A 138696-nucleotide genomic window follows, 5' to 3' on the forward strand; every position below is an offset into this window, starting at 1 on the left:
GGGCTTGATGAAATGATACCAGTTTCCCAATGTCTGGTTTAAAGTCACTTAACATGAGTCTTAAATCACCACGTTTAGTAATCTGGAGTCGATTTCTTTGCTTGGAGAGAAGTAGGCAGACCACACTAAAACTATATTCCATCGAATATGTTGGAAATGCAACCAGGAGCTTCTGAACCACGCTCCATAGTGCAGGATAGCAATTCACCGTTAAAAGGACTCTTCTTAAACGGTATTAATACATGTGTGGATTCTTCCCCTATATGGCTTGGGACCAAGCTACCTTCTCCCATAAAAATGTCCCTGGGTTTTAAGACCTCTGGAGAGGTGCTTCTCGGAAAAGACCACCTCGAGCGCCCCCCCTATGCAATCCCACCGCCCCCAAGGGTGCAGTACCGCCCACTTTGGGAACCACTGGTCTAATGGCAAGAGTAAGAAAATGTATTTTCTTCTAATTAAAACCAGATTCAGTAAGCAGGTGGGTGGGTGGGTGGGAGTCCGTAATTTCTCTAATATGTACATAGAAAACTGCTTTATACCAAGCCACGCAGTGGGTCCACCTAGCTCTATTTTGTCTACACTGGCAGGGCTGGTGCCAGGCTTTTTTGCGCCCTAGGCAAGGTGAACTACTTTCACCCCCCACCCCCCAGCATGCCCCCCCACCCCAGGTAGGCGGAGACAGGTGTTACCTTTGGGCTGGGCAGGACGCTGCGGTGGAGCAGGCGGGCGGGCAGCTCCATGTTCTGACGTCTGGCGTGCCCGGAAGTCAGAATGTGCAGCCGTCCACACACACCCAAGCATCCCGGCTTGGTTTTGGCTAGGCGGGCCCAGCTGAAGCCAAGCTGGGACGCTGGGGGAGGGGTGGTCAGACGGCTCCATGTTCCGACATCTGGAGCGCGCTGGAAGTCAGAATGTGGAGCCGTCCGACCGCCACCACCACCACCCCAGTGTCCCGGCTTGGTTTTGGCTGGGCGGGCGCCCAGCTGAAGCCAAGCCAGGGACGCTGGGGTGGGGGGTGGAAGGGTGGCTTTGGAACGGCACCCCCAGAAGCTGCCCTCGCTCGGAGTGAGAGGGCGACTTCCGGGTGCAGCATTCGGCACCCCTCTTAGCTTGGCGCGCTAGGCAGCTGCCTGACTGGCCTCTATGGCAGCGCCAGCCATGTACACTGGCAGGGCCTTTCCCGGGTTCCATGCATGACTACCTTTGCTGTTCTATCTGGAGATGCTTGTAGTAGTAATAATTTTAATTGTTTAGCTGTCAGCCATAACAAAAGTAAGGAACGTGCAGAGTTGAGCTACAAATTTAGCTCTCCGTTTCCTAGCCAGCATTGCTAATAAGGAAACATGCACGGTAGCGTAAGTTTCCTTATCAAACCACAGAAAAAGTGCAAATTCACCAGGTGCAACAAAAATTCTTCCTGAGCCTAAATTCAAAGAATATTTTTTCATGCAGATCCTTATAAAGAGGACATTGGGGAACATAATGGATGATATCGTCAGTAACAGTTTTACAAAACACACAAGAAGAACATGCCAATGGTCATTTCGTATGATGGCCTTCTAAGATAGCGCGGGGTATAACACTACATCTTAATTCTGCAAAAGCCTTCCTATGTGAAGTTACAGTAAAAAGACCCAAATAAATAACTGCCTTTCTAACGATCTGAATATTGGGGCAGTGGACATCACCCAGATGGACGACTAGAAATCCTTAAAGCCTATTAAAATGTGGGGTGCTTGTCCTGTTCCTTGTTTTTTAAAAATGTTATTTTATTTTTTCACTTTTACTGACTCGTGAATAACACGATACATTAACAACATCACATATAATAAACATCAACGATGCACCTGCACAATTCAAACAGATTTTCCCTCTCTGCTTTCATTTAAATGTAAAACCACCAACTGGGCAATGTTCTAGCCCTGCTGAAGGGTGACTGGAGTGTTGAGTTAAAGCAGGGTTATGTAAGTAAATGAAATGCTGATGATGCAGAGCCTGTGAATGAATCAGAGATGGGAAGAATTGTTATTACTGGGAGGTGGGTTTTTTTTAAAGCCTTGATTAAGATACTTTGATGTAGAACCCTTAGCCATTCCAAAGTACAGCCGACAGGATCATCTTTGGCAGGTCTTCCCCAACTTAGTGCCTTCCAGATGTGTTGGATACATGTTAGCTGGGGATGATGGGAGCTGTTGTCCAAACACCTCTGGAAAGCACCATGTTGGGGAAGGCTGGTCCTAGGAGAGGTGAGATCCCAGGCAAAAGAGCTATGCATATCTATAGAGGTCCTTAGAAGCACAACATTATTTACAGCAGTGGTGGGCAACTTCTGGCCATCCAGATGTTTTGGCCTAGAACTTCCAGCATCCCTCACCATTAGCACGGATGGGAGTTGTAGACCAAAACCCACAAGTTACCTACCCCTGATTTGTAGTTTAAGGGACTGCATCTAAATATTTAGATGGTTATTTCAAATTTGGTATGTAAACTTCAGTCTTCCTTCTTGCTATATCTTCTGATCACGCAGGTCACCTCTGCCCATTCTCTTTCTTCTAGTTTTCTTGTTCATGGTCACCATGCATCCACACTCACACAATGCGTCGCACATCATTCTGTACCCAAAATATTCTATTAAGCCTTTGTACAACAGTTGCTGGGGAACATGGGTGGGAGAGTGCTATTTCACTCACATCCAACTGGTGGGTTTCTCACAGGCAGCTGGTTGGGTCCTGTTGGAACAGAAGGCTGGACTAGATGGACCTTGTTCTGATCCAGCAGGGCTCTTCTGATGTTCTTAAGCCTTTGCCCAAGAGGGCCTCTCTCTGACCACAAGAAGGGCCTTATTAAAAATATATATATGCAACGAGACAAAAATGTGCTGCAACACCCCACCCTGCAAATATGTCCCCTGATGTTTTCCATTAGTTTGTGATGATCTGGGGTAGGTTGCAATTCAACTGAAGAATGTATTTTATTTGAGATTATTGAGATGAGAAGGCTTTGCCTCCTGTGACATTTAAATAAATCCTTGTAATTATTTCCATATTTGCATATATAGGTATATATTAGCACGTTGAGCTTTTATATGGATTTGCGTCCTAATGGTCCTGGCCCCCAAATCCTTTAATGGCCTAGCATGCCCCCTGCCTCACCTCTTCTGCCCATATCCCAAACGCCCTAGAAACAGAAGAGGACTGTTTTCTCTGTGTGTTTGTGGGTGGTGGTTGCTTTTGCTTATTGGTGGGGTGGTTCCCCCCCCCCCCGTGTGTCTGGGGGAACTTGAGGGAATCTTGTGAGTATTCGGTTGGGAGGGTTTCCCTGCTTGTGGAGGGTGGGTGGGGTTTTCCCCCCCCGTCATTAATCCATCCTTTGTTGTTTTTTGAAAGCTTTATCATTTTGTAAAGGACACGTAAATCCCTTAATTTTCTCTCTCTCTATGCAAAGCACCAGCAAAAAGCATTGGCATTCTGGCATGGATAGAATTCTAGATAAGGGAGGAGCTGGGTGTGGAACAGAAGAATGAGGAATGACGAGGAGTTTCGGGCGGGGAGGAAGCAAGCGAGAGCAGTTCAGTCTGAGAAGTGGTTCTTTGTTAGCTACTCTTTCCTCACACTTCTGGGTATTGGCAAGAGGCTTGGGCAGGGCACAGAAACAAACCACGAATACACCAGGATTCCTGGTTCAGACATAACAACAAACCACAGTTAAAGCAAATCAGCAGCCTGCAGGATCAATAAACAGCCACTCGTTGTCTCACACACAGTGCCACTATGCACCACTCGTGTGCCTCCCAATCCAGCTGGCTCCATCTGTCTGGCTGTCAGCTGGCCTTTCTGTGTCCATGTACGAGCTCCTGTCTCCCCGGCGCACTGCCCACAAGGTGTTTCCACCTTCAGGAGTCATGTGGCACTTACACAAATTTGGGCAAAGTATCGCAAAAGGTCTCGGAACTGCCGGGATCTCTCGCAATACTTTGCCTGATGCACAGGCGCCACGTGGCACCTGAAGGTGCAAGCGCATTGGGGAAGCAGTTGCGCATACATGTGCAAAGGAGACTATCCCAGCTGGTGGGCAGGCTCCAGGGCTAGTGGGCGGGGCTTGTCATGTTGTCAGAACCTGGGTGGCAGGGCTTGCTGGAGGGGGAAGCAGCCTTCCAAAAATCTATGGGGTTATTAGGGTTAGTAGGGTTATTAGGTTATGGAAATCATGCGTGACGTGCACCAGCATTGTAATAAACCACTGTGACTTACTTTGATCATGCACGCCAGGTCACTCTCTGTCTCTGTCTCTGAAGAATTCACCTTTCCTGGCATTTACCTCCGCTCCTGGGAAATGGGATTCAACTCCCATTAAAGATTCATCAAGCTGTCTGTTGAATTTTTCATTCTGTGAGCGGTTTCCCTACTCATGCAAAAGGAATCGCCTTTTGTCAGTGGGAGTAAAGTTTCTCCTATTAACAAAACCAAGGCACACTTGGCCACTTACGATCGTCATTGGTCCTTCATGCACCAACATGAGGACACAAGACGAGGCGATATGTTATCTCACAAAGTCCAGGAATTGCAAAACAAAACTGGATCTTATTTTCTCTGTCTATGTAGCTAACCTTTGAATAAGTGCATTACTAATGACTACTTCCAGACCAATACTAATAATAGTATTTTACATAGCATGTTTTACAAGTCATCCAATGTATATTAGATCAGTAATCCTAAGAATAATTTTATTACTGGAGCTGGTGGGGTTGGGTGTGTGTCAGGTGGAGCCTTTATGTGGCCCAGGACTGAGATATAGCACTTGGTCCAGGACCTTCATTTATTTATTTATGTATTTATTTATTACATTTCTATACCGCCCAATAGCCGGAGCTCTCTGGGTGGTTCACAAAAATTAAAAACATTCAAAGTATAAAACAGTATAAAACATTATTATTATTATTATTATTATTATTATTATTATTATTATTGTATCCTGCCCTTATTTGTATCCCTCAAGGCGGCCTTACAAAGTTTAAAGTATACATGGGGGGGGGGGGGGAACAAAACCATAAACATTTAAAATATACAACAAAAGTATAAGACATTAACATAGATGGAGGGGCAGACTATTCTCCAAAGGCCTGCTGGAACAAAAAAGTTTTAGCCTGCTTCCGAAAGCCCATCAAGGAGGGAGCCGGCCTAGCTTCCCCGGGAAGAGAGTTCTAGAGCACTGGAGCAGCCACCGAGAAGGCCCTCTCCCATGTTCCCACCAAGCGTGCCTGTGAAGAAGGTGGGACTGAAAGAAGGGCTTCTCCAGAAGATCTCAAAGCACGGGCAGGCTCATAAGGGAGAATACGTTCTTTCAAATAACCTGGACCCGAACCATATAGGGCTTTATAGGTCATAACCAGCACTTTGAATTGTGCCCGGAAACAGACTGGAAGCCAGTGGAGCTGTTTTAACATACAATATAAAAGCTCAACCAGATAAAAACAGCAGCAATGCAAAATTACAAATTTAAAACACCAAGTTAAAATGAATTTATAGACTGTTAAAATGCTGGGAGAATAAAAAGGTCTTCACCTGGCGTCTAAAAGCATATAATGTAGGTGCCAAGCGAACCTCCTTAGGGAGCTCATTCCACAGCCGGGGTGCCACAGCAGAGAAGGCCCTCCTCCTAGTAGCCACCTGCCTCACTTCCTTTGCCCCAATTCCTCAAGGAGATTTGTGCGTGGCATCATTTTCCTTGCACAGATCCACTTGCTAGATTGGGAGATGCACATGTAGGTGTGATGAAGATGTTCAACCTCACAAGACGGTGCAGAAATAAAAAATGAACCACGTTGTCAGGAAAAGATATGGAGGAGGGAAGCAGTGGTGTCAGCAGTAGGTGTTTGAGGGCCTTGTCAGAGTTGATTGTCTTCCCCTTTCGCAATCACCAACACAGAGCCTGAAAGCTTCAAGCTATTACAATGCAGCTTCAAGGAAGCTCTCAGGGTGCCCCAGGCTCTGAATGACTAATCGAAGATCTCTATTAGGGAAGACGATCTGTAGAGTAGTGAAGTTGCCATCCTTTTGCCTTTGGACACCTGCCTCCCGATGACGCCCCTCCATTAGGCAGGCTCCCTTCTATGCTGGCTAATGGAAATGAGGTGTGGGGAAGAGGGGAGGCATGTAGATCTGCTTTAAAAAGTATCTTTTGGAGCGTCATCAGACAAGCGTTTTATCGCACGCTCGTTACTGGCCACTCACGGATTTTCGCAGCTCCTTTTCATGATGCTGTCTGCCTCCCATGTGCCTCCCAATCCTTCTGCTCGTTTTCCGTCACAAAAAAAAAAAAGACCCTAAAAATCCGATTCTTTTGGCTGTGATGAAACTTGCCGCCATTTCCTGCTGTTTGCAGGAGAAGCAGCGCGATTGAAAATGCACACCAAATGGGCCACGTGGTCCTTGCTGCTTCCTCTTTGTTCCTGCTGTGGGACAGAAGCAGAAGGCAAAGCGACGGTAGGGAAACGCGATTCCCCCGTCTGATGACGCTCTTTATCATAGAGAATCTGATCAAGATTGGAGTGGGAATGGGGAGGTCAGTTGGAGGAAGGTGGCCAATGACAGCCCATCAAAGTACTGTTTGGGCACCATTGGAGAGGCTGTCACTGGCACAGGGCACTTGCAAATAGCCATCGCAGTCTGACTCAGGAAGAACACCACGGGCTCTCTTTACCCGCGAAGGGTTGGCATGTCCGGGACATGACAACCCATCATGGGTAGAACAACCCCTAGACCAGCCCGTGGGTTATCAGGATGTGTTTCCAAAAAGCCACCTGGGTACAGACAACACGCTAACTCACCATGGGTTGTTTCAGATAACAACCCATCGTGGCTTGGTGCATCATGAGAACCCAGTCATTGAGTAAGTAGGTGGTAGCATCTGCTCCTCCTCCTTCTTACTGCCACCACCACCACTGTCTGAGCCAACGCATGCCATTGTTGTTGCTGACAATGGAATCAGGGCCAGGGGTTTCATGGCTGTGAGATCTGCACTTCCAAGCTCACTGCTTTTAAGCCAGGGGTGTTGAACATCAGGTTAAAGCCAGCCCACTGTGGTCCCCCAAATGGCCATGCTCCCTTCTCCCCACCTGCTTTTCCCCACCCATGGATCACACAGTGCTTTCCTGACTTCTATGTAGTTCTTTTCCCATTATAAAAAGCTGAAATCCTTCTTCTAAGGTTCACAATTTTTGTGAACCGCCCAGAGAGCTTCGGCTATTGGGCGGTATAAAAATGTAATAAATAAATAAATAAAATAATAAATAAATAAATTCTAAGTCTTAAGCCAGATCTACACCAAGCAGAATATTGCACTATGAAAGCAGTACATAAGAGGCAGGAGCCACACTACTGCTTTAGAGTGGTATTGAAGTGCACTGACAACTGTTGGGACCCATTGACACAGACCATAGACCGCTTTCATAGTGCTATATCCTGCTTAGTGTAGATCTGGCCTTAGTGATGCTGAGAGCTTTAAGCTAAAATATCCTGGTATTTTTGGTCCCACCCTTTCGCCTTTGGCTCCACCCACGACTAGAATGTGGCCTCCAAGAGCTTCTCCAAACCTGAGTTTGGGCCCTCAGGCTAAAAGAGGTCCAACATCCCTGCGTTAAGCACTACATGGCTGAAAGGAACACTGGTGTCTGAAAGCGGGGATGGCGGGTGCTAGACTTTGGTTTCTGTTTTATAGCACACCAAATGAAACAAATAAATAAAAATGGACCAGCTCTTGTTTCGGTGAAGCTGTGTGTGAGATGAGCTCTCCCTCAGTGCTTCCAAGTTGTCAGGAGAAGCCATGAATAATTGAGTTAGCCAGAGGGCAGAAGTAACCCTAGGCATGGAGTTTGGTGGCGGGCTGGACGGACGGGTCCATTTCAGTCCAACAGCCCTCATTCTGATTTTTGAGCTATGGCTTGATACTCGGGGTAATGGTTACTTGCAGAGCTGGCCCAAAACAAGTGCTCCCCCCACCCCGCAATAAATGCGGCAAATGCCCCTTCCCCCACCTGCCCTGCAACAACTCAAGGTGCAGAGTACCTGAGGCTGGTCAAATTATTTTAGCCCCCGAAGGGAGAAAAAAAATCTTACAGAGTGCCTCTCCCTGGCATTTCAAAAAAATAAATAAAAATACAACAACAATACATTAAAATAATGGTTTGCTGTCATTTCATGGCACCCAAACAGTTGCCTGAGGCAGATGCCTCACTGTGCCTAAGGATAGGACCGGCCCAGGTTACTTGTGTAGGTGTGGAATGGAGATGAGAGAGTAATCTGAGCAGGCAGAGGAGAGAGAGAGAGAGAGAGAGAGAGAGAGAGAGAGAGAGAGAGAGAGTGCAATAGGTCTAGAAAGGAGGTTGGAGACAGTTGTGGTGGAGGAGAAAGCAGGCACCTGCCAAGGCCCCCAGCAGGGCCCACTAACAAGAGCCTGCTGGGCTTGCTGGGCAGGAGATGCCACTGCTGACTTGCTCCCTGGCTTTCTGCCTTTCAGGCAAGCAAGTGGTAGCAAGTGTTGAGAAAGAGGAGGAGGAGCAGTAATGGCTGGTGACAGTGGCAGAAAGGAATATAATAATAATAATAATAATTTGTATCCTGCCTTTTGCCCACTGCTGGGCCTCAAGACGGCCTAAAAATTGAAAAATTTGGAGCGGAGTTACACCTATACCAGGCCCGCCGCATGAACCCCTCTCAGGCCAAGCACCACCACTTGAAAAACTGAGGGAGGTTTAAATAAAACCTTTCCCTTATCTATGAGGGAAACAGGTTAAATATAGGATCTGTTTTTAAATGTACTGTGGGTGTATTCTGGTGTGGGTGTTTGATAACTGTGAGGCAGGTAAATAATGCCAAGCTGACACGTGGTATTTAGTAGCTAACAAAATAATAATAAGCTTATTGTCATGTTAAAAGCTTTAAATGAAAATATAATGCTTCCAATCCTGCCTAATCCAAACTCCCCCCACACCAATCACCTCTCTCTCTCTCTCTCCACACACAATTCCAATCTCCACTCCCCACAAACAACTATTCCCAACAACTAGGGTGACCATATGGAAAGGAGGACAGGGCTCCTGTATCTTTAACAGTTGTATTGAAAAGGGAATTTCAGCAGGTGCCATTTGTATATATGGAGAACCTGGTGAAATTTCCTCTTCATCACAACATTTATTTATTTATTTATTTATTTATTACATTTTTATTCTGCCCAATAGCCGAAGCTCTCTGGGCGTTTCACAAAAATTAAAACCATAATAAAACAACCAACAGTTTAAAAACACAAATACAAAAACAGTATAAAAAGCACAACCAGGATAAAACCATGCAGCAAAAATTGATATAAGATTAAAATACAGAGTTAGAACAGTGAAATTTAAATTTCAGTAAAAATTAAGTGTTAAAATACTGAGAGAATAAAAAGGTCTTCAGTTGGCGACGAAAGGAGTACAGTGTAGGGCCAGGCGGACCTCTCTGGGGAGCTCATTCCACAGTCTGGATGCCACAGCGGAGAAAGCCCTCCTCCTAGTAGTTAAAGCTGCAGGTGCCCTGCCCTCTTTTAAATCTGGTCACTCTAGTATAGCTCTTGTGCTTTAACTGTTGTGATGAAGAGGGAATTTCACCAGGTTCTCCATATATACAAATGACATCTGCTGAAATCCCCTTTTCTATGCAACTGTTAAAGATACAGGAGCCCTGTCCTCCTTTCCATATGGTCACCCTACCAACAACTCCCTGCTCCTGCCCTCACTCACTGTTTATATACTCCTTCCCCCACCCTACCTATTACATCACAAACCACACCCACTCAGTTCTAACATTCCATACTCACCAGACATACGAAGTCTGAGTACAAGATACTCAATTGTGGGGTAACGCCACAATAAACTCACTGGGCGCCCCCCCCCCCGATGGAGGGTGTCTTTCCAAGGGCCCACAAAAGCCTGGACTGAGTGCACACTGTGTAGCACATAGTAGAGAGGGCGGGGGTGGAAACGAACAGAGAATGGGTTAAAACAGAAACATGGTGTGAAAAATGGTAAAATAACAACAACAAAGCTTCGCTGCATTTCATGGAGTGCCCTCTGAGGAGAAATATGTAAAAGCATATTTCTCCTCAGCAGGAGTCGCGTGTCCCTGGTTGTTGTCCCGGCCCATGACATCACTTCAAAATGCCACGGTGAAGACAGCCATCTCTGTTTTTGGTTGCTTTTTAATTTTTTTTGAATTCTGCTATTGTGAGCTCACTCGCGGCGGCCTGGCAGCGAACACAGCAGCTGGAAATGTCAACTTGCTTACTGTCAAGAGAGACAAGAATTCCAAGCGCTGCGGACAATGCCCTGTTGGCAGATGGGGACAGGAAGACTAGATAGGAAAGGGAGAAAGAAAGCAAGGGGGGGGGGAGAGCATTTGCAAAGAATTATCTTATGCCAGCATGTCCCCCCACCTCTCCCTCTGTTAGGCCACTCTCGCCAAGCCTAAATTTAATTTGGGTTGGAGCATTTAGGGAGAGCAAGGAAAATCCACTGCCCTCTAGTGATTTGGACTCCATGAGGAATGCCAGTATTTCTGGTCAAGTCACTGGAAAGCATCCAAGTCAAATCAAAAGAAGAGAGAAATGGGTCCTCAGGACGCAAAAGGATTTATATGTATGAAGCCCAAAGCCCAAAATCTGTTTGCATCCTGAGGACCCGTTTCTCAAGTCACAGGACACCTACAATTTCCAGTGGGTTGGCTGTGTTGCCCTGCTGTAGCAAAAGCTGCAAAGAGCATTGTCAAAAACAAGAACAAAGTCTTGTGGCCATTTAAAGACTAACAAATGTAGCTGTTTATTTATTGTAGCATAAGTGTTCGTGGCGTCGAGTCCACGTCATCAGATGCAATTCCAAGGGCTGAATTCGATTTTGGAGAAAATCCCACGGGCCGCGTTCCCATGGCGGGCAGAACTGAACGCAATGGTTTATCCTACGCTGTCATGCCAACTTTGGAAAATTCTTGATGCATCTAATGAAGCGGACTTTGGTCCAGGAACACTCATGCTGTAATAGATGTATTAGGCTTTGAGGCAGAGGTGGGGAACCTCCGGCCCGGGGCCCAAATCCAACCCTCAGGGATTCCTCAGATGTCCACACACCACTTCCCCCTGCTCCCCTCTCCAGCAACTAGTGATAGTTTGTGGTTTCCTGGCTCTTGTGCCGTCTTTCTACCCCATTCTAAAAGCTTAAAATGTAGTGGAAGCTGTTGGCTCCGATGTCAGTGGGGCGGCAAATCCACTCCAGGTCCCAGTCAGAAGCTCCTTTAGTGTTCTATTGGTTCTGTCTGAAACCTGGAGCAGATCCACCGCCTGCCAGGCATTGGGGCTTCCAACCTTCCCTATTAAAATGCCTCCCCTAAGCCTTAGTTAATGGCAGTAAGAGTATTAAGCCACAATAGCTTGGGTATGTTTTTGTATTTTGGGCTCCGCCTCTTTGTCTTTGACCCTGCCCACCACTGGAATGCGGCTCCCAGAGTTTCTGCCAAGTTCAGTCAGGCCCTTGGGGTTCTGCACCCCTACTTTTAAGATGCCGTGAGCCTATTTATTGTTTTTGATTCTATTCACTTCCTGTTCTTACTGGAGCTGTATCATTGGACTGATTAACCCTTCAGATTAACCGATTTAAAATATTCATTGAGTAAAAATGTATTTTAAAGGGCGATCCTGCTTCATCGATCAGCTGGTGGCCCTCATTTGGTTCCATTTTTCATTCGTTCCCAAAATGCATGCAGAACAACCTTCCCCAGTCTCGTGCCCTCCAGATGCCTTGGACCTCAACTTCCATCATCCCCAGCTTGGCCAATAGTCAACAATGCTAGGAGTTATCTAAAACATCTGGCGGGCACCAAGTTGGGGGAGGCTGCCTGAAAGAAAAGAGGCTTTAAAACAAGGATCACTCCCAGGCAAGAATTTGACACACTTTAATGTTGGGTATCCAGTTTTACCACAGCACTAGGACAACAACAGCCAAAGCGGTTTGGGCGGGGGTGGGGGTGGAAACACTCTGAAAACATTGGGGTCTGTCTTCAGCCAAAAGACCCACGGGGCAGGCAAGCTAGTCATTTGCTTAACCTCTTTTTGCTGTCTCTGCAGCTGAGGAACCAGCTTTTAGAATAGGGGCAAGAAATCTAGATGGGGAAGCTGCCAGAGAAGATAGATGGACTCCATGGCATTGTTTGAGTTGGAAACGGTCTCTGTAGGCCTGATTAGGATGAAGCTGGAGAACGGGAACTGGGAACGACCCCATCCCCCGCGCTTGAGATGCACAAAATACAGCCCTATCCCTAGGGCGATGTGCACTGATGCTCCTGCCTGGGCCTGCATCCTTTTCAACTAGGGGTCTTTTGCATTTAAAGACAACACCTGTCAATTCAGGTCTGAAAGAGAGACAGCGAATGGTGATGCCCGTAGAGCTGTATTTATATACAGGCGTGCGGTTGGCCTGGCTGCTCGAAGGAAATGCAAATCCTGGGCTCAAAATACGCGGTGTCTGTGCAAATGCACTTGGAACAGGCAGTTCAGGGTCCCAGAAAAACAGTTCACGGCCGTCTCAAACCATTCTGCTGTCCTGCATGGAAAAATCATTTCCCCCCTCCTGCAAAACATCTGCTCTACCACCAAGCTGCAGTCCTTCCTGGCACGAGTGCGCATGAAAAGGCATTGCTGGAGTCTTCTCAAAAGGAGCAGGGGCACCATGACCGAACAGGGGCAAGTCCCAGCAAACAAGGACGGCCCCTGCTAAACACAGACAGCTGCGTCCTTGCAGAGTGGCACTTGCAACAGACTGGGGCACAGCGAGATGTTTACTCAGATGGGACAAGCCCAGTATGAATCAGCCTTTCTGCCTGCTCCAGTTTCAGTCCAAAGATTTCCCTAACAAATTATTCCAGGACGATGCCACTGAGTCCGCTACTGTAGGAGGCAGCCCGCGTCAGGCCCTACATGGGCCTGGATCTCCTGCTGGGCCGTGATGCCAGGGGCCTGGCCCTAAACGCGAGAGCCTGGCGACAACGCTCTCTTTGTGCCTTTCTCTCCATGATGCTCGGGCACAATAGCTTTGCTGAGCGTAGAAACCCATGTTTCAGTCTCCCCAGCTCCCCATGGGAAGCAACCACCGTATCAACGCCTCTAGAGCAGCCTTACTGAACCTGGTGCTCTCAAGACATGTTGGACTAAAGGTGTGAGTGTTTGGGCTTTGAATAAAAGCCATTGCGGTCTTCAAACTAGCTCTGCTCTTGTGTCCATGCACTTGGGAGGGTTCCCTCCTGCAGGCTTCACGGTGTTTTCGTACCTTCCCAACTCGTTTGCTTGGTTTAAGGCTTGCGGTGGAAATGGGGGTGGGGGTGGGGAATGGGAGGGGAACTGTTTCCCCTCCCCAATTTCCCCAAAATCCCTGAAATCCCCCTAGAAAAAAAGATTTAAAAAATATTCTGTCCCCATCCCCATTCTTCTGTTTTCCCTGCCAGGCTTTCACATTTCTATGTCGGACTACATCTTCCATTACCCCAGCTAACATGGGCATGTTGGCTGGGGATAATGGGAGTTGTAATCAGCACATCTGGAAGGCACCAGTTTGGGGAAGATTCCTCTAGGGAAAGCTGAGTGGGTTCAAGAGGAACAGCAAGGATGGTTCAAGGGCTCTTCAGCAACCATTTAAACCTGTTTAGTTCTTGGCACTCTCTGTTCTTGGAGTGCAGGAGCTTTGAAATGTTATTATGGTTTGCCTTATGATTGGTGCCAGATCCGAGATTTCCAAAACGGTGTGATGCCTGTTTTGAGAACTTTCCCCCCAGAGATATCAACACGAGGCTTTTATTGCATGCTTGTGATTGGCCACTCACAGATGTTTCCAGGTCTTTTACATGACTTCGTCAAGCTCCAGAGGGGCTCCCACACCTTTTGAGCTTTATTCCACGTTTAAAAAGATTGAAGATAAAGCAATCAGAAAGGTTAATGCGAGATATCGGTAGTGCGAAATGACGGTGTTGCGCTATAATTCAGCCGCTTGAGGACACTGTGTAATGAAACAGATAGAACATTGCCGAGAAATAAGTTTTTAATTTAAATCAAATCATGCGTTCGCTGTGAAAAGAAGCCTATTGTAATCCTGTGAAGGAACCAGAAACAGAAAGCTCTGGTAAGGATGCAGGATTTCTGCCTCGTAGGATGAACCTCTTCGTCAACCCTGCTCCTGGGCCTGTTTAAAGGTAGCTTGATCAGCCAGCATGATGTGCTAGCCATGCTCTGTGCCATGTAAAGCTTTTCTTTCCTTTTTTTGCAATTAGAAGTAGAGGAGCAGGGTGCATTCTCCTATCCATCACTTGGCAATCCTTTTCTGAAGTGAGAGACCACCACAACATTCTTTGAGTATCAGATGAGTATTCCTCCTTTCATCTCCACTGTCCTAGGACAGCAGCATCACTTTGGGGAAATTTAAATTGGTATGGATACAATGGGCCGTGTTGAGAAGACACCTTAAACCATAGCTTTAACCACAGTGAATAAGGCTTCCCCCCGCCTTTATTCACCGTTGTTAAAGCCATGGTTTAAGGTGTCTTCTCAACACAGCCCAGATTTCTGGCTTAACCACTGTGGTTTAAAGCCATAGTTTAAGGTGTCTTCTGAACAGGACCAATATTATGCATTAGACAGAGAAAAGTCCTTCAACTCCCAGCATGGTTTGCTAGGAAATGCTGGGAGTTGTAGGACTTTTTTTCTGTCTGAACATGCATAGGATTATGCCCTAAAGGCATGGGGCAGGCAGCCCTGATGCAAATAATTACACACAGCTGCTTTCAAGCAAAGAAAAAGACCTTGGGAGATCATGGATTCATGTCTAGTTTGGCCTTGAGATGCCTAATTCGTTTCTCATTGCATCCAACTATTCTGGTGTTTGGACAAACATCTGCTGCTGAATGTTGTCCTGTTTCAAAGGGGCAGAACCTCAGTGTCGCTTTTTTTTTGAACATGGCTTTTTCCTAGCACATAGGGTAGGCCTGTATACAATGGAATGTTTAAGCAATGTTTATAGAGATAGATAGTTTTAGGGTGACCATATGAAAAGGAGGACAAGGCTCCTGTATCTTCAACAGTTGTATTGAAAAGGAAATTTCAGCAGGTGTCATTTGTATATATGGGGAACCTGGTGAAATTTCCTCTTCATCACAACAGTTAAAGCTGCACGTGCCCTGCCCTCTTTTAAATATGGTCACTCTAGTATAGCTCTCGATCATCCCAGAGTGCAGGACACGGAATAACGGGCTCAAGTTACAGGAAGCCAGATTCCGGCTGGACATCAGGAAGAACTTCCTGACTGTTAGAGCAGTATGGCAATGGAATCAGTTACCTAGGGAGGTTGTGGGCTCTCCCACACTAGAGGCCTTCAAGAGGCAGCTGGACAACCATCTGTCAGGTATGCTTTAGGGTGGCTTCCTGCATTGAGCAGGGGTTTGGACTCGATGGCCTTATAGGCCCCTTCCAACTCTACTATTCTATGATTCTATGACACCTGCTGAAATTCCCTTTTCTATGCAACTGTTAAAGATACAGGAGCCCTGTCCTCCTTTTCATATGGTCACCCTAGATAGTTTCAAGTGTCCCATGCCCTAGCGTAAATATAAGAACAGCCTTGCTGGATCAGACCAAGGGTCCATCTAGCCCAGCGTTCTGTTCACACAGTGGCCAACCCACAACAGGACATGAGTGCAGCAGCACTTTCCCACCCATGTTCCCCAGCAACTGATGTCCATAGGCATACTGACTCTGATATCAGAGCTAGCCCTTAGCCATCAGGACTGGTAGCCATTGATAGCCTTCTCCTCCAGGAATTTGTGCAATCCCCTTTGAAAGCCATCCAAACTGGTGGCCAACACTGAAACGTGTTGCCTCATTTTCTTTTATTTTTGTTTTTTCTTATCTTTGAGGAAGGGCTGTAGTTCAGAGTCAGAGCACTCCGTCTTCTTTAAAAATAAAAAAATGGCCGGTGCAACGCCTCTCTTCCTGAGGTCGTCGTGCCTCACGTGTAAACGGAGGAGGGATCTCATGTTAATCACAACGCGAAATCTTCCTTCCTCCATCGCGGAACAAAAGCTCGGTCTAGCTAAGGCCTCAGTGCCCTGTAGGCAGTACTGGGCTAGGTGGAACCCATTTTTCAGAGCAGTCTGTATAAATCAGCAGCTTCCTAGGTTCATAAATTAACTAGCAGGACATTTTATAGGCAAGGGCTGTAGCCCAGTGGTAGGACCCCTGCTTTGCACATAGAAGGTCCCAGGTTTGATTCCCGCATCTCCAGGTAGGGCTGAAAAAATATTACTTTGAAACTCTGGAGCGTTGCTGCCAATCACTGACTTGGATGGAGCCATGGTCTGAGTCAGCACGACATGACAACCCACCATGGTTGGGGATTGCCATCTCATGCAGCGAGCGGGAAACAGCCCTCACATAACTCATGGTCTGGTTTAGACGCTGCAGCTCATCTGAAACTGCTCAGCGCAAGGCAGCTCCCTATGTGAAAAAGCACTTAATTTCACTCTGTCCTCTTTGTAATATGCAAATAATGTGTTTTCCGGTTAGAGCAGCTGCCAGGTTACTGAGCCATTAATAGCAGCCTCATGCAATTAAGGGTGCAATCCTATGCATGTTTAGGCAGAAAAAAAAAGTCCTGCATGGCTGGCTGCTGGGGAATGCTGGGAGTTGTAGGATTTTCTCTCTGTGTGTCTGAACATGCATAAATCCTAAGGCTGCAGCTCTATGATCCCTGGGAGGGTTTTCCAGGAGCCATAGAGCATAGCGAATCCCTTCTCTGCCTTTAGAGAGGGAGGTTGGTTGGCCCACAAACATTTCCCCTTAGTAGTGGCAAAATTGGAATAGGGTGGCAGGGAAAGAAGACCAGTGGGGCCCAATAGGTGTGAAACAAAACACAAAGAGGAGAGGACATCAAGGGACAGCAGCCACAACAACCACAACTAAAGGGTATGATGCCCCCCCCCCCAACCCCAGATGCACCCTTTTTTGCCTGTCGGGTTTGGATTTGCCAATTCCTCCCCAACACCATGGGATTGCTCAGCCCAGTAAGGAGGCGAAGTTTTTTCTCAGCACGTTATCTCCATGCCAGGAAAAGCATCGCCCGTTACGTTCCTGCATGCCAAGTTGCAATGCAATGGAAAAGCACAAGAGCCGGGCAGGTGGAAAACAAGAAAGACAAAAGATAGTTCCCTTAATTCTTGCCCAATAAAGTTGCCATGACCCTGTTCAGACGACACGCTAAGCCATGGCGGTTGAGCATTTTGAGCTAAACATTGGGCCTGTTCAGACGACACGGTAAGCCATGGTTAGGCTGCTAACCCTTTTGCAGGAAACGGTTGGAGTAAGCGTGTTTAAACCATGGTTATGTGGCCACCATGGTTAGGAATGGTTCACACAATGTGCTAAGTCATGGCTGACACGACAATGCTAAGCCATTCACAGCAAAGTGTTGGCCTTGTTCCGTGCAGCGCAGGCCGACAACTGGAGACTGAATTTCTGTTGCTAGCTTGGTTCCTGCGGAACACCTGGCCCACAGGAACCAAGATGGCACTCTGCTTTGGGCTCACCTCGCACCCGACTGCTCTCTCTCGATTCCACCCTTTCTCCCTTTTACGAAGGAGGTTATTGTCTTTTAAAATCTCCCTCCCTGCCACCCGTAGCCTTAAGAGCAAAAGAGGTGGTGGAGGGTGCATCTACCGGATCGGAAGAAAAGGTCAGTCCAATGACAGATCAAAGCGCTCGACGGCCGTCATTTGAAGCAGCAAGGCCTTGTGCGGCTGGCCAGAAAGAATCTGGCTGGTAGCCACTCTGTATGCCCGCGCCATACCGAACTCTGTTATCAGAAGAGGGGAGGGGAAAACAATTCAACGGTGGTGAGCGATTGTGGACTTGCAGTCGCCGGGGGTCAAGTCTGCTGATAAGAGGCCTTTTTAAAAAGCCACAAGATATAACAAGCTTGTTCAGAACACGCTGACAGAGCGAGTATTTGCATGTTTGTTCAGAAAGAAGTCCCGTCCCGATGTGTTCAGTGAGGTTGCTTCCAGCGGAGGCCTTTGTTGTATACTTGCCCTGCCCCATTCATTTTATAGGGCTTGGAGGTGGGGGGTTTCCAGAGGAAGATGCCCCCACTCATAACCATCCCATGTGTTCTCACTGCTTCTTCTTTCCTCTTTTCACAGAGGGGATTTCCAGATAGAGGGTTCTTAGCACTACTAAACAGAAGGTATTGCACAGCCATCCCATCTTCCCGGCAGTTTTTTAAAAGATGTTTCCAGCAGAAGTTTTCTTTATTATGCCAGCACCCTGCCTCATTCACAGAATTTTACAAGGGGATCCAGGCATAGGGTGACCCTATGGAAAGGAGGACAGGGCTCCTGTGTCTTTAACACTTGTACAGAAAAGGGAATTTCAGCAGGTGTCATTTGTATGCCCGCAGCACCTGGGGAAATCCCCTCTTCATCACAATGGTTAAAGTTGCAGGAGCCCTGCCCTCTTTTCTATCTGGTCAAGTGGGCAAGGCTCCTGCAGCTTTAACCATTGTGATGAAGAGGGGATTTCCCTAGGTGCTGCATGTATAAAAATGGCACCTGCTGAAATTGTTAAAGTTACAGGAGCCCTGTCCTCCTTTTTATATGATCATCCTAGATCCAGGCGACATCTTCCATCTCCCGGGTTTTCCTACCACCTCTTCCTTCTTTTTTCTTACTACAGAAAATCTGTTAAGGGGCTTTCACCTTGTTATTTATTTTACTACATTTATATCCTGCCTTTCTGCCAAGGAACTCAGAGGGGCATACATGGTTCTTTCCCCCTGCCTCTAAGTTTACCCTCACAACAACCCTGTGAGGTAGGATAGGCTGAGTGAAACAGTGGCTGGGTTTACACGTTAATGCTAACCCACTGTGGGTCGCGTTCAGGAGCAACCCACATGGGGTTACCACATTGTGTGGGGAGTGTTTTCCCTGCCCATGATCAGTAAAGTACTTACACTCCTTGCCCACCCTCTGTGGAGGTACAGGCCCCGGGATGGCTCTGGCTTGCTGTGGGTGTTGACTTACCCCAGCCTTCCTCAACCTATTGCTTTCCAGATGATGGAGTACAAGTCCCATCCCCCCTGGACGGCACCAGCTTGGGAGTGACTGTTATTGCCCTGCATTCGGCACATCTCACATAGAATTGCATGCTAAAAGCAGTGGGTGACTTGTTATTGGCTCCAATGTGAATTAGTTTAGAATGCATAGAGAGGGATGGGCAATTCATGGTCCTCCAGGATGTTTTGGGTTACAGCTCCCATCATCCCTCATCATTGGCTCTAGTGCTGATGGGAGTTGTAGCCCAAAACACCAGGAGGGCCATAAGTTGTCTACTTTTGGTGTTCAGAAAGTTTTGGCAAATTCACAGGTATAGCAGCAGCTGCTGCTCTGTGCCATTTTTGCAACCTCAAAACCCTGCAGAGTGGTAGGAGGATGTTTGGTTTCCTGCTCCATCTTTGCCAAGCACAGCCCCATGAGGTGGCTGGTCCCAGACATTAGGTCATTGGGCATGGCACCAGCATGCTCACTCTGGCGGCCGGTGCTTGTCCCTCCCCTATGCAGGAAAATAGAAAGCTTCTTCTACAAAGCAAAAAAGAAAGAAAACAAAATCTCCAATCCCAAATTAGCACAGGGTGTGGTTTGAACATGGCACATGGGAATAACAGGAGATGCTATGACAGCCTTCCTCAACTTGGGGCCTTCCAGATGTGATGTACTACAACTCCCATCATCCCGTGCTGTCTGGGAATGATGGGAGTTGCAGTCCAACATGCTGCAGAAGGCGCTGCTGAATAGCACAGTGAACCAGTTTTCTTCAGGATATAAGCACAGGCAGGCTACTTAGTTAGTTTGCCAATCCAGATATACTCTTATCTACAGGTTTTTATTATGTTTTTATTATTTGTGTACACTGCTTTGACATCTGTAGATATAAGCACTTTAAAAATATAGCAAAATAAATATGGTGATTTGGTGTTTTTTTCTTTTTATTTGTATTCAGGTTTGTATTTATATTTAACACACCTTGTAGGACTGAAAGATAGGGGTATAAACAAAAACACGAATAAATCAAACTCGAGGTGGACTAGTAACTTGTGGAGTAGCAGCGCCCACGGTATCTGGAGCCCCCAGACCAGCCGCGCGCCTGCGCGCGCACGCCAAGCCCCACCCCCTGGGGTAAAGGGGCGTGGAACTCTTCCACTGCGATCCCTCCCCCTCCTTTCCTTTACGCCCCGCCCCATTCCCCCCGTCCCGGCAGCGCCCCCGCGCTTATAAGCAGCCAGGCGTCGCTTCCCTCCTGGTTGGCATCTCGTCGGCCACGCCCCCTTCACATCGTTGGTCCTCTATCCAAACCTTGATCTTGGACGCTGTTCCCTCCGTTTAGGCGGTTGGTTCCGCGAGCCCCGCCCCTTTCTCGGCGCAGTCCCCGCCCCTTGGTATAAATAGCCGGCGTCTTGGCGGCCGCCCTCTCAGTCGCGGTGCCGCCTCGTTCGGCGGAGCTGAGAGGAGCCGGTGGAATAAGAGCCCTGAACTCGCGGGGTGCGCGCTCACTCGCTCTCGGGCGCGCGCACACGGCTGCGAGGGAGGGAAAGAGCGAGCGAGCGAGCGCGAGAGGGGCGTCGTCGGAGTCTCCACACGGAGCGGCTGGCCGCGGGCGAACGGAGAGCAGGCAGAGGATGGCGCTCTCGTTGCCGGTCAACGGGGTGAAGGAGGGCGACAAGGAGCCGCTCATCGAGCTCTTCGTCAAGGTAAAAGCGGCTCCTCAGAGCGGGGGGTGGGTGCGTGCGTGCGTGCGTGGGAAAGCCGGCTGGGGTAGACTCCCTCCCTCCCTCCCAGGACCCACTCAGTATAGGATGCTGCTCTTCCCTTTCTGCCCCTCCTCAATGAGGGAATCGACTTGACTCGTCCTCCTCCTCTCCAGTATCCCGCTAGGGAGCCCCGTCGCCCGCCGTATTTCTCAGGCAGGGGCCGCCTGAAGTTCCCTCCTTCTCCCAACGTTCCTTACCCGCTCCTCATTGAGGGAATCAACTTGGTTAGTTTCTCTCGAATCCACCAGAGCAGCCCCATATGTTCAAGCGAACATATCGTTTGCCCCCTCCCTTCATCTCTTCCCCCCTCCCTTTATTCCCCCCTCCCATCCAACATACAGCAAATAGAGACAGGTTTGGGGCGGGCTGCTGGACCCTGCCCCTCCCAACTTCGAAAACATGGAGTTGGGGGAGGGGGGGCAATGATAAGAACACAAGAAGAGCCCTGCTGGATCAGACCAAGGATCCATCTAGTCCAGAACTCTGCTCACACGGTGGCCAAACAGCTGTGGTCCAGGGACCCACAAGTAGGACACGGTGCAACAGCACCCTCCCACCCATGTTCCCCAGCAACTGGTGTATACAGGCTTACTGTCTCTGATACTGGAGGTAGCCTGGTCCTGTGTATGTGTTATTGGAAAAAGAAGTCCCACTGCATGTGCCAGGGGTTTCATATAACACAGGTGAGTTGTGGGCGTAAGAAACAAAACGTGTGTGTGGTTTCTCCTTACTCCACCCATCCACACAGTCACCAGCTCTCCAAAAGGCACAGCTCCTTGGCTTTTATGTATGGTTTAAATTTATGGATTGTACCTTCATCCCAAAAAAGATTTCCTTGTGAATATTGTATTGTATTATTGTATTGTATTGAATATCTGACAAAAAGTCAGATATTCAATACAATAAAATGTAAGCATCAACCTGGTGAAGCAGAGAGGTATAAAAACTATTTCAAGTACTCAAAATTTACAAGTCCCTGGGCAAATAAAAAGGGACTTCTTGTTGGTTTTATATGCCTCATTGGTACCTTATTGTGGAAATGAGGACTTAAAAACTTAAAAATGAGGACTGCAGGCTGCCAGTCTTAACATTCCTTCTTAGACACAAAAGCACACAACCTGTGAAATCTGGGTGTCCTTTCATGAGTTGAGAGAGTCCTTCCTCAGCATGGTAACTTTCGATCCTGGTGCGCAATCTCCTCTCTTGCACTCTAATCCAAGTAACCCCCCCCCCCCCCGGTTGCTTATATTCAGTATATTTCCTCTTTGCTTGTCTGGCTCTAGGCATCATCCCCATCATGTGTGATGCCTTCCAGCTGGGAGACCCCAGTGTCCTGTTAACCTTCGAATAAAGAACTCTTCTCCCTGGTGGCCCTAGTTTCACTTCTACACTTCATGTGCCAACCTATAATTCATCTCTTAACTAATTCGGAAACTACGTCTAGTCCCTGAAACCTTATGGCCCCATCCCACCAGTCAGTCCACTCCAGAAGATACTAGACTGTACTAGACAGTCTAGATACTAGAAGTACTAGACTGGTGCATTTCCTCCCCTTTTCATAAATCTTGGTTCCACCCAGTAGCTCTTCTGTTGGGACTTTGACCTTGGGTAGGATTGGGTGAATGTTAGGAGGCTCTTAACTATTGTCTTAGGATGTCAGTCAAATGCTGCTACTGTCCTTTATGTGCAGTTTTAGCCTTTTTTATGACTACTTTATGCTGGTAAGTACTACTTTATTGCTCGGGGTAATTCTTGTGGGAAAAGTACTATAAAACTTTTAAAATTAAAATGCTTAAAATTTCTCTACAGATACTTATTAGCTTTTTATTTGTCTCATCTTCCCTTCCCCTGAATGTGACCCAAACCTGGATTCCGGAAGACAAAATGGCATTTGTTTGGGAGCATTCCTTTCAATAGTATGAGATGCTATAATTAGTGAAGGAGTGAACATATTTTTTTGGTGGTACAGTGCTACTGTCTTTGTTAGAATAGTCTAGGGATGAATAAAACTGTCCGTTCTGCTTTCTCCTACATCAGAATTTTTAAACTCTTTTCTGTCCTGTTTATGAAGAGATATGTGAATTTTGATATTCTTATATAAAAAGAATGAACTGAACAAAATTCTGACCAAGCTTATATAAAAAGAAGGAACTGAACAAAATTCTGACCAATCTACATCAGCCAAATCCAATAGTTCCTGCTATTCCCAGCATGGGAAGGACCACGTTGTACCTGCCATGTAGTTGTTAAAGATGAATCTGTCAGAAAACTGGTGGTGGCTCCAATTCACCACCACAAATATTTAGGGTTTCAAAGACTGCCTGGATGGATGGATCTGCGAGTTTCACTTTCGTCCATGTTCAAATTTAAAAAATCTTCAAGTTCTTTCCATCCAGTTTCTGAAGAGTCTGTGAATGTTGGTAAGTTCTTAACAAAGAATAAACAAAATTCTCACCCATCTCTAAAATAGAAGTGGTGGAAGGCTAGAATAACCTCTAACTTTCATTATGATCCCTCAAATGGCTTCCTTCCAGTCAATGGGGTCACATGGAGTTTCCTTTGGGTGATGTCTCTTGAGCATCATCCTATGGGTGATGTCTCCTTCCCACATCTTCTACAAATGCTTTATATTTTCTCCTTATTTCCCCTCCTCCAGTGTTAACTGTGTGATTAGGAGCCAGTTAATCACATAATCGATAAATGGATTCTTTCAAATTTTACACCATGTTGAGAAGCTACTGCTTTGAAATAGTATTTTGAACATTTTCTGTGTTGTAAACTTGAGTTTGGTTCTGAATGATGAATCTCCTTCTTTACTATTCTGTTTCCCTCTTTTATCTGTAATTGTGTAGTTGCATATAGTGCATCCATTAATATTTGACATAATTTTTAGAGGTCTTAAGATATACTTCTGTAAAAACTTTTTTTTAATAAAAACATCTGTATTTCTAATTTCTAGTAGAATGGAAATGACCTTTTGCGGGATTGTTTTGTGTGTTGCCTCAACCTTTGCCTTGTTTGATCATATGAGATGCTCTGCCTTTAACATTTATTCAGTGAAACCTTATTTTGGGAAGCCTGTTTTCCCAAACAGGTTTTCTTTGCCTCTGCTCTGATAATAAAAAAGCTTCCCCTTTATATTCTTCCCTGCTTCTGTAATACCGCCCCCCCCCCAACTCCCCTTCCTTCTGGCATGTAACAAGCGCAGATGAGAACAGTCTTGAACTGGGAATAAGGGGTGGAGACTTGATTGAGTCTGGATGAAGTCATGTTCTCCAGAAGTCGTTACTTCATGCATGCTATGAATAGTCCATTACTCATTTGCTCTTGGAGGTGGCATAAAGAGAGTTGGCTTGTGTTCCTTCTTCCACTTCTGCAAAGTTGTTTTTGGGGAGGATTATAAGGAACTACTTGGGATCAAATTTAAAATGTAGTCACTTTAAATATGCAGATGAATATTGAGTCATTTGACTTATAAACGTAGAGGCATTATCATATAACCTGTTCCACCCATGTTCTCATCACCTGGTAGACTCCAGGGTTACATGTTCTAAAGTTTCTCATCCATAAGCGTGAATGTCTTGAAAACAGGAATGCAAATGCATCCTTTGATTAGCTTTTTGGAACTGTATGTCTAGGCGTATCTTGTGGCTTTCAAGGGTTGGGCAGTGATTTTTAAAGTTTGAAGAGAGTGGTATGAAGACAACTCTTTAGTTATCAGTAGCTCGAGGAATGAGTGTTCTCATTCTTCCAATGTGCTGGAGATTGATTCTTATGTCACACACAATTGAACTGGCTCACATGGAGATTGCGGCATGTAGTGTTTGAAGGAAATTGTTACAAGTGTTCCAGTGTGGGAGTTAAACACAGGACCATTGTATTTTAGACATATGTGACACGTGGATGGAATCTCTCCCAAGTAAGCAAACTTTATAATTAACAGGCTGTAGGAATGTACTTTGCACACAAAATAAGGCTGGTCTTTACCTACCAAGCAGTTTTGGGGTTTTTTTTTTGTAAAATGGGTGACATGTTTAGGGGAGAAAAACAGATGGAAGTTGCTTGTTTCCAACAGAAAGGTTAAGCATAATCATTGCGATTTCTGCAGTGCCCTGAAAGAAAAATATTTACGCTGCGGGCTTCTATAAATCATGGCCTTTTCCTGCTCTAAAGCATATTTGCAAAGCAACCTCTAGATGCGTAGATGAAATACAGCATTGCTTGTAGCACTTACACTGGTGGTCTGTGGTAATGAATAACTGAGGTTTGTGCCTTCCGCCAAGTGCCTCTGGTCTCCCTGCACTCTGCATTAACTTGCAACGCAAATATTTGCTGTCTTAATGCTGATTAAGCAGAACCAGCTAATGTCTCATTCCCTAAGAGCTTCCTACCACGTTCACAGGTATAATTGATAAAGGAATGTTGCTTCCAGTGTCTAACAGGAATATTTAAGACACACATTTGGATTCTAATAGAACTAAAGACTGGGATTTAATTGTGTGCCCATAGTCAGTTTTAAGCAAGCTGAACTGAAACATGCTGTTATGCATTATCCATTGTGCAGTGTCATGTACAGCCATTGTCCATAACACAATCTTGCGAAGCTAGGCCACAGTTCGCTATTTCAAGGGAGCAGCAGCGGGTCTGAATATTTTGGCTGAGCAAATATATAAATACAAGCCTAATTAGCCCTATTGGGTATTGTAGAGTTGGCAGAAATGTGGGAAATGGCAACTAAAATGGTCACAGGGCTGGAGCTGCTCCCCTATATGAGAAAAGGTTGCAGCATGTGCGTTTGTGTATCTTAGAAAATAAAGTGAGTAAGGGGAGTCATGGTGGAGGTGTACAGAATTATGCATCGTGTGGAGCAAGTGGACAGGGAGACATTTTGATCCCTCTCTCATGATATTAGAACCTGAGGTCATCCCATGGAGGATCAATAGCTACTAATCCTGATGGCTATATTCTACCTCCATTATCAGAGGCAGGATGGCTGTGTACACCAGTTAATGGGGAACATGGGTGGGAGGGTGCTGTTGCATCCATTTTCGTGAAATGCCCTGAGAACTTTGGCGATTGGGCGGTATAGAAATGAAATAAATAATCTCCAGATTAACCTTTTGAAGTTAAGTGGAGGAATGGTAATCTCCCCCCTAAAAACTACCCTGGCACTTAACAGTATACCGCCGCATTTCTTTTGCTGGGCCTGGAAAAGTCCCTGACTCAGATAGAAACAATGTTATCTAAAAATGTTTGACCATAAGGAGTGTAGTGAAACTGTAAGTTTGGCATGCGAAAGAACTGAAGTTGGCCTGTAGCTACCCACTTCTTGGAAACTGGTTGGTTATAAGCCAAAGCTCTTGGAATTTCGAAACACCCTAGTAGTGGAGTGTCACTCTAGAGAGTTGAAATAGTACAATATTTAAATGTGAGCTTGCGATACTTTGCAGAAAGAACTGCTCTTTAACAATAACATAGGATCACAAGGCTAGAACAGACTCCATGGGAATTCAGCTCCCCTCCATCTCTATCTGAAAGCATCCTCTATACCAGGGTGCACAGCCTTTTTGCCGCCAAAGGTGATTCTAGCTCAGGGACTGCACACACCCACACCCACACCCGCACACACACACTTGCGATTTGTACTAGGATCTCTGGCGGAGGGAGTAGAGTCTTCTTTTCAGCCCCTTCAGTGGTCAGATTGTCATTTCTTTACAGCTAGCATGACGGGAAAAGTATTATCACTGTAATAATCTATAAACTGTTCAAAAGCCATCAAAGAGGGATCTCTGTGGGGTGGGGAATGGACAGTACAGGTAGTGGGAAATTTGCCAGCGGCGACATAATCAGGGCACCCTATAGTAAAGGATTGCGGTGGGTTAGGGCTGTGCCCTCCTGTGCCACAGGTTGTGCATCGCTGCTCTCAACATTTAACTACAAGCTTGCTGTGCATTAACATTTTTGGATTTTTATTATATTGTGGCACGAGCAGGAAAAAACCATGTGGTCCATTCCAGAGAGACTATTATATTGGGTCTATTAGTCAAATCCTGATGTTTCATGCAGAGATCCACACTTTTTTGTTGGCCTTGTAGCCACGCTAGAAATGATGGTCACTAGCATCCTGTTCTATTGATCTGTTACCTTATTTATTTATTGTGTTTCTTTACGACCCAATAGCCGAAGCTCCCTGGGCCGTTCACAAAATTAAAACCATGAAGTACAGTTCAAAGTATAAAACAAACAACAGTATAAAAACACAATAAAAACAACCAGGATAAAACCAAGCAGCAATGCAGAGTATTTATTTATTTATAATTTTTTTTATTTAATACTTAAACATACATCAATACAATAAAGAAAAAAAGAATACATAAAAGAATACATAATACATAAATGTTGAATAACCTTAATAACATATATTCTAGCTTAATCTGTTAACATAATCATACTTAACATAAAAGTGCACTCCTCACCACGGGATCTTATTCCTGTTTCCAAAATCTCATTGTTTCTTTTGGAGGTGGTTTCCCACTCCCCTTAGATAAAACAAATTCTAGGAACTGTTTCCATATTCCCTCAAAATCATTCGTTTTTGTTATTCCTCATCTTACTTTTATATTACATGTCAATTTATCATTAATAGCAATATCCCATATCTCTTAATACCAATCTTCTATATGGTAATCCCCTTGAACCTTCCAGTTCTTAGATATCATTAACCTTGCTGCTGTTAGCAAATTCGTTATCAATTCTTTTGTCTCTTTGTTACAATTTAATTCTCCATATAATGATAACAATGCCACTATAGGTGTCTCTCCAATCTCCATTCCTAAAATTTCTTTTATCTCATTAAACACCATTTCCCACAATTTTTGTACAAATTCACATTCCCACCACATATGTAAATACGTTCCTTTTTTTTTTTTGACAACCTCTCCAACAATTAGCTGAGTTCATCTTACTTATTTTATTTAATCTCACCAGGGTTAGATACCACCTCCATATAATCTTATATTAATTTTCTTTCATCCTCACAGACATATTTCTCAACACTCTTTGTTTCCATATTCCTTCCCAGCTCTGTTGCCCTATTTGTTCCTTCAAGTCAGTTTCCCAAACCATCTTACCCAAGCTTTCTGTCTCCCCCTTCCCAACTAAAATTCTGTATATTTCAATCATTAACCCTTTTATTGATTTATTTTCTCCTTTCTCAATTACTTTTTTTAAGATCAGCTCCTCAAATTTCGTAATCACTCTACACTCTCCATTGTCCTTTAACCAGAGATTTATACAGATTTAAAACAGGAAAGTGAAAAAACTAAGGCCTTAGCTAGACCTCCCTGTTATTGCGAGATGGAGGGGTGAAAATCTCGCAATGTTTTTATCATGAGATCCCCCCTCTGTTCATACGCGGCACGTGACGACCTCAGAGGGAGAGGAGTTGCACCCACCATTTTTTTTTATTTTTAAAGAGGCAGGGACACTTGTGTGCAAAAGGTATGGTTTTTTTTAAAAAAAATTACTTTCCCCCGCTCCCCCCACCCCGATGGGCGCAGTGCTCTTGAGGAGCTCTGTGGCCTGTGCAAGGGTCCCAGCTCCTCGCGAGGAACTGCGACAGACCGCGGCACCTGGCAACATGTTATGCGGTCTACAGAAAAAACGAGCCTAAAGGGGAGGGCGAGATCCCAGGGCAAGGGAGGGTGGATGCACAGGGACGATCCCGGGGATTGCCCCAGGATTTCGCCCCGCCTAGCTATGGCCTAAGATAAACTGTTAAAATACTGGGAAAATCAAAAGGTGTCAAAGAAAGTATATCGTAGGTGCCAGGCGGCCCTAGGGAGCTCATTCCACAGCCAGGGTGCCACAGCAAAGAAGGCCCTCCTCCTGGTAGCCACCTGCCTCACTTCCTTTGGAAGCTGCCTAAAAGTTGACTTGTAGAGCTACATGGGAAATTCCTTCCTGGTCCCAGTTATGATAATCAGATGTTGATTTTCAATTTCCATACCTCATTTTGGTTGTCTTAGCAGCTGGCCAAATAGCTACTCTGAGCTCAGGAAACCATGTGGGAACTAGTAGAGAGTAATCGGACCCAGCGTGCATAATTGGTTAACTCCTCTTGAACTGCAACATAACAATAAATTCTCCTCCAAAGAATGTTACAACAATGAAAGAAAAGCAAAAAAGGGGGCAGGAGATAAGCGCTGTGTATTCATTTCTAGCGTTGCTGTCAGAAGATAATCTTATCCAGAGGTCTGGTTTGGCACCAAAATAATCCCATTACGCGCAGTCCTTATGCTAGGTGCAGTGCTGTTGCTGATGGATAATCTTGTGAAAAACCCTTTACCTGAGTCTGAAATACATCTAGGGAATACAAGCTGGGGAGTATCAGGCCATGGATGGCCATACCCAAAGTCCCCGAGGTCACTTGTGGAAGCTAGACCCTGAGCTGCAGGATGCAGAACCTTTACTGTGTGTATACGCCAAGCCTTGACAGTTGTACTGCCTGCCTGTCACAGGACTCTGTGTTGCCCACTCGTATCCTGTTCTGTGTCACAGGACTCCGTGTTGCCCACTTGTATCCTGTTCTGTGCTATCAGAAGAATTTGAGACCTTAGTTGTCAGCCTCTGATCTTGAGAATTCCTGACAAGCACAGAGACTGCACCATCTTGAATTTCTGCAGTTCTGCTGGGCCAGCTAATAGCTGCACGTGAATGGTGTGATCTGTTGTTGGGTATGAATTCTCTTCACACAAGTAGTTGGTAGAGAAGAAAACTGGTATTCAGTGTCCTACAGAAGGATAAAGATTTGTGAAACAAAATAGCAATTTGGGCATGGTCCAGTTAAGGAAATACTGATCATTGTTTCTTTAATTGGCTGGAAAGGCTGTCTTGTCTCCTTGCCCAAAAATGTCAACACCTCCCTTGTGAGCCATGGGGCATGGGGACAAATATGACATGCTGCTGGTTAGTGGAAGTAGCTCACTGTGGAGGCTGGGAGGAAGCAGTGAGCTGTGAGCTCTTGTTTCATCGTCAGAACCTGTCCTAAAGAACCGACTTCTTCTCTGGTCTTTCTGTAGATAAATCAGCACAGAGGCTGTGCTCTGTTTGAAGGGGATTGCCACGACATGTCCACAATGCCATATTATATCTGATGCCTGCGGTATAACTGGTGAGGTCTGTATAGCCAGCCTAGTGAAGACCTATTTGGTGACTATCCTAAATTTGTGTGTTTTACCATAAAGATGTGGTTATGCAAACTAATCAGAAGCAGTCTACTTCCGTGAATTTGCAGGGCTGGGCTGTGTGAGAGTGCCTCCTAGGTGATTTTAGAACTTTTATATGTGTGCAACTTCCACCTCGGGAGTAAATTGTCTTTGCGCTTAGCTCCTACAGTACAAGGTCCCCTGACTGTGTGGATTTTGGCATGGCTCTAGTAGCCAATGATAGCTTTGTGCTTTTTTTGCTTCAATTGCCAAGGAAAAGATAAGCTCTGCCAGTAGATATATATGAGAGGTGGCGACGAAAGCAGTTTGGGCAGGCTGGAACTTACTTGGCCTCCCCATCTTATGTGACTGATGAAGAGGCGGAACGCTCACATAAACTCACTGGCTACTCTTTGAAAGTGAGCAAGAGAGTCCCTGGCATGAGCTAATCTTTCAGTGGGCAGATTGAGGAGACAATATTAGTATACTAAGAAGTTAGACTTGCGAAGGTAGTCACCTGAAGTGCCTCGAGTTCAGGGTCAGAACTGTGGACATGGACTTCTGGAGGAGGGAGCCAGGTTTTTACAGGCTGGCTTGGATTCTTTTTTCACCCGTTCTTGAAGCTGAGAGAGAGACAAAGCCCGTTAAGCTTTGGACACAATTGGGGAGATTTATTGTCTGATACTTTGTGCTCAACAAACGATATTTGGATTAGTGAGTCTGTTTTCACTTGCTTGATTTAATGAAGCTAAACTTCTAGCTTTTATAGTTGATATATATTGAAACCATCATACAAAAATGGTGAACATTAGGTAAACCCTATACCATTTTTAACAATTTTAAACCACCCAGAGAGCTTTGGCTATGGGGCGGTATATAAATGTAATAAATAAATAAATACAGGTGGTGCATGGAGGCAGAATCAGGGTGCTTCCCAATCTACCCGTGTCTCCCTGCCCCATATTGCCCAGTTGTGGACATGATCTGGCTCCTTGCAGAAACGGCATGTTTCGTAGCAGAAATTCAACATCAGGTTCAGCGTAAAGCATGCAATGTCAGCTTTTACGACAAATCTTCTCTTGCAAAAATGTTGGTTTGCATTTTGAGTGTCAAACTGTAGTTTCCTTGGAGTAGAACCTGGAATTCGCTTTGGCTCAAGCTGGGAGAACATATTTCTCCCCCTCCCTTGGTTCTTTCAGTGTGGTTTCACATGACATTTTTTCTTTCTTGGGGATAACTGCTATGTAGGGAGAACGCATGTATGTGGATGCACACTGAATACATTTCTAGTTTGCTGTATGTGGATGGAAGAAATGAAGCAAGTAAACTTGGCTTAATGCGTGGGGCTGTGTCTCACTTCTGAAAACGCGAGGAATGTGTTCCTGAAAAAGAAATTCCACATATGGGCATATTAGCATAGACTTGGCCTCCCCCCACATTGGAACAAATTATATGCAAATAAGAGCACTACAAGTTATGAGGACATGGGCCCTATTTCCATGCTGCCTAAAAGTTGACTTGTAGAACTTCATAAAAATCCCAGTTGCTTGTAAAGTTCTTGGTTTTCCTGGCCCCCCAGCTCCATATATGAAAATGCAACCCTAGGCTAAGTTTATGCAATTAAAGAACACAACTAAGGTTTCTTTAGATGTTAGCTTTTTCCTAGGGGATTGATCTGTTTAAGGTGAGCTGGCAGTAGTACTTCAGAGCATTTCAAAGAGCTTGTGAAGCTGAGAGGAGTTGCTTTGCTCCCAGTATATCCTGCTTTAGCGTTCCTATTTATAGTAGCTTTGTTAATGCAACTGATGACTCTGTCATAAGTAATTGTTTTTGCAGTGCTTTGAAGATGGAGACAGTGTTTTCATAGAAAGGATTAGCGTGCCTTTTGTTTGTGGTGGACTGGTGCAAATATATCTATCAGTGAACAGTATTTAAAATGGTTGCAATGCATAGCTGTGCAGTGTGTTCACTACTGAAAGCCTGAGTTGGAAATATGTAATGAACCAGAGGGCAGTAGTCAACTTGGCATTAGTAGGGGTGCATATAATCACTACTATAGACTTGATGTGAACTGAACTACAGCTGTTGCTATTTATGTTTCTGTCCTGTTTTCCAAAACATTTGTCCCCTGAAGCAGCTGACAGTAATAAAACATACTAAAGCAAAATCAGGCAGAGTCACATTAAAACAAAATTAAACTGCACCAATAGACAAAAATTAAAGTAGTTCATTAAAATGCTAGAACAGGTATTTGCCTCTTCTTTTGCAGCTTCCATTCCACAATCTTTCTGCAGCAGTCTGGACCAGCTCTAGTTTCCAAAGGCACTTCAGAGGTGGCCTTCACGTGGAGTGCATCACAGTGGTATAATATAGAGGTTACCAAAGCATGTATTCCAAGAGCGGTCTCAAGAAGCACGCAAGGTGGAGCTTGAGAAAGGTGCTTCTGTTAAGCACAGTACACTGTTAAGTATACTGATCACAAGAAGTGAAAGAGTGCTAAATCCCATGTATTTTGTTTTTTAAAAGTTGTCTTTCATTTAAATGATCGAGACATTTTACAACAGGGCCAGCATGTACTTCTAAATATCCTGTGGAAAAGAAATCAAGCTTTTGATATATCCTTAATTTGTGAAGTTAAAAGCAAACACATTCAGACTGCATTTTATTCAGTCTTAAGTTTGCCTTTGTAATTTCAAGCTTCTCTAATAATGAGAGCTAGAAACTTAATAAAACGGGTCCTGAGAAGATAGACTCTAAGAACCTTGTGAGCCACATGCAAATAGAATGGCAGTATGGATGAATGCTGCTGTTGTGTTCTGTATGTTGACAGTCCTCTGTCTAATGCCCTGGTAATCAGAATGGTAACTGATATTTTTTTGGCGAAAACAACTTGATTTCTCATGGCTCCAGGCAATTGGGAAAGTCAATTTCCTAAGTCAGTGATTAAATATAATGAGTTTCCCAAGTAAATAGTTCTGTGTTTATTGGTGGCCTGCCTCTGTTCAACCCCTTATCTAGAAATTAATCTAACACTTTGGTTGTTTAGTGCCATTTGCCAGTAGTCTATCTGATCACAACATTTTGCAACACCTGAGTGCAGACCACTGTTTTTGGTGGAGCAAATGAAATTATATCAAACGTTCTAGAAATGTCTTAAGTAATTTCCAATTTCATCACTAAAATATGTTGTTATGCTAAGAATAAATCATGCCCCCAGTTAGTTATAAGTTTGTGCTGTGCTTCTCCCTGAAGTCATCATTAATCCTTGTATTGTTGGCTAAACAAAAGGCAAGGAGGTTTCTTTACTTCGAGAAAGGAAGTAGCTGTCTGTTCTGGACTTGAATCCATATTAGGCATAAACTAAATATAGGAGTGTAACCCAGGGGTGAAGGCACATCTGTGAATTTTCAAGAAGGCAGTGAGATCAGTCATTGCTACTGGATTGCTTTCAGTTGCTTTCTCCTATGCTTTAATGCTTTTTTACTTGCCAACTTTAGTGTCCAGCGTTTGCTCAATACTTTGCGGTTTTGAAAAAATAAATAAGTCTAGCTTATTACAGGGAACACATTTTGCCAAAAATAAAGTGGAGGCAAAAGTGAGTTACAAATGTTTAGAACACACTTCAGTGTACAAAGCTTTGCGGTTCTTCCCTTATAGGGTGGTTGTGATGCTAAATGGGCCAAATTGCTGTGTTAACTTGCCAAGTGAGGGAGGAAGCAGCAGCCGGGTACCTCTCCATCATGCCTGGGTCCAGCTCCAGCTGAAAGGCCCCTCCCTCCTGCTACCAACTGTCTCTGCTGAACTTTGCAACTAAGAATTTAGTGCCTGAATTTGCTGTTCTTTCCCCCCTGCAGGCAGGGACTGTCTTAAGAAATATTTTTGTAAGCTGCTTTGAGAGCCTTTTTAGCTAAAGGGGGGGGGGATAAAAATGCTAAAATAAATAAGTGAGCCTTATGACTGTGTAGAGATTTAAATTTGAGCCACCCAGACGGTATGCTAGCAATTATTTCTCTGGTGCAGCAGGCATAACTCTAAATTCACTGCTACTGCTATCATGGCATAGTAGATCATCATCAGACGGGGTGGGGAAATTGTGTTTCATAGTATTTATTTATTTATTTATTTATTACATTTCTATACCGTCTAATAGCCGGAGCTCTCTGGGCGGTTCACAAAAATTAAAAACATTCAAAGTATAAAACAACAGTATAAAACCATAATATAAAATACAATATAAAAGCTCAACCAGATAAAAACAGCAGCAATGCAAAATTACAAATTTAAAACACCATGTTAAAATGTATTTATAGATTGTTAAAATGTTGGGAGAATAAAAAGGTCTTCACCTGGCGTCTAAAAGCATATAATGTAGGTGCCAAGCGAACCTCCTTAGGGAGCTCATTCCACAGCCGGGTGCCACAGCAGAGAAGGCCCTCCTCCTGGTAGCCACCTGCCTCACTTTCTTTGGCAGGGGCTCACGGAGAAGGACCCCTGAGGATGACCTTAGGGTCATCCCAACTGTTGCTTTTCTGTTCCACAATAGGCATAAGCAGCTTCCTCTTTCTTCACACAGGGAAGAAAGAGGAAGCAGCAACAACCACGTAGCTCATTCTGTGGCCATTTTTATTGTGCTGATTTTCCTGCCCACAGCAGGAAACGGTGGCAAGTTTTGCTTCAATAAAAACAACACCCAGATTTATTGGGTCTTATTTTGTCATGAATAATAAGAGCAGAAGGAGTGGGAGCTGCACAGGGGGAAGATGTCATCATCAAAAGGACCTGCAAACATCCGTAAGTGGCCAGTAACAAGCATCCCATAAAATGCTCACCTGATGACACTCCTAGTTGTGTGTGCCTGTATAGGGGATGGGGAGAGAAGTCTGCTTAGTTAGTTTGCCTAACTGCAGCTCTTTCTCCCAGTTTTAGACTCAGGAGTAATGAAATTGACTGGGCCGTAGCAAGTGGCCATCTGATCAATTTCACAAGCAGGAGAAAAGGAGCAGCATAAGCAAAACCTCACATTGCTGGTCTTCATAAATAAAAACATTATAAAATTTGATGTGTCTAAAGCTAGTTTCAGGGATATTCGAGGATACATTCAAGTCTATGGGGTTTATATGTGTTTTGTGGGGTCCCCCCCAATGTTTGTTGCATTTTGAGGATTTGGTTTGATTGTATGTGTTTTTTTATTGTAATCCACTTTGGGTTTCTTTTTGGAAAAAATTAAGATACGTATTTGTTAGTTTTTCATCTATCTTGCTCTCATGGGAACATAGGAAGCTGCCTTAGTCAAACCATTGGTCCATCTAGCCCAGTGTTGTTGATAGTGACTGGCAGCAAGGCCCTCCAGGGTTTCAAAGAGGAGTATTTCCAGTCATGTCTGGAGATGCCTGGGCTTGAACCTGGAACCTTCTGTTTGTGAAGCATGTGCTCCACCACTGTCCTACAGCCCTACTCTTGGTTGACTGAGACAGCAATATTTTTTTTTTTTAACCCCTTAGCTAATTTTACTCCTAAGGGAAACTTCATTTTCTTAAATGAGCTCTGCTGTCTTGTACATGCTTTCATGTAGTGATGTGGGGTGGCAAATATTTTGGAATTTTTTCCAGTGCTTTATTTTTCCATAGGGAAAAAACTTTTCATAGATTCATTAGTAACAATGAATGGATGCCAGTTGGAAATACAATAGTAGGCAAGCCTGGCAGTATCAAGGCTGTAATTAATAAGAGCATAATAAGAGCTATACTGGATCAGACCAAGGGTCCATCTAATCTAGCACTATGTTGACACAGTGGCCCACCAGCTGTCAACCAGGGACCCACAAGCAGGACATGAGTGCAACAGCATCCTCTCACCCATGTTCCCCAGCAACTGGTGTATACAGGCTTACGGCGGTAGCACATCACCAAGAGGACTAGTAGCCATTGATACCCTTCTCCAGTCCCCTTTTAAAGCCATCCAAATTGGGGGTCATCCCTACATTAGGGATAGCGAATTTCATAGTTTAACTATGTGCTGTGTGAAGAAGTCCTTCGTTTTATCTGTCCTGAATCTCCCAACAATCAGCTCTATGGGATGACTCCCGAGTCGTAGTATTTTGAGAAAGGGAGAAAAATGTCTCCTTATCCACATTCTCCAAAGAAAGCATAATTTTGTACATTTCTAGTTTTGTCCACAGCTAATTTGGCCAGACCTCATGGTTGGGACACAGTATGAATATGAGTACTTAAGGGGCAATGGCTGCTTTAGAAGACTGCCTTTCGGTATTGCAAAAAGGCTATTGCCTGCGTAGAAGTGTAAGAGTGCCCTATCCAAATCTAAGATGTCCTGTGCATTACAGTGATTGTGTCCTGAGTGTAAACTTACTTTTGGGGTGTTTTGTGACCATTTGTACTTAATAAATGTTTCAGTTAGTTACTCTCCTGCCTTAGCATACAGCCAATATGCACCCCGGTATTCCTTTTCATATGAAATATGGGACAGTATGGCATACTACAATGAATTAGATAAAACACCATACCTAAAATGATTGAGAAACTGTGGGCTACATCTATTAATATTTTTAATACCACCCTTCATTATTTCCAGTGTGGTTTATAGCATATGAAACAATAAAATACACTAATAGATAAACCTCAATAAAACAGCAGTTAAACCTGTAGCAAATCACAGTCACAGAAGTATTACATGGAAATTCACTTCAGATTTGCTGTACTAAGTTCTGCCTAGGCAGCTGCTGGATTAAGTTATTGGTTTTCATATCTCACCCTACCAAAGCTGCTAATTTTACTTTGCCAACTAAATTTTTGCCCTGGCCCTGCCAAGACATAGCTAAGAATAATTGGCCAAAGAACAGAGCCAGTTTTATATTTAAGGGCCAAACTTGATGTGATAGAGCAATCACATGTATTTTATTCATGTGTGCCTGGTCTGTGTACACACATGTGTGCACACACAGAGCAATGGCAGAGGGGTTCTGTTCCTTAAACAAAAATGAGTATGTGAGGTGAGAGAGCAACAGGTCCCTATCTTACCTTGCAGAAAGCAATTTTTTGGGGCCTGATTCATTGAAGTGGCAGGAGTCCAATTCTGTGTTTTTATAAAAAGCCTAATAGTTTGGGAGGAAATAACCCTCTTCAATATGAATTTTCAAGCACTCACTGTCTTTGCAATGAGGCCATGTGGAAGCTAGGGGATAGTTTTTTTGTGTTACTGCCAAAGCACACCCTGTACTGTGCTAACTAGCTTAGCGAAGCAACATTCTTGATAACGATAGTTCTTCGCGGCCCTTGCTAATGTGTAACATTGAATCTGAACCAATTTTTAAATATAAAGCAAATTTGACAGCAGGCAGCTAATATTGCAATTTTGTAATCTTTCCATGAGCACTGCAACACTTTATCTGGAGCTTGGTAACACAGAAGGATTCTACACAAGTATAGAATTGTACTGCAAGAATGTAGCTTTTGATGACAATCAAAAGCCACTTCTATGTGCTATGGGCTCAGATTGAGGTAGGTTAGATTTGAGAGTGAGGTAGATTAGGTTCAAGGTCACCCACTGAGAGCTTCAAGACTGAGCAGGAGATTTCATTGTAGGTCTCCATAAAAAAAATGCAGTCTCGGTACATACTGGATGAGTGCATCCATTAACTGGTGTATTTGGCAACATATTTTGTTAATCTGTTCTGCCACTAAATATCTCAGATACTTTTATGGCATGTTCAGTGTCCACCAAAGTACTTAGTCTACCCTACATCTAATGTTTCAAATATTGTTAAATTGAAATTGGAAAGTATGACTGAAAGTTAGTTTCTAAGACTGTAGGCAAGGGCTCTAACTTTATTTATTGTACAGAAATTTAGTTTCTAAGACTGTAGGCAAGGATTCTAATTTTATTTATTGTATAGAACTTTTTGTTTTGAGAGAACTTGAGAAGCTATCATATCAAACCAATAAGAAATCGTGTGGCACCAAAAAACGAACGGACATATTATGACATAAGCTTTCATGCACTACAGTCAACTGTATGAGATGCATCTGAAAGTGGACTCTAGTCCATAAAAGTTTATGTCATAATCATCAACTCCATGGTTGATTATCGAGGGGGTACTCCCCACACGACATGATTATAATCAAGTTGACTATTAGTCAATGATATGTTTGATTGACACATCTCCCGCCCTCCTCAGTCCTTCCTCTGGTATCCCATCAGCCATTGTGAGTTCTGTTGGTTGGACTAGAGTGGCAGCTGCTGCTTTGGTTGCTCTTGCCAGGGGACTCTGCAATTGCAGAAAACAGCCAACTGTGTGCAACAAAATATTTGACATTGCCGGACACATGACATGATAACCAACGTTGTTCAAATAATCAACTCTGCATAGCGTTGGTTGTTTGCATTGGTTATTTCAGCCGAAGAGCCAACTCTGGTGTGAAAAAGTCCCAACAGATGACACGATAACCCACTGTTGACTGTTTAACCCATCGTTGGTTATCACGTCATCTGAACCCAGTCTTAATGGTGTCACAGGAATCTTTGTTGTTTTTGCTGCAACAAACAATCTGGCTATCCCTCTGAAAATTGTTAAACTATTACCTTCTGTCTTTGAGGCATGATACCAGATACCTAAGCATCTCTGTCCAGGAAATCTCTTCTCAGTGTTTCTTTATGAATGTGCTGTTTTTTGTGCACAGCAGGAGATCCAGTTGTTCTTCCTCAAGCACTTCTGTTGCAGGGAAATATTTTCTTCCCACTATCAAATATTTGTCATGCTAATACAGCCTCCCTCCCAGCAAATCTAGTACAATCTCTGAGTGGTGTGAAGAATGTGATTGCCCAAGTATGATGGGCACCCATTGACTCATGCCTGTGATATTACAACTCTTCCCCTTATTTTGTCCTTTAAAAATATTTATAAACTCCTTAAAAAAGCATTTAGTCGGGGAACACTCCCACTATATAGCATTCAAGTGAAGATGTGTTCATCTAACCTTTTAAACAAAAAGTGCCCCCAAAGTCGCCTTCCTTCCTCCCCCTCCACCGGCCAGGATCCCTTCCCCTGCTGGTTCACAAACACTTTTCCTTATTTCATTAATGTATTTTTAGTTTGAAATGTCCAACTAACAATTACCTATGCAAAACTGTTAAAAGCACAGTAGTCAACATAGTAATGCAATTCTTTTAAAAAATGTCTTCACTCGCTAAAAATGTGGACCCCTGTCCATTTTCTACCTGCTTCCCCTTGTGATTTAAGAATTGCACATAGTGAAAAGTAACATGGGAGGCAACTGTAGGTCAAGTGGGGTCGGTCTGGGAAACAAATCCCCATTTTTGGCCTTACAGAAGCAGCTATTCATAGGAAGCATCTGTCAAGATGGAGGGTGATGGATTTTGTATGTGTTTGTGCAGAATTACTCGGAGGAATGGATAAGGTCAAACATGACTTTGTGCAAAGCAAAACAAAAAAGTCCTTTTTGTTCATCATAACTCTTGCACGCTGGCACTTTCCGCTGGTATGTGCAGTACAGTGGTGTCATCCCTTTATTCTGGTGGCCCTTCCTGAAGATACATTTTTGTTCTAAATCTGCCAGTAGATTTCAGGCAGCCAAAGCAGATCTTTGCAAAGCATTGTTTACCAGGCATCAATGAAAAGAAAGGGTGAAGAAGAGATAGGAGTGTATAGATTAAACCTTTGCTTAAATGAAGGAGCCATCTCAAGTAAAGTTTGGTTTGTTAATTTATACCCTGTCTATCTGTGTAAAATGTATTTAAGGTGGCTTACAACAAACAAAATATAACTGTTATACTTAATAAAATCAACGCCAAAGGAAAAAAAAAGGAGTTGAAAGGAACATTTTAGGGAGGTCTGAAAACTTGCTGGAGTAATACTATTATTATTGCCCTCCTGAAAGTGGACAATTTTGGAGCTAGGGATACTTCTCTAGGGAGGCTGTTTTGCCATTGGCAAAACAGCTAAAAAAAAAGCGCCCCTATTTGTCTTGGACACCTGTTGTACCTCTGATGAGGAAAGCAAGAAGGAGGACTTCAGAGGAATGAAGAGCATGTCGTGGCTTGTGTGGGAGGGCACTTTTAAAAAATTGTAGGCCAACATGTAGGTGGTTAGGGTGTGCCTGACTCAGGTCTGAGTTTTTCAAGAAGGGGTGCAGCTGGCAAAGAAGATAGAGCTGGTAGAAGACACTTTTAGCTATTGCTCGCAACTGAGCATCCAGTAACAGTTCCAGTGGTACCCCTAAGCTGCAGAACTCTTGCTTCAGGAGGAGTGCAGCCTGTCCAAAATAGGGTAGAGGTGTGGAGCTTAATCATCAGAACGCTTCATCAACAGTATTTTCATTGTCTCTGGATTAAGCTCCAGCTTGTTTACCAACCCAAGATAGGATATGGTTGGAATGGAATCTATATTGTTAAGTGGCAAAATTCACTTGTTGCCCTACGAGTCAGTGTTCTGTCCCCAGGAAGGCGATATTCTGCAAAACAGTGAGTGGCTGCATTGCCAGAGAATGAGCTAATGCAGAGGATAATCCCTCATGTTCAACTATAAGCAGGCTTATTAGACAAATTGGTGTAGATAGTGGATTTTTTCCAGATCTGATAAGCCATCCAACTCGATTCGGAGAGAGAGGCAGGTAGCAAATAAATAAATAAATAAATAAATAAATTATTATTATTATTATTATTATCATTATTATTGTTATTGACATTCCATGTAGCATTGGCAGAGCTGGTCATATTTATTCACTGCAAAATAGTGAATTAGTGGAGTTGGGTTAGAGGAAATGAAGGCAGCCATGGGAATTATGGGGAACTTGCAAACAGACATTGAGGGGTGTAGGAAAGGATCCATGGGGAAGGGGTATAGAGTGCTGTAAAGTTCCTATCAGTCAGGTGAACTGCATTACTGCTAAAATTATCTGAGATTAAACACTGCTGTTATCTCATGCAACTTTTTTCTGCTTTTATGGGTTTTGCGGCATTGCTCTTTAAAAGAAGAGTTTGTCCTTTCAAAAAGCATAGCGATACTCAGACTGCATTGGGAATCAGATCTTGTGATCTTTATCATGAGCCAGAGTTCCGCTAAGCTGCCACTGGGTTGTCAGTGCATAACTTTGCAGTCATAAGAACATGAGAAGAGCCATGCTGGATCAGACTGAGGGTCCGTCTAGTCCAGCACTCTGTTCACACGGTGGCCAACCAGCTGTTGACCAGGGACCAACAAGGCAGGACATGGTGCAACAGCACCCTCCCACCCATGTTCCCCAGCAACTGGCGCACACAGACTTACTGTCTCAAATACTGGAGATAGCACATAACCGTCAGGGCTATTAGCCATTGATAGCCTTCTCCTCCAGGAATTTATCCAACCTCCTTTTAAAGCCATCCAAATTGGTGCCATCACTATATCTTGAGGTAGTAAATTCTATAGTTTAACTATGTTCTGTATGTCATGTTCTTCCTGTTACCAGTTTAAGGTATAACATAACCTAAGGAAGTTGTACCCCAGTGTTTACTGTTTCAGTCATTCATTCCAATTCCATCTGAATTTAACAAAGTCAGTTTAATGCCCGCCCCCATTTATTAACTATTCCTTACATAACTAAGAGTAAACATTTGTCCATTCTGACGTTCTACAGTATTCTAAATGTAACCAAATCTTCATAGAAGCAAGAGCCATGAAATGCAAAGCTTGTATTTAAACGAGAGAAGACTCTCAAGCAAATACTAAATATGGTAAAGATGATATTCAGCATTGTACCATGACTGTATTTCAACAGATTTCTACACCCCCCCTCTCAAGAATGCAAACACAGTTCCCACAAAATGACCTGGAAATGCTGTTTGGGTACAAATTTAAGAACGATTTCACTCCATGAGGTATTGTTTGTTTTCAGGCACATTAAATGACGACTTCTGAAATCAGAATTCTAATTACAATCCTTTCCATCTAAATGGTTTTGTGCCATACATGTATAGCTGGTTGTATATGCTTCAGATACCAAAGAGAAACTGGGTAAGATAATGGGGCTCAGTTACTGCATTTCAAATCAGGTTTTGTGGGCCGAACTAGACTTGACATGTAGATGCATCTAACATTACTCAACAGCCTTTCTTTAAATCCAGGAAAACTACGTCTAGAGTTGGGATTGGGAGGAGTACCTTTTTCTGTTTCCCCATCTCAAAGTAGCTTTTTGAAACTGTGGGTTTTTGGATCCCAGTTCTCTGAAATGAAGCAGATTTTACTGTTTAAGAAGTCTGTGTAAAATTACCTCTGGTCATGCAGTGACATAGTTATTGTCTGACTGTATACTGTATTAGGTCCTGTTGCTATTGTGAATTCTCATTTCAAATTTGGAACCTAATGAGGATGAATAGTAACTCTGTGGTAAAATGGATTTGCACAGAGTTAAACTTGGCAGGCAATCTTTCTGACATTCTAAAGTTCCCATGTCTCTGGCCAGCGGTTTCTCTGTAAGGGTGGAACCTCTGTTCTTCTAGCCTTCAGCTTCCATCTTGCACATTACAGCAGAGTTCTTTGACTCTCAGCAATATTGACCTCATCCGTCATGAACTTGCTACTTTTGTCCTTTATAGGGTCTATTGACTCTTGGGCCATTTGGAAGACGTGAGATAGATGGAAGCAATTAGTCTCTTAGAAGATTTGTTCAGGCTACAGAACTGAAAAGTGGAACTTGGCACAGTCAGTAAAAAAGATGAATAAATCCAGGGTATGAGTAATTTGGGAGCAGCACCTACTTCTGAACAGGAACAGGTTTAGGATTGAAATTGATTAGACCGGAGGCTGCTGCAATCTGATCTTGTGGATTTCAGTATGGGCTGTTGGATGTGACCAAGATAACAAACAGCTGTTTACATCAAATCTCCCCGCCCCCACCTATGGCAGTAAGGGGGACGTCTCTTCCATTACTCTCTGGAAATAATCTTTAATACATAGTCAAAGAGAAGTTACACCAGGCAACACAGAGCAAAAATATTTCTTGCAGTTTGTGTATCATCAGGTGTATGGAACATGACTTTATCTGATTAAAGTAGGAGTAATGGACTGGTTAAGGTCAACCCCTAGAAGCTGGTGGCCCTTATAAAGTTTCTGGCTGACATGATTGGTTACATCTTTCAAAGCCCTGGTCAAATCTGTGGAATGCAGAGATGGTCGGGTCATAATCACTCTTCAGCATCCTTTCCCATTGAATATAGGCCAGTTGGCTCCCTAGTCAGAGTCAAGAGCTACATCAGAGGCCGTTCTCCATTTATTCCTCAGGTGTGGTGGATGTGAATCCAATGCACACCATGTGTGCACCCATGACCTTCCCGCTTAGGTCGACTCATGTGCAGTCAAGCACCTTCATTGTGCTACCGTGGCATGTAGTTCTGCCTCCTTCTTTGAAATCAAATATAGCCACAAGTGCTACAACCTGCAGCAAGAGTCCCACGTGGTGGGGAGAGAACAGACAGCACTTCATAACCCCTTTCTCTTGATTTTTGTTCTTAAAACTCTCCCCATAGCCTGCTTTTCCCTGTCCAAAACTCACCATATTAAAAAAAAGCATTTTGGAGTTGGCACTTTTTGTAGAAAAGTCTCTGGAGGGAAAAGAAGTAAGAAGTTTCCTACCCACCTCAATGTCTAGATTGCAGCCTCCGTTGCTACACTTTTGTAGACAAAAAGTTGGGGTGCAGCAGAGGAACTGCACATGACTTAGTTTGTTCTTTCAGTGACTTAGAGAGGTAACATCTGGAGATTTCTTTATTTATTGCATTTATATCCCACCATTTTTCCTCCAAGGAACCCAAGGCAGCATGCATAATCCTCCTCCTCTCCATTTTATCCTCCCAACAACCCTGTGAGGTAGGTTGGGCTGAGAGACTGTGACTGGCCCAAAGTCACCCAGTGGGTTTCCATGACTTAGTGGGGACTGGAACAGTCCAACACTTTAGCCGCTACACCACACCGGCTCTCAAAAGATGCACTAATTTTAAATAATACATATTTTGTCATCCTTTTTGAAGAATACTTCTAGTAATGAATCCTGAACTTTTCCTTTCAGAATCATTGTTCTCAATTAATGACACTAATCTTCTTAACTACTTTTGAACATAGTCGTACCAGCATCATTTTTCCATCTAATGAACAAAACCTGTGCAAGAATGTATTGGACTCTGATAAATTTGTTGCAACTGGAATTGTACCAGTCTATATTGCTGGCAATGGCACTTTGTAAGCCTCCTTGAAGTGCTGTGGGACTGTTGTAAAATACAGCCCTTCGGGGCGGTAGGTTATGAGATCTATGATCAGTGATCTGGTCCTGGGAACAGTCCCCAGTTTTGTTTGTGTACACTTGAAACATTTCCTTGCTGTTTGGGTGCTTACTCGGCTGCAGCCACTGATTGTATACAAGTTTGTTAGTGGCCAAGCTGTCTGCATTGAACCACTGGAAATCAAAAAAATTCCCCTGGGAATCCACAATTCATGCAATTCATGAGAACGTGGAAGAAGAGGGAATTTCCCCCTGAGTCCCATGTCTAGAACGCTTTTTGTAGGAAAGAATCCATGGAGACCTTGAGCTGTGAGATCTTTCCCCCACTACCTTTATTGGTATGTATATGAATCGATAGAACTGGAGGATAGTTGTAGTTGGTTTTATTTTCTGCTGGGGTCCATTGTGAATTCTTTCTCATACTTGTATTGTTTAAATTTCTTGGCTTATTTAAAAAAAGTTTGTGTGGGGACTTGGATCTAGATTTCCCCCCCGAAGTTTAAGTCTACTTTATTATTTCATGATTTGATGCCTGCTATTAGCAGAGATGTCCTAAAACCTGAAAACGTTTCATCTTTATATAATAGCTTTGGCTTGGCTAGCCTTAAGCAGTGATCAGTCAGCCGTTGACTGGTAAGTTTTAAATTTTCTTGGAGACTATCTGATTCAGTACGGGTGAGATCCAATACTTGACAGATATTTTCCACCCCTCTTACCAAATGCCTTGGCACTACCTCCCTGCCATATAGGAAATGCTAAGCATTTTAAATTGGTTAAAGTATCTTTTCAAGGCATTCTCAGTGGGGTGGGTCTGATAAGGAAATTCCGGAAATTTGTTCTTGGGCTAAACATACTTTCTTTAGGATCCTGTTTCCGCTTGCTGCTGCTGAAGTTGGGAATACAGAAGAGTGCTTCTAGAATATGATTTCATTAATCTAGTTAACTGGATTTTGCAATTCCACCCAACATGGTAGTATTTCAGAGTTTGTATCACATTTGTATTTGCTCTGCATTTTAACTGCACTTGGTACATAAATGAAGCCTGCATTTATAGATTACTGGGTAATTACATCTCCAAAAACACACCTTAGGATATATATTGGCATATTTCTTTCTTTTTCAATCATCTTGGTGAGATTCCAGCTTTACGCAACACTCCTAAGCTGTATAATTACCTCCTATGTTTAAATTTCCATGAAAAATTGCATGTAACCTTAAGTGGCAATTGCTTTTTTAAGACAGGTGTAATTCTTGAACGCTCGCAGCATAAAAGGTAAGAATCATGGCTCGAGGAGAGGCCATCACGGCAAACATGATTGCGTGGTTAACATACTTGCCACACCTTGGTTTCATGTGAAGTTGCATTTTTATTTGAGTTTTTCCTTCCACTTCAAAAGTCTCACGGTACATGTCTTTACAAAACATATCAACAGTTTCCAGTACTTTTAAAAGAAAATTAAACACTCAAGTAGTGAGTGTTTAGTATCTTGTTTTGATGAGGGAGTATAGACTGAGAGATGGTTGGACTCGACGGCCTTGTAGGCCCCTTCCAACTCTGCTATTCTATGATTCTATGGTGGCTCACTTATTTATTATTTATTTATTTATTTAGAATATTTATATACCGCTCCCCATTGAAAAATTTCAGAGCGGTGTACAAGATAAAATGAAAATAAAAACAGAATAAAACAGTTAAAACTAATTTTAAATGAAGCAAATACAGAGATTCAAGGCTGCATATTAAGGAAAGGCTTCCTGGAATAAAGATGTTTTCAGGAGGCGCCGAAAAGGCACCTTCACAGGCAGCTAGGGGTTTGAATTTGTCTCTTACATCCCAATTAGTACTTGTTCCATGCTGACTGGGTTCAGATGACACAATAACCAAAGGTGGGTTAAGTAAGCAACAGGGGATTAAATAGTCAATGGTGGGTTATTTCGTCTGCTGGGAGTTTTTCACACCATGGTTGGTTATTTGGCTGAACTAAACAATGTAAATAACTAACACTGTGCAGAGTTGACTGTTTGAACCACCGTTGAGTATTGTGTCATGTGGTGGGCACTGTTGACTATTTTGTTACATACCATTCATTCTTTTCAGTGACTAGAGTGTCCCCTGGCAAGGGTGGCCAAAGCAGCAGCTGCTGCTCTAGAACAGCCAGCAGGATACTTTTTCAGCAGCAATGGTTGAGCTTGGGGGTGGAGGGCAACCCCTCATTGGTTGCTGGAAGCCGCGCAGAGGGCAGGATAGTGTTAATTAACTTCTCTGATTCTGCGTTAATTCACCCCAATTTATATCCGAAACTGCGTGTTTGTGGAGGGAGAACCCCCCCCCCCCATTTCACCCCTTTAGAGCAAACTGCCAGGGAACGCAGCAAATCTCTATTTTTATAAACTGAAGACGCACAGCTGTGCATCCGCAAAGTAAAGGATAAGACCTCCCTCCACAAATGCGCAGAGCCTTCAGATCCTGCCCTGGATAACCTGGAATGTTTGCTTCTTCTCAGGACAGTGGATGTAATGGGGGAGAGGGGCGCTATTACTTCCTCCCTGCCCCACCTCCCACGTGGAAGTATGTTTTTCCGGGTTTTAGGGGCAGCCAGCTCTGCTGTATAACTGAAGGAGCAGAGCCCGTTTCATCACACTGTGGAGAATAAGAGCAATGCGCTTTCCTCCCGGGCTCGTCAAGATGAAGCCCTTCTGAGAAACTGATGCTAATGAGCCTTATGCTTGTCACAGTTGCATTCTTTCTAGTACATACACACTCAATCCTGGAAAAATGGCCCTTGAATGTGAAGCCGTTGCATGGCAGAATATGCTTTGAGTGCTGAAGCCAAATTTTTCTTGGCATTCCTGCAACATTCTTCTCACTGTGTGCTCAGAATAACTTAGGACACTTTGAGGAATACAAATGGGGTAAAGTCTGCAGTGACTTCGTGAAGACTTCATATCTGCATCTAAATCTGGATTATATTTTAGATCTAACCTATTCTTTTGGTGAGATGGCATTTCCACATCTTCTGAAACATGGCGGCTTATGTTAAATTGAAGACAAATGCTCCATTTAAATTTTAATCTCAAACTTGCCAGAGGCGGTAGTAGAGAAAATGGCCACCGCAGGTCTTTCATTTTCTATCTCTGAACTCATTTGTCTGTCTTTCACTTGGAATGGTGCTCCTAGGTATTTAAAAGTATTACCTTATTTATTTCATTTTTAGACCAATCCATTGCCGAAGCTCTCTGCATGTTTGCAACTATCACTAGAAATACAAAATGCATGCCACTTCCTACTTTAAAAATCCCGAAACAGTTTAAAACAAATGACAAAACACTATATCCTTATAAAATTTATTTATTTATTTATTTATTTAATTAATTAATTACATTTCTATACCGCCCAATAGCTGGGCGGTTCACAAAATTTAAAACCATTTGAAGTATAAACAACAGTATAAAACCATAATATAAAATGCAGTATAAAAGCTCAACCAGATAAAAACAGCAGCAATGCAAAATTACAAATTTAAAACACCATGTTAAAATGTATTTATAGATTGTTAAAATGTTGGGAGAATAAAAAGGTCTTCACCTGGCGTCTAAAGGCATATAATGTAGGTGCCGAGCGAACCTCCTTAGGGAGCTCATTCCACAGCCGGGGTGCCACAGCAGAGAAGGCCCTCCTGGTAGCCACCTGCCTCACTTCCTTTGGCAGGGGCTCACGGAGAAGGACCCCTGAGGATGACCTTAGGGTCCGGGAAGGTACATATGGCAGGAGGCGTTCCTTCAGATAGCCTGGCCCCAAGCCATATAGGGCGTTAAATGTTCATACCAACACTTTGAGTCGGGCCCTGTTAAGACAAGTTGGGGAAAAGCCAGGGTAAACAAGTGGGTTTGTAATAATTGCCACAAGCATATGATTGTCAGTGCCTGACATACTGCAGATGGGAGGTCCTATTATTATTATTATTATTATTATTATTATTATTATTGTTGTTGTTGTTGTTGTTGTTGTTGTTGTTATTATTCCGTCTTTTGCCCAATACTGGGCCTCATATGCAAGTAATGCATACTTCCAACTCCCTTTTACACTGCTTGTGTTGCCTGTTCATTCCTCCCCCCCCTCCCCTTTGGCCAGTGTAGCGAGGTGTAGTGACTATTGGGCATGCTGATACTGACACTTTTGGAATGGACCCTCTTCTGGGAATAGAGAAGAGCAGCTGGCACCAATATCACTTCAGACTGGAAGTGAGGTGGAGGAAGAGCTTCCCATCAGTACTGCACTGCTTTGAAACTATTCTGGAATATGCTGCCTAGAACTATTCCACTTAACAAGTTTTGGATTCCAAGGATTCTTCAGAACGCTTCACAACTGCGAACGATTAGCATTAAAGTCACTTTCCCCCTACATGACATCCTGGGACAGAAAAGCCAGTGGAAGAGAGCCAGTGTGATGTAGTGACAGAGTTCAGGTTGTGGCCGAGTGGGTTCAAATTCCCACTCAGCCAAAAAGTTCACTGGGTGACCTTGGGCCAGTCTGCGTCTCTCAGCCTAACCTACCTCGGTTGTGGTAAGGATAAAATGGGGAGGGGAACCATGCGTGTCACCCTGTAATGGGAATAAGTTAATTAATACAATACAAAGTTAATAAACAAAAGCTGCTTCTCATTTCTTGAGATGATAGCAAATGTAGTTGCTTGCGATTCAAGGATATTTGGCACTGATAACTGTATCGTTACAGAATTGTGGGCTCTAAGAGGCGAGATTGCCACTGAATCCCAGGCTCTCCTTGCCGAAACACCCTAACAGTACCGTCTTCTGTTCTCCAGATTAAAAGCAGACCAACATGACGCGCACACAGGTCACAATTTCAGAGATAATAGTGGACCAGAAATAAGTTTGGGATGAGAAAATACTAACACTAAAACTGAGATAGAATATTAAGAAATACTGAGAAAATACTAACCCTAAAACAATTCCTGCATTCTTGCGCTCGTTTGTCCTGTGTCCCCCATCAACACCCATGTAGGTCTTACATGCCAAGTGTTACATTTCGACACTCAAGTTTATGGGCTTGGTTGCTTTGTTTGTCACTTCAATTCTGATCTCATCCAGACTAGATGTAACAAAACATTTGCCAATTAATTATGCATTCTAGTTGCTGAATATGGATTCAATAACCTCTGTATTCTTTCACCAGGAAGGGCAAGGTACTTCCTGAACAATTTTGCATCTCTTCATAATGATCATAATTGCTTTTTAATAAATACTCAAAATGCTCGGAAGTAAAATGGAACTAGAGTTGTGATAGGTAGATTAGGATGAGTCCGCTTTCTCAACATGTCAGTTTATTGGTAGCTATGACCAGTTGTCAATTCTAGGTCACCTGCATGAGGGTAGTCTTGAGATGTATATTTCATCTTGTGAGGCTTGGGCTGGTTTGCAACGTTGAGGTACAGGTTGCCCTTTTGGGTCTATCCTAATTGAAGGTCTGAAAAGAAATTCCTGTGCGTGACTGAAACCTTTCTGCCTTCCTTCTTAATGTGCCTTGATTTGTTCTTTGGAGACTTCTAGGTTGTCGTCCTTGAACGTATATAGACACATCTGGTTGGAACACTTTATTCTTGCTTCCTGTCTCCATAGAAATTGGAAAGTGGGTACTTTGGAACTTGTGGTTTCGTACAATAAAGTTGTGTGTCAGTGCACATAGAGAGGAGGGGGAGGACCTTGGCTAGATTTCTGCACCTCTTCCAGCCCTTTGGTTTTGTGAACTGTTTATTCCTTGGAATAGGCACAATAACTTTCCAGTCACCACCTGTTTTTGCTAAATTTGTCAGAAAAGCCTTCGCATAATACGCCTCACTTTCCAAACACAGCCCTGTAACTATGTATTTTGGCTTGCCAGGTGGTCATTGCACTGTTTTGTGTTGCATCCTCAAGCAGGCAGCAAAATCAGAAGGTTTGTGGAGGCTTTTGTGAGCTGTGTTTGGTTTAGTGGATCACAAGTTGAACAGGTGTAGTTCTAGGTGCATGCAGCAAACTATATTCATTACTATGAAAAAAGCATCCAGGACTGTCATTTCAATGAGCTAGCGATGGCACATCCCAGTAAGTGATGAGTTCTTGGCAGACTGCTTATTCAGCTGGAAAAGCAACACGGACAATGGCAAAAGTATTTTATCTTTCAAAGGCAGCAATTTTCCAGGCCCTTCTCTTGCGAAACTTTAACGTTTGCCACAACTTGACCATGACCCTCCTCTCTTTCTAGTGGAGCTACCTAGGCCAAGGCTGAAAGGGGGCTCTGTCTGCTGAGCCACCTTTTTAAGTGCCAGAAGACTGGTCTGCACACCTGGCCGACTTCTTCTAATGCCCTTTTCTCTTTTCACAGGCCGGCAGTGATGGTGAAAGCATAGGCAACTGCCCCTTCTCTCAGAGACTCTTCATGATTCTGTGGCTCAAAGGAGTGGTTTTTAGTGTAACAACGGTTGACTTGAAAAGGTAGGAAACATACAAACTCCTGGGACGTCTACTTTGGATCTGGTGGTCTATTTTCTTTGCGCTGCAGCAGAATTTTAAATTTTCATGAAGGGTATGGCTATCAGTGACTGTTAGTCATGATAGCAATATATTAAGTCCAATATCTGATGCAGTGTGCTTCTCAATACCAGTTGCTGGGGAACAAGAGTGGGAGGGGGCTATTGCATCCATGCCCTGTCTGAGGGCTTTCCATTGGCTTCTGACTGGCCATTGTGTGAACATAATGCTGGACTACGTAGCCCTCTATCCTGCTCCGGTACAGCTTTTCATATTATTATTATTATTTATTTATATAGCGCCATCAATGTACATGGTGCTGTACAGAGTAAAACAATAAAATAGCAAGACCCTGCCGCATAGGCTTACATTCTAATAGAATCATAATAAAACAATAAGGAGGGGAAGAGAATGCACCAAACAGGCACAGGGTAGAGTAAAACTAACAGTATAAAAGTCAGAACAAAATCAAGTTTTAAAAGCTTTAGGAAAAAGAAAAGTTTTTAGCTGAGCTTTAAAAGCTGCGATTGAACTTGTAGTTCTCAAATGTTCTGGAAGAGCGTTCCAGGCGTAAGAGGCAGCAGAAGAAAATGGACGAAGCCGAGCAAGGGAAGTAGAGACCCTTGGGCAGGTGAGAAACATGGCATCAGAGGAGCGAAGAGCACGAGCGGGGCAATAGTGTGAGATGAGAGAGGAAAGATTGGAAGGAGCTAGACAGTGAAAAGCTTTGTAGGTCAACAGGAGAAGTTTATATTGGATTCTGAAGTGAATTGGAAGCCAATGAACTGTTCTCAGCGTTCGTGACAGGTGATAAATCCTGTGTGACAAATTGCTTTGTTGACATCACATTGAGGTGTTATAAACTTCTCTGTATGAAGAGTTGATACCATATATAATAACTGCAGCATGCGTATGTTATACAAGATATTGGAAGTTGACAGCAATACCCCACTTTCAATAGGAAAATAAGCAGTCTGAATTTATAGGAATGTTAAAACTAATGAATTATATTCACGTACAGGCGGAGAGGCAAAGATACAACAATTAAATTCAAAGTTGTGTAACTTTTATTGATTATTCAACTTTTTGAAAATCAAACCACGGTTTTAAACAATGACCTGGTTCACACATAATGCTAACCCATGATTTAACCAGTGGGTTCTTGAATTCTTGGTTGTTGTGATATGCGAACCCAGCCTTGCTTACAAACCATAGTTTGTCAATCATGAACACCTGGGGAAAAGAACCCATGGTTTGTTGTTGTGTTGTGAACACTGGGTTGTTTAAATCATGGGTTGTTTTTATGTGTGAACTTTATCTATATGTTGATAGCGCTTGATATAACAAAATCCCTTAGTGGTTTACATATAAATATTAGAGTCAAGAAAGTGAGGCAGGTGGCTACTAGGAGGAGGGCCTTCTCTGCTGTGGCACCCCGGCTGTGGAATGAGCTCTCTAAGGAGGTTCGCTTGGCACCTACATTATATGCTTTTAGACGCCAGGTGAAGACCTTTTTATTCTCCCAGCATTTTTACAGTCTATAAATAAATTTTAACTTGGTGTTTTAAATTTGTAATTTTGCATTGCTGCTGTTTTTATCTGGTTGAGCTTTTATATTGTATTTTATATTATGGTTTTATACTGTTGTTTTATACTTTGAATGTTTTTAAATTTTGTGAACCGCCCAGAGAGCTCCGGCTATTGGGCGGTATAGAAACGTAATAAATAAATAAATAAATAGTCACCTATAAAAACATTATTAAAAGGATTCTAATTACAATAATATTACAGAGCAATACAAGGAGCAAGTGCATTTTCAAGAGGCACTTGAAATGTTCCACATTTCCTGCTTCCCAAACTGCACAGGGGAGGGTTTTCCGGAGGGTGGGTGGCGCTACCAAAAAGGCTTGCTGTCAAGGTGTTAGTTGGCAACATTTTGTCGGTTGCAGAATGATCAGCTAGACCTCCTCTGACGCTCTTAAAGGTCGACTGGGTATGTGTAAAGGGAGGTGGTCTGCTAGCTATCCTGGTCCCAAGTTGTTCAGGGTTTTTTGGGCCAATAATATAATCTTGAACATGGTTTGGTAGGCAGCCAGCGCAGTTCTTTTAACACATGTGTTTTGGAGCATAGCTAGGCCTCCCAGTGAGCACTGTGATTGCTGCATTCCGCACCAGCTGCAGCTTCTGAACCTGGCCCAAGGGCAGCCCCACATAAAGTGCACTGCAGTAACCGAATCATGAGGTTAAAACCATGGGTTGTTTCACAAAGCTACAGAGGCAGTGAGTAAAAGTAGTTAAAAAAACCCAACCCCAAAACAATACCAGACACTCTACATGACAGTAGTACAGCACCACAAGGCATTTGGGATATAGGGAGGGAGTGGGTGAAGGAGGAGGGAAACAAACAGCACAGACATTGAGAAAACCACTTTTTTTTTATCGTCTGCCAGACAAACCTTGGGTAAGGCAATAAACCATGGGTTAACATTATGTGTGAACCAGGTCAGTGTGACTTAGGTTTTTGACTTGCAATGAATTTCTTTCTTAACAATTTAATTCTCAATGTATATAACAAATCTCATTTCCTAAAAGGGGGGGGGAGTTCTTCCCCCTGTCTTCCTGTGCGTGAGTAGAGTTGCCTATAAAAAACAATAGTGAAATTACGGATTTTAGCGTAGCTGGGATTAGTCAGCAGTAGGTCTCTCCCCACCCCCTCCAAAGTTATCATCAGACAGGAATTCCTTCTCTGGAATTTAGGGCCAACCTGGAAGTTCCATCATCTCCAGACAACAGGATGAGTTAGCTGTAGAGTTATTCTCTCTTGGCTCAACTGTCTGGGAACTCTCAGATCCTTTGGGTGTTTTCTTTTTCTTTAGTAATTTCATGCCTAGGGATTTTGACTACGTAGAGAAACCAATACTTGCGGAAGCAGGGAGGAGTTTTGCTTCCAGACTGATAGCAAACTCAATTGAGTAACCTAGTAAAGGGGATGATTATGTGTAAGTTAGGAAAATAGCTTAAGCAGGTATGGCTTATCTCCTGTCTTGCTTGAATTTCTGTTCTGGCTCCGTTACCAGATAATATTTAAGTTCATCGGAGTTTGCTCTTTTGCTGTGCAGTGCAGTACAGCTTTCTGAATAGGGTTCAAGTCATGACTTTTGCTGAGATGATCAGTATTTGGACTTTGGAATGTACCGGTCTCCTATTAGTTCAAAAGATCACAAGGAAGAAATTGTGGGGCACAGCAAACTTATAAACTTGCTGTTCTGTGACGTGCGTTTTCCTTTGTGGTCTTGTTAAATATAGGACTGTGCCAACCAGAGGATATTTCCAGTTCAATTCTCTTAGTAGCTATGGACACAAGCAAGAAATATGCATGGGCTAAACGGGGACATGCCAGCCTTTTCTCCCCACTGGAGCGCTCATATGTTTTCTGCCTTTCTGCAGTCACTAAAGACAGAGGCTTCATTCTTTTCCCTCTTCAGGAATGCAACTTGTGTCTGTGTGCAGGCATTAGACGTCTTTTGTTGGCCAGGGCCGTGCCGTGGTGTGCAGAGTTGAACTTCTCTGAGAACAGAAGGAAAGCTTCTGTTTCTTGTTTCTTAAAAATTGTTTGAGGAGTACTTGGTAAAAAGAAAAGAAAAAGATCTGAGCCAGAGACTTTCAAACTGTGTTTTGGGGACGTTCCTCAGGAGCTGGAGTTCCTCAGTCACTATAATGCCTTTTGGGAAAGTTGGCATGGCGGGCTGCCCACCACATGCTTTTTCTGCAGCCTGCAACTGCTGGTGGGGGCTGGGGAAGGGATAGTGCTTGTGGCATTCCAGAGTGCATATTGCCTATGCTTGGCAAAAGTGAAGGCCAACAGGGCTTGGCAGCACTTCCATCCGCTGAGAGTGCTCCTACCGGAATCCTCTTCAAGGAACTGGGATTTTCGAGCAAATACGCAAAGTTTTCCTCAGCCGACAAATTGCAATGGAAAGAGTTCCCTAAACGGAGAAACTTTGGAGACCACTGGTCTAACATATTAACCTGCTATGCATGTAACACTCAATTCCTGGGTTAAGCACCTCAGGAATTGGTGTGGCTGCACATGTTCATATGTTAGACCTATGGTTTGTTGTTGGGTTAACTCTGGGTTCTTCAACACCTAAACATTCTAGAGTTCCTGGGTTTGGACATCACAGTGTGATATGGCTGCAAGAAAGGCAAATGCTATTTTGGGCTGCATTAATAGAAGTCTAGCTTCCAAATCACGTGAGGTGCTGGTTCCTCTCTATTCGGCCCTGGTTAGGACTCATCTAGAGTATTGCATCCAGTTCTGGGCTCCACAATTCAAGAAGGATGCAGACAAGCTGGAGCGTGTTCAGAGGAGGGCAACCAGGATGATCAGGGGTCTCGAAACAAAGCCCTATGAAGAGAGACTGAAAGAACTGGGCATGTTTAGCCTGGAGAAGAGAAGATTGAGGGGAGACATGATAGCACTCTTCAAATACTTGAAAGGTTGTCACACAGAGGAGGGCCAGGATCTCTTCTCGATCCTCCCAGAGTGCAGGACATGGAATAACAGGCTCAAGTTAAAGGAAGCCAGATTCCAGCAGGACATCAGGAAAAACTTCCTGACTGTTAGAGCAGTACGACAATGGAATCAGTTGCCTGGTGAGGTTGTGGAGGCCCACACTAGAGGCCTTCAAGAGGCAGCTGGACAACCACCTGTCAGGGATGCTTTAGGGTGGATTCTTGCATTGAGCAGGGGGTTGGACTCGATGGCCTTGTAGGCCCCTTCCAACTCTGCTATTCTATGATTCTATGAAATAACCCAGGAGTGGGTTGTTTTGGAAGGTGGAAGTGACGTTTGCTCCTCTGTGACCATGCCAATTCCTGGATTGTTTAACCCTGGAGTTGAGTGTTATGTGCAAACTGGGTCATACTCTTCTGTATTTAAATTAGTAATGCTGCTGAATATGTGGAATTGGGAGGTTTGGAAATGAACCCCCAAAGCCATTGCAAGCAGAGCCCAAGCTACTCAGATGCTTGCGCCTGGCTTGTAACAGCACTCTTCTGCTGATACTGCTGCCTACGTTCCCTGTCCAAGCTTATGGAGCAATGGGGAGGAATCCCCCTGGGCCTTTGAGAGGATGGTTAGGGACCATAGGAACTGCATCTTCCATGGTTCTTGATGGCTTGGGATACTTGCGAGCCTCTAGAACCGTATGGGAAGTTGCCCCACTTCCAGGTAAGTTTGAGAAGGAATGATAAGAGGATGGGCAAGGGGAAGCCGGGTTGGGGGAAAGGAATTCTGCTGGGTTTGAATCAGGCCAAGGTTCAACAAGTTCTTTTCTGCCCATTCCAAATTGAGCCCAAAGGAGCTTGACCATTGCTAATTCATTGTATACCCCCATCCTGTCCTGTAGGCTTAAAAAAAACCCTCTGGCCAGCCTGTTTGGGCATTTGTCCAGTGAACTTAGAATAACCAAAAGCTAGTGCCGCTCCCTCCTTGTCAGCTTGGAAAATGTGGATGTTCTTTTTACCAGAGTATTTATAGCAATGTTCCATGGGGCTAAACTGTCTCTACCACAGGCACATGAAACCGGCTTTTGTCCTCTTTTGGCCAGATCTACGTTAGACTTTGTTCAGAGCTTGGAAAAACACCAGCGGCTTAACTATTGGATAGTAATGACTGACATTTCTCTCCCTCCTCCATTTCCATTGCTTGGTGCGAGCCAGTGTGGTGGTGTGGATCGAATGGGCATGAGCAATCCAGGTTCAAAATTCGACTTGCTTAATGGCACTCTTTGGGTGGCTTTGAGCTGAATCTGCCTCACAGGGCTGTTAGAATACAATGGCCTGGTTTGCACATAATGACAAACCGATATATGGATTGAATATGGATTGAGTGGCTTAGTTTACACATAACAACTGGATTCGCACAACACGGCAACCTATCATGGGTAGCCAGCCATGGTGGGTTGTGATGTCCGAACCCAGGGCATTTACCATGGGGTGGCTTATTTTTCAGGAGCAAGCCATGATAAGAATCCATGGCTTGTTATAGGGTTATTCTTGCCTGTGATGGGTTGTTCTCATCCGAAGCTTGGAATCTGATTTTGGCATGGGTTATGGCAATTGGCTACGGAGCCACTTGGCAAGAATGGCAAAAAACAAAACAAAACACACACACACACACACACACACACACACACAAGAACAACCCACTACTGTTCCTTCCTTGCAAGCGATCTTATTTATTTATTTATTTATTACATTTTTACACCGCCCAATAGCCGAAGCTCTCTGGGTGGTTCACAAAAATTAAAATCATAATAAAACAACCAACAGTTTAAAAACCTTGGTTGCTGAAGTCTACTTAGCAAGGAGTTGTGCTGTGGCAGCCTGAGCCCCCCTCCCTCGGCAGTCTCCTCCCCCCACCTCCTGTGGTCTTGGCTGCTCCAGTAGTCAGTGAAGTAGTTTCTTCTAACCCATATGAGCCAGCTGTGTGTCTTCCACACTGAGACTTTGAAGGAGCTTGTTATCTTCCCAGCTTCGTTGGTGTCTTCATTGTGCTCTTCTTCTGCTCCTTTACAGCAAGATGTTTCCAAAGGATTTCCTCACAGAGTAAACCTCTAAATGTCTGAAGCAAAGTTAGCTTTGTATCCTTTTGGCAATTCAGGTTGTCCTATCCGTTACCATGATGTTGTGTGTGAAATTTCTTTCCATTTGATCAACGGAAAGGGGCCTATATTAACATTAACCCCTTTGGGGTGAGATCTTAGCTGCCTTTTGCCTGCCCGAGCAGTGCGTTTTGTCATCCGCCCCGCCGTCTCGCGTTCCCCATTGAAGCAGTTCTTGCTCTCGCTCCCCTGCCCGCCCTCTAATAAAAGCAGCTAATAAAACACATAAGACGGCATGTTAAGGTTTACAGTTTTAATTACAAAAACAATGCCCGGCACGGGGCAGGGGGAGGAATCGGGACTGGGGAATTTGGCTTTGCTGCCGGGAGCCAGGAAAGGCAAACACTCCCCCCCGCCCTGAACATACAGCAAAAAGGCCATTGACGTAGCGAGGGAGCAGGAGACCATGAGGTTTGGCTGCAAAGTCCCCTGGGATACAGGCAGGGAGTGGGTGGGAGGACTAAGTGTGCAACAAGCCTTGGAGAGGTGGATTATCTGTCAGCACCATTGTGAGTAAGCAAATGCACACCCAATGGTCTGAGGGTTATTTGCAGGGATGGCTTAGCGTGATGTGTCAACCCACCCAATGACAACCCATAGTATGAGTTGAGGGGCTGTTATATGTGTAACCTGCCACTTTAACTGTTGTGTTGCTAACCACGAACAACCCAGAGCTGACAACCCAACAAACCATGGGTTCTCTTCCTAGGTTGTTCGTGGTTAACAACCCGTAGTTAAACCCATGATGAAACAATGTGCAAACCAGATCAGTGGGTTATTCCATTGAATTCCGCTTCCCTGGATGCTGCCCTGAGCTACTTGGAGTAAGTGCAGCATGGAAGTTTTGGTTCGTGTGCGTATATGGGCAGGGGTGCAGGTTTCATTTCTGTACCGAAATGGGACTTCAGTAGAGCCCCAAGTTCCATCTGCTAGAGCCTGGTGCAACCCCCACCCCAAAACAATTCTAGCCCCATGAATTTCTTTTGAGTACCAGAACATTCACACACACATTCACTCCTGGCAGCTACAAGCTTCCTTCATTTCAGCAATATAATTTAGGCGTGTGTGTATGTGCACAGGCCTTTTGTTGCTATCCTTAAACAATTGGGAGTGAGAAATCCTTGCTGATCTATTGCAAATCACGCAGGGATCTACCAGTTCTACCGTCTAACTCGCCCTTCTTGAAGCGATGTCCATACAGCTTCACCACTTGCAATGTCTGTGGAATTTCTGTTAAACAGATGGGGATGCAGCTTTGTGGCAAAGCAGAGGATTAAGCAGCACTCACCTGTGGTGAGTAAGATTTGCCTACAGGCAGGGAAGGGTTTTATTTGTAAATAAGATGAGGCTTGGCTCTTCTAGGCTGTGGTGCACGAATGACATGTACTGTTATATGCAGGCAGGTTGGTACAAATGTTGTAACTTTTTTTGACTCAGTTGCCAGGCTGAAATAACACTTCCTGCTTTTGGAGGACAGCAGCCCCCCCCCCCCCCCCGGCTTGTTTCCCCACATATGTTCTCCACCTTATCCAAATTGGTACTTGGGCCGTCTCTAGAGATGGATGGGTATGTTTTTACTGTGCTCCTGCCTAACTGGAAAAAGTTGCATCACGCACAGCCTGAATTTCTGGTATTAACCTGAGAGCTACTATTGGCTGTGGTTTCTGTTGATGTGGAGTGACTTCACTGTGCCTTGGCATCTCTCTAGTGAACGCCCCGTAGGCTTTCTTTTGGAGAGTAATGTGGAAACCCAGTTCTGTTTTATCCTGAGTGCCAGTAAGGATTGGTTTGGGAATGTGATCCTAGGCATTCCCTTCTTAAAAACAAATAAATCAGGAATTGACTTAATTCCCTTCCCCCATAATTAAGCACATAATGTGTGTCTCTAGAAGTTCACCTTGTGCATTTGGACTGGTGCAAACCTGCAAAGTAAATCTACAGAAGTAGTGGGGAAAGAAAGCTAACGTGGAACTGATCGGTTTGGATGAGGGTCAGGGGGATTATGCCAGCAACTGGCTTTAATTTGCCTTCCCTCACTTTTTTGGGTGGGTGGGTGGGTGGGAGAAAGATCCACAGTACATTAAGACGTTCTCCCATCCCCATCTCTCAAAACTTTCTTTTGGCAGTTGATAAAGGTTTGGTCTTACCTGCTCTGAGAACAGCATGCAGCCTTCACAGCCGCTAAGTACACTTTGCCATTTTTGACTTAAGCTATTTTTTCCCTTAAAAGGGATGTTTTCGAGCCAATGGGAGAAACTGGAGTAGAGCCACTCTAGTAATTTCCTGTAATTATTGTGGGTGTACACAGCAGTGTTTTAATTGAAGCTTAAGCTGCTTAAGGTATGTAACTGACTCACAAATCTCAGCAGCTTTTGGAGAAGGACAAATTAGGGACGCTTCGAGTGTGTGCTCAGTCTGGGGCAGGTTTGCAACAGTTGGGTGTTCCATCTGTATTTCTGTTTTTAAACAAAAACTCAGGAGGCACAGAGTACAGCGAACAAAGGCTTTGGTGTAGCATTGCAGACAATTCATCTGCCGTGAAGTTGCATGGCTGGCATATAAATGAAAGGTCTTCTATAATTGGGTGTTATTCACACCTGCAGTTTATTATTTAGCATTGGGCCCCGTGGTTTTGTTAGGAACCCCTCGCTGTAATTTTTCTTCAAAAAATTATGCAAACTGAAGTAATGGAAAGGCATCAAATTGAACCTGTCCTTACTACCACATTATAGCTGTATTGGCAGGTCTGGTGGCTAATTTAGGCTGTGGATTTTTGCCACTGTTAAAGGTTTGAGATCTAACCCAGATACCCACAATCCACGAAGGTTCTTATGTATGTGCCATTGAAATTAAAGGGATCCACGCGAGAGTCCTTGCATTTAGCGTACCTGCAACCTGTTCATCTGCTTGTCCATACAGCAGGTGTGGTAAATGGTGGGTTTTGCCTGATCCCTACTGGCAGGTCTAAAACGCTCACATGGTGACATGCCACTTAAAGAAGTAATTAAATCACAGTCACAGTTCAGAAATTACACCAGGGATCTCCAGCCATTTTGCCTGGTGGGCACATTTGGGATTTTGAGAGAGTGTTGTAAGCGCTCTCACAAAATGGCTGCCCTAGGCAGGCTTGCCCACTCATAAATTGCTGCCATGATGACACCAAACCTTCATTTTCCAGAAACACAGAATGCTAATTTCTCAGCAAGAAAACGAGTGGGACCAAGAGAAAAGTAACTTCCCCAAGAATCTTAAGTACAAGGCAAATTTGGGGGCTGAACTACAAAACCCAGAAACACTCCAAATAAGGATGATGCCAGAGAACAGCGCTTCACTTTGTAACATGCCGGCCTCCCAGTTAAAAAAACCCCATTTGTTTAAATAAAAAAAAATAATCATAAGTAAAATGAAGATCAGGAGGGGACATGTTGGGGCCCATGGGTTCCATGTTGGAGATACCAGAAGGACACTGAGCCTGATGATCATCATAACTTGTTGGAGGCGAAAAAGCCCACAGCAGTGACAGCCGAGCCCAGCCTCCTGCTTTGTATGGGGCTTTGTTCCTTCCCCTGAAAAGCTGGAAGCAGCTTCTCCCTCCTCCAGCATCGCAGTCCACAGAACCCTGGCGGAAAACCCGATTTGAATGCATCCTCTCTATCCTGTTCCATTGGCCCAAGGCAGGTTCCCTTGTGCCGATCCCCCTTCCTAACTCTTTCCAGGGTCTCCTTTAAAACCTTTGTTTACATATGATCACATCTAATATCCTTTCTTATGCTCTTTCTTCCACTACATCCATTGGAACAATGCCTTGCTCCCTCCCTGAGCTTCCTTATAATCTTTCCTTTTGAACCTCCCTCCCTCAACTGTTCCACCCCAGGGTCTGTTAAATTTCACTACCGCTGCACAATCCCTGTCAAATAGTCGGTGGCTTGATGTGATGTCCTTAAGCAATTGCAGCAGCCGTTACTGTGAGCTTCTGAGGCCCATTTTGCCCCCAAAGGAAGGAGGCTTCATGGCAAATGAGTGTCTGCTTTGGGGATTCTGGGTTGCTTCCCCCCTGCAGGTCCAACGGCCACTGCGCTGTCCTGAAACACGATACTAAACAAATCCATACTTGCCCTGGCTGGTGAAATTGTTCTGAGCCAGGAAGTGCTGCTTATATATTAAAAGGAAACAAACCGCTGGAGCAGGGTTGTTGTTGTTTTATAATGAGGAAGATGAGGATGATTTATTAGAAAGGCATTTTAGGAGTAATTCTGTTTCCAAATTTAACATGATAACCTGCTTTTGTAGCTGATTCTGAATCTGGTTTAGTTTAACAGTGAAATCCTCATGGCTGTGTTTATCTCCGTGTTGGACTTCTTGTGTGTCTTGTACTTCCTGCCAAACAAGGATGTACATTATGGAGCTTCAGACATTTCAGCACTGCATACGCTGTCAGCAAAATGCAGTCTTCACAGCACTGCCTAGATTTAGGCGTCAGTGTTAACTTGGGCTTAGCTTGGGAAGAGACTCTGTATCCAATCATCCAAAGCTGTGTCTCAGCCATGAAACCGATGAGATGCACACATACATCACTTAATGTTATGTATCTTAAGAAACGGCTCGTGAGATGTGTATTGAGATACGCGTAGGAAGTGGTGTAAAGAGATCTTATATGCCCATGGCTGGAGCATTCCACACGCACAGATAAACAGAGCTGGGCATATCAAAGCCATTTGAAGATCTGTTAATTCAAGTCCCTAAAAGCAGCCCTGTGCAACATTTCTCTGGCTCAGTTTGCCTTGAGAAGAGAAGACTGAGGGGAGACATGGTAGCACTCTTCAAGTACTTGAAAAGTTGTCACACAGAGGAGGGCCAGGGGCTCTTCTCGATCCTCCCAGAGTGCAGGACACGGAATAATGGGCTCAAGTTACAGGAAGCCAGCTTCCGGCTGGATATCAGGAAAAACCTCCTGGCTGTTAGAGCAGTGTAACGATGGAACCAATGACCTAGGGAGGTTGTGGGCTCTCTCACACTAGAGGCATTCAAGAGGCACACTAGAGGCACACTAGACAGCCATCTGTCAGGTGTGCTTCGAAGTGGATTCCTGCATTGAGCAGGGGGTTGGACTTGATGGCCTTATAGGCTCCTTCCAACTCTACTATTCTATGATTCTATGATCAACCCTGTAAGTTCCCTGTGGAGCACCTTCCTACCTCGGATGCTCTTCTCTGCCTTTAACCTACACCTGTTTGCCTCAGGCTAGGTTTTATCCTTTACTTAGGCATGGTCACCTTATGTTGATAGCATGAGCCATCATAACCCTACTAGAATTGCTCAACATATCGAATGTTTTTTAATGTAGACAATATTGTATTTACGCCCCAGGAAGCCTGCAGATCTTCAGAACTTGGCTCCAGGGACTCACCCACCCTTCATAACCTTTAATAATGAAGTGAAAACAGATGTGAACAAGATTGAAGAGTTCCTTGAAGAAATCCTCTGCCCACCCAAGTAAGTGTCACCAGGGGGGCGGGGCGGGAGGGAGTGTGCTATTGGCAGTTGTTGCTGATTCTCAGGATTGCTTGCTTAGTTCTCTCTCAACAAGTGCTTACACAAGGTGTTTTGTTACAAACTACTTTATCAGGGCTAAAATGTGACAGTAGAAGTGGCAGCTGTACCTAGGCCATGGCTAGACCAGGCCTATATCCCAGGATTGTCCAGGGATCATCCCTGTGCATCCAAATGACACACGGGATCCCGGGAGCAGGCAGGGACGACCCCTCCATTTGCCTGGGATAATCCTTAGGTCTAGCTAAGGCCCTAGTGTGACTAGGGAAATAAGCTGCTCTGTTAAAGGTGTTCCTGTAGTATGTATGTGCAATAGATGCAAGAGAGAGATGGGATTGCCAGCTTCTAATCCATGTTGCCATCTGGCTATTAAAAGCATGGAAGCCCAAATAATTTTGGGCAAGTGTGACTTTTGAAATGGCACTTGGTGAACATGCCCTGTCTCCTTTATTGTTAAAAGAACAAGAGCACTCCTCAGGTAAGGCGTTCCTTTCTATTATGTTTGATTTCCCTTGTACTGTCTACCCAGAAAGGGCATTTTAATCGTTGTCTTATAGATGTACATATTAATGTTCCAGCTTCATAACATTAACTGGGAGAACAATGTTGGATCAAAAACAACAACAACCCCCTAATAAACTGTGTATTGCCAAGCATACAAAAAATGAATGTTCACCCCAGGGAATTCTAAAATCAAAACTGGTCACAGAGGGAAATATTTTCATGGAGACAAGCAGGGTGTTTGGCGTGACAGTGGGCTTGTCTTCCGCCAACCCGGCCCTGCAGCCATGCCAGTGGGCTGCTCTGTTGGGGATACCTCCTTGGCTCACCCTCTCCCCATCTATTCCAGTTCTTCCCATTATGCTTCTCATGCTTGGCATTGCCCCCCCCCCACTAGTGTGAGTGGGGAGGGGATCAGGATGTTAACCCTTGAGGAAGTGTTTCTCTGATCTGTAAATCATTAAATGTGCCAGACTGGCCAAGCAGATCTCTCAGCCGAAAAGAACCTTTGTATGTCTTCCTTCGCAGTCAGAGGGGAGGCCAAAGGGGCTTGCTGATTGCCAGATATTTGCTACTTAAAACTGTACACAAAGTCAGTTCTACCGATGCTGCTGTACTTGGGCTAAAGCCGAGTCCCATTTCTGAGTTCGAAGACTTACTTTCCAGGGGAATTTTCCATAGCATTTTCCAAGCTACTTAGGAGTATATATGTGTGTGTGTGTGTGTGTGTGTGTGTGTGTGTGTGTGTGGGCACGTGCATTAATTAAAAAGCAGGTGCCCTATAATGTCAAATGTAGCACTTTACATCTGACGTAACAAACATCCCTCTCACTAGAATTGTGGTCTGTTTCCTTTCTCGGCACAGTTCCCCAAACATGCTTGCAACTGGCCTCATTGCTGAGAGGCAAAGACAGAAGCTTGAACCCACAGTTGTCCTGGGCATTAGAGTTGTTGAGCAACTCAAAAGCTCGGTGGGACAGGGTTGATTGTGGCCACAAACCTCAGCTGGCCACTGAGGCCAGCCCAAATTTGTGGCCCTTTCTCTGTATTTTAAGCCAGGTCTTCACAGAGCCCTGGTTTGATTACTCTTTATACATAAGCTGCCATCTTATAATTAACAAATCAACTTTTTAGGCTGTACTGAACCCAAGTTGAGGTCAGCTTGGAATTATTCTTTCCTGTGGGAAGAAATTCTGGAACTTCTATGGTTTAGGTATATCTATATACATTGCAGCATTCTGAAGTATAATTTCCAGTGCTAAACATACTTCCAAAATCTAGCTGACCAAAATCTAGGTGGTACTCTGAACCAAAGTCTAGGTGACTTGATGCTGAAGTAGCTCTGTGTGTGTGTTTGAATAGTATTTATTTAAATGTTGCCCAGAGAGCTGAGCTCCAGACACTGACTTCCCAAATCTGTGGAATTCAGAAGAGGTAAACCAGCGTTTCTAAGCCACAACAGTCCTCACTTAATGTAATCAGTTACCGCTTGCTTTGGCAATGTTTCAGCTGACTGCTGACACTGTGAATGAATGACCCTTCTGAGTTCAGGCAGATGGAACTCTCTCCCATGTGGTTTGGGAAGAGCACTGGTGTGTTACGTTTGCTTCTTCCAGGGGCTCAGCGCTGGGAAAGGTAGTACTTCTGTGGCCGCTCTCTCTTTCCAGTTTGGGGAAGGAATGCCGCCATGCTCCTTCCCCAAGTGGAGAGAGCACTGATGTGGCTATGCATGCCGCCTCTCCTGGGCCTCGCCAGTTGGGAATGGCAGCTTGTAGAGAGTGGTGACATGCTTTCTGGCACTGGAAAATGTTGCCACAGGAGGGATGCCACAGAAAGCTCACGGGCACCAGGCAATTTAATTAGCAGCTAGAGTTACGGTAGAATTGGAGGAAAAACGAATGCCTTCCGTGAAAATGGAATTAAGTAGCTACAAAGGATGGTGAAAGGGGATACCACCAATAATAAAGTGTTAATACTTCATGGAATAATATACACTCATGTTGTAAGGTGCAGTACTGTGCTGTAGTCTAAGTCGTGCTGTATATTCAATATATTCCTCTTCAGGTATTCAAAGCTTTCACCAAAGCACCCAGAATCAAACACTGCTGGAATGGACATCTTTGCTAAATTTTCTGCGTTTATCAAGAATTCCAGGCCCGAAGCAAACGAAGGTAGGGAATCCATTCCTGGCTTTTGTGTGTTGCGTGGCGTTCGGATCTGTTTGCCACCCGTCTCTCTCTAGTCCTGTTGGTGCAGGGTTGCAATTTCTCATCTTAAGCAGGTAGCGATTGTTCCCAGGCCAAGTCTTTCCCCAAGGGCAGTTTCATGTTATGCATGAAGGTGTAGTGGAACCGACTTTAGAGCTGCTGCTTCAGGAAAGGAGAATTGGGGAGCGGGGGTGGGATGAACTGGTTCCCTGCACCTTCTCTGCTCCATTTCACCCAAGCTGCTTTCTCCCCGGCTTTAGGCATTCAAGTGCACGTTTGCAACCCTGCGAGGGGAAAGTGGATGGGAGCAGAGAATAGGGAGCAGAAACAGGGTTTTGCTTACCCCCTGGCACTTCACTCCGAATGGTTCCCTCCTAAACCAGTATTACGTATTTTTTAAGAGGTGGTGGAAGCCCTTAGCGTTTTGTAATATGTATTTGTGTAGAACATTTAGCAAAGGCCTTAAAGGATATATGCTTCTAGATCTTGCGCATTCCTCCATTATTATTTATTATTATTATTTATTTATATAGCACCATCAATGTACATGGTGCTGTACAGAGTAAAACAGTAAATAGCAAGACCCTGCCGCATAGGCTTACAATCTAATAAAATCATAGTAAAACAATAAGGAGGGGAAGAGAATGCAAACAGGTACAGGGTAGGGTAAGCAGGCACTGGGTAGGGAAAAACTAACAGTAGAAAGTAACAGTAGAAGTCTGCACAACATCAAGTTTTAAAAGCTTTAGGAAAAAGAAAAGTTTTTAGTTGAGCTTTAAAAGCTGTGGTTGAACTTGTAGTTCTCAAATGTTCTGGAAGAGCGTTCCAGGCGTAAGGGGCAGCAGACGAAAATGGACGAAGCCGAGCAAGGGAAGTAGAGGCCCTTGGGCAGGCGAGAAACATGGCATCAGAGGAGCGAAGAGCACGAGCGGGGCAATAGTGTGAGATGAGAGAGGAGAGATAGGAAGGAGCTAGACCGTGAAAAGCTTTGAAGGTTAACAGGAGAAGTTTATATTGGATTCTGAAGTGAATTGGAAGCCAATGAAGAGATTTCAGAAGCGGAGTAACATGGTCAGAGCGGCGAGCCAAGAAGATGATCTTTGCGGCAGAGTGGTGAACAGAAACCAACGGACTGATGTGAGAAGAAGGAAGGCCAGAGAGAAGAAGGTTGCAGTAGTCCAACCGTGAAATAACCAGTGCATGAACAAGCGTCTTGGCAGAAGAGACAGACAAAAATGATCGAATCCTGGCAATATTATACAGGAAAAATCGACAAGATTTAGCTACTGCCTCAATATGAGGAATAAAGGAGAGCGAGGAGTCGAAGATAAAGCCAAGGCTACGAGCTTCCTTGACCGGAGTAAGCGTAACATCATTGACAGTAAGAGCTGGGAGCTGAGGTGGGCAGTGCCATTGTACAAGAGCAATGTGATCAGTATTTGGAGGGCTGCCCATGCAAGACCACGCTCAGCAGTCACGTCACTTGAGATGTGGTCATCTCTAGAACAAGGCCAGAACCCTTCTAGCTTATGTTTGGGGGCAGATGGGATATGGCTCTTGCTGCATACCCTCCCTGTAATCCTTGAGTTCTGCGCATTTTTTGTACACTGCCCTTTGCCTAGATGGGACCCCGCTTTGTGCAGTCATGAACAGCCATTTGCTTGCCAATTTAAATGCCCGTTTTATCTCCATCTCTTTTCGAGTGGGCAAATATGCTTCCTTCATCTTTACTCTTAAGGATAGGCCTTTCTTATAGCTAGCTTTGGCTTCAGTCCGTACCTAGAAAACCTTTGAGTAAAGCCCCAGCTGTTTCCTCTACATCCTCCGATTTTTAATTCAGGGCTTTCATGTACAAAAGATGTGCAGGCTATGTGCGTGAACACATGAGGGTTTTTTTTTTGGGGTGGGGGGGGAGATTTCTGCAGACAACAATGGCCCATTAAAGCCAAACAAATCATCAAATTGCCAGAGCTGCTAAGAAGGATGGGAGCCATTATGTTTGCTCAAACACCCTGCCTACGCTTAACAGCCCTTATGCTGCTGCATTCTGCGAGCAGTGGTGTATCAGGACAGACATTTATGACATTTGTATTCAGCAGCATATGTTCATCGAGGCGGCTTTTAATGTTTTCATAAAACTGGAGTTGTTGCTTCTCAGCCTTGTGTTTGAATTTGCAGCATAAGGGCCTGATGTTAGTGCTTGACAGTTGTAAATTGGGTTCGTGCTGGCTCTTCTCACTGGGATTGCTGCCCTAGGATTACTTGGTTATGATCCTGTGTGGGAAAGAACACCATATTCCACTGGAGCTTTTCAGTTGTTCAGCATGGAACAGATTCAAAGTAAACGTCAGTTTCATAGAATCCTATGGCACATAAGCAAGGTTCATGCTCATGGAGGCTTGTGCAGATTGGAATCCACACAAAGCACGTGCTAAAGGGAAGAGCGGAAATCTTTTACAGCTCTTCTACTCATCTGAAAAAGGTGGTGTAATTTTATACATCATCTTGAACATGTACAAATCCAGTGAAAGATTTCTTCATATAATTAAGCAGTGCCTGCTGGCACTTAAGTACAAGCAGTTTAAAAAGGCACACGCTTTTTGTGGACTAGAGCCCCCCGCCCTTCATTAGATGCATGGAATCTCTTACCGTCATCCCATAATTTTTTTTCTTGCATTGAGAACACTGCGCTGCCCTTGGTAGCCTCAAAATGACACTTAACTGGATGCACAGACCTGTAGACCTTAGATTATGTTTCATGCTGGTGAATAAGAAATCTGTGGTTGCTAGGTGATCTTTTCCCAGGGGGATTTCATATTGTGGTTCAGTGTACGAAAACAATATTAATAACTATATCCTTTCCTAGTGGCTTTTGTTCTGGGTCACGGCTTCTATTCACCTTCTCTCCGCATCTTCCCATACATCTGTAGCCTCTAAAATACTATGCTTAGGGGGTGGATTGGCCATGTACGTTATCAGTCAAGTTCCCTGGCAGGCTGACCTACTAAGGAAGATTGTCCAGGGTTCAACTTAGCCTCCAATATAAAATATAGCCACAGTTATTTGCTTGGCCTGCAGAAGCGACAAAGCCCTCATGATTTTAAAACTAAAGCAAAACATGATTTAGTAGTTGTCAACTGGGTTTCTTATGCCACCGTCAAGGTTAGAGGTTGACACTTGGAATGTCCCAGAGGAGTGTTGCTTATCCTCTTACGGCAGGGTTACGTAAATGTCTCCAAACCCTACATTCTTTGTATAGTGTGACATGGGAAGAGCAAACCTCTCTCTCCTGTGTGTTCCCGCAAGGTGAATTTTGTTGATCAAGAGTGCCCTCTGCTGTTACTAACTCTACCTTCCTTCAGGAACTATCATGGTACAGCCATGGAGCTTGAGCTGAGAATTCAGCGTTTCAGAGCTTGAAATTCTTCTAGATTGCACCTAAAATGAACAGGTTCTAAATGTTTTGCTTAGTAATTTGTAGCCTGCCCTTTCCCAATCAAACATGATCTAAGGAAAAATAGGGAAGTTGGAGGTAAGATGAAGGAGGCAGAATAATCCATGGAATACACTTCTTCACAGGGTAGCAGCTTGAATTATTAGTACTGACATAAATAAGTCAAACTTCTATTAAGTTAAAATACCCTGTCTTATAGGTTTAAGGTACCTTGCAATAATCTTATCAATAAAAATAAAAGCAATGAGAATGGTAAAGCACATATTAAGAAATATGGAAGGGGAAAAAAGGGCACCCCGGCTGTGGAATGAGCTCCCTAAGGAGGTTCGCTTGGCACCTACATTATATGCTTTTAGACGCCAGGAGAAGACCTTTTTATTCTCCTAGCATTTTAACAGTTTATAAATAAATTTTAACTTGGTGTTTTAAATTTGTAATTTTGCATTGCTGCTGTTTTTATCTGGTTGAGCTTTTATATGGTATTTTATAGTATGGTTTTACACTGTTGTTTTATACTTTGAATGTTTTTAATTTTTGTGAACCGCCCAGAGAGCTCCGGCTATTGGGCGGTATAGAAATGTAATTAATAAATAATAAATAAATAAGACAAAATTGTGTCCAGGATGCATGTTTCTGTATTCCTATACTAAGGCTCAAACTGTTACGGGTGCTGGGCATAAAATAAACATTATATGAGAATATTTTAAAGACTTCCCTTCTATAGGTTAAAAAAAAGAAGTATGCACAAAATGCACAATGAGACAAAGAAACAAAGCCTGCTTGTAAGAATGAAACTTTATAAAGAATCTGTTTAGATGTAAATTAGCATGATGGTAGTCAGATTTGCACCATTGTTCAGGAAAGATGTGAAAATGTTTGAGGGGGAAATTTGATTTCAAACAATCCTTTATCTTGTGGATTTAAATCAGTCACCTTGCAGAAAGTAGATCTCCAAAAGTTTGGGACTTCTGCTCCCAGAAGCCCCTGCCAGCCTGACCAATGGTAATCTTTTAGATGGCTGCTTTTGTAAATTCCTATGGTTTTAATGCATTTATTATTTTTATTGTGTTTTCTTTTCTTTTGCTTATTTCTTCGTAAATTGCTTCTGGTTGAGTATGGTAATACATAAATACAATGGGCTAACTACTTCAGGCAGGCCGTTTCATAACCCTTGGGCTAGCACTGAGAAAGCCTGCTCCTTGTTGAAGATGGCTTGGCCGGTGGGTTGCATCTCCACTGGTGATGGGAGAGGTGGTCTTTTGGACATGTCGGCCTCAGGCTGTGATCGATTCATTCTGTGCCGTTGGCTTTCCTTCCTCCGTTTCTGCTGTCTAACGCAGCTGCCTCTTCCCTTCAGCCTTGGAAAGGAGCCTTCTGAAAACCCTGCAGAAGCTGGATGAGTACCTGAATACCCCTCTCCCAGATGAGATCGATGAGAACAGTATGGAGGATGTCACGGCTTCCACCCGCAAGTTTCTGGATGGGGACGAGATGACGCTAGCAGACTGCAACTTGCTGCCCAAGCTGCACATTGTCAAGGTATGTGGAACTTGGCTTGAGGACCCATTCGCACGTGTGCATGCATGTGCCCAGGCGTGGACGTTTGGTGTATAATGTCTCCTAGCTGCGTGTGTGTGCACTTTCTTCCGTGTAAAACAGCTTAAATTGTGTGTTACACAAATTCTGTTGGGTGGCTTCACCTATACAAGTCGCTGCGTGACCCTGCGCTCATCCACTGTCATCCCACAGGGAAGGGCCGAGGCTCAGTGCTAGGGCACCCGCCTTGCGTCATGCCAAAGACCCCAGGTGCAATGCCTGGCAACTCCAGTTGAAAGGATCCCAGGGAGCAGGGGATGGGGCAGAAGCCCTGGACTATAACCCCCAATAGGGGCGACCAGTGTGGTGAGTTCAAATCCCCACTGGGCCTTCAACTTTAGCTGGTGACATTTGGCCACTCAACTCATCTTGGAGGAGGGTTGCAACAATAACATGGGCAGGTCAAGAACAATGTATGACACCCTGAGTTCCATAACAGAAAGCCAGGATAAAATGTCATTAATAAGACATTTCAGTGGTGCGTGTGCAGGAGGTCTTCCCAGTGGAAGAGCTCCTGCACCATGCTTCGCCTGCGTGGGCTTCTATTTGGACTTCCTGTCTCGAAATAAATGTGCTGGGGCTGATTCTGTCTGCTCTGAACACCGTGTAAAAGCAGCCTTCCCCTTCCTTTGCTTCCAGGTGGTGGCTAAAAAATATCGAAACTTCGACATTCCCAAAACGATGACTGGGATTTGGAGATACCTGACGAATGCGTACAGCCGCGATGAATTTACCAACACTTGTGCTGGAGACAAAGAGATTGAAATAGCTTACAGCGATGTAGCCAAGAGACTCACTAAATAAGCAACACTTCATACACACTCATAACAAAGCTTCTTTTAACAGACTGCTCCCCCTTTTTTTGTCTTTTTAAGATAGCAATTTTCTTTGCATGTACTTGCAGTTATTCAGTGTTACGTCAGGTAGACCGGAGACAGTAATTTGTTTTTAAAAATGCAAACCGATGTTATGCCGCTTACTTTTTTTTGCCTCCTGTAATGAGGCGAATGCAGTGGTTAATTTTGCAGTGAAGCGATTTTGCTGAGTGGGCCCCTGTGCACTACCATGGTCAGCAGGTGTTGATCCCATATTAATTTGAGGGCCAGTTTACATAGTCAGATGAACTAGGCGGTAAAACTTTTCCTGGACTGAACCACTTTCGGTGGCAGGGAGTGCATTTAAAAACTCTCAAACTCTCTCTCTCTCTCTCTCTCTCTCTTTCTCTTTCTGTGTCTTGTTGGGGAGATTGGTTCATCCTTACCCTTTTCTGCCATAATATTTTTATGTGCAGGGAGTTCTTTTTTCATTGGGGGATATATACACAGCCTCCCAACCCCCTTTGCCAGAGGTGGTTCAGTCTCCTCTTGATACTGCTGTAAACTGGCTCTCAGATCTGGGATTCTCAAATCTGTGTAAGAAGCACTTCTTGATGGTGGTTCAAGGATTCTTTCTCTATTTGGGGAATGTTGGGGCAATTTTGTGGACCAGAGCTCTTTGAAACACTGTCCCTGCTGGTCTCTCTGAACAGTGTACAAGGCTCTTACTGCCTCGCCAAAAAGAAGTACTTGTGAAATACTTGGGCAAATGTCTTGCAAAGTTTGAACAAACTCAAATACCAGGGACTGTTGCCCACCATGCTGTGTTCTGGGAGGGAGACAGGTGACGTGTAATCTTCATTGCGTATTCTTGCACAAGTCTGATATCTTGCTGTGGGTCCTCCGGACAATTGGATCAGAGCCCCAAAATCTTCCTTGGACACAAAGTGTCACTATAATTGCAGGAAGTCTTTCCCTAATGATGAGAAACAATAACCGAAGGGCAAGTGGCTTTTTTTAAGGCTCCAAGAGGCTTGTCAATATGTAGGATTTATTTCTTATTCAAAAATCTGAGCTATCAAACAGCCTAGAGAAGCCTGAAGTTTCTACTCAAGAAGTAGCGACTCTTAACGTTGCTGGCTAGAAACGCAGTGGCCGGGTGTTGGGTAGGCTTCCTTTTCGCTTTGCGAAAGTCAGAATCCTGCTCTTTTTTAAAATTTTAACGATGTGCAAGTGGCCTTCCAAAACCAACGTCTTTGCCTTAACAGACCATGTGCATAATTCCATCACATTGATTCTCTCCCCAGGAGCAAGCCAAGGGTGAAGTTTCCAACCCGTCTTTCATTAGTTTCCTTGTCTGACGGTTGCATCTGCACCTGATCTATCATTTTACCTGCCATAATCATGATATGTTCGAGGCCGTTTTGTCTTTTTATATATATATATAACAATATCAAGGAATAGCACTGCAGTTTAAAAAAGCAAAAATGGCTTTGCGAAACTGGATTTTCTTTGATAAAAAGAAAGGCTAGGGCTTAGGGTATAGAGCAACTTTTGCATTCATTTTAAATGCCATCAAAGACTCCTCCAAAGAACATTAGTCTCACCAGCATACTTTTTGTAACTATTACAAGAACGTGTACATGAGTTGTTGTTTTTTACAAAGTGTAAGAACACTTCCTAACTGTCTTATCTGTCCGGTAGTCAGGGAATGCTATTCCTTTTTAGCTTCGTACAGTCCAGTCGTGTGCATACTTCCTCAGAAGCAAGTCCCACTGGGCTCGCTTACTCGTGAGTTGGCATGCATGGGCAGCACAGAAGGGGATTGTGAAACCATTTTGTACCATAGCCTTTTGGTAAGAGACCTGGGGCAGATCCACACAGAGGCTTCGGGACGCCCTTAAGCCGCTTTCGGGCGCCCTGAAATCGATGATATACACCCTACCTTAACCGTTCCAAGAAGAGGAGGAGGAGGAGGAGGCCCCGCATCGCCCCTTGCGGGGACGGGATGAAGAGTTGCCGCGCCCGGTGGCTTCGCTGGGGAATCAGCTGCCGCCCACCTACCCGCCGGCCTCCTTTTGCCGGCGAAAGAGCCACCCGGGTCAGAGAGCTCGGTGGAAGAAGCCGGCGGTGGCTTCTTCCGCCGAGCTCTCTGACCCGGGTGGGCCCGGGTGGCTCTTTCGCCGGCAAAAGGAGGCCGGCAGGTAGGTGGGCAGCAGCTGATTCCCTGGCGAAGCCGCCGGGCACAGCAACTCTTCATCCCGTCCCCGCGAGGGGCGATGCGGGGCCGCCTCCTCCTCCTCCTCCTCTTCTTGGAACTGTTAAGATAAGGTGTACATCATCGATTTCGGGGCGCCCTAAAGCGCCTTCAGGGCGTCCCGAAGCCTCTGTGTGGATCTGCCCCTGGTGTTAAAAGACTTGTTTCTTTTAGCCATCATACTCTTACAGCGTGATCTTTCAATCAACTTAATGGAAAGATGATTTCAGTAATGGCTTTGTTTCCTTATACCGGGCTTTGTGGTGCCTTCTTGCTCCTTCCAAGAGCTAAAATGTCCAGCATTGGCAAAATCCTTTCTCCTGCTTATGGTGTTGTGAAGGGTGGACCCAAAACATCCTGCTGCTTTGACAGGAGTACTAAAAGAGAAAACCTTTTCTAGCATTTTTGTCATTAGGTTCATTTCTCATGTCTGAAACGTGCTTCAGATTCTTGCTGATCCTACCCACGTTGCCTTTGGGTCAATTGGGCCAACTTGTTGTGGTTGTTCAGTAATGAGGTAGCAAAATGGCAGACTTTCATTTGTAATAGCTTGGTGGACTTTAATTGGTCGGTGGTTGTGGATAATTCCTAACGCCCGCACTGGTTTACCTTCCAGTTGCCCTCTTTCCTGGCAAATTGAAAATTCAGTGGCACAGAACTAACCCTTTCAGATTGATCGTGTTCGGATGCAATGATAAGCCGGAATATTAGAGAATCTGGTCTTGTTGTGTCTCGATGTATGCAAGCCACAATTCCAAACCAAGATGTGAAGATAACCAGTGTGAAGGGTTTGTAGGGGAGGAAGCAGAAAGATACGGTGTGAGCCATTACCCCAAACTTTGCCAAATGACTGTCCATACACCTACCTGTTACCTAACTGCTATCTTTCCATGTGGTTACTAAATTCAGTTATCCTAGTATAGGTCCTGGGTTGATTTTGAACCTGTGAACGTTACCACTAATGATTCAGGATATGAATTAGGTTTCTTCGGAACTGAAGTAACCCTCTCCCAATCGTGTCAATCAACAAGGAGGACGCAGCCTACCTAGTATAGTTTAAATCGTACTGTAAATAACACAGGACATCCTTTAACTTGATGCTGATTGTGCCTTTGCACCATTGAGGCAACTTAAGGTTTGAAACATGGCAAGTAGTTAAATCTCATGCTCTTGTTTCTATTAAGCTGGAATGGGGAAGTCTTTTGGAAATATATTTCAGGAAAAAAAGCCTTATATCTTTCTATCAAGAATCATGGCCCTTTCTCTGACCATTCATCTGCTCTGTGGGTGTGGTGGAGGCATTTGTTCCCACACGTTAAGATGTATTGATATGGATGAAAGCGTTCCGTTTTCTCCTGGGTGAATCAAGAGGTGGTTTGGGGGGCTGTGGACTTCCAGTGGGCCCCCATAATTTTTTGCGATCATGGTTTCGAAAGAGTTACCAATAGCTGACCTTTGTTTGAGCTTGTCAGATTAGTAGCATTCATTGGTATATACAGATTGAATTTTCCTTGCTGTTCCAAGGTTGGCGAAGAGGGAAAGTGTTGAGTCCAGAACATGAAAGATCTCCTTTCTTTGCTCGGGTTGTGTACCTCCTGTAGAGTTTAGGAATTGTGCTACCAGTAGAATATATCGTGAAGAATTAATGGCTTGCATGTTGTAGCGTGATGGACTCTTGCGGTCAAAGAAGATTCCAGGGGGGATTCCACACGTCGTACTGAGGGCGCTTCCATGCGACCCCAGTGCGACCCCAAAGCGATCGTGTAGCTTGCCTGGCGAAGAGACGACGAAGAGGCGTCCTTGCCACCGCCACCCACCTCCCTCCTCGCTGGCCGGGTCAGAGAGCCGGGCTCTCCGCCGAGAGCTCTTCCGCCGAGCTCTCCGACCCGGCCGGCGAGGAGGGAGGTGGGTGGCAGCGGCAAGGACACCTCTTCGTCGTCTCTTCACCAGGCAAGCTACACGATCGCTTTGGGGTCGCACTGGGGCCGCATGGAAGCACCCTCAGTACGACGTGTGGAATCCCCCCAGTTCCCATGCCAGTTGTCCACCTAGGTCAGTCTCCCCCAACCTATTGCTCTCCAGATGTCTTGGACTACAACTTCCATAATTCCCAGCCAGCCTGGCCATTGGAAATTGTCTGAGAGTTGCACTCCAACACACCTAGAGGTCACCGAATTGGGGAAAGCTGAGCTAGAGTCTCTTCATTTTAGGATTGAGCATTCCAGGAATATGCCTAAACATAGGGCCGGCTGTATTTTAAGAATGACAGTACATGCGGATGCAGTCCAGCGTATAGTTTCTTGCCTGTATTGTCGTTGGAGACGGCTGTGCCGTAGAGCAAGGAGAAGCTGCTATTGCAGGTTTGGGCACTCTTTTCAGTGGGAGCTAGTAGACCACCCATGAGGCACAAAGCTCCAGGAAGTTCTCTTGCACAAGTCTCCTTGTGCAGCTCTTGACCATTTCAGTGGAGCTTACACAGGAGAACTTCCCTGTGGATTGCCCTCAAGTTGAATGAGATGTTTGGGGAGGGGAGGGGATGGAGAATGCTGTTTGGTTTCTCTTGCGTGAGTCCCTGCTCCATCCCCTCTACACAAAGGTAATTTTGCTTCTCCCATGAAATAGGCTTTTAATCGAAATGTTCCTTGGCAGCAGAGGCAATGCTAAATCAACTTCGTATGCGAAATGCTAATGACTTGTGTTTCTTTCAGCCGCAAATATTGGAAGAGGGCTTGTCCCTCGTGAAACCACAATTGTTTAGATACGTTCAAGTTCCTTCTTACCCTTTTGTGCATATCTGAAAAGAAGATTATTCCAAGGAAAAGTTGCATTAAAATATTAACCTGTTTTGCATTTTAACCTGCTCGGCTGTTGTGAGTGGGCACAAATTCCCAGGGTAGGCAAGGGCGTTAATTCTGGCTTTTGTATAGAGAGAGATACCTGGAGGTCTCTATATGACATATTGTAATATGCTTGTCTTTTCACTTTTCTGGAATATCTTTTACAGATATACCGGCAAACTGCTGGCAGCTATTGTTTTAAAAATAAAATTTATATTTTCACTTAAAGATGATCTTGACTCTTCTGTAAATGAGGAAAAGCTGTGTTGGATTTCTAAGGTTGTATAGTGGGCTTGTAAAACCGCTTGTCTGATCTGCGATGGGTAAGACGCTCCATGAAGAGACCACCCAGGAAAGCCTGAGAAAAGTTAGGTTTTGCCCCATGTTGGGCTGCAGATGGCTAGAATGCATTATAGCACTTGCTAGGCTGCTGTGCAGTCTTTCTTTCTGGGTGGGGGAGATAAGTGCATACTTAGGACCCTCTAGTTCAAGGGTGCAGAACTTCTTTCAGCTTGAGGGTGAAATGTTTTGGGGGCTGCATTCTGGTGGGGAGGGGATTGAAGGTCAAAGGTGCAGAGCTAAAAGTGAAAGCATGGGGCCAAATATCAGTACTTTGTAGCTTTCGGGTGCAATCCTCTCCGGATGCCCATCAGCCTCTGGACTCAGGAGGCTGCGTGGAGGTGACCGTCTCCGAGCCTTTCCCGCTCTGCACTTTTGCTAGATGGGTGTTTTCAGTCATCTAACTAGGTCTCTGTGGTGGGGGAGAGAAGGAGGCTGTGGAGGGCAAGGTATAGCTCTTATTCCTGCTTCATCAGTCTCCTCCCCTCTTCGTCCCCAGAACCGCCCCATTTCCCTCCCCTCCAAGGTCACTTTTGTGATCTCAGAGGGGCAGCTGTTGTGGCTCTCTCTGTGCCGGCTGCATGAGGGAGGGGGCAATGAGCTTGGACTCCTGGCTCTGAGGTCGATGCACTGTCTCCGACCTCTGATCCAGGAATCTGAACTATCCTATCCCCTAGCCTCCGATGCTGTCTAAGAGCCATAGGATTACTTTTCCCCACTCTTAAAATGCCCTAGGAAAGGTGTTTAATGTTCACTGTTTTTAACTTTTGTAAACTGCCCAGAGAGCTTCGGCTATGGGGCGGTATATAAATTTAATAAAATAAATTTTAAACTTTTAGAACTGGGGGGAGGGATTGCGCAAAAGCTGGGAAACCCAGTGATCGATGGTTGGGGGAAGGCGGATGGGGGCGGGGGAAGGGATGTGTCCTTTTGGGGAACCTGGACCTGCTGGGTTGCCCCCACCTCACCCCCACCTGATGTTCTACACCCTTGCCCTAGTTGCAGGGGAGATGCAGGTCTACCTTTTGCTTCCTGTGTTCATAGAGTTGTGAAAAAGGTGCACCTGCCCAATCACTGGAGTTGAGATCCATGCTGACCCCCCCACACACACTCCCCCCAAATTACACCACCCTGCTCCCCATAGAACTTGAAAAGATCGCTGCGGTGCCACCGGAAGACGGCAGTTCAGTTATTTCCCTGCATTTGGGCAGTTGGAGCGATTGAACGGCTCATAATATGGCGATGCAATAAAACTTCCTCCCCTATGAAAGCTAATGGGAAGGAGGCAGAACAATGGATCATGCGGAGGTGCAACAAACAGCCTCCAGCTGATAAATGGTTGGGGTTTCACAAGAGGCTTTTATTTTTCAATTTACTACTTGCAGTACACTAATGTGCGCTGTTGCACAGTTTGCAAATTCAGCGCCATCTCTTCTCATTGGCCTTAAAATGTGGATCGCTGTGCCTATTTTGCAGAACTGAGGCAGAGCGTGAGACTTAACCAAACCAAGGTCACCTATGAGTGAGCTGGGATCTGAACTCGTATCTGAGCTTGTCTGTCCCCTGGGTGGCACAGCTTTCGACACGTTGCTTGCAATCTAACGCTCCTTCCCTCTGACGAGGGGTGAGGTGGAAAAAGCTATTGAAGAGCCAGTATGGACTGCAAAGGTGCGTCGGAAGTCAACAGCACAGTTGGGGTGAACCTGCGAGTGTTGCAAAAGGAATTTTGCACCACCGAAAATAACGTCCAGATCCTGCGGAGGCATCTCTCCTCGGCTTCCATCATCTGTCACCGTTAGCTATGTTGGCTGAGGCTGATGGGAGTTGTGATCCTCAGGATGCTTTGACCCTACGAGTTGGGTGCCCTAGGGATTAAAGGGCATCCTTCGCGTGTCTGCCCCAGGCATGTGTCCAGTGGGGAACGGAGACCTTTGAAGAGTGGGAGGAGCATGTCGAAAAGGGACTACCAAACTCCGCTTCCTTCCTGCGCTTTGTCTCCTGGAATTGGTTTGCTTCAGGGATTTTCCTCCCTTCCTGTCTCTGCTGCAGGAGGGGAGAGTGTGGATTGAGGAGGGGGCAAACATTCTCTCTCTCTCTCTCTCTCTCTCTCTCTCTCTCTCTCTCTCTCTCTCTCTCTCTCTCTCTCTCTCTCTCTCTCTCTCTCTCTCTCTCTCTCTCTCTCTCTCTCTCTGTGTGTGTGTGTGTGTGTGTGTGTGTGTGTGTGTGTGTGTGTGTGTGTGTGTGTGTGTGTGTGTGTGTGTGTGTGTGTGTGTGTGTGTATCTTCAGGGCTCCTCTCCTGTCTTCCTTTGTATTGTTGAATTGGGAAGTGCGGATCTTCACCTGTACCAATGGTAGACCCTTGAACCTGTGATGTCCACCTTGCCCCTTGTGTTTCCTGGGAGTGAAAGAGAACTTGAAGGCAGTGGAGGCTGGTGGCTCTGATGTCAGGGGACGGTGAATCCACTCTGGGTTTCAGTCAGAACTCTAAAGGAGCTATCCCAAGAGGCTTCACACCTTGGATAGCTCCTTTAGAATTCTGACCTGACTGACACCCGGAGTGGATTTGCTGCCCCGCTGACACCGGATCCACCACCAGCCTCGACTGCTCAGAGGTAGAGCACTTGCTTTGCATACAGGGCCGGCCCTACCATTAGGCAGGTTGGAGCAGTTGCCCCAGGCAAATGCTGGGAGGCAGCAGCAAAGTGTCGGGAGGAGAGAACTGTGTGCCTCACAGCCTAGCCTGTTGCTTTCAGGTTCAATGAAGGATGCTGTTCTATCAAGGATGCTGCCCCATCGCCAATGTTGAAGAAAGTTAACAGTCTAGTCAGTACATGAAATGAGAGAGGCCGCCATTTTGTTCTTTGCCTCAGGCCGCAAAATGAGCCTTGGGCCAGCCCTGATGCCCGGCATTTCCAGGTAGGGCTGGGGAAGACCCCCCTGCCCTGTCCGAAACCATGCACAGCTGTTGCCCTGCTGTATGGACAGTCCTGAGCTCGGTGGACCAATGGTCTGGCTGAGTCGAAAGCAGCTTCCTGTGTTACTCCCTTGAGGCGGAAAGACAAGCGTCTGCTCTTTGAAGGTGGCTCATGGGAAATCCAGATCCTCCCAGCAGAAATGGCCAGCTCTTGATGCCCCTGGTGTTACCCCTTTATCCTGTAGGTGTCTCCCTTTAGCTACTTTGCTGGATGGCTTGCGCCATCGTTGGAGGATGGATGTACTGCTTCCAAACCGCTCTGTGGTGGAGCACGTACTTTGCACGCAGTGGGTCCCAGGTTCGATCCTTGGCTACCCCAGAGAAGGCTGGATAAAGAGGCTGCATAAAGAAAGCCCTGAAAGCAAGTCAGAGGAAGACCGTAAAGGGCTAGATGGACCTTTGTTCTAATGGGAGGTTTAAATCTGACCGGTGGGGCACCTTTCCGCTCAAGTTTAAAAATGCAGTGGTGAGGCTGGTGACTCTGATGTCAGTGGGGCAGTGGTTCCGCACTGGGTTTCAGTCAGAACTCTTAAAGGAGCTACCCAAGATAAGTACCTAAAGACATTATAATCATTTTCTATCCGTCTCTCTTGGATGTTCAACACAACAAGAAAGAGATTAGACCTATGCAGCCTTTGGCTAATGACCCTCAAACAATGAGTTGCAGAATAGGCTCTGCTCCAGTAAACTCTAATCTAGGGTTTTGGAAGCCTGGGTGTGAAGGAGGTTTGATCACAGGTTGAGCTGAAGGCTCTCCCTGAATTGGGGTGCAACATTGTTGTTTATTCGTTCAGTCGCTTCCGACTCTTCGTGACTTCATGGACCAGCCCACGCCAGAGCTTTCTGTCGGCTGTCGCCACCCCCAGCTCCTGCAAGGTCAAGTCTGTCACCTCCAGAATATCACCCATCCATCTTGCCCTTGGTCGGCCCCTCTTCCTTTTGCCTTCCACTTTCCCTAGCATCAGCCTCTTCTCCAGGGTATCCTGTCTTCTCATTATGTGGCCAAAGTACTTCAGTTTTGCCTTTACTACCATTCCCTCAAGTGAGCAGTCTGGCTTTATTTCCTGGAGTATGGACTGGTTTGATCTTCTTGCAGTCCAAGGCACTCTCAGAATTTTCCTCCAACACCACAGTTCAAAAGCATCTATCAGCAAAAGTGGGGTGAACGTTAGCCAAAACACGCTATTGTGGTCTAGCATCATCCTCTCCAGCCCTTTGCAGCCGTTGCCGGTGGGGAGGCGATTCCACATTGGAATGTTGTAGGTAGGTTTCCTAAAGTCAGTGGAGGATGGTGGCTTTGATGTCAGTGGGGCAGCGGATCCACTCCAGGGTTTGGTAAGAACTAGCCAGAACTCTAAAAGAGTTCTTTTAGAGTTCTGGCTGGTTCTCACTGAAACCCGGAGTGGATCCACTGCCCCAATGACATCTCTACTGAAAAACGTATCAGAATCTAAACAGTCCGTGTCACGTGCATTAGGAAAGCCATTGCCTTAATTCACCTGTTGAGCACAGAGCGATTGGGATTAATTTTGGTGGGTGAGTTTGGGAGTTGCCTATTGACAGCACTGGAGTGGGGAGTGTGTGTGTGGGGGGGAGGCACATGCTCCCTACCATTGGCTTTTAAGATAAATCTCTGTTCTTTCATGTCCCCAGCTCAGCGCCCCCCCACCCCCATTTTAGGCTTGAAGGACAGATGCAAAACCCATTGCACTGTGGTCTTGGATGACACTGATTTACTAGTTAGCTTTTAAAATCCTCTCCTAGACTGGTTTAAATGGGTTCCCATTTTGCATCACAGCGCACGTTTTGAATTTCTTTGCAAACCCCCTCTGCCCCCAACCCCCCGCTATGGTCCTCTTGGTGCAGAACCAACCCTAAAGATGGCTTTGGAGAATCGTCCCTGGGCACCCAACTTCAAGTCCTCTTTCTGAAACAAGATAAGCTGTTGTGAGGCTGGAACATAATTGAAGCAGGTAGGAGGGAGACGCATGTTTGAGATGTACTTTTCTTCCCTCGCTCTCAGGGCTTGTGGCTTTTCTGGGCATCTTTTGAAGTGGTTCTTCCTACCTGTTAGACGAGAACCTCATCTGAACACTATTGCAAAGCCGATCTGTTGCATGGGAAGACCAGAAACTACCACCTTCCTCCTAGATCTCCCATCAGTCATCTTATTATTTTTTTAGATGTAGAGCTTCTTCAGACAAGCGTTTTATTGCACGCTTGGAACTGGCCACTCACGGTTCTTCATGGGACATTTTGACGACGCAGCCATCTTCCCATGCATCGCCCGCTCCTTCGGCTCTTTTTTCCATCACAAAATAAGACCCGGAAAATCCTTTTTAAAAAAAACTATAAAGAAACGTCCCGCCATTTCCTGCTGTGTGCAGGAGAAGCAGGGCAATAAAAACACCCCCTGAATGGGCTACGCGATTGTTGCTTGCTTCCTCTGTCTTCCCCGCGTGAAGAAAGAGGAAGCTGCTCATCCCTATTGTGGGATGGAAACAGGAGGCAAAGCGACGGGAGGGAAATGCGATTTCTCCCCCCTCCCCGTCTCGTGATCCTCTTGGGCTGCCTTGGATAAGTGGGTTTGTAGCTCTGATGGGAGTTCACTTGGGTGACCTTGGTCCAGTCATGATGTAGGACAGGGATGGGCAACCTCTGGAGGTCCGAGGGCCATATTGTCCTCTGTGGATCCTACTAGAGAGCCACATACTGCACCCCTATCCTCTACCTAAATTTGGCACAATAGCATTTTGGCTTGAAACAAGGTGCACGGGGAGCTCCCTATTTTCAAGCCAATCGGCTGCCTTTTTGGCCAGCACTGCAGCGGGAAGTGGGGGTGCAAAAAAGACCAGGCCCCCCTGCATGTGGGTCCATGTGTTGTCCACCCCTAACGTAGGAACCGAGGAGGCTGCCTTCTGCAGTTGGTCCACCTAGCTGTGTATTGTCTGGACCAGGGCTGGGAACATGAGGTCCTCCAGATGCTGGACTGCAGCTCTTGACAACCTGGCCAAGGGTGGGGGATGATGGGAGTTGCGTTCCAATCGCGTCTGGAGGAACACAAGTTGCCCGTCCGGGTGCGAATCTACACCCATCCTGCACTACTGACGCAGTTTCCTGGGCATGTTGCTTAGGACAGGGCTGGAGAATGTCGTTCAGCCTAGAGACCAAATTCAAGCAGAAGCCAGAAAACCACCGAATGATCGGTGGTTGTGGGTGAAGGGGCAGAGCCACCTAGGGAACCCTGGGTGGGCCGGATTTTGGCCCTTGGGCCTGAGTCCCCCCCCCGCCCCGGCTTAGAGCCCCAGGGCCTGCATTCTTAGACCTGCAGCTCCTAGCGGCAGTGCTCCACCCGCAAAAGGGATTGCACAGAGCAGAAAGCAACGGAGGACAAAGTGTGTGTGGGGGGGGGCTTCTGTGCTTTTGTAGGGCTGCTGGGTTTTTGCGATGGGGGCGCTGCGTGTGTGTGTGTGTGCGTGCGCGCTGTGCCTATCTTGCCAGTCTCTCCCAGCTGATGCTGGAAATGTTCCAGGCCAGGGAGACAAAGGCAAACTCATGATCCTTTTGATGGCAGACTTGTGTTCTTCCCACTGGACACACAGATGAATCAACTGGTTTCAAGACAAAGATCAAGTATGCGAACTTCAAACGAGAGCATGCCAAGTGGCAGGCTCCCACATCTTTGATGCCCCGGGCCGAGGGCTTGGTGGGGCACTGTCAGAGTGCTGTTAGTCAGTCCTTTTTCTTCCCCTTTTCTTTTTCTTTCTTTCTTTTTTAATAACGAGGATTCTGCCAAGGCTCTGATTTGAAGCCAGATTGCCCTTTTAAGCAAGGAGCGTGGTAGCTGGCGCAACCCTGGGAGACGAGGTGGTTTTCTCTGGTATCTTCACGCTGCACCCTGAATGGCTGAGCGGTGTATTTATATATCAGCAGTGGCATCAACTAGGGCTGGAGAGCCAATGCGGTGTCGTGGCGAGAGGGTTGGACCAGGATTCGGGCGATCGAGTCCTGAGGGGCCCTTGCAAATGGCAGCTACTCTTGCAGCGGTGTGGTAGCAAGAGGGGAGATCACCCCTCACTCCCTCACAGCTTTATTTAATTTATTTGTCTTATTACATTTATACCCTGCCCTTTTTCCTCCAAGGAGCCCAAGTTGGTGTGCATAATTATAGAATCATAGAATAGCAGAGTTGGAAGGGGCCTACAAGGCCATCTAGTCCAACCCCCTGCTCAATGCAGGAATCCACCCTAAAGCATCCCTGACAGGTGGTTGTCCAGCTGCCTCTTGAAGGCCTCTAGTGTGGGAGAGCCCACAACCTCCCTAGGTAACTGATTCCACCGTCGCACTGCTCTAACAGGAAGTTTTTCTTGATGTCCAGCCGGAATCTGGCTTCCTTTAACTTGAGCCTGTTATTCCGTGTCCTGCACTCTGGGAGGATCGAGAAGAGATCCTGGCCCTCCTCTGTGTGACAACCTTTTAAGTATTTGAAGAGTGCTATCATGTCTCCCCTCAATCTTCTCTTCTCCAGGCTAAACATGCCCAGTTCTTTCAGTCTCTCTTCATAGGGCTTTGTTTCCAGACCCCTGATCATCCCGGTTGCATTTCCTCCTCGGCCTCCTCGGCGGCGCCGTGTCTGTGCCCCAAGGCCTTGAAATCCCGCATTGGTGCTCCTCCCCGTTATCTGCATGGGAAGGCGCGCAAGGGCGGGTTTTGTGTGAAGGAGCTGCCGCCGCTGCCCCACACTCGCACACCCAAGCCCATGTGCACCGCCGGACATTGCACAGGTGCTCGGGTGTGGGTGGGTGTCTGCCTTTTATGGTTCTTTTTTTAAAATTGGTAAATGTGAAGCTTTGCATTTACAGATAAACAGCAACAAAAATGGTGAGGGGGGAGGAATGGGGCGTTCCGGCTCAGCCCATCTACCCCTTTTTATTTATTTATTTATTTAAAGCAGTGGTTCCCAAACTTTTTCAGGTCACTGCCCCTTTGGTTCCACAAACTCATGCCCAGTGCCCCCTACCCTACCCTATAAAAATCATTATTCAGAATAGCGGTTTTCAACGACCCACTAAGGAAGATAATAATAAAATTCAAAACAGTAACAATTAATTGAATATTTACTCAAAATCCAATTACATTTTTTTAGTTTAGTCAATTAAACATAATTGATGAACTTGATCCAGTTACATCATCTTTTCAAAGTCTGACAGTCATTTAGCAAGAATATTAGATAGCACATTTAGTAACTAGGGTAGATAAGAGTACCTCACTATTCTGTAAATTCATAATGTGATGGATGGGCTTGATGAAGTGACACCAGTTTCCCAGTGTCTTGTTTAAAGTCACGTAACGTGAGTCTTAAATCACCACGTTTAGTAATCTGGAGTCGATTTCTTTGCTTGGAGAGAAGTAGGCAGACCACACTAAAACCACATTCCACCAAATACGATGTTGGAAATGCAACCAGGAGCTTCTGAACCACGCTCCATAGTGCAGGATAGCAATTCACCGTTAAAAGGACTCTTCTTAAACGGTATTGATACATGTGTGTATATGGCTTGGGACCAAACTACCTTCTCCCATAAAAATGTCCCTGGGTTTTAAGACCTTTTGGAGAGGCGCTTCTCAGAAAAGACCACCTCGAGCGCCCCCTTGATGCCCCCTTGCCTCTTAACAACCCCTATGCAATCCCACCGCCCCCAAGGGGGCAGTACCGCCCACTTTGGGAACCACTGATTTAAACGATCCACAGAGGCGCAGAGGTGGTCCAGTGACTGTTTGGCTTGCTGGTCTACCCCCTTCCCTGTCCAGCCTATGGTGACCATCGGCTGTGGCACGCCTCCGCAGCAGCTCCAGAGCAAGGCGACAGACGGCAGAAGCCACTGTCACCTCTCTGAAAGCAAAAAAAGTTGGGGGTGAGTGCCTGACGTTCTAAAAGCAGAGCTTTGGGGGTTTGCCTCTGGATGATTTCGCAATGGTGGCGGCATCATATAGATGACCTGCCGCCACTCTGAATTCACCCTGGGGCAAACCCCTCATCAAGATGTACCCCTCCTCTTCATTTTTATCCTCACAACAACAACCCTGCGAGATAGGTTGGGCTGATAGTCTGTGACTGGCCGGGAGTCACCCAGGGAGCTTCCATGGCTGAGTAGGGACTAGAACTCAGATCTCCCAATTCCAAGTCCAATACTCTAACCACTACACCGCACTGGCTCTCTTTATCTTTGCCATGGCCCTGGGAAATGGTAGTAGAAGGCCCATCATGGCTTCTTGTTAGCTTCTTGAAGCTTCCGCTTGTAAAACTTTTAAAAAAAATGTAAAAAAGGCAGCTTCTGAGACGTCTTGTGTCTGGGTCAAAAACTCATGGAAGGTCCTGGCCTTCCCAGCCACTGTCTTTCCTTCTCCTGTGAATTTTGAACCATTTCCGGGGAAATGTTTCTTTCCTGCTGTCAGCCTTGTATGTGTCTTATGTCTGGATGAGGTCAGCTTAGTTATCATTGAATGCTTGCTGCCACTGTTTTAACTTCTAAAAATAGTGGCTAAAACTTGTCTGAAAACTTCCCCCCTCCCCCCTTTGACTTAATCCCAAATGCAGAAGTAGTTCAAGGGTTCAGGGAATACTTTGCATATGCCCTTGCGTATGCTCCGAGATTATTTTACACGTTCCCTGGCTGAGTTCCTAGTTTTCAGAAACATGCCCTGGCTTAGATTGTGGATGGCAGACAACTGTAATGGGTTGTTTATAGAAGTCCTTCTATAGCAGTGGTGTGGAGACTCAGTCCTAATCTGGGATCCAAATTTGGCACCCTAAGAACACAAGAACACAAGAGCCCTGATGCTGCATCAGACCGAGGGTCCATCTAGTCCAGCACTCTGTTCCCACAGTGGCCAACCAGCCGTCGATCAGGGACCAACAAAGCAGGACACGGTGCAACAGCACCCTCCCACCCATGTTCCCCAGCAACTGGTATACACCGGTTTACTGCCTCTGCTACTGGAGACAGGACATAGCCATTGGGACTAGTAGCCCTTGATAGCCTTCTCCTCTAGGAATTTATCCAATCCCCTTTTGAAGCCATCCAAATTGGTGGCCATCACTACATCTTGTGGTAGTGAGTTCCAGAATTTAACTATTCTCTCTGTGAAGAAGTACTTCTTATATTTGTCCTGAATCTCCCACCAATCAGCTTCATGGGATGACCCCATTGGGTTCTGGTATTTTGAGAGAGGGAGAAAAGTATCTCCCTGTCCACATTCTCCATGCCATGCATAATTTTGTACCCCTCTATCAGGTCTCCCCTTAGCCTCCTTTTTCCAAGCTGAACAATCCCAGCCATTGTCATCTCCCTCGTAGGGGAGATGCTCCAGGCCCTTGACCAATGGTGCTGCCCTTCTTGGCACTGGGGTTTCCCTGGGAGCTGCTTCCCTTCCCCCCCCCCCCAATTGATGCTTTCCTGGCTTTTGCACAGTTCCCTCCCTGTATTCCAAACGACTGAAATGCCTCTCTCAAGGCTTAGCTACTGGCAGTGAGAACTTTAAGCTAAAATATGCTGGGGTTTTTCACCCTGCCCCCTTTTACCTTTGGCCCCGCCCCACTTGTCTTTAGCTCCACCCACCCCTGAAATGTGCCCCACCACCACCACCGAGAGCGACTCCAGAATTGAATCTGTTGCTTGGGTTGAAAGGGGTTTGACATCCCTGTTCTTTGATGATGATGATGAACTTGATTTCAAAAACGTTGGCCCTTTGGATGAAACTAAGACAGAAGGCAGAATCCCTGGGTCTTTGGGGAGCAGAAACCCCCCTCCCACACACTCCCCAAATCTAAAGCGTATTATTGCCTTTTCACACCTGCAGTCCTGGCTCCCAGACAGACCATGCTGGAATAGGTTCGATCAATTCCAGCCAGCCGGCCGAACCCAGACTCAAGTTTCTTGATATAGCAACTCCTGTGCTGCTTGGCACAGAGTTTTTTACGGAGTAGATGCATGAAGTGTGTTGCACCCTGATATTTCTTTTCACGCCTGTGGAGAAGAGAAAATGGCGGCGCTGCAGGGGAAATGGTTCCCACGCGTGCTGGCGCTCTTGTTTCCCTCACGTCTGGGTTGACAGCCCAGCTGCCCATCTTTACTTGCCCGTGGTGAGAGCAGAGGATTCTGGGAAGTGGGGTCTGGTTAGCAGGAGTGGCCGTGGCCTCCCATGCAGTGGCCGTTTTGTGGGTGGGAAAATGACTTCGGAAGAGGCTGGTGAGGCGCTCTTGCCTGGCCCTGTTCTGGTTTTGTAACTACAAGGCGAGGGCTGGGCTGTGTGTCAGCATGGTTACAGCTTCACTTTCCTCCACTGGGAACAGCGTCTTGCAGCTCAGCCGTCGGAGTGCTGCTGCAGGAGAGCAGTCCCTGAGCCTCCTATCGCGCACCCAGCGTTGCAGGATTCTTTTGAAGTCCTTTTCGCCCAGCCTCCATCTTGTCCCAAACATCTTTCATCCCTCGCCAACGCTTCCCCAGCGAAAGCTATTAAAGGGGAAGGCGTTGTGCTCTTGATGTGTTTTTCTGCCTTTGCTGTTAACATGTACTGTGGTAACGATTTCATAATGCTACCCAGGCCCTGCAACATATGAGTAAAAAAGGCCTCTGTTGGGGCGAGTCCAGACTGGTTGGAGGGAAGGCGGGAGCAGAATAAGCATGGGAAGAATTGGGTTAGGCTGCCCCCACTGAGGAAGGCAGCAATTCTACAGGTGCAGTCGTCTTCCGGTGCTCCCATTGACGGGAGAACTACCAGTGTTAATCGCTGGCTTGTGGTTTGTTTTTTTAAAAAAGTATTAAGCAAGAAATTTAGAAGAGCATTTACAAATATAGTATATTGTCACGTCCTAATGCAAACGCAACAAAAAAGGGACAACCTTAACCTAACACAATATAAATGAAAGCAAGGGAGTTAAGGAAACAGGTTAAAATGCAATTTTATGAACTAGAATATAATGTTAAAAGTAACATACACAGAGCATTTCACATGTACAATAATAATACAACAAAACAATCAAACTGCTAGACAGAAAATGCTCAGTAGACTTAATCAATTTGGCCAGACGTGTTTCGACTCCTGGTCTTCCTCAATGGCCAGTGCGCCAAGCTGATTAGTACCGTGGGCTAATTTTTCTCGGGACTGACTTAAAAGTTCCAAACAATATAGGTAATCAGATGTCACTTCCTGCAATATATGGTATAATTCCAAATATTCAAAGGAAGCCTGTAGAAGGTATTCTAAACAGCCACTGCTCACAAGCATGATAATGCTGGTATGCAAAACTGCCACTATGAATATATTTTTTTATTTATATAATTTCTAGGCCACCTTTGAAGGCAGGAGCCCTTCCCAAAAGCTCTTCTTAAAGGAGCCTACCCTAAAAATCGGACGGGGAGGGGGCCGTGGCTACATGGCAGGACATTCCACAGGATGGCTGTATTCTAATGGAACGGCCTTCCGTGGGACGTATGTGTGACTCCCTTTCCGACTGCTTTTAAATGAGCTTTAAAAACCCTAAGGAGAACCGACACTAGAGCCTGTTTCATTTGTGAGGCTCTGCTGCTTGGAGAGTACCTGGACGTGAATACAGAGCAGTAGCAACCACGTTTATAATGCAATGAAATGCCATACACCGATGTGCAGCAATTGCAGGAGGAGAAGGAGTTTGAACAATCACGTGTGTTTTTGTGTTTGTATTTCTAGTGTGAGCACATGCTACAAGCCATAGTCTGGTGCTGTAGTTGCAGGAGACATGGGAGGGCGCGCCACTGTTTCAGTTGCTTCCCATCCCACTCTGCAAACTGCATGCGCACCTTCGCTGCTGCACAGGAACGGAGGCTTAAAAAAAGGCATGTGGTTCTTCACTGCTGCACAGCTGCGTAAGTGTGCAGGGACAGGCAGCCGCACATGCAAACCTGTGGATTTCCTGCCCTGAAATCCTATGAAAATCGGTGCAAGGAAAGAACAGGGAACGAATCGAGGAGGAGGAGAAAGTGTAGATTCTACCATGGGAAGGGAGAAGGATGGTGATGGGGGGGAAATATAAAACAGGTTCTGTAATTTTAAAGCCACTCCCACTGGTAAGAGTTCTAGGCAAAGGCTATCAATGGCTACTAGCCCTGATGGTTGTGTGCTATCTCCAGTATTCGAGGCAGTAAGCCTGTGTGCACCAGTTGCTGGGGAACATGGGTGGGAGGGTGCTGTTGCACCATGTCCTGCTTGTTCATCCCTGGCTGATGGCTGGTGGGCCACTGTGTGAACAGAGTGCTGGACGAGATGGACCCTCGGTCTGATCCAGCATTAGGGCTCTTCTTAAGTTCTTACGTTAATACTATTAGATTGGAATGGAATATTGACTGCGAAATAGTGGTTGCACGGTCGGTTGGAGAATACATCACGTGGCATCTGTGTTAGATGGATGTTACTGTACTGGGATAATGCACTAGTACAAACTGGTCCCTGGATGTTCCAGTCTGCTTTTAATTGAATGGATGCCCAGTTTTAATTTATCAATTGGTCTTTACTTTTAGTTCTTGTTATAAATGTTTACTGCTGTTTTAGTTAACTAAATACATATTAAAAACTGCCATGTAAATAAAAGCTCTTGAGGGGATGTAAAGCAGTATAAAACTGCCACCTGAGTTGTAAAGTGGGGTTGGGGTGGGGGGTGGGGAGAAGTGGCGAAGGCTTTCCCCTATTTTTATAATTTAGTGTCAAAGCAGTTAAAAGCTGAAGAATCAGGGGAGATGCAGATGGGAGAAACGGGCGGTGGCGGATTTACTTAGAGATCTAATCACTTCCCCACCCCTTTTGTCATACATAGCCAAAGGGATTCTACAGCTAATAAGCAAAATGTGATTATCTCCATGGCTCTGCAGACGCCACCTTCGTCTTCAGAGACTTTGGAGTCATAAGAACATTAAGAAGAGCCCTGCTGGATCAATCCAAGGGTCCATCTTGTAATCCACCAGCAAATGTATTTGTATTATGAAGCCTAAGCCACAGATGATCTAAAAGAAGCTAGCAAGCTTAAGTTTTGTATTCTAGTCCAGCATTCTGTTCATGCAGTGGCCAAGCAGCTGCCTATAGGAAACCCATAAGGGTATGAGTGCAACAGCACCCTCCCACCCATGTTCCCCAGCAGCTGGTGTATACAGGCTCAGATACTGGAGGTAGCACATAGCCATCAGGGCTAGTAGCCATTGATAGCCTTCTCCTCCGGGAATTTATCCAACCCCCTTTTAAAACCATCCAAATTGGTGGCCGTCACCACGTCTTGTGGAAGTGAATTCCAGAGTTTAACTCGGTGCTGTGTTGCATCGTAAAATTCTTACTTGCTTCCCTTGAAATTCACCAGATGTTCATCCCAAGCAGGACCCTCCATCTTTGCCCCAAAATTTCATTTCATGCAAAACTCAAGTGATTTACCGTTCCAGTCGTGGGCTTTACCTGTTTTGCTCACGATTTGGGGGTTGTGTGTGGAGGGCTTTGCCTGTTTATTAAGGCGGCCCCTGACACATCTCTAAAGCAAAGAGGAAACACGTCACCACAAAAGGGGACACTGATGCTGATTTATATGAGTAGATGCAAATATTGGGGGAAACTATTACCGTTTAAATAGAAGTTCAGTGCATCTCACCATAGCGAGACAAATTGGTGATCAGATGGTCTGTGTACCTGGCTGCTCAATCTCCTGTTGTCCAGATGCTAAGGGTGGGTGGGCAACTCCAAGGCCCCTGAACTTCTCACCCTCCTTAGCATTCTTTGACTTGAACCCACCCTTGGACCGGACAGCCCCTCAAATAGAAGTTACCTTCAAATAATTTTCCAAAATAGAGGAAAGTCCACCCTAGGACACAGCCAAAACCAATCTTTAATAGGATGGAAGGGATGGAGAGAGGCATTGATGGGTGGAGAGGATCCAGCATGGGGGCACTGGGGTGGTGGTAGTGGCCCAAATGGAGGGCCCCAACCCACTGGAGGTGACCCTGCTGAGAATGGCTTTAGGGATTTGAATTTGAAAATAGCTTTGCATCCTCCTTTTTCTCTGCTGAATTTTGGAGTCAAAATATCTAACTGTACCCATGGACTTCTAATGCCACGATGTGCACACATGCGTCTTCGAAATATGCATCTACCCAGCCTTTTTTTGGAGGGGGAATTGAAATGTAAACACCCCTTTTAGGGGAAACTCACAACCCACCCCGAGCTTCCCCACTTAAGTAGGAGACACCTGTTCATGCTGATAACACTAGAGAAAATTGTCCCCATTTTAGTTGGTTCTGGCTGAATTAAAATATATTATTTGGCTTAGCTTTCCACGACTGTTTATGAGTTGATTACTTCTCTTGTTCCTCATTATGTTGCTCTGCTTTTTAGCCTTTCAGTTTTTGAGTTCTGTGGGTTCAAAATGTTGCATTGTACACTACCTTGAGAGACTTTAATTTAAAGGTAGGATAGAAATACTATTAGCATTTTAGTAGGTGATGCTGCTGATATTTGGATTTCCATGTTAGCGAGCTTGATCAGACGAGCGTTTTATTGCACAGTCGTTACTGGGCACTCATGGATTTTTGCAGGTCCCTCTCACAATGTCGTCTGCCTCCTGCCCCTTCTGGCCTCCTTCACGTCACAAAAAACCACCCCAGTAAGTCTGATTTAAAATTAAGATGGAAGTTGCCACTATCCCCTGCTGTGAGAAGCAGTGTAGTCAGAACGTCCGACTGAATGGGCTACTTCCTCTTTCGGAAAGTGGGGGGCGGCGGAGAAGCGACATTAGGGAAGTGGGATTTCCTTCCGTTTGATGGCGCTCAGTGTGTAATCTCACAGGACAAAATGAAGATGGGGTAAGATATCCAGCAGATCCCACAAGGGAGATTTTTACAGGGAACAAAGTTTTTGGCAAGAAGCCAAACTGGATCAAAGGGGTTGTTTCTTTCATTACAAAATGCTCTCGCTGGAGGAAGGGTGGGTCCAGGCCGGCCACACTGTGTGCTTGTGAACAGGGTGCTGGTGGCAAGTGCTCAGCACCAGTCCAGTGAGCCCTGGCAAAGCAGGTTGAACTTATAACTCTGCAAAGTTAGGTTTTATTTTGAATCATGTGTAGGGCACCCTGTGAGTGTGACTCTCACTAATCCTTGCAAAAACAAATCAACGCCCCCCCCCCATGGGTAGGTTCTCTATGGTCCCATTTTACAGATGTGGGAACTGAGGTCCTGTTCTCATGACCAGACTCTGAGGTCACAGGGCAAGGCCAGCTGGCCACAAGCTGGTTGCAGGGGCTGATTGGGGAAAGCCCAAAGGGAAGCAGACCCAAAACCGAATCGGTGCATAGTGTAAAGCTGGTGTCCTTCGGATGTGTGGGACTGCAACTCCCATCAACCCCAGGTTGGGAAACCTGATGTAAGGCCTTGTATACCTGGCTCACGACCACCTTGCATTACATCTGCTGTGGCACCCTGGCTGTGGAATGAGCTCCCTAAGGAGGTTCGCTTGGCACCTACGTTATATGCTTTTAGACGCCGGGTGAAGACCTTTTTATTCTCCCAACATTTTAACAATCTATAAATACATTTTAACATGGTGTTTTAAATTTGTAATTTTGCATTGCTGCTGTTTTTATCTGGTTGAGCTTTTTTATTGTATTTTATATTATGGTTTTATACTGTTGTTTTATATTATGAATGGTTTTAATTTTTGTGAACCGCCCAGAGAGCTCCGGCTATTGGGCGGTATAGAAATGTAATAAATAAATAAATAAATAAATAAATCTTCCTGATTTCTCCCAAGCTGTTGAGGACTAGGTCCTCAGGATCAGGGCCATGGTTTGCTAGGGTGTGTGGGGAGATACGATAGAGGTGTACCAAGTCATGAATGGAGTGGAGAATGTGGATCATCGGGAGACATTTGTCTCCCTCTCCCATAATACTAGAACCCAATAGGATCGTCCCATGAAGCTGATGGGTGGGAGATTCAGGACAGGTGAAAGGAAAAACTTCTTCACACAGCCCAGTGTCAAACTCTGGAACTCATTACCACAAGATGTGGTCATGGCCACCCACTTGGATGGCTTTAAAAGGAGGTTGGATAAATTCCTGGAGGAGAAGGCTATCAGTGGCTACTAGCCCTGATGGCTATGTGCTACCTTCAGTATCTGACGCAGTAGGACTATATTCACCAGCTGCTGGGGAACATGGGTGGGAGGGTGCTGTTGAACCCATGTCCAGCTTTGTTGGCCCCTGGTCGACCGCTGGTTGGCCCCTGTGTGAACAGAGGGCTGGCCTAGATTGATCCTTGGTCTGACCCTGCAGGGCTCTTCTTATGTTCATAAGTTTCCCAATGTGCTGTTCTCCCTCTGGACAATCACGCCCCCTCTCCAAGTGGCATGCTATTTATCATGGGAGAGGAAAGAATGGACACCTCCCTTCCGGTGTAAATAGCACCCCTCTGAGGGGAGAGGGGTGTGATAGTGGTGAAGAGGAACGGGTTAGCCCCTGCTCCACACACCTTGGTCCTGGTCTACCCCATCACCCCCGGCTGTTATTTAGAGAGAGGAAAACGCGAGGCATGTTGAATGCATTGACCCATGTCTTGTCTGGGCTGGCTCTCGGATATGGTGGTTGTTGTTCAGGCACACCACATGTGATTCCATTTACAGTCTTTCCGACCATGCAAGATCTTTATTTGGCACAAGCCAACTTATCGGATAAAGGGATCACTCATCCTAGATCACGCCAGTGAGTCCCGTGTGTCTTAGGCAGTGGCAAGGTTTGGGGGCTCCCCATGTTGTAGACCGATCGCACCAGTCCCTTTTGTGACCTGGGTGCAGGGCAGGCAGTCTTCTGGCCCACAAAAAGATGTCTGGAGTCCTGAGGGCCCCACCCCAAGTTCTTTTATGGGGACCCCCAATTTGTGAAAGTGGATAGAATCATAGAATGGTAGAGTTGGAAGGGGCCTACAAGGCCATCGAGTCCAATCCCCTGCTCAATGCAGGAATCCACCTTAAAGCCTATCTGGCAGATGGCTGTCCAGCTGCCTCTTGAAGGCCTCTAGTGTGGGAGAGCCCACAACCTCCCTAGGTCATTGGTTCCATTGTCATACTGCTCTAACAGTCAGGAAGTTCTTCCTGATGTCCAGCTGGAATCTGGCTTCCTGTAACTTGAGCCCGTTATTCCGTGTCCTGCACTCTGGGATGATCAAGAAGAGGTCCTGGCCCTCCTCCGTCTGACAACCTTTCAAGTATTTGAAGAGTGCTATCATGTCTCCCCTCAGCCTTCTCTTCCCCAGGCTAAACAGGCCCAGCTCCTACTTACCCCCTTGAAATGGATCTGGCACAGTGCCCACAAGGACCAGCCTTTGGCAAAATGAGAGTGCCATTAGTGTGTGTGTGTGTGTGTGTGTATGATGGTTGTGGGACAAATTGCTACAAGCGAAGTCAGATGAGGTCCTCAGCATCTCCCGTTGGTTCTCACACTGAGATCAGAGTGATCACATGTGGAGAGGTGTGGTAGCAAGGATAGAGGCCTGGGAATCTTCCCTGCCCTGAAAGGGGACATTGTTAGTGGATGGTGGGAAGCAAGGTTCTGCTCGCAATCCCATTTCACACTTGTTGCCATCTGAAGTCTTTCCCAAACCAGAACACACCAATGTAAAGTACAGCACTGTACATGGAGACGAGATACACGTTTGCTCTGCCTTAAGATTTCCCCGGGGTTGTGAATCATCGTGGGGCAATCTACGTGGCTGACTTCATGCGGAGGGGGAGCAGTTTTGGGTCTGCAGATTCCCTCTGGAAAAGATGCATTTTTGTAGAGGACTTTTAGTCCATTCCCCCAACCCCCCTTAATGCAGCTTCCATGCAGTTCATCTGTTGAGCGCCTCATTCCTCTGGCTTAAATCCGGCATGATGGGTGTGCCCAGGTGTGTATCTATCACCTGGCTGTGACCTCGGTCCAGGCGTGGCTCTCTATTTGCCCCCATTGTTGTGCTTTCCCACCATTTTGCAGTAGCCTGCGCAGAGACAGGTCAGGTTTCAGTTCTTTGCCACTCGCTATAATTTATTCTTCTCTCCTTCTTCACCCCTCCAAACGAAAGGATTAGGGTTTAGATGTCTAATTTCCCAAAATCGCTAAATCTCTATGTTTCTAAATCCCTAAATCTCCAAAATCTCAAAATACTATATCACAAAATTACTAATTTGTTATATCGCTAAAGCTATACCACCAGCCTCGTGTGGCGCAGTGCGATAAAGCAGCAGTTTCTGCAGCTGAAACTCTCCCCACGGCCTGAGTTCGATCCCAGCGGAAGCTGGTTTCAGGCAGCCGGCTCAGGTCGACTCAGCCTTCCATCCTCCCGAGGTTGGTAAAATGAGGACCCAGTTAGCTGGGGGAAAGGGAATAACGGCCGTGGAAGGCAACGGCAAACAACGTCAGTGAAAGCTGGCATCCCTCCAAGAGTCAGTAATGACTCAGTGCTTGCATGAGAGGTTCCTTTCCTTTCCCTATACCACTAAAGTCACCATACAGCTAAATTGCTATACTGCTAAAGTGCCAAAGCAGTACCTGGGGCTTTCTGCTGCAGCTCCCTTCTCCACTTTAAGTTTGTGCTTGGAACCATTTACTCTTTACCAATATGGTGATATACCTTGGCTCCGTATGCATGATATTGCTGTAGGGTTCCATTTTGCAGAAGGGACATGGGAGTCTCCTTTCCGTGGAGAAAGACTGGCAAGCACACTTGGTGGTGGAATATAGACAGTCTTCCAGACAAAAGTCTTGACTCCTTTTCTCTGGATGCTTTATATTCATTACAATACATTTCCTTTCCTTGAGCAGGGGAAAGCGCGGGGCAGGGACCTCACAGATGTTGTTGTTGACGATGTTAATTTGGAGTGCTGGGACTCCACCCCCCCACCCCGAAGTAAGATGGATTAGAGTGCACTGTGACCTGTGAAAGTGGTTGGTTTGGGAGGAGTACAGTCCAATTTTTTTCAGCTTACCATGCCACTGACAGACTGAAGCTAATTTCAGGAAAAAGCAGAGAAAAACTGAAAGTGATTTTAAGGCATTTCCATGAAGACGGCCCCCTCCTCTTGAGAGGAAAATGAAAGCAGTTTATGGCTTTGTCACATTGTCTTCTGTGCCACCAGACGCTTGGGAGGTCCTAGTACGGTCATTCTGATTGCCCAGGTTTAAAGTACGCTTGGCCCTAAATGCATTTTAGATGGAAGCAAGCTCAGTTAAAGTCAAGGAGATTTACTGATTTCAGTCCAACCAAAGATAGTTGTGCTTCAGTGAGATGACTTCAACTGCACCAACTAATCCAGATCTTTTTGGGCTGTGGGCAACTCTCTGGGCATCACCACAGAATGGCTGCCATGGGAGGCATGACAAATGACAAGTAACCTGCTCAAATTGACTGAATTGTTCATTTGTACCAACAGTTTCCAGCATCAACAGAAACATATTTCACAGCAATCCCAGCTACTAGTAAGGAAATGTGTTCTTCTTATTTTTTAAGTGGGTGGGATAGGGCAACTTGGTTGGTGTCCAGAAAAGTGTCCAGGGGTGCATTGGTGCCCATGGGTGCCACATTTCCTACCCCTGAGCTAGCCCCTATGCCTGAGGTAAGCCCTATGCCCATTAGATCCACTGTGGTTAACGTAGGTAACGGCTCTGTCCTGCTTCTGGGAGCTGATTGGTTCCATGGCACCCAATCAAAGGTTGTCTCCCAGAAGTGGCATTGACTGAAATTCCCACTCTGCTTAGCAGGACAGCAGCCATTTTGGAAATAATTGCCACTCAGCCTGAGGCTGCGGCACATAACCACAACCCGTTGCTGGGCTCATCTCTGTGTAGACCAGCCTGCCTCAACCTGGGGTGCTCCAGATGTGTTGGACTACAACTCCCAGAATGCCCCAGCCAGCTGGCTGGGGCATTCTGGGAGGTGCAGTCCAACACATCTGGAGCGCCCCAGGTTGAGGCAGGCTGGTGTAGACCAAGCTAACAATTTGTTTTTGTGGTGGTGGTGGTAGTGCATCACATTTTATTATTTATTTATTTATGACATTTATATACCGCCCCACAGCCGAAGTTCTCTGGGCAGTTCACAAAAGTTAAAACAGTAAACATTAAAAAGTATACAAAATTTAAAGACCATCCGAAACAAAAAAAAAACAACAGTATAAAAACAACAGAAAAAGACCACAGAAAAACCAGGGCCGAAGGGGAGGGCTATATCCCGGGGCAAGGGAAGGATGATCCCTCCCTGATCCTGGGATCCCCTGTGTGTCATGTGGACGCATAAGGATGATCTCGGGGTTCGCCCCGCGATAAAGTCCCATCTAGCTATGGCCCTAGCAGCCAGAGAAATCTGCATCAGCCTAAGTCTTTAATCTTACAATCTGCAATGATGCTTCATTAAGCATAAAACAATTCCTGATAAGATCAACTGCCTGCAGGGGTCGCCCTAAGCTAGCAAAATGATGGAAAGGGGTTTGCGCTCGGCCTGGAAGCAGCACCATTGGTGTGTGTGTGTGTGAGAGAGAGAAACATAGAATCATAGACTAGCAGAGTTGGAAGGGGCCCACAAGGCCATCGAGTCCAACCCCCTGCTCAATGCAGGAATCCACCCTAAAGCATCCCTGACAGATGGTTGTCCAGCTGCCTCTTGAAAGCCTCTAGTGTGGGAGAGCCCACAACCTCCCTAGGTAACTGATTCCACCGTCGCACTGCTCTAACAGTTAGGAAGTTTTTCCTGATGTCCAGCCAGAATCTGGCTTCCTTTAACTTGAGCCCGTTATTCCGTGTCCTGCACTCTGGGAGGATCGAGAAGAGATCCTGGCCCTCCTCTGTGTGACAACCTTTTAAGTATTTGAAGAGTGCTCTCATGTCTCCCCTCAATCTTCTCTTCTCCAGGCTAAACATTCCCAGTTCTATCAGTCTCTCTTCATAGGGCTTTGTTTCCAGACCTCTGATCATCCTGGTTGCCCTCTTCTGAACACGCTCCAGCTTGTCTGCATCCTTCTTGAATTGTGGAGCCCAGAACTGGACGCAATACTCTAGATGAGGCCTAACCAGGGCCAAATAGAGAGGAACCAGTACCTCACGTGATTTAGAAGCTATACTTCTATTAATGCAGCCCAAAATAGCATTTGCCTTTCTTGCAGCCATATCGCACTATTGGCTCATATTCAGCTTGTGATCTACAACAATTCCAAGATCTTTCTCGTTTGTAGTATTGCTGAGCCAAGTGTCCCCCATCTTGTAACTGTGCATTTGGTTTCTATTCCCTAAATGTAGAACTTGGCATTTATCCCTATTAAATTTCATTCTGTTGTTTTCAGCTCAGCACTCCAGCCTATCAAGATCACTTTGAAGTTTGTTTCTGTCTTCCAGGGTATTAGCTATCCCACCCAATTTTGTGTCATCTGCAAATTTGATCAGCGTTCCCTGCACCTCCTCGTCCAAATCATTAATAAAAATGTTGAAGAGCACTGGGCCCAGGACTGAGCCCTGCGGCACCCCACTCGTTGCCTCTCCCCATCTCTGATCATGGATGATTATCCATGCCTAATCAGTAATTTTAAAGGCTTCCGCCCCAGCCTGGCTTGATCCTTAAGGGTAAATCCACAGTGCAAATGTACATCACTTTTATAGATTCCTGTTTAACTGTCATGGCTGTCCCCAAGGAAGCTTGAGAACTGTAGATGGAGGGCACTGAGAATTCTTTGGGGAGAGGGAATAACTATGAAGCTAGTTGTAGTGTAGCCATGTGGACTTTAGCTAAATAAATAAATCTAAGTGCAATGAGCTGGGATCCATACATCTTTCCTCCTGGTCATGGTGCTTCTATTTTGGCAGGGGATCCTATTTTCCCGGTGGCATTCTAACCACGATAATGTTTCATTCCTGGGTATATGAAATCCCTGCACTCGTTTATTCCCCACTCCTGCATTTATTGCAATTTATTTATTTATTAAATTTATATACCACCCCATAGCCGAAGCTCTCTGGGCGGGTTACAAAAGTTAAAAACAGTGAACATTAAAAAGTATACAAAATTTTAAACCATTAAAAATATAAAAACAACAGTATAAAACAGGGCTTGCAATTCCAGCCCCGGTCACTGCAATCCAGGGTCCTGGAGGTAGATTGTTGGAGACCGAAGCGCAGCAAAGTGCAGAGCAGAAAGGACTGAGCAAAAGGCAGGGCGGAACACCTGACTGCTGCTTTTTATTCTGGGCCGCAGGGGACAGCGTTTGTTAGGGTGGCCGCTTAAGCAAGGCCCCAAATGAGGAAATGCATCACCAAAAAAGAGAACCAAAGAGGATGCAAATTTAATTTAATTTATTACATTTCTTATATTGCCCCATAGCTGAAGCTCTCTAGGCGGTTCTCACAAATTAAAAACCATTAAAACACATTATACAAAGTACCAAAAACATTTACGTAAAAACTTAGAGACGGCACACATGTACAACAGATACCTAAAAACAATCAGCTAAAGACAACCCAGGATCTGATTAAAAACACATTATATGCTGCCAAATGCCAGAGAGAAGAGGGCAGTTTTTAACCTGGCGCTGAAAAGTTAATAAAGTTGGGGCCTCGTCGGGGAGATCATTCCACAATTGTGGGGCCACCACTATGCAGGCCCTCTCCCTTGTTGCCGCCCTCCGAGCCCTCCTTCCAAGGAGGCACCTGGGGAAGGCCCTGCATGAAATGTGCGTAACGTGAAGTTGTATGTAGAACTAATCAGTAGGATTTAAATAGAAATAATGCCTCTCACCGTGGTGGGGATGACGGCGGCTATGTGACCAGAATGCCTGTTGCTCAGTCTGGTGTCCAACTGCTAAGCAGGGCTGGTGCTAGACTATTTTGTGCCCTAGGCAGGTGAGCTGCTTTCACCCACCCACCCCCACCCCAGCGTACCTGGGCGCGGGGCACCATCTCACCCGCCCAGCCGAAGCGAAGCCAGGACGCTGAGGCAGGAAGGCAGCTTCGGAACGGCGTGCCCGGAAGCCGCCCTCTCAGAGCTGCTGTGGGAGACCGGCTTCCGGGTGCAGCGTTCGGCGCCCCCCTTACCTTGGCGCTCTAGGCGGCCGCCTGAGTAGCCTCTATGGAAGCGCCGGCCCTGCTGCTAAGTGTTGATGTCTCATGAGTAACTTCAAAGCCCTTGCTTTCCCTTTCCATGATTCTTTATCTTTAAAACAGACTTGGACCAAAGAGCCCTTCAAACAAAGGATGCCGTTAGACAGAGAACTGCCCTCCAACAGCCCTTCCAAGAGAGGACACTCTCCTATAAAGAAGGACACATGGCCACCCCTGCTATTGCACCTCTGTCCTTTCCCTTCTGTAGCTTTGAAGCCTGACCGCCCATAGTCCCAGATGGCTCACTGGATGACTCGCTCTTACATCCCAGGATCTGACTATGAGGTTTGTGGTCAAACCATAGAGTACCTGACAGCTAGGGTGTCGGGCTGGATAGAACCTGAGTGGGAGTATTTATTTTTGTCCCATTATTTCCACACTCTACTTTCATCCTTTTATCATGTCTTAAGATAATCCTAAACTAATGAAACTAATGATGTGTATTTATAATACAAATGTGTAAGCTGCCTCCCTCATACACACACACACGCACTCTCTGCATGGAGATGTCCAAAGTAGCTAAGAAATATGAAAGCAGCATCCAATAGCAAGTCAACAATAACTAAGATCTCAAATAACAATATCAAAACACAAAACAAAAAAAGCAGCCATAAGCTTCAAACTTGATGATCAACTAGAGAGCCAGACAAAGAAACATCTAAGCGGCTGGGAAATGCTGCAAGTAAGAAGGTTTCAAACAAGGGAACCCTGGCATAAAGGGAGAGAGTGGCATGTGGTGCGGACGGAGGTGAGACTGTCCATCCCTAGTTGCAGTCTTCTGCTGGGACAACAACTCCTGGTGGGAGAGTACTCCAGCCAGTAGTGTGCTCTCCAAGGTCTTGATGCGATTGCTTTGCCTGATGAGACCCAGAAGAGGCAGTGAGCGTCATATTACAGTCCTCTTCCCTTGGGCCTCACACCTAGTCAGAGTTGGCCAAGGGTACATTGTTGTCTGAGCCAAAGGACAAAATGGAACTCCCCAACCCCGATTCCACATACAGAAGCTGACTGGACTTGTAGTTGAGCCACCACCACCACCACCGTTTACATGTCACTTAAGGCAGCTGCCTCGCTCTGCCTAATGGTAGGGCCAATTCTGCTGAAAGGAACCAAGCCATGATGATGACAGGACTTTTGACGCAAGAGATGGGATTCTCTCAAGATAAAGGAGAGTGTGGAGCGGCAGCCTCCAGCTTCAGCAGCCCTTGTGGGCTGACCCTCATTAGACAGATGGGCACAGAATCATAGAGTTGGAAGGGGCCTACAAGGCCATCGAGTCCAACCCCCTGCCCAATGCAGGAATCCACCTTAAAGCATCCCTGACAGATGGTTGTCCAGCTGCCTCTTGAAGACCTCCAGGGTGGGAGAGCCCATGACCTCCCTATATCATTGGTTCTATTGTCGTGCTACTCTAACAGTCAGGAAGTTTTTTCTGATGTCCAGCCAGAATCTAACTTCCTGTAAATTGAGCCCATTATTTTTTTAACATGTTGGTTGTTTTATAATGGTTTTAACTTTTGTGAACCGCCCAGAGAGCTTCGGCTATTGGGCGGTATAGAAATGTAATAAATAAATAAATAAATAAGTTTTATTTATTTATTTATTACATTTTTATACCGCCCAATAGCCAAATCTCTCTGGGCAGTTCACAAAAATTAAAACCATAATAAAACAACCAACAGGTTAAAAACGCAAATACAAATTACAGTATAAAAATCACAACCAGGATAAAACCACACAGCAAAATTGATATAAGATTAAAATACAGAGTTAGAACAGTAAAATTTAAATTCAAGTTAAAATTAAGTGTTAAAATACTGAGAGAATAAAAAGGACTTCAGCTGGCGATGAAAGGAGTACAGTGTAGGTGCCAGGCAGACCTCTCTGGGGAGCTCATTCCACAACCGGGGTGCCACAGCGGAGAAAGCCCTCCTCCTAGTAGCCACCTGCCTCACTTCCTTTGGCAGGGGCTCACGGAGAAGGGCCCCTGTAGATGATCTTAAGGTCCGGGCAGGTACATATGGGAGGAGGCGTTCCTTCAAATAACCTGGCCCCAAACCGTTTAGGGCTTTAAATGTCAATACCAGCAGTTTGACATTATTCCGTGTCCTGCACTCTGGGAGGATCGAGAAGAGATCCTGGCCCTCTTCTGTGTGACAATCCTTTGAGTATTTAAATAATGCTGTCATGTCTCCCCTCAGTCTTCCCTTCTCCAGGCTAAACATGCCCAGTCCTTTCAGTCTCTCCTCAAAGGCAAGTCCTGTCTCACTAATCTTCTAGAATTCTTTGAGAGTGAACAAACATGTAGACAGGGGTGATCTGGTGGACATTGTTTACTTGGACTCCCAAAAGGCTTTTGATAAAGTCCCCCACCAAAGACTCCTGAACAAACTTAGTAGTCATGGAATAATAGGAGAGGTCCTCTTATGGATCAGTAACTGGTAAAAGAACAGAAAACAGAGAGTAGGAATAAATGGTCAATTCTCCCGATGAAGTAAATAGTAGGGTCCCACAGGGATCGGTATTGGGACCAATTCTTTCCAACTTGTTCCTAAATGATCTGGAATTAGGAGTGAGCAGTGAAGTGGCCAAGTTTGCTGATGACACCAAATTATTTAAGGTTTTTAAAACACAAAGGGGTTGTGAAGAGCTCCAAGGGGAACTCTCCAAGCTGGGAGGGTGGGCATCCAAATGGCAGATGCGGTTCAATGTAAGCAAGTGTAAGGTGATGCATGTGGGGCAACCCCCCCCCCAACTTCAAGTATAACCTAATGGGATCTGAGCTGGCGGTGACCGAACAAGAAAGAGATCTCGGGGTTGTGGTGGACAGCTCAATGAAAATGTCCACCCCAGTGCGTGGCCGCTGTAAAGAAGGCAAACTCCATGTTAGGCATTATAAGAAAAGGAATTGAGAATAAGACAGCCATTATACAAATCTATACAAACACTTAGAATACTGTGTACAGTTCTGGTCACCACACCTAAAAAAAGATATTATAGAGCTGAAAAATGTGCAGAAAAGGGAAACTAAATTGGTTAAGGGGCTGGAGCATCTCCCCTATGAGGGAAGGTTACAACAGCTGGGATTGTTTTTTCTTGGAAAAGAGGAGGCTAAGGGGAGACCTGATAGAGGGGTAAAAAATTATGCATGGTATGGAGAATGTGGATAGGCCTCTCTCAAAATACTAGAACCCGGGGTCATCCCATGAAGCTGATTAGTGGGAGATTCAGGACAAATAAAAGAAAGGACTTCTTCACACAGTGCATAGTTAAATTATGGAACTCACTATCACAAGATGAATCGATGGCCACCCATTTGGATGGCTTTAAAAGGGGGTTGGATAAATACCTGGAGGAGAAGGCTATCAATGGCTACTAGCCCTGATGGTTGTGTGCTATCTCCAGTATTTGAGGCAGTAAGCCTATGTACACCAGTTGCTGGGGAACATGGGTGGGTGCTGTTGCACCATGTCCTGCTTTGTTGGTTCCTGGCCAATGGCTGGTAGGCCACTGTGTGAACAGAGTGCTGGACTAGATGGACCCTCGGTCTGATCCGGCATCAGGGCTCTTCTTGTGTTCTTATGCACAGGCATTTTGCAAGATACCAAGCCTTGGGAATTCTAGCAGTGAGAAATTCAGTTCCTAGGTTCAACCCCCAGCATCTCCAGCTAGGCCCAGGAAGGAATCCTGTCTGAAGATGGGGAGAGCTGCTGGCAGTCACTGCTGATGATGCTTAGCTAGATGGACCAATGGTCTGATTCAGTATAAGGCAGCTTCTGATGTCCCTATAATTTTCACATAATGACGTATCTGTTATAGCCATCCTCTGATAGAAGGCAGTATCCAGTGTTGCCGCTCTGCTTATGCCCAGTGGTGGCCAGTGCCCGTTGGGGTTGAGAAGACAGAGGACAGAGCAGATCTTGAACATGGGTTTGCCTGAGGAGGTTAGGAGAAGACCATGTGTGGCGCTCGGGAGCTGCACATGTACCTGGATGTGGGTGGATCTCTCTACCACAAGTAGGTGCGGGACAGGTGGAGCGTCACTGCCCCAATGTGGAGCCCACTCTGCTTATGTCATTGATGTAGCACTAACGTAAGGGACCTCTAACCCAATATCAAGAGCATATGCTTGAGTGATTGGTTTTCTGGGGAAACCTGTCACTCCAGCATATCCTGTGTGGTGTAGTGGCTAGAGTGTCAGACTGGGAGTCGGGAGATCCGGGTTCTAGTCCCCACTCAGCCATGGAAACCCGCTGGGTGACTTTGGGCCAGTCACAGACTCTCAGCCCAACTCACCTCACAGGTGGTGGTTGTGAGGATAAAGTGGAGAGGAGGAGGAGGATTAGGTAGGCCGCCTTGGGTTCCTTGCAGGAAAAAAGGTGGGAGATAAATGCAATAATAGATAAAATAAAATGCCCTAGAGGTATGGTGCTAGAAGTTGCTTACACTAGCACTACATCAATGGCATAAGTAGAGCAGGAGCATTGGCTGTCACCCATAGTCCCTCATCCTATTGGCTGTTAAATATGTATAAACTACACTTATGTATTTGCTATTGATTATATTGTGGTTGATCTTAATTTCATATTCCTTGCCTTAAGAGGAGCCCTGCTGGATCAGACCAAGGGTCCATCTAGCCCAGTACTTCATTCACACAGTGGCCAACCAGCTGTTGACTGAGAACTCCAACCAGGATGATCAGGGGTCTGGAAACAAAGCCCTATGAAGAGAGACTGAAAGAACTGGGCAGGTTTAGCCTGGAGAAGAGAAGATTGAGGGGAGACATGAGAGCACTCTTCAAATACTTGAAAGGTTGTCACACGGAGGAGGGCCAGGATCTCTTCTCGATCCTCCCACAGTGCAGGACAAGGAATAACGGGCTCAAGTTAAAGGAAGCCAGATTCCAGCTGGACATCAGGAAAAACTTCCTGACTGTTAGAGCAGTACAGCAATGGAATCAGTTACCTAGGGAGGTTGTGGGCTCTCCCACACTAGAGGCATTCAAGAGGCAGCTGGAAAACCATCTGTCAGGGATGCTTTAGGGTGGATTCCTGCATTGAGCAGGGGGTTGGACTCGATGGCCCTGTAGGCCCCTTCCAACTCTGCTATTCTATGATTCTATGATTCTATGAACTCACAAGCAGGACATGGTGCAACAGCACCCTCCTGCCCATATTCCCCAGCAACTGGTGTATATAGGCTTACTGCCTCTGCTACTGGAGGTAGCACAAAGCCATCAGGACGACTGGAAGTATTGTTTGAAATACTGTTATGTTCTGCCAATTATGGATTGTTATACCATTGGCTTTGCTACTCAATGATATCTAGATGACTTATTTTAATGATTTATAGGGTTGCGTATTATTGCCCTGTCATTATGAATCGGTTTATTGCATATTATGCATCAAGACACTGTGGATTAATTTTCTGGGATATTGCTGTATGTTTTGGTTACTTCTGTAGTTAAACTGCCTTGAGCACAGTATGTGGAAAGGAGATATATTCATGACATTGACGTATGTATCCAGTTGAATTGGTCTTTGGCAATGCACAAACCACTCTGCCAACATCCCTTTGTTTCTCATTGATTTTGCCTCAGGGCAAGGATGATGGAACTGGGTGGACACCTTCGTTTGATCTCGGAGTTTGGGCCGGGTTGCGGTGAATATGTGGGAATGTCAACACACACTTGGAGGCCTGGAGGCGCTTTGCCAAGAGGGAAAACTGCTCCTGTGGGATTCCAGCCAGCTGCCTCCATGAGGCAATTCGGATGTGTGGAGGTGCGCATTTAACTAACCGTGGATCCTTCTGTCATTGCAGCACGCTGGGATTAGGTAATGGATTTCATGGATGAGGCCCTGGCATGGTGTGGTCAGAATAAACAGGCCTGACCATCCTCTTCTGTTGTTCCTGTTAGGGGACGGTTCCCTGGGCGTGTGTGTGTGTGAACGCAGCATTCAGAAGGGCGAAAGGACGCACCCTCTGCAAAAGGATTTCAGACCAACGGTCAACACATCAACTCGCCTTTGCTGAACTTATCCCCGTGGGGCTATTCCCACCTGGTAAGCCGGTTATCTAAGAACATCGGAAGCTGCTTAACACTGAGTCAAACTCTTGACCAGTGTTGTCAACCCTGACTGGCAGCATTGGCTCTCCAGGGTTTCACCAGGCGGCTTTCTTCCTGAAGATACTGGGGATACTGAAGATACTGGGGATCGGAACTGGGACCGGGAATCGGAACTAGCATGCAAAGCAGGGACCCTACCACTGAGCGACGGCCCTTCCCAAGATAGAAAGCTGCCTTACGCCGAGTCAGAACATTGGTCCACCCATCCAATCTATAACAGTCTTCTCCAACCTGGCGCTGCCCAAGCGTGTTGGGCTCTTATAATCCCCAACCGGCATGGGCATTTGATAGGGCTAATGGGTGTTGTAGCCCAACACATCTGGAGGACACCAGGTGGAGGGCGGCTCTTCTACAGTGTACTTCTTAGAGGTGAGGACACTCTTGTAAACACAGTCTGAATCCTGGCAAGATGGCCGCTCTGTTGGTGAGTGGTTCCTGCATCTGGGAATTGGGTCAGTTGTCTGCTCTGGATTGGGGGCACACTCCCCCTGAAGGTGGCATAATCATCTCCAGGTGCTCATTGATCCAGCACCGTTCTTGGAGGCACAGGTGTCTTTGATGGCTAGGAGTGCCTTTTACCAACTCTGGGCAGTGCGACAGTTACGGCCCCTCTTGGACAGGGATAGCACAGCCACTGTGGTCCATGCATTGGTAACCTCCAAACTGGATCCTTCAGTGAGCTTTAGGTGGGGCTGCCCTTACAGAATGCTGCAGCCTGGCTGGCAAGGGAAGTGACTTATTGCCAGCATATTACATCTAGGCTGCCTATATGCATTTGGGCCAGGTTTAAGGTTTGGGCGCTTGGTTACATAGCCTTAAACAACTCAGGTATAGGATGCTTAACTCTCTACCTGCCTGTTTAGTTGCTGCTCTCATTAAGACATACCCTTCAGCTGTTGCCCAAGATTTCAGAGGTCTGATCCATGATGGCTTGGAGTAAGGTTTTTAGGACTCCAGTGCGCCCTCTTGGAACTCATGAGCAGTACAAATTAGACAGCCTCCTGTTCATTCATGGATCTACCCCCTCCACCGCAATATAAATGGAGAGTGTCATCAGATGGGGGGGGGGGGGAATTGCGTTTTCCTCCTGTCACTTTGCTTCCAGCTCCTGTCCCACAATAGGGACGAGCAACTTCCCCTTTCTTCACATGGGGAAGAAAGAGGAAGCAGCAAGGATCACTTGGGCGTTTTTATTGCGCTGCTTCTCCTGCACACAGCAGGAAATGGTGGCAGGTTACAGCCAAAAGAACCGGATTTTCCGGGTCTTTTTTCCTGTGATGGTAAAACGAGCAGAAGGCGCGGGAGATGTGCAGGAGGCAGACAGCGTCATGAAAAGGACCTGCAAAAATCTGTGAGTGGCCAGTAATGAGCATGTGATAAAACGCTCATCTGATGATGCTCTGAGTCTTGCTAATGTACTCCTCCGCAATGATAGAACAGTACAAAAAAGCACTTTTGGTGTGATTATGTGTGTTGTAACACTGACAGTTTAAAAAGAAACTGTGGACCATGCACATGGTCACTTATGTGTACTGATGAAACTCCAGACATAAAAATATACCTTAAATACCTCCAGTGAAGGAGAGCCCGACGCCTCCTGAAACAGACTGTTCCACTGTTGAACAGTTCTTACGGTTTCCTGTAATGTTTAGCCAAAATCTGCTGCCCTGCAATTTCCATTCCTTCGCTCTAGCCGTGCCCTCTGGAGCAATAAGGAACAGCTCTGCTTCATCTTCTGCATGGCAGCCCTTCCGGGGTTTGAAAAGGGTCTCCCGTAATCTTCCCTTCTCCAGGCCCCGTGAATGTAGCAGGGAGAAAGATGCATGTGAACTGGAGGAATGCAAAGCAAGCAGTGTATGCTGTAGTCCCAGAGTGCATGAAAGGGATTATCTTAGTAGCACTGGAATTCAAGGCGGCGTAAAGCCATGGAAGAAGGGAGGCAGGAAAGAATAGAATCAGGTGAGAGAGAAATCCCCAATCCTCCATCAATGTTTGAATAAAATGAAGTACGGTGATCCCTGAAAACATTTAAAATCCGCTCCATTCTACTGCCTAGGGTGACCATATAGAAAGGAGGACAGGGTTCCTGTATCTTTTTACAGTTGTTTAGAAAGGGAAATTTCAGCAGGTGACATTTGTATGTATGCAGCACCTGGTGAAATTCCCTCTTCATCGCAACAGTTAAAGCTGCAGGAGCCCTGCCCTCTTTTGTATCTAGTCAAGAGGACAGGGCTCCTGCAGCTTTAACTGTTGCGATGAAGAGGGAATTTCACCAGGTGCTGCATGCCTACAAATGTCACCTGCTGAAATCCACTTTTTTATACAGCTATTAGATACAGGAGCCCTGTCCTCTTTTCCATAGGGCCACCCTACTGCTGCCCAGTTTTTACAGCCCTGTCTGCGAATATTTATTTTATGTTGCATGGCAAAAGAAATGAAGCAGTGAGGAGCCAAAGGAGAGAATGAAAATAAAGAAAAATATATTAGTAATAGGAATATTTATGTCCTCTCGGGAACAATGAATCAAGCAGTAATCCATCTAACAATGACTACTCCAGAAAATTGAGAGAGAAAAGGAGACTGTGAAATAATGACAAAGTTGGTCAGACAGAGCATAAAGATTCAACCCTGCTGCTATTGTAAAAATAACGTTAGGAATGGATGAAAATATTTCTGCCAAGTGATTCTCCTATAGATTTAAGAGCCACACCAAAGCTACTAGCTGAATACTAGCTGCTGTTTTGGCTTCTACAGGGTGGCCATGATACTCTTCCATGGAAGACAGCCCTCTGTTTGAAGTTGTCCTCTCTTTGAAGGTTGCCAGAGGTCAGGACTTTCCTCTATTTGAAAGGCTATCCTGTGCAATCCCACTTTAAAGGTCAAGAACCCCCAGAACGGTTTCACTTCCACACTTAGAACCCAAACAGCAGGCTTAAGAGGCAGGAAAACAGTTCACCAGGAGGGGATCTACACATCGTCGTGAAGGCGCTTGCGTGCGCCTGCAGTGCGCCCCGAAACTCATCGTGTAGATCCTGCCCTATCCTGGCCAGAAGAGGCGGAGGAGGAGGAGGAGGAGGAAGCAGCCCCGCATCGCTCCTCGTGGGGACAGGGCGAAAAGTTTCCGGGCTCGGCGGCTTCGCTGGGGAATCCGGCCGCGTCCTTGCCACCACCGCCGCCCACCTCCCCTCCGGCGAAAGAGCCACCTGGGTCGGAGAGCTCGGGTGATAGTTTTCCACTCTATGGCACGTTATATTGTATTTCTATTTAAATTATAGCAATTAGTTCTAAACTTGCATCTATACATATAAATTAGCACATGAAAATGTTGTGAAAATCGGTGTCCCCTCTTCTCTTCTGATCATTCATCCTAGGCTTCTAACATCATAAAGCACTGGGTCTATTTTTTATTTTATTTTATGTGGGACTGGTTACTTTACACTAGGGTTGAGCGGAGATCACTCCCATCCCCTCTGCAAAGGCGTGTGTGGTGGAGACCGCTTCCATGACGGTTGATGATGTCACACCCCTTTCATTGGGGTGGCGGGTGGGAAAGAGGACATACTTTTTGATGAAGTGGCTGAGTTCTTCTCCTTCTATTGTTAACTGCAAAAAGAAAAAGAAATAAAAATGTGTTGTCATAGCTTCAGGGGGCACTTCAGTACTTCACAGCAGCCCTGTGGCTTTTCTGGATGGAATGTCAGAGGGAATTAGGCTGTATGCTGAAGTAACGGCACTGCCAGGGCCACTCTTGGGGAGAAGACGGCTGCCCCTATGCACGGCCCATGGGAGGAGCCATCTTTTTCTTCCAGGAAAGATGGCTGCTGCCTGAAGCTATGGCAAAACTTTTTTTAAACCTGGCTTGGGGCCAGGTTATTTGAAGGAACGCTTCCTCCCACATGTACCTGCCCGGACCTTAAGATCATCCACAGGGGTCCTTCTCCGTGAGCCCCTGACAAAGGAAGTGAGGCAGGTGGCTACTAGGAGGAGGGCCTTCTCTGCTGTGGCACCCCACCTGTGGAACGAGCTCCCCAGAAAGGTCTGCCTGGCACCTACACTGTACTCCTTTCGTTGCCTGCTGAAGACCTTTTTATTTTCTCAGTATTTTAATGCTTAATTTAACTTAAATGTAAAGTTTACGGTTTAAATTCCGTATTTTAACCTGCATCGATTTCTGCTGTGTGGTTTTATCCTGGTTGTGCTTTTTTATATTGTATTTTGTACCTGTGTTTTTCGATTGTTGGTTATTTTCTTAAGCTCTTCATGGTTTTGATTTTTGTAAACTGCCCAGAGAGCTTCGGCTATTGGGCGGTGTAGAAGTGTAATAAACAAATAAATAAATAAATAAAATAGAAAAAAAGAAAAACAAACGTAAGACACCTTGACTAAAAGTAAGAACAGCTTTCCCCCTCCAGAACCTCTGAAGATGAATGAATCTTCATCTGCTAGCACATGCTCAGAGATACTCTTTCTGACTATCACATCATACTCTCCAATATCGCATTATCGAAAATAGGGGATTTGCAACATCCCAGTTGGCATAAAGGTTTTCCCATAGGGTGGCCATGTGTCCTGCTTTATAGAGAACCACCCTCTATTTGAAGGCGTCCTCAATTTGAAGGGCTGTCCAGACCAATTTTATGCAATTGTATCTTGTGCAGTTTTCCTTTGTAGTCCAGTTTAGTCTGGTGATGCGTAAGTTGGCAGCCTAGTGGCTGCTGGTTTAAAGGAACAAGGCCCATATACATGACAAGCAAATCATCAAGTTTGTCTCTAAATTGCCGTGGATGGTTACGCAGAAAAAGGAAAGAAAAGGAACATCTCCAGCCAGTAGGGAAGCGTCGGAGCGCATGCTTTATATGTTCGTGTTTGACGCTTAGGAGAAGTTACAAAAGCTCTTCTTAGCAAGCTCCATTTCTACGGAGGGGACTTCCCATCATGTTGGACACACAAACACATGTTTGTTTTGCAAAACTGGGTGACCACCGGAGCGGCATATGAGCAAGAGCTCTGGTTTTATAAGCTGAACAGCCTGCCAGGGCGAAAAGGCGACTCGGTTCTTGCCAAGCAGTGGGAAATGATGCGCAGATTTGCTGTCTGGGCACGTCTTCGTTCATCGTGAATCGGATCTGGCATATCAGCAATCTTGGACTGAGCATCATATGCTTGGTGGGGAGGGACCATAGCAAATTATTTCAGAGGAAAGCAAAGCTGGTTAAGGTATTTGGGCCTCTGTGCCTGGGACATGGGGCGGCTTCATCTTCTCGTTTCTGGCAGGTGTTTTAAGATATGCCCCAACGGGTCCCAATTTAGCAGGTACTGGCCTGATTCCCGGTTCTGACTCCCAGTAAATCAGTGCCCTTCCCTCTGGAGCAACAGAAAACCAATGTGCTCCATCATGTATGCAGGGCTAGGGAGAAGGTAGATCTGGTAGTTTTGGACTTCAGCTCCCAGAAGCCCCTGCCAGCAGAGCCAATGGTTAGGAATGCTGGGAGTTGAAGTTCAAAACCTCTGTAGATCTACATTTGGACCTCACCAGACTATGGGGTCAGATCTTTAAACATCCTAAAACGTCAAGATCCTTTTTGCATGTTCTGGGCTCACGTCAGGTGCCATCCATCCACTTTGGATTTGTGCATCTGTTTTTTTTCTTCCCAGAGGTAGATTCTGTAAGGATCAGGCCTGGTCTCCCTGGTGTGGGTCCTGAATCGGACTTGGAGGCTGAAGAAGAAGACCAGCTGTGATAGGAAGCAGGGGAGGAAATTCTCCAAGACTCTCTAGGAGTCAAGGTGGAATCTTCCCAGGAACTTCTAGAACAGGAGGCTCAGAGATCATCTCCTCCTTCTGCCCCTCCCTGGGGACTCAGTCTTTGTTGGAGGGGGAGGGAGCATTGAAATGGACAGATCCCAGAGTTTGCTGCAGGGTCAAGCAGGTGGAGTTGAGAGGAGGTGGGAGGCGGTCCACTAGGCTAGCCACATGGTAGAGGTTACAGCTTGAAGACCCTCTCCGAAGGAGGGGTCCGGTAAAAGCCTGTCAGGCACAGTGGAAACTGTCCATTTAATTGACAGGCAACTGCCTTGCTTTGTCAGGCTAATTAAGCTTAGAGGAGAGCTCCTAACATTCAGGTGTGAAGAGGCGTCTGTTTACTGAATGAAGCTTTTTGGTGGATTGCACTGCAGACCACTTCATCGTCTCGTATCTCATTGGGAAGGCTTAGAGTCACGACAGATTCGCTGGCTGCACACCTCCGCTTCTGAGATTCCCTTGAAAGAAGCCATCTGTGCTCAGTCTAATTATTTGTATTAATGGTAACACGAAGACACCTGGGCAGAGGATTGATTTCGGCAAGGAAGAGGTGGAGGTGGAGCCCTCAAAACTCACTTCAGCTTCCCGAGGAGCAGTGCTTCCGTACCTCAGAGAGGGAGAGGGCCTCCATCCCTCCCAGTTCCACAGAAACTCCACCCACACAAGACTCTACCAAGAACTTGACTTCAGGGAAACCTCCTCCTCCTCCTCCTCCTCCTCCACCACCCCTTCAGAACCTGCCGGCGGTGCCCAGAAGGCAGGATACGGTTGCAAGGCAACTTCCGGAAGCTGTCAGCCTGATTGATTAATTTCCATTGTGTGGGTCTTTCTGGCGCACACCTGCGGGCGGTGGCTGCTCCGGAGAAGCAAGGCAGCGAGCGGAGGGCCCCGTCCTCATCGCCAGCGAGCGAAGCACGTCCCCTCGAGGCGAGGAGAGCAGCTGAGAAAGTGGCACTGCTGGAGCCCGGCCGCACCGTGTGAGGGAAGGAGCAGACGTGTTCCCAGGAGTTTGTCTTTGCCTGACGTCACGCTGCAATAAACAGCACGTTATCTGTCAGGCAATAGCGAACAAGCGGGTTTTTTGGTTATAAGTTGAGGAGTGCTCTTAGAACTGTTAGGATAAGATCGTAAACTCCTAGCAATATCTCCTGGATCTTTGAACTAGAGGGGACGACACAGTGCCTACGGTTCTGCAGAACGTTGGGACATATGTAATATAGCTGGAACAAAGTCCTGGAGGAAGCAAACGTGTCAGGAAAATCTCCTGACTTTAGTTTACTTGCAACCTCTGTGCCGCCTCCTTTATATGATTCTTATTCAGCCTTCCCCCAACCAATGATGGTGGGGATGATAGCAGGCGTAAGGCCACACATCTGAAAGTCTGGCAACGGTTGTTTTAATTCATTTTTAAGGTGCAATCCCACACATATTTAGACAGGGAATTGTAGGACTTTTGTTTTTGCATCTAAGCATGCATAAACATATGCACCCTTTATGTTGTTTCCTAACAAGATGACTCTGGGTTTTAGTGGTTTTTTGTTTTTAGGGGTGAGTGTGTAAAATGTTGATTGGCTCCACATTAACATTGCTTTAAATCCGCTTATAGCAAGATGTGATTCAGCCACAGTTAAGCCCTTTCCTGTCCCCTCATGTTTCAATGGGAGAGATTTAACCATGTGACTAACAGTCTCCTATTGGAATCAGGGGGACCTAGAAGGGCGCATGTGTGGCTGGATTGGGCCTTTTAGTCTTCTTCCAAGGAAACGTAAACACTGACCTTTACAAATGTGGGCTTGGATCCAAATTTCAAGAATTCACTGTTTTGAAGTACAAGATCCCTGCCCTGCTCGGAGATGCTCATAAGGTTGCATGCCACTGTGAAAAGGCTTTGCAAGAAGTGTGGCAAATGTTCAGAACTGTGTCCTGGGTGCTGAAATTGTACCTTGGTCAACTCCCAGGCCAAGGAAACTGGCTGTCCTACCCTTTCCCTTAGAGGTCAAGCAAGCTGATGGAGAGCGTCATCAGAGGAGCACACTTATTCCTGGCCACTCATGGTTTTTCACGGGTCCTTTTGATGCCGCCATCCACCTCCTGCTCCTTCTGGTCTTCATTCCACGACAAAATAAGACCTCAGTAAATCCAATTTTTGGGGGGAAGCAAAACTTGCCGCCATTTCCTGCTGTGTGCAGGAAAAGCAGCACTGAATGAGCCATGTGGCCGTTGCAGCTTCTTCTTTCTTCACCGTGTGAAGAAAGAGGAAGCTGTTCGTCATGATTGTGGGACAGCAGCAGGAGGCCAAATCGACAGTAGGGAAGCAAGATTCTCCTCCTCCCCATCTGATGACACTCTAATTTTTCTATATATATAAAAAAATCAGGCCTGTGCATGTTTGTGTCCATCCATCAGCGGTGCACAACATTTTCACCCAGTGTCTGTTGGGGAATTAGGGACTGCACAACTGTGCGCACATGCATACACACAGACGTGCATGCTACCACTAGTGGGCTGTGTTGTTTCTCTGCTGCTACTAGCAGAGTGGGGAAGCTTTTTCTACTCATAAGTAAGCTGGACTGAATACTCAGCAGCACTTTTGAATATCATTCCAAATAACATGCCACTGCATGTCTACTCAGAAGTAATTAAGCATAAGCTGCATAACTGCTCAGAAGTAAGCACGACTGAATCACCCTGAGAAAGGGGCCTCTTTCAGGGCTCAGCAGGGAACAATTCTTACCTCTGATCAGCTGTTGATCCGAGGTGCTACTAGCTTCACAGGCTGCTCTGGTGGAGAGCAGCATGCAAGATGCGGCTGGTACACCCCTGCAGTGCGCAAGAACATTTAGGCTGCAATCTTATTTGAGAATGTGTCCTGTTGAATTCAAGGTGGGACTTACTTCTGAGTAGATATTCTTAGGATTGTGCTGCTAGAATAATTTAAAAACCACTCTAGAAATTTGCAGCAGAAGTGTGTGTTAGTGCTGTCACCAGTGCTAGTTAATAGACATTTATAACAGCCACCTTTCTGATCGCTCAACCCGAAGCATGCGAAAAACTTACAGAACTGTGTCACCTCCCCTGCCAACCCCACACTCCCAACTTGTCTCAGCGCCGGAAAATAATACAACAACTGCACTGTCTTTAAGAACATTAGAAGAGCCCTGCTGGATCAGACCGAGGGTCCATCTAGTACAGCACTCTGTTCACACAGGGGCCGACCAGCCGCCTGCCAGGAACCAACAAAGCAGGACATGGTGCAACAGCACCCTCCCACCATGTTCCCCAGCAACTAGTGCACACAGGCTTACTTCCTCGAATACTGGAGATCACACACAGCCATCAGGGCTAGTAGCCATTGGCAGTCTTCTCCTCCAGGAATGTATCCAACCCCCTTTTAAAGCCATCCAAGTTGGTGGCCATCACTACATCTTTGTCTTTCCACTTCTAATATTGTGTTTTCTTCACCCTGTCATCAGATAGACATGACCTCTAGAGGCTTTTCTACAAGAGGCGTTCTGTACACCTAAGCACCTTTAGAAAATCTCTAGGTGTACACAAATATTTTGCCAGTCCTGTGTCAGTTAGAAAGGAAAATCAACACTGCAGTCTTCAGGAATGCAAAAAGATAAGACAGCATTTGGTCTCCTGAGCATGCATTGCACTCTGCCATAGAGTGGCCACTTTGCATAATCTTTTCATAATCTTTGCATATGTTAATATAAATAGAAGTGCCATACGTCTCACCCTAGTAGGAAAGACTGACCCAGGGACCTCTATGCTTGCTTGCTATTCAGTTCTTCTTCTCAGATGCCTAAATGTGGTTGGACAACTTCAAAGCTCCTGTTGCTTTTTCCTTCTTAAGGTTCTTTATTATTAAACTGGACGTGGATTGGGCAGCAGTGGAGGCTGGTGGCACCAATATCAGTGGGGCAGTAAATCCGCTCCCGTCAGAACTCTAAAGGAGCACTTCAAGGTGCTTCACGTCACCCCTTGGATGGCTCCTTTGGAGTTCTGACTCGTTCTAGCTGAAACCCAGAATGGATTCACCACCCCACTAATATCGGAGCCACCAGCCTCCAGTGCTGGGTTGCCCTTCAAATAGAGGATTGCCTTCTGTAAAATGGGACACATGGCCACCGTATGGCTCGGCATATGGCTGTGTGTTATTTCTTTCAGCTGCATCAAGATATTAGAATGTGAATGGGCTTATTTTTTTAACTAGGAAGCTTGAAATACTGCTGTTTTAATTGTACACTAGCCAATACAAGTATTAATAGCAGCTTCTTTTGCGCTGAAATGGAGAAGTCTGGAAGGGCAGGAGTTCTGCTTGGATCCCCCAAGACAGCAGTGGGTGTCTGTAGGCTGTCTATTGCCAAGTATTCTTTTATTCCCCCCCTCTTAATTTTTCTGAGAAAGTTAAGCGTATACTCAAAAGTATTATAAAAAACACACAAAGAAAATAATGGAAGGAACAAGCAAAAATGATGAGTGTGCAGCATAAGCACGACTAATTTCTCTCTTCCTCACCCCGGGGTCATTTGGTTGCACAAAAAGAGATCCAGTCCGGCGGCAACTTGGAACTTGATCAACTGGATCCAGTGCAGGGAAGTGAGATCTCCAAAGAGAAATCCATCCTCAAAAGTGGGGGCAACAGAAGGCTTCTTCCAGCAGGAGAGTTTCTTGGAAGGATTGCAGATGAGTATAAAGGAAGCGACATTTTTTGCGGATCAGTGTGATTGTGAGCGTTCTTGCAAAGAGGTGTGAATTTATATCACTTTGATTTTTGTTAGAATATAGAAATGGTTGATTAACATAACAAGTATGTGGTTGGGGGTCAAGGAAACGTCACAATTCTGCCCTCCTCCACACCAGGGGTTGGATCCAGATTTAAGCTGAAACAGTAGCTCAAATTGCACCCAGTGCAGATCAACCTTATTCTTCTTTCTACAGAGACGTGGTTTTGATGTGTGCAGTGAGTGACGTATCGGCTGGGTGAGTGCATTTAATTCAACACCTCCATTATTGCCTCTCTCATCGGCAGCATTTAATCCATGGGTCAGATACCTCAATTTGCACTAAAATGCCCTTTTGCGCGTGCACTTTCTCTAATTATTGAAGTATTCACACAGTAGCACTTTAAAAAGTCTTTTAGCACACATTTGTAAAATTCATTGAAATACGCACGCGCAGAGCACCATTAGAGCAGCGTGTTACTTTGTCAATCTTTAAATTAGCACGAAGACGCTTTTTAGCCTACCTTTTTAAGGCTACCTTCAGAGCGAGGGCTCCTTTCTTATGGAACTCCCTGCCTCTGGAGGCCAGGCATGCACTAACACTGCATTGCTTTTGGGGCCTCCTGAAAACACTATGAGAGGTATACACCAGTTGCTGGGGAACATGGGTGGGAGGGTGCTCTTGAACCATGTCCTGCTTGTGGCTTCCTGGTTGATGGCTGGTGGACCACTGTGTGAGCAGAGTGCTGAACTAGATGGACCCTTGGTCTGAACCAGAAGGGCTCTTCTCTTATGTTCTTATGCTCTTAAAACAGTTCTTTCCAGAAAGCCTTCTTTGGTTGACCAACTTCTGACTCTGCTTTTTTTTAAAGAATAATTTTAATATCATGTTTCATTTTTATCTTTTGTTCATTTTATCTCTTGTTCACTGCTCTGGAACCTGTCTAGATGTGGAGCGGTCTACAAATGCTCTAAATAAATAAGTAACTTGGGAGCCAAGTCCTGAAGGGAGTGCAACCCCCGGGACCGACCAGCCTGAAACTCATGATCAGCAGGGGATGCTTTGCTTATTGTCCTGCCAATAGCACAGGCTACAAAAATTGTGACATGAGACAGGGCATTCTCCATGGTGGCACCCTATCTGTGGAACTTTCTTCCAGGTCTGCACCCACATTGCAACTGTTTAAACCAAGGCTAATGACATCTTTATCTTTCAGGTATTTGGATCTTGGGGCTTTTATACATGAGTTTTTTTTAATCCCTCACTTTACCGAGGCTTCTGTTTCCAGATTCTTTGAGGGATTAAGATCGGCTCCTTTACACATGTGTTTCCTCCCTTCCCCCAGGTGTTCCCTTTTTCTTCCTTTCCTTATATTTCGATACACAAGCACTAGATGGCACTGTGGCATAGTGGAATTGTGCAATTACGTTAGGCTTCACCCTGCCATTCACAAATAATACCAGAATATCCTTGTTAGAACCACCCCCTGCCCCCTTTAAAGTGGTTGTAAAGTATGGGAGAGGCCCTAGAGGGGGAAGATGTCATATAAAGGACCCACAAACTGCCCTAAGTGAGGAATCATGAGTGCACAATAAATGGCTCATGTAGAAAGGCTCCTGATGTATAGTGTGCAGTTCTAGAGAAATGTATGGCTGCTAATTTCTGCTCTAGACCTTATGAATTTTGAAACAGATGCTGCCCTTGGTTTAAGCACTGTTGAGTAACCCCTATTTCGTCTTCTTTCAAAGAATCAAAGACTTAAAAACGTAACAGCCCTACTGGATCAGACCAAGGGTCCATCTAGTCCAGCACTCTGTTCCCACAGTGGCCAACCAGCTGTCAACCAGGGACCTACAAGCAGGACATGATGCAACAGCACCCTTCCACCCATGTTCCCCAGCAACTGGTGTACATAGGCTTTCTACCTCTGACACTGGAGATCACCGAAGGAACCATTTTCATTTTCTTTCTGATAAGGATAAAGGCAGGTTTCTTTCCATTTCCCCAAATAATTCTTGTCCGCCTACAGGCAGAGAAATCTTTCCTGCCACTCACTCTTCCAGACTACCCATAATCTTCCCCACAAGTGACCAATGGCTCAGATGCTGTTTATTATATTATTGCATTTTGATGCCTGCATTTTGTTCCCTGCCTTGGGTGGATGATGTGGTTCAGAAAGGCAGCTAATAACGTTTAAATAAATAAAAAATAGGATTGGTTTGGATAAAATGCACACAAGCCCCTCATCATCAGACAAAGCTTAGAACGCCACAAAACAGCCTACACAGAACAACGCCTCCTGTAACCGTCATAATGCACAACGACCCACGGCCAAGGCAAGTCTTAATTAAGTTAATGCCAGGAAAAGACTTTGAAATGCTCTTATGAAGAGCGCTATAGAAGAATGATTATGCCCAAGCTGGGAATGAGTTCTTTGAAAACCCTTAATATGCCCTTTTATTACTTGGTGGTGTTGCTGTTCCATCCCAGGGCATTCAGCCGGGCTTGTTTTCTGAGAAGGGAGGCATTTGTGTTCTTATTTTTCAAAATTAATCTGCGTTAATGAAGGCAACATGAATCCCATGTTTCTTAATTTCTTGAGTCAGGCTAAGGGCGATGTTGGATAGCAAACGGAGTGGGCATTGAACTTCCTGGCAAGAAACCTTCCTTGGAAAGTGATGAAACACTTCCTTTAATGATTCCAAAGTCAAAAGAAATCAGAGTTACCCGTACACATGAAGAGCAGATTGTGTGACAAAATCTACTCTTGAACGACACCATTTCAGAACCTGGGTTGGGATTGGGGAGCTGAGGTGATGCATATTTGAATTCTTCACATGGACAAAACAGAAAAAGAAAAATCTCTATGTGGTAATGTAAGTAGGGTTGCACCAAATATTCTTCAGGTTTGATTTTTGGGTCAAAAAATAGTGATTTTGGCTGGATGAATTCACTTGCACCGGCCTTCCTCAACCTGGTGCACGCCAGATGTTTGGGACTTCAGCTTCCACCAGCCCTGCCCAGCATGGTCAATGGTCAAGACTGCTGTGAGTTATAGTACAAAACATCTAGAAGGCATCAGGTTGGGAATGGATGAATTAGATTAATAATCGTATTTTGGTGTCATTTCCTCCAGGTTGGCGGTTCTTTCTCCTTTTTAGATTAGTCACATGGCTGATCCCAGCCCATCAGGGATCATGTAGGGAATCTGATGACATTACTACATAGCCAATTATATTTGGTTGTACGGACAAATGAGGGCAATTGGGAGTGAGGGCAAGTGAAGGCATTGCTTCCTGAGATAGTCACAAGGCTGATTTGAGTCCGGGGTTGAATAGTAAATAGAATGGCATCACAGTGGTACACAGCCAGTCATATCTATCAATGTGACAATGTCTCTGAGGGCAAGTGAAGGCCATTGAAAATGAGAGCAAGTGAGGGCAATGTGAAGGACTAGGTGAACACCTTTGCAAGGAGCACTGCCAGTGTGGCTTCTGCCAGTGTGGTTTAGTGGCTAAAGTGTTGGACTGGGAGTTGGGAGATCTGGGTTCTAGTCCCCACTTGGCCATGGAAGCCCACTGGGTGACTTTGGGCCAGTCACAGACTCTCAGCCCAACCTACCTCACAGGGTTGTTGTTGTGAGGATAAAATGGAGAAAAGGAGGATTATGTGCGGGATATAAATGCAATAAAGAAATGAAAAATGCAATAAACAAATACATTGCTTTCATAGTGCAATGCCCTGCTTGGTGTAGCTGAGGCCACTGAGAAAATAGCAGGGGGTGGGCCCTTGTATGTATGTGGGAGCGAGTGAGAGGATTGGGGGTGACAGTGGGCAATATCCAAGGGTGACATTCTGCAAACTCAGACACTGCTATCAGAGCTCTGCTGACACTTCCCATTGCATAAGAGGCTGCCTGGTATTCTTGCGCAACTGGTTGTGCAACGAATTGCACAATGGGTTGCACAAGCTTAATACAAAACCGTATTCTTCTCGTGCGCACAATTTGGAACCTAGTTTCCACTAGCGCAGCGTCATTTGTGCTGACAGAATGACACAGGGCTCGTCCACACGGGCGCTTTGCCCCTGGATTGCTTCGGAGTGGCGGCAGGTGACCTACATGACGCAGCCGCCACTCCGAAGCAATCCCGGGGCAAAGCTCCACAGCTCCGCACTAAAAAGTTGGGTACTTACCCTGGCTTTTTTTAGCTTAGAGCAAGGTGCTGCGCCTCTGCGGAGCCTTGTTAAGAAAACAAAATTAAAGAGAAATCCCAGCAAGGAGGGAGCACCCCGTTCCTCCTCCCCCAATTGTTTCCCCCACCCCAGTTAGCTGTATATGCAATCCTTCACATTTACAGCTTTTTTAAAAAATACTATTTTTATTGATTTTCAAGTAAGGACAAATACAATAAACACACAGAGTAAAAGAAAACACTCAACAACAATATAAATGTTCCCACAGCACCACTATAAAAAAGCATGGGTGTTCATTCCTTCAATAAGCACTTGGTACAGAAAAAGATGCAGGTTAAGTTAGAACCTCTGACCAAAAGGATTCCTGAGTCATTGGAGGTCTAGGTTCACCCGGATTCATATTAATAAATGTGAAAAAATCCAACCAGTTTCCCACAAATGTGTCTGATGTTATTTCTCCTCTTGCTAACCTGCTATGTTGAAAGGAACAACAACAACAACCCCCAAAAACCCCCACAAAAAAACAAAACAAGTCAGTCCCACTTTTTAGAAAACAAGTCTACCCTTAGAAGATGCTCCCTGGCCTCTCTGGACCAGCGGCGTGAGTGCTCGCGTGGGTGGGCATGGCGGTGGGAAAGGCCGCCACTGCGCTCCTTCCTTGCGCCGCCGGGTGCAGCATCAGCGACATTGTGAAGATGAGGGTACAGTTGGATACTGCCCAGTGTCACCTCTTTGCGTGGGAAAATATACCGGGGGAAAGATGGCGAGGAGAGGCAAAGGAAGAGCCAGTGTGGTGTAGTGGTTAGAATGTTGGGCTGGGAGTTGGGAGTTCCGGGTTCTAGTCCCTACTCAGCCATGGAAGCTCGCTGGGTGTCTCTGGGCCAATTAGAGACTCTCAGCTTAAGCTACCTCACAGGGTTGTTGTTGTGAGGTTAAAAAGGAGAGGAGGAGGAGGATATAAATGCAATAAATAAATAAATAAATAAATAAATAAAAATAAATAAAAAGGAAGAGAGAGTTTCCCACCCACGTTCCATAGCTTCCACAAACCCAGGGATGTGCAAATCTTGATTCATGCATGTTGTGCTTGTGTGCACATGCACATCTGCGCATGTCATGTGCATGAGGTTTGTCAGTGCACATTCATGACAGACAGAGTGGACAGTTTCTGGGCATGTCCCACAAATTATCAGGCACCTGCACTTTATACACACACACACATTCAAAATTCACTCTCGTTTTCTGCCATTATAAGAAAGAGAAGCGTGGAACATTCTCATTTAAAAAAAAAAAAGTTCTGAAAACATTCCATCATCTGTAGGAATCAAAGGCCCATTGAAAACGACAAAACCCCTTACATTCAAGGTCTTAATGAAAACCAAACTTCTCGTTCACCATGTTTTTCTTTGTAAGGATTTCCAAGGGAATACAACTAAACTGTGGGGCTGATTTAAGGAACGTGGTTAAAAATCTCTCGTCTTCACCCAATTGGACTTTCAGTACATTTGCGTAACCTCCTGACCCCATTTTCATGATCTTGTGATCGTTGTATTTTTATCCTCCTAACACAAACCCTTTGCACTGAGCAGAGTGGGTTTTTTTCACTGGAAATCAAGTTCAATCCAGACAGGAGCTCTTTGCAGGCATTTTATATCTGAGTGGAGAATAAGAGCATGTGGTATAGCCCTACACCTCTGATGTTGCATGTCTATGATACAGCCCAGCCTCTTGGCATCTGTGTGTACAGCGCAAACATCTGGAGAGATGGAGCCTTCGTGCACACAGCTGTCTGCGCAAAGACTTCCACGTGACCTAGAACACACAGCAATACACACGGAGGCTCTTTCCCTGCTGACATTTACGGCATATGTATGAATGCTGCAGGCCCTGCATGCGTGATGTCAGGGGCGTGGCCTCGCTCCCTGCTCAAGCGTTGGAGCACGCATGAGTAAAATGCCTGTATTTGGTTGGGAATTGCAGTGAAAGGTGTTCTAGATCTCTTTCCTCATGACCTGCTTAAAACTTTTTGGTGCCTGAAGGCAGAAAGCCAAATATGCCCCCCTGCTGTAACCTGCCAGCCCAACTACCATATCCTTAAGTTCAATAATCGACAGTTTGTTGTTATTATTTATTTATTTAGCACCATCAGTGTTTGTTAAGCTTTATGGCACCCAGAATAAAGATTGGTCCAACACTTTAGATTTCTGTCTGGGTGGGTCATCAATTACCTTTAGTTTCTAGGCAGAGAAACAAACATCATTGCTGTAGCAGTTATACTTTTCATGGAAATGGTGGCTGAGAACTATATTCCTGGAGAGAAACCCAGAATGTTCCCCTTTTAGTTGACGTTCCAATGTCCTGACACCATTTCCTGCCTAAATCCATCCAGCGGGGTTTCCTCTGCAATAAGGGAACCCTGCAAGCCGATCAGGTGACCACAGCTCTCCTTTAACCTAAGTCCAGCAGCCCTTCTCCTCTTGGACACCCTTCCTCCCAGTCCTCACCAGTCCGTGCAGTGTACACATTCGTACAGTGGAGGCTCCGATGTCCGTGGGGCAGTGAATCCGCTCTGGGTTTCAGTCAATCAATCAATTTATTGAAGGCAACCAAATACAGGTTTTAGCCAATTACAGACACAAAAGTTATACACAGAGTATAAAAGCATGTCATATAAAAAAGAATAGATAAAATGTTATAAAATGTTAAAACATACATGCACATACAACTAAAACCTTACATCTCAAGGCAGGCCACATAAGTTTGTCTAAGCTGAACTGCCTTCACAGAAAATTTGGCTGTGTTAAACATTGCAAACCTGTCTGTACTGGAGAGTAGATATTTGACCTTATCCATATCACTGAGGGTAGGACTCACCCTTAAGAGCTTCTCTAAATATTTTAACTTAGGTGTTTCATACAGTTTACAGTGTTGCATATAGTGTATGGTGTCATCTATCCATTGGCTGCCGCAAATGCATAGGCCCTGATCTCTGGGGATTTTCTTAAACCTGGGTTTCAGTCAGAACTCTAAAGGACCTATCCAAGGTGCAAAGACCTTGGATAGCTCCTTTAGAGTTATGATTGGTTTTGACTGAAACCCGGAGAAGCGTCATTGCTGCACTGACATCAGAGACACCAGCCCTCTCTGCGTTACTATGATCTCTAAGAGTGCAGACGGGGAAGAGAGAGAAGCCCAGTTTACACGTAATGAGAAGCCACTGTGGTGAATTTCCCCAGGGGACTTCTTGCAGCAGTGGTGACCACCATGTTGAATATTCGGGGCGTGCTGAAGCTTCTTGTTTCGTGCAAACCCAGCAGGAATGGGTTGTTGGGATGGTTGACATGCCACCCACAACCCTAAACAGCCCATGGGTTCCAGGTGGCTTGCCAACCGCCCCAACACCTCACCCTCGCCGGGTTTGCACATAATGAAAAGCTATGGCACACCCCTGCTGCACTTTGAATATTCAAAATGGCCACCGCCACCTCAACCAGAAGTCCCATGGGGCAATTCACCCACAGTGGTTTTTTGTTATGTGTGAACCAGGCCAGAGACTTCCTCCATGCTAGCTATGCCCATCTGCCACCCAACTGAGGGTTGGCACCTTCTTCTCAGTAAAGTCCTGCTGTATGAAGGCAACAAACTGATTAAGCAAGGCCAGAGGGACGTGGTGAGAGTGCAACTCCTAACTAGTCTGAGCTAACAGGAAAGGAACACAGTAGAGTAAAGAAAAAACCCAACCTATATATGCTGCAGATGTGGACGAGCTGGTTTTGTTTTTCCTGACAAATTACATTTCACTTCACTTCAGTAGGGTAGGAAGACCATGGAACAGGAACCACTGGAGACAATCTCTTGAGCTCTATTTACCAATTCCAATGCCCCACTGTACCAATTTTCTTTTCCCCATCCTTGATAAATCCTCACTCTTCTGGCATCTATTTCAATAAATCACTGGCCCTAATTGCATTGTAGGGACACCTTAAAAACATTTCTCCCCTTAGTGTAAATTTCTAGACTTGTAGGGTGGCCACTTACAAATGGCCTAAAACTGGGGAAACACATCACCAAAAAAGAGGATGAAAGAGGACAGTAATTCATGTAAAATCGGCATTTGCTCATTGACATGTACAGATGCAAATTTAGAAATGATTTTGGCAGTCTAATTAGAAGTACAGTACATCTCACCATAGTGTGGAGGACTGTGACCTGTGTGCCTGACTGTTTGGATGGGTCGAAAGAGCTTTACCTTTAAACTGGAGTTGGACAGAGCTGTCCTTTAAATAGAGGATGTCTTCAAGTAAAGGATGATCCTCTTTAAAAGAGGACACATGCCCCTCCCCCCATATGACTTGCCATTCTTCAAGTTTCAGCCTCCCTCCCACAGGTCTGAATAGGGATCGGTGTTTGGGGCTGGTACATCTTGCCTCTAGCATATGTGCATGCAAATACATGCAAAAGAACCCCCAGCTCCATGTCCAGCAGAGCCTTCTGTTACAGATGTTGCAGCTGGCAAAGCTTTTTGCTGATCCGTTTGCAACAAATTATAGCATATTGATCCTTCCCCTGGTATCTCTTTAACTGAAACAAGAAGCACATCTTTACTTTCCAGTCATATTAGGACTATGGGTGGATGAGAAATTGGTTCAGTTTGCATTTCAGTGCAAACTTAGTAAATTCACACTTCCCGAACAAAAGCAGTTAGACATCAAGACACAAAACAAATAAGCAAGCAAAAAGATGCATACCAGCATGTGTACCTTTGGAACAGTGCTGCCTGAATTGGAAAAAAAATTGCTTGCACAAAATTAGTAAAATTGGGGAAAAAAAAAAAAAAAAAACGAGCACAGACACGTTTACATTTTTGGGGAAAAAAGGAGTACTGAATGTGTATATTTTGAAAAATGTGCCCAAAAATCCATATGGGTTTTCATGTGGGCTAACAAAAATAAATTGCAATCTGATGCGGAAACAGAACAGAGGAAACGTAGCAGTGGAAAAGTAAGAGGCTGAGTGAAATTGAACTTGACGGATACACCCATCTCTAATCAGGGCAGGCTGTTGCAGAATACATAATTATAGCCGACAGAAAAGAGTCTTCGGCAATGTGCGGTAGCAAAGACAAGCTGGACTCTGGGATGAGGCTGTAGAAAAGTGCTTTTTTTTCCTTTTCTTTTTTCACATCTGTGAAATGTTGGAGGTTGAGAAGTTGGCCTAGCATAACAGGACTGCTGTAAGAATTCCAGGCATTTAAGAAACTGCCTGTGTAAATCTATGCCTTATTTCAATTATCATCCTCTTGGATGATGGAGAGACCTTCTACATATATGTGTGTGGTAGCTTCAGTCTAGCAGATAGAACTTAAGGTTTGGGTGGCCAAAAAGGAAATGCATCATCAAAATGATCAAGGGGCTGGAGCATCTCCCCTGTGAGGGAAGGTTACAACAGCTGGGATTGTTTAGCTTGGAAAAAAGGAGACTAAGGGGAGACCTGATAGAGGTGTACAAAATTATGCATGGCACGGAGAATGTGGACAGGGAGACGTTTTTCTCCTCTTATTATGCTAGAACCCAATGGGGTCATCCCATGAAGCTGATTGGTGGGAGATTCAGGACAGATAAAAGAAAGGACTTCTTCACACAAAGCATAGTTAAATTATAGGATTCGTTACCACAAGATGTAGTGACGGCCAACCATTCGGATGGCTTTAAAAGGGGGCTGGATAAATTCCTAGAGGAGAAGGCTATCAATGGCTACTAGTCCTGATGGCTATGTGCTACCTTCAGTATCAGATGCAGTATGACTATGTACTCCAGTTGCTGGGGAAGATGGGTGGGAGAGTGCTGTTGCACCATGTCCTGCTTTGTTGGTCCCTGGTCAACAGCTGGTTGACCCCTGTGTGAACAGAGTGCTGGACTGATCCAGCAGGGCTCTCTTTATGTTCTTAATTCCAGAGCAGTCAATAACTAGTAACTACAACCGTGACCGAAATCCTCACAATAAGTGACCAACTATCCTTCTTTTGTCGCATGTTGTTGCCTGCATGGGATGCTGAATTCATGGGCTGACTAAGTAGCCCGGTCAGTATCCAACCTCCACTAGTTACAGCTTTATGCTCTATGTAAATAAATGTGTGCGTGTTGGGGGTGGGGGTGTCCTGAGCCCCTCTTTGGGAATGCTTCAAGATTCCTGCCTTTCCTTTCCAAAAAAAAGGGAAATGGGGAAGGAGCTGCCGAACGCCTGTCTCAAGGCCACACAAGTTGTTAACCAGAAATGAATTCAGGGCCTATGTCTCCTGCTGGCTTTGTTAACCACTAGAAGTCTGTGTATTTTGAGGAGGCCGCAAAAAAGGGAGCTATATTATTTAATTATTTTTTTGAGAACATGGATCCTTTAGGAAGGAAAAGCAACCGAAGGCCCAAGCTCTTAGACATGAACCTCCTATATGTTTCACTGTCTCATTAACCAGAGACCCTTTGGAACAATTCATTCTTTGAGCCTGGTTTCTAAAAAACACCCAACTTTACTTTACAGCCCATTCCATTTATGACCCAGGAATAAAATTACTGTATCAATTTCATTACATACATTAAAGCCTGGGTGTTCCACATTCTCCCCCACTCTTTTTTTTTTTAGAACAAGAACCCCCGAAAGGTAAACAATAATTACTGCCAAACTGGAGGGAGCCGATGAGAGTAGGTAGGCCGCAAAGCCTTGAGGTAGGAGTTTAAAAGAGCCTTACAAGTTTGACGCACCCAACGGCGAGGAGACAAGAATGTGCTAGCTAACACCATTGTTTGGACTTCCCACTAAATTCCCACTAGAATAGGGTTGCCAACTTCTGCTTTCAAAAGTACTGGCTCCTTAGATGGAGCCGGGATATGAGCCAGGATGGAAACTAGTGACTATTGGGCAGAACTACCATGGCAAAATCTCAAATTTATGGCTGCATAGAACACAGACTGGTTACTTGATGGAACGTAGTTTTACTGGACAGACCAGTGAAATGTAGGCTGGTTGGCAATGGTACATTGGAATGGAAACACTCCAGTCCTCCTTAATTCAGGGTTTCCTCTGTGGCTAATGTTTCCCCAATGTTTTTAAAAATAGGTGTATCAAAAAACCACCAGAACAAGGCTGAAGATGTGTATTTTGTCATGTTGGAAGGGAGAGAGGTGTGACTATGGGCGTAGCTAAACTACAAAGTTATTTCTGTTTTCTATCAGCTCATGTGTCTTGACTACCATCAGAGGAGCTTGGGTATTCTAGTTTGAGAACTGGGAAGCTGCATTTCACAGGTTCATTGTGAAGAGAGAGAGAGAGAGAGAATGCTTGTTAAATCTGTTGTGTAGACACACCCTATATGACTAGTAGGCTAGTATCTCACAAAGCTTTATACTAGAGACTTTGGAAGGATCTTAAAATGGTTTATAACAGCAGTGACAAGAGTTGGTTGGGGCCCAGGACACACTCCACATACAGTTTTTAAACTATTTTCAAAGTGTCATATCTTGCTTGGTGTAGATCTGGCCATTCACACATCTTGTGCGGATCTTGTATTTCCCCAGAGTAAGCACTGACTCCGATATAATTGCATCTCCCCCTAAAGCTGGGATCTTACAATGTAAACATAAAAGAAGGTGATCCAGAGTTGTTTCCAGATGGATGGCTCCTAGCACCAACCTTCAAGTGCATTGTCCAGCTATTCGGCCTCGCCCCCTTTTTTTCTGGTAAGGAAAAAGGTGGAAGAAGACGTGGAAAATATGAAAAGGCTAAAAATGCAAGATGTTGATGGCTGAACCTCCTGTTCTTGAAGTTGGATTGTGCAGTAAAAGCCCAGAATTCTTTGTTCACTGGTTCACACAGTGCAGGTACAATTTAAGATCAACCAAGAGTTTATTGTTGATTAATGTTGATTAAATGTTGATTAAATCAACATTATATGTTGATTAAAACAACGAGGGTAGATCCTGACGGCTCATCTGCCATTTTGGATTTCCTTTCCTCTGGAGGTGGATCTGAACCAGAGCATGAGCTTTTCTCTTTTGGCAAATGGTTATCAGGGATAATCAAGGATTTAATTTAATAATATATTTTAATTTAGACATCCAGTTAATCTTTTAAATCTTGTTTTATAACTTCTGTTTTACTAAGCTTGTTTATCTGCCCCAAGCCCTGAGGGCTGGGCAGGTTCTGCATCTAAATAAATAAACACATAAATGAAAATGCCGCCTCCTCCATTTCGCTTTCTCTTTTTACTACTGTCAGGGGCAACTGGGCTTTATAACTGGCATGAAAATATTCTGTGAGCTCCTTGGCACAATTTCCACAGGGTGACACATCTTTTAAGCTAGCTTTCTTCAAATTGTTAACATGGGCAAGGCACTTATCCAACTTATAAGTGACAAACAAAAGGCCCTGCTAATTATGAATGTAGAAGAATAGGAGCCCAGCTGGATCAGACGCAAACTCCACCTAGTCCAGCTTTGCAAAGCCCAACCAGATGCCTCCAGGAAGTAAGGTGGCCACATGTCCTACTTAGGACTGTCCTCCATTTGAAGGTCAGTTAGAGGACTATCCTACATTTGAAGGGCTGTCTGGTCCAAATCCAGTTTAAAGATAAAGAATCATAAAAAGGGAGGGCAGCAGGAACCATAAAGTTGCCCATCATCAGACAGCACCTGGACGAATATTGAGTACGAACACAGGTCACCTGGTCTTGGAGATATGCATTGTGTTTCTATTGAAATTACACACATAATTTCTAAATGTTCATCTGTATGCATAAATTAACACGAGCCTGTTTTTCGCAAATCACAGTCTTCTTCTTTGAGCTATGCATATCCTCTTTTTTGGTGGTGGTGGGAATGTATTTGTGGCCACCCTCCCAGGAGCAGGATGTGAAGGCGAGAACCTCTTCTTACCAACATTTCATGGGTGGGGTTCTTGGTTATTTATTTATTTATTTTATTACATTTATATACCGCCCCACAGCCGAAGCGCTCCGGGCGGTTTACAGAGGGAGGAGGAAAATTGATGCGAGCTAAGAAAGTGGGAACGTTTGTTTTGTATTATTAACAAGGAACAGGGGGAAGCAAATCGGTCTGCTTTTCCTAAAAATGGAATCAGATGCTGCAGGAGTCTCTATGCAGGAGATGAAAAAGAAACCATGAGTGTTTCCCCTCAGGTTGGGGTTCCACCTCTCTCAACTTTTCATGCCAGCAGCCTCACTGACTCCAAGGATAGTTCACCAATACTGCAGTCCATGCCTCTGGCATACAGCCACTGACAAGATTTGGAGGGCCTGGTTATTGGGTGGGTGCACTCTGAGGGTGGCAGGGGTGGGTATTTGTGGCGTGGGCTGAGCATGCAGCCAAAGGAGTAGGCTTTCATGTTGCTCAGGGACGTTCGATCAATTAAGGACGCAATTCTATGCATGTTTAGACAGAAAACCCCCCTACAACTCTCTAAGGAAGCAGTTTGGATAGCTCCTTTAGAGTTCTGACTGAAACCCGGAGAGGATTCACCACCCCACTGACGTCGGAGATACCAGCCTCCACTGGATATAGGAACGCACCAGAGATCGGGAAGACCTTGTTGCTAAGGCAACAGGGCTTGACTGGAACAGGAAGGCCTTTTATATTCCTTCCTGTCCAGGAGGATCTAATGGCCACCCTGAATGGGCCGAGTCAACCCGGGGCCTGATTCTGGTGGCCACCATGTGCCCCCTTTTACAGAGGACAGTCCTCTGTTTGAAGTGCTGCTGCCAGACGACTGTCCTCTGTTTGAAGGCATCAGGCTTGTTGCTTCTGTGTGGTCATGTCTCCCTCACTGCACGAGCCATGTCAGATATGGCAGAAACCACAGGGGATGTATGATGTGGTCGCTTGTTCCCCAAGCCACTGCTTTCGGCTCCTGGGAAGGAAGCAACCACGATATTTCAAGTATTGTCAGAGTGGCACAGTTTGAAACCACAGCACTTGAGAAACGTTAGAACTGGCCTTGGTGAAAAAGGGTGGCTTGCCCAAGGCCACCTAAATAAGCCGGCCGTGGGAGATGGCTTTCTCCACACCCAAGCCCAACTGGTTCTGCTGGCCAAGGACATAGGGAGGCCAGGTGTCTTCTTTTACAGAGGACTGTTATCTATTTTGAAAGCATCCCCTATTTGAAGGAGTGTCCAGTCCGACTTCAGCATAAAGATGAAGAACCATCAGACGGAAGAGCTAAAAGGGCCTTGAACCTGCCATCCACAGCACCTGAACAGCAGGCTGAGCAAGGCCCACAGGTCACCTGGGCGAGATCAACACCTTGTGCCATATCAATATTATCCCATCATGGCGACACAATATCCCATTTATTTATTTATCCATTTTATTTCCGATTCAGGAGCAGTGAACAATACAAATAAAAGAAAAGAACAAGAACACCATGTTCAAATAATTACTGTTCTTTAAGTATATTGATCCCTGTTGGAGCCCATTATGCATTCCGTATACCACTTTTCTAGCATTATTTTTATTCTGTATTTTCCAAAATACTGCAACAGATGTTGTTGTCTGCCTGGAGAGGTCTAGATGCGCAAGAGCGACCGGTGACGGTTATAAAAAAGAAACAGAATTTTCCTCCTCCTGAATTTCTTCCTGGATTTGGGGTTTTTGAATTACCTGACTTTGAAGTGGAGGAAGGGGAGAGACCTTAACTCCGTTGAAGAACATCTCCTGTGTATGTCCAGTTAATAGGGCTCTCAGCTTAGGGAGCAAGTGGCAGGAATGTTTTTCTACTTGAGGCCATGCTGGTTGGAATAGATATTACTGGATGAAATGGACCAACGATCTGACCCAGTTTAAGACAGCTTCCTATGTTTCAATACATTAGGGAAGCCTTCCAAAACTTGGTGCCCTTTGGATGTTTTGGACTACAATTCCCATCAGCCTTAACAATAAGCCATACTGATGGGAGTTGTAGTCCAACAACATCTGGAAGGCTTCAGATTTCCCACTGTTGGGTTAAAACCATTGGCCTTGCTATCTAGGGCTGATGGGAGTTGTAGTCCAACAGCATATGGAGGGCACTCAGTTGGGGAAAGATGATGTGCAGGACTGCAGCCTATGAGCTTTATCACACCAGCGTTATACTGTGCAATCACTGCGAATTGCGTGCAAGGGACTCCAAAGTTTTCCAGTTTATAATCTGCTTTGGCTGTGAAGTACTCCCATGCATCCTGCTTTAATTGTGCTATAAAACCAAAAGACCCAACCTATTTTGCTACCTCTTTAGGAGTGAATCATTTGTTGTTTTCCAAGTGGCCACTGGGGGGGGGGGGAGGCAGGAGCAGGATTTGATACTTTTAAGCTTCAAATTAAACAAATGCTTACATCTGCGTAAGTTTTAAAGACACCAAAATTGGCACAGTAATAGATACTAAGGAGTGCTTTAAGCATACCAAATTTGAATTGGATTGTGTCATCTGTTGATTTTTTATGATTTTTTTACATTTCCCCCCCTAAACCTTTTTCCTGGTATGCAAAGGATCTTAGGAGCGCTGCCGCCCGGGGTGTGATTTAGCTAGCAACAACAACAATGATGATGACAGCTTTGCTCTGTAGGGGATAATTCGAGGGAAACAGGTACATGGCATGAAGCCTTCAGTTTGCTGTATCCCCAAATCCTGCAGGAGCACATTTGCACATCAGTAAAACACAATCACTTCAAGATTGCTGTTCTTGCCGTGTTTTATAAAGGCACCACCTGTACATCAGTAATGGCAAGATGCGAAAAATGCAAATAAGCTTAAGGAACAGAAAGCTGCACATGATCCAATTTCAGAAGTAATTTTAGAAATTATTTTAAGGTGTAATCCTATGCACGTTTAGATGGGGGGAAATTCCTACAACTCCCAGCCTGGCTGACTGGGGAATGCTGGGAAAATGTTGGACTTTTTCTGTCTAAGTATGCATAAGATTGCGCCCTTAACCAAACTGGGATTTAGGAGGTGTGGGATGCAGGGCAGAGTGAATCAGGAAAACAATAAGCATGTGGAAGGAGCCAAGGACATCCTTTTTGGGAACATGCCCCACTGCTTGTGGGTTATGCCAGCTTAATTATTGCTTCTACCACACCTCAAAACTCCCTAAATCTTGGGCAAGGGGAACTCCAAGGCCTATGAGCTTTTACCCAGCTGCTATCAAACTCAAACAGTCACTGATAACTCAGTGCTGAGCAGTGTCCAGTCTGTTTTCCCCTTACGTGCCTTCGGATCAAGCGTGTAGCCTGCAAAAGTGATCTGACATGCAGGAGGAAGATCCTTGGGCTATCAAAGTATGCAGTCAAGCCCCAGGATCTAATTTAGAAGCTTCATTAAGGATGGAGAGAGAAATCAGAAAGGTAGCATAACAAAATAAAACAGTTTACTTCCTAAGGAAGCTACACTATATAGCTGGGGTGCAGAACTCCAGATTCTGGGGCCAAGTGTGGCCCTCTGATGGTTCCACTTTGACCCTCAAGGTTTGAGTGGTTTCTTGGCTTTTATGCAAACCCCCCCCCCCATTTTAAAAAGCTGAAATGCTTCTCTTAAGGCTTAGTTACGGACAGTAAGAGCTATAAGCTAAAATATGCAGGTATGTTGGGTTTTTCAGCCCTGCCCCTTTTGCTCCGTCCACCACTAGAATGTGGCCCTGAGCTTCTCTGAAATGGAATTTGGGGATTGGACAAATTTCTGGAGGAGAAGGCTATCAATGGCTACTAGTCGTGATTTCTATAAACGATCATCAAAGTCAGGGGCACTATGTACACCAGTTGATGGGGAACATGGGCAGGAGGGTGCTGTTGCACTTGTGTCCTGTTTGTGAGTTTCTCGTGAGCAGCTGTTTGGCCGCTGTGTGAAAGAATGCCAGGCTAGAAGGATCCTTGGTCTGATCCAACATGGCTTTTCTTACGTTCTTAGAGCAAGTGGCAAAACATTAAGGTCAGTCAAATACTGGCCAAAATAGGAGGCTGGCTTTTGTTGTGTTTTTCATCATCATTGTCATGAAAACTAGTATACTAAAATCTGTACTGTAAAAACAAGTCCAGCTATTGGTCCTTTTAGTGTATCTGATTAAACCCACACATTTTCAGCCCTCCGACTGAAAGAGGTCCTGAGCCCCTGCTAGAAAGTTTTAAAGAGAGACTGCAACTGGGTTTGGCTGACATGATTAACCAACAGTAGGTTAAATAGTCAACAGTGGGTTATCGTGTCATCTGTTGGGACTTTTTCACACCACAGTTGGTTATTCAGGTAAAATAACCACTGCAAAGAACCATCACTGTGCAGAATTGATTATTTGAACAACCGTTGGCTATCGTGTCACGTGTCGGGCACTGTTGACTATTTCGTTGCACACAATTGGTTATAAATTTTAAACATTAGAAGTTTAAAAGGCAATATAAAACCAGCTACATTAAAGACCAGGGAAAGCCTGTGTAAAATGGTATGTATTCAGGAGATGTTTAAAAGATATTATGTTTTCTTCCTCCCGAACCGCACAAAGGAGGGTCAGCTCGACACTGGCCTTCATCCACACCACGGTTGATTATAATATCGTGTGGGGCGTACCCCCTTGATAATCAACTGTGGAGTTGACCGTAAACCTACCATTGACTATTGTGTTGTCTAAATGCAGCCTGCACGTTGCAAGATACACCCAGGGTATCCTGAGAGAACAAATAGATGACAAAGGATTTGAGGTATTATTTAAACATTGAAAAGCAGATTACAAATTTTTGAAACACAAAAATGCAAGGATTTATGCATTTTCCACCAGCCTCGCTGGGAGTTTTTGTTCTGATCCACGATATTGGGCTTTCCCCATAAGGCTTGGAATGCACTAGCCCTGTCTCTCTTTTTCCTTCTTTCTCAGTCCAGGGCCCAATTCCTGTGTAAAGGCCATGCAACACACAGCTGAACTCCATTGTGTGATTAATCCTTCCATTTAATACAGCAGCAATCAACTTTATTTGCACTGTTGGTAAGTAAAGCCGCGAGGCTTGTAATTAAAATGCATTTAATTATTTGTATGGTTAGTGAGGTGAAGTCTTTCTGGATTTTTACACTGTTGAGATCAGAATCTGCCTTTTTTTTCTCACCACTTTGTGTGTGTGTGTGTGTGTGACAAAGGATAATGAGCAGGTAGCATCTTTCAGATGGAAATTTCAAAGGAACTTGCAAACCAGTCTTAAGGCAGATGCTTTTGCGTGGGAATATTGTTTTACGTCCATTTCATGGATGGCAGAATATAACTATGTCTACATTTGCAATTACTAAGGATGTGAGGATTTCCCCTATTTTTTTTTTTTAAAAAACTGCAATTATAACAAAAATAAGAAAGGGGGAAAGCAACAAGAAAAACATATTCATTTGCAATAGCTAATCATATAACCATCAATTAAATAAATAAAGAGAGAGAGAGAGAGAGAGATTTCCCCTGGTTTGATTGACTCTCTCTTAGCATTCCTGAAACCCCCAGATGCTTTGCTTGAGTAGGAAACTCAGAATTTGCCTTCACATTTTTAGGTGAAATTTGGTGACAAGTTAGATTTGAGCATCTCTCCTCTCCATGTCCTGCCCCAAATTCACTAGTATTCTCAAAATACTTTGGACATTTCTTCAGATCGGATACCTCCAAGTTTATCTCAAAATTTCGCCGGAAGCAAACATTTGGTGGCAGCTACGTTTTCCTCCCCAACTTTCATAGTAACTTCTGTGTTATGAAGTTTACTTCTGCTTCCTCTTTACTTCTTGCAGCAGAAAAGGTTGACATTTAGAGTGTGAAAGAGAAAGAACCACCCACCTTCGGACTTAGACATCCTCTCTCCACCCCCATCTGTTTCTGGACAAGTTATTGTTTGGAGCCCCACAGTTGTCGGTAGCTTGGTTGGTCGACTAGGGGAAAAAATAATCTAAAAGCCACAGGGCCGGTTATTTGAAGGCTGTTTCCTCTTCCAGCAATCCCTGCCACCCGGTTTGGATGTCATGGCAAACCTTGGCAACCCCCTGCCGGGGACTGAATATTCAAAATGACTGCCGACATGTACTGCAACCCACCATGGCTTAAATAAGCCACAGTGGGTTGCAATGATTGTGTGAACCCAGTCACACTATGATAATGCCTTTATTGCAAACTCAGGCCTTAGCTAGACCAGGCTTTAGACCAGGAACATGTGGCCTGTTGCTGCGGTTTGACCCAGCTGGGACCCATGCACGGGGCACAGCACTCCTCAGGAGCGCTGTGCCCATCGGGGTTAGGGTGGGGTGAGCAGGAAAAATAGTTATTTTTTTTAAAAAAAAACTTGAGCGTTCATGTGCTCCGTCTTCTTTAAAAATAAAAAATGGCGGGCGTGACGCCTCTCTTCCTGAGGTCGTTGCGCCTCACGTGTAAACGGAGGAGGGATCTCGTGTTAATCACAATGCGAGATCTTCCCTCCTCTGTCATGGACTAGGCAGCAAGTTTAGCTAAGGCCCCAGTCACACTATGGTAATGTCTTTATAGCAAACTTTCAATAAAGTTTGCGGGTTCTTGTTATTGCAAACCCAGTCACACTATGGTAATGCCTTTACTGCAAAACCCTGTTCTATAAGGTTGAAATGCCTCCCCAAAGGCACAGGTACTGTGCTAAGAGCTTTAAGGTAAAATATGCTGGTATTCTTGGTATTTTGCTCCTGCCTGTTTTGCTTTCAAACCGCCTACCACTAGAATGTGGCTCCTGAGAGCTTCTGCAAAAAAGAATTCAACCCTTGGGCTGAATAAAGTTCAACAGCCTTGCTTGATTGGGACCAAAGAGAATGTCACCAAGCCATGAGCAAGCTCACGTTATGTTCTTAGAGTACGTGACAAACCACGAAGGTAAGTCAAAGACTGGCCAAAATAGGAAGCTGCCGTCTGCTGCCATTTTCATCACCATTGTCATGGAAATTAATATATAGTAAAATCTGTAATGTAAAAACAAGTTCAGCTGTTGATTCTTTTAGGAGCATCTGACTCAAACCCACTCATTTACAGTAATCTAATTCATACGTGCTCATTTCCCCCCTGCCAATACAGGCAACCCCTTTAATAAAGTACAGTCTTGAAAATAGGTCTACATAAGTTACTAGACCGTAAGCTATTAAAAAGAAAAATCTAGCTCACATTTGTGGGCGTTTTATGACCTAAAAAGGACAAACCTTTGCCAAACTTCTCTGACTGGAGGTGATTCATATTTGCCACAGGTGAATAGGCGGGTTGTTGTTTTTTAAGCCTGGATTAATATCCCTGTAACTACCAGATCATGCCACATATCTGATTGGCCACCTTTCATTCTGACATTTAATTATCCCTCTTTTCCCCTGCAACCTTTCCCCAGCATAACAAGTTTGTGTGTGGTCACAAAACCATGCTGGGAGTTGACAGTTTGTTAGAGGGATCACTGTTCAGGCTGGCTACAGAGGGCCGAAGATAGTGTTATAGTTAGGGGTTATCATTGCTGAGCTTTGCTAGGCAGCGAGAAGGCAGGC

General features: G+C 45.3%; 1 protein-coding gene across 1 annotated transcript; it reads left to right on the forward strand.

Annotated features, from left to right (window-relative positions):
• Positions 1-20606: 20606 nt before the first annotated feature.
• On the forward strand, positions 20607-73633 carry CLIC4 (chloride intracellular channel 4). The gene is made up of 6 exons (XM_063139941.1): positions 20607-20857; positions 50791-50900; positions 62972-63097; positions 65720-65826; positions 70674-70855; positions 71552-73633. The coding sequence occupies exons 1-6, from the start codon at positions 20786-20788 to the stop codon at positions 71714-71716; spliced, it is 762 nt and encodes a 253-aa protein (XP_062996011.1). The 5' UTR covers positions 20607-20785; the 3' UTR covers positions 71717-73633.
• The last annotated feature ends 65063 nt before the right edge of the window (positions 73634-138696 follow it).

The sequence above is a fragment of the Elgaria multicarinata genome, chromosome 13 (assembly GCF_023053635.1).
Source record: "Elgaria multicarinata webbii isolate HBS135686 ecotype San Diego chromosome 13, rElgMul1.1.pri, whole genome shotgun sequence".
Classification (NCBI taxonomy): domain Eukaryota; kingdom Metazoa; phylum Chordata; class Lepidosauria; order Squamata; family Anguidae; genus Elgaria; species Elgaria multicarinata.

Bases quoted from the DNA above. Each gene is read 5' to 3' on its own strand.
- CLIC4 (XM_063139941.1), top strand. From the start codon at position 20,786: ATGGCGCTCTCGTTGCCGGTCAACGGGGTGAAGGAGGGCGACAAGGAG. The intron at 20,858-50,790 runs GTAAAAGCGGCT...CTCTTTTCACAG, and splicing joins TCATCGAGCTCTTCGTCAAG to GCCGGCAGTGATGGTGAAAG. The intron at 70,856-71,551 runs GTATGTGGAACT...CTTTGCTTCCAG, and splicing joins CCAAGCTGCACATTGTCAAG to GTGGTGGCTAAAAAATATCG.